Below are 103,114 nucleotides of genomic sequence, written 5' to 3' on the forward strand. Positions count from 1 at the left end.
CGCACGTACCTTCATGGTGCTATCCGAGGTGTACACAATACACATTGCCTGAAACTGAGGGCCAAGTTCCTCCGAGCAGTTGTCTTGTCTGAGACCTAGACAAATGGTCCAAGGAACTTGGCCTCCTTTTTATCATACACAGTCACACATCCATAGATGTTTAATAAAAGAATAGGGATTATTTTACATTTTTAAATCGATTTTAGACCACTTTTAAATACATGCCTAACATTTGCTACCTATTTACAATGGCATACTTTGCAACAACCCGACTTTTACTGGACAGGACTGGAAAAAAGCAGGACTGTCCACGAAAATGTTGGGAGTGTTGGCAGGTATGTGAATGGAAAAATGTTGGACAAGAACTAAAAAATAGCTTAGGGTTAATGTACGGCTATGTTTAAGATTATTAGGAGTGCACTGTTTTGGTTAAAGATGTATTATGTCTAAATAATAATTTAATTTTAATTGGTGTTAAAAAAAAAAAATAGGGGTTTATTTAATTTTTTTTTTTTTTTTTAGATCTTTCAATCTTAGATCATAAAAATAACATTACCAGTGTAACTATAGAACACTCATATAAAAGACGGTAAGTTAATATAAGTATAATTAAAAAAGTACTTAGAATAATTGTTAATAATTGCCAAGGTTGTATGAGGATTCTGTTATACTAAACCAGTTAAGGAGATCATCTTTTGCCATGGAGACCATATTGCATAATATTTTTTAATATTGTTATGAATTCGATAGAAATGCTTCTCCATATTATATTGGTGATTTATCTGGGAAAGAACCTGGGACCATAATGGAGGTTGTTCCATTTTCCAATTCCATGCAATACAGATTTTAATTGCGGCCAGAATATTAATGGCCTAATACCGTTTCGTTTTATTTTCCCAGGGTAAATCAATATGAAAAAGAAAAGTTTGTGGATACAGTATAAGATCAATCTCAAATAAGCTCTTAAATATATTAATAATTTCAGATCTCAAGGTAAGAAGTTTATCACAGTCCCACCAAATATTTGGTCTCTATATTGCTCTTTTTGTACATAGTTCTTGTTAAATTCTGTTGTAAAGAGATTTTTAATGTATAAATTGTTAAAACGAACTATTACGTCCCTTGGTGTATCCGACTTCAAGTCCTTTGGCTTAGGAATCCTATGGAAATTTTCAAACATAAGATGACTTGAACAATCTTGTTTGATAAAAGCTAACAGAAGGCTGTTTAGATATTCTCCCAAATTAATAATATCTTCGGGGATCCCTCTTATCCTTAAATTTTTACGCCTAGATCTGTCCTCCAGATATATAAGTTTCATTTCTATAGCTTGAAATCATCATTGCTCTCCTTTCTAGCAATTTCCAGTTCAAGCTGTAGTGCCTGAATTGAGTTTGATTGGGAAATAAGTTTATCTGAAAGGAGACAATATCTTGTTTCAGAGAAGCTGTATTAGATAAGTATAAATCACTTATATTATTAATTTTAATAGGATAATTTAGATCGGATTGTATAGGCTCAAGACAGGTGTCCAGAGAAGAGTCCACTGAAATATCCAGAGGATATTTAGCTGTAGATATAGTAGTGGTCGTTTTAGGGTGAAGTGTGAGTTATAGCGTTAATGCTAGTGAGTGTAGAAGTGAAGGCCAGCGCAAATAACAGAAGGAAAGGTCCTTCTGATTTGTGAATTGTACGTGTGTGTGTTATGTGTGTTATGTGTTATGTCACTGTGTTATGTGTGTTATGTTTGGTAAGTTGTGTATCAGACGGAAAAAAATGAAATGGAAATGGAAAAGGAAATGGCGAATGAGTGGGCAATTGACGACCCGCTCACCTGTTTCACCCCAGGGCAAAGCATCCAAACAACTGTCGGTCCTTGACGTTTGGCAGCGGACTTCCAGAGCTCAGACACTAGGCCCTAGCGTAAGCTGGCTACTCCAGCAGAGGTAGCAGGCGTTGCCACACCGCAAACAGAGGCAGCCAGGGGGGAGAAACTATCCTTACCATTAGGGACATTTGAGGCATGACTCTAGCCAGGAGGCGAACTGGCAGAGAAGAGATGCAGGCACCACCACCAACAGCAGCAGCATTGGGAAAGGAGAATGAGTGGGCAATTGACGACCCGCTCACCTGTGTCACCCGAGAGCAAAGCATCTAAAGACTGTCAGTCCTAGACGTTTGGGAGCGGACTTACAGAACTCAGACACAAGGCCCTAGCGTAAATTGGCTACACTGGCGAAGGTAGCAGGCGTTGCCACACCGCAAACAAGTGCAACCAGGGGGAGAAACTACCTTGAACATTTTGGACATTTGAGGCATGATTTCAGCCAGGAAACGAACTGGCAAAAGATGCTGGCACCACCACCAGCAGCAGCATTGGGAAAGGCGAATAAGTGGGCAATTGACGACCCGCTCACCTGTGTCACCCGAGAGCAAAGCATCTAAAGACTGTCAGTCCTAGACGTTTGGGAGCGGACTTACAGAACTCAGACACAAGGCCCTAGCGTAAATTAGCTACACCGGCGGAGGTAGCAGGCGTTGCCACACCGCAAACAAGTGCAACCAGGGGGAGAAACTACCTTGAACATTTTTGACATTTGAGGCATGATTTCAGCCAGGAAGCGAACTGGCAAAAGATGCTGGCACCACCACCACCACCACCAGCAGCAGCAGCATTGGGAAAGGCGAATGAGTGGGCAATTGGCAACCCACTCACCTGTTTCACCACAGGGCAAAGCATCCAAAGACTGTCAGTCCTAGACGTTTGGGAGCGGACTTACAGAACTCAGACACTAGGCCCTAGCATAAATTGGCTACACCGGCGGAGGTAGCAGACGTTGCCACACCGCAAACACGTGCAACCAGGGGGAGAAACTACCTTGAACATTATAGAAAGAAAATTAACTTTCCAAGCTAAGAGCTGGGTAACCCAACTTGGGCAGATTGAATTTAAGAAAGGCAATCTGCTCCATCAGATGAGGTGTCATGCGTGAGCGCTGTGGAGTCAGTATGTTTCCAGTCATAGAAAACACGCGCTCACTTTGAACAGTGGTTGGCGGACATGATAGTAGCTGCTGCGCAACCCATGAGAGTGCAGGCCACCCAGGCCACACATCCCAGTAGCTAAGAGGATCAACATTAGGCGCAGAAGACACTTCACAGAGGTAAAGTTTGACCATTTCAGCAGCACTACTCTCCTTTCTGCTGCTAGCTCTGTCAGATGGTCCAACTATACTCCCAAGTGCCTCTTCCCAAAACGCAGCTGCTCCACTCAGATGTGTTGTGCTGCTTGTGGCACTGCTGCTGATGCTGCTGCTAGGAGTAGCAGACAACATCATCTCTTCCTCCTCCAGCACCTCTCCCTCCTCGGACAGTATTCCCATTTTACGGTGCCAGTCACGCACCTTTTGAACCAATTGCTCCCGGTAGCTACTGAGAACATTACATTTCATTGCAAGCTTTCCCTTAATTCTTGGATCACAAAGGCACGCTAGGATCATTTCTGGACTTTCTTCCATACGTTTGCGAAGGTGTACTTTTAGCAGATCCTTCAGCTTCCTGACTATGGCTGCTACGTCAGGATGTAGAGTGCCACCTTGAACAGCCTCACGGTTTTCAAGGAACACATTCATCTTGCTGCCTAGATGGGACAACACTGGGATTACCTGGGCCAGACTGGCAGTGTTTGAGCTTAAATTTTCAGTGGCATCCCTGAATGGTTTAAGGACTGCCACTAGCTGGGCGATCACTGTCCAATCCTCCCTATTCAATGGAGATGTAATCCCAATATTATACTCTGAGGCAAGATTATGGATTGACCTCTGCTGCTCCAAAATCCTCTCCAGCATCTCTAAAGCGGAGTTCCACCGCGTACTGACATCCTGTCGTAGGCAGTGTACGGGAAGACCTGCCCTCTCTTGCTCTTCCCTCAAAAGTTGGCTAGCCTTAACACTATGGTGAAAGTGCCCAGCGATCTTTCTGCAGCGGGACAGAACTACTGCTGCTACATTAGTTCCTTCTGACATTGCTGCCTTCACTACAAGATGGATGATATGAGCTGCACAGTGCACACCAACAATATGACCATCTCGCAGCGCTTTCACCATATTGGCACCTCCGTCAGTTACCACAAAACCAACTTCAACATTGGTGCCCGCCTCTGCTCCCACCCAAAGGCTAAACATTTTCCTCATCGCATGCAGAATATTTTGGGAAGTGTGCTTTTCATCCATCACTTCTGCATGGAGAAGGAATGATCGGTAGCCTGCTGCAGCAGCTTCCTTAGACACACGGGGCTGCCACCAGTGTGCTGTCAAAGAAAGAAAGGCATGCTGCCCACTAGGTGCACTCCACAAATCTGTTGTGAAATGAACAGACTGACCAGCAGCCTTGGAAAGCTCCTCTTTCACTGCTGAAACACATGACCGATACAGTGAGGGAACATTGTTCCTACTGAAAGTGGAACGTGACGGAACGGTGTATTGTGGAGCCACAGCCGCCATCAATTGTTTGAAAGGCTCCCCTTCAATCATGGAGAAGGATGCCCCTACAACAGCAATGAACTGACCAATAAGTCGCGTTACTTTATTGGCCTGCTGTTTGGGCATTGTTCTCTTGGAGTGAAATGCCACAAGTTGTTCCAGGGTGGGCTGGACATGCAGTGCTCCAACCTGCCTTGGTCTCTGGCTGCCAGCACTAGCTGCTGCTGCTATTGGCTCAGAAGCAGCTGTTGGGGTTTTTCCACTCTCTCTGGAGATGGTACTAGTTGTTGTTGTAGTACCACGGCCACCAACTATGCTGCCTGCACTACGTTTTACTTCTGCATCTTTCCCCAATAACACAGCATTGTGTTGAGTGCTGAGGTGATGCTTCATGCTAGCACTGGTAAAATGGTCAGACACTTTCCCTCTGCTTATTAGCTTCCCACAATGTTTGCACTTTCCATAGCGCCCTTCTTCAACATTTTCAAAGTGCTCCCAAATTGGGGTGCACATAGCCTTGGGTGCTGCTTCTACTGCTCGGGGTGGATGAACAGCGGCAGAACTAGTGGTGGTTGCACTGGTGGTACTACCAGTACTAGCCATAGTGGGACTGCTAATTGCTTTAACTCTACCAGATTTGGTAGGTTTTGCTGCTGGTGGTGGTGATGATCGTAGCGGAGAAGGTGGAGGCTCAGGGGAAAATTGTGCACTAGTCATTTGTACACTGCTCCCTGAGGAATCTGATTCCTGACCACTCATCTCCTCTACTTCCTCTGGCCCATAGTCTAGTTCTTCATTAGCCAGATCAAATGGAATTCCTGCTAGGCTGGAGCTAAGACTGATATCGTGACTAGTAGTAGTGCGAGCAGGAAGAACAGACTCTGCACTTGGCCTCTCAGTCTCAGGCTCCTCTGGTACCTTGCTAGGTAGAGTTCCACTATGTGTAGCCCTCTCTCTAACTGTCTTTACAAAAATATTAAAAGTACTAGGAGGACATGGCGTGGCGGTACCGGTGGGAACAGTAGACGCAGCGCTAGTGGTGGTAGAGGTGGTGGTGGTGGTGGTTTTCCCTACGAAGGAATGAGATCGCTTTGATTTGGGAAAACCCCTCTGAGTCTTGCTGCTAATTTGGCTCTGCTTGGTACCTTGCATGCTGCTTGTGGATGGGGAAGATGCTGCTTGGGGCAAAAGGCACTTCTTTTTACTCACTGGCCTAGTAGAAGTACTAGTTGTGCTACTCTTTAACTTTGAACGTGCGTCTGGTGCTTTAGGCTTTCCGTAAAAAACATAGAGCTTGTGGGCCTAGCAGCACTACTACTGCCTGCTTTTGGTGCCTTTCCTTTACTTGATGATCCTTCAAGCAATGCTTCCCCACATGATAAGCGAGAGCTTGGCCTACTTGGCCGACTAGACTGACGCAAAGGCTACATCTTAGAACTGGCGGTGGTGCTGGTAAATGGAGCTTGTCCCTCTTTAGTCCCAAAAGGAGGATCCATTTCAAATTTTGTATTGTGTGTGTAGTGTAGTGTTTAAAACTATAAAAAAAAAAAAAATAAAATAAAAAAAAAAGGGAAAAAAAATTAAAGACAAAAAAATTAGAGGAAGTTCTCTTCAGTGCTATTGCTGAAAAAGTAAAACTATGCACAACTGCACTGTGCTGTTGTGTGCAATCTGCCAAAGTGCTCAAGTTATTTAAATTATTAACTCAAGATTAACTATTTATATTAACTAGCAGTATTTTATTTTTTAATTTGAATTTACACGGGCCTAAGAGCCTAGACTACTACTATGCTAAGACTAAAGCTATATTCCTTACTATTCTAAGTCTAACTCTAGGCAGACTCTCTGAAACCCACTTAGCTAAAGTGAGGTTAAATCAGATTCAGTATATGATTTATTAATTAATATTAAATTATATAATATTAATAGTTTAGAATTACTTATATTATGGATTATAGATAGAATATAGATTATGAATTAGAATTACTTATATATTATAGATTATGAATTAGAATGTATTATGTTATATAATATATATTAGAAGAATTACTTATATTATGGATTATAGATAGAAGAATATAGATTATGAATTATAATTTAGAATTACTTATAGATTATGAATTAGAATTTATATTATATTATGTTATATAATACATTATAGATTACGATTAAAGATTAGAATTATTTTACTACTACAGCTAGTACCTTGAAGCTTTGCTTAGTACAGTTGTTGTTGTCACACAGTCAATCTTTCTTGAAAAGAAATTAGAAAATAAAACGTCACAGCAAAACAGTTAGCTTCACTGCTTGCTGAACAAAAACATACAGCACTTATGCGGCCGCACTCACTAGCCCAACAAGTTCACTTCACTGATGGACTGAGGTGAGCAAAACAAATGAAATAAATTTAATATTATTAATTAAGAAAAATTGACTTGGTCTCTTGCTGTTGCTAAAACAAAGCACAAACTAAAGAGCTGCAGCACCAGTACTAATAAGATTAGCTGAACTATAAGGTAGTAGTAATTAATTTTATTCATCGCTAATTAATTATTAAGCTAGCTAAAATGAATAATATATTACTGATTTTAGATTAGACACTAGTAGATGTCTTGAATGTCTACAGTACACTCTACACTAGTATACCGTGTTTCCCCGAAAGTAAGACAGCGTCTTACTTTCTTTTTATCCCTAAAAGCCCCACTATGTCTTACTTTCGGGGTATGTCTTATATTGGGAAAAATTTTTCGAATTTAATGCTTTCCTACCTTTCCTTTCTTCTTTCAGCTTCTTTTCCTCCTCTTCGCCAGTTCTTGTCTCCTTCCGGGTCAGAGGGCACGGACAGCGGTGGGCGCGGCTTCAGTGTTGTGCGCCGGGATCTGACAAGAAACCCCGGCGCACAACAGCTGTTGCCGCGCAGATCACAAGGGAGCGGTATCGGAGGTCATTAACAGACCTCCGGCTCCCTTGAGTGATTTTAAGCCGGGTTGAACCCGGCTTAAAATCACTCAAGGGAGCCGGAGGTCTGTTAAAGACCTCCGATACCGCTCCCTTGCGAGCCTGCTCCTCCAGCGGCGGACATTACTGTCCGTCTCTGGAGGGGTGCCGGGTGCCGCAGGTTGGCACCCCCTGGAGTGTGGCGCCCTGTGCGGTCGCACACCCCAAAGGTCGGCCCTGCTCTAAGGGGCCGGCCTTAGGGGTCTGCGGCCGCACAGGGTTTAAATAAAAACATCGGGGTTTTTTTTCAACTTTATTTAACATCCTCCATGTTAAATAAAGTTAAAAAAACTTTATTTAACATCCTCCATGTTAAATAAAGTTTTTTTTAACTTTATTTAACATGGAGGATGTTAAATAAAGTTAAAAAAAAAACCCCGATGTTTTAATTTAAATCCTGTGCGGCCGCAGACACGTAAGGCCGGCCTTGGTGGGGACTTCCCGGCCCCTTAGAGTGGCGGACCCGGTCGCAGGTGCGGCGGGCCTAAGGGGCAGGCGCCCCTTATGCCCTGCGTTAATGCGGCCGTAGGCCGTAGGCAAATCCCCCGTGTTTCCCCGAAAGTAAGACATATGTCTTACTTTCGGGGTACGGCTTATATTAGCTGACCCCTCTGAAACTCCCGATACGTCTTACTATCGGGGGTGTCTTACTATCGGGGAAACACGGTAGTAACTAACTATAGCATATATATATGACTGATAAATATATATATAATTTTATAATGTATTAAATTATTATATATTCTATTAAATTGTTATTAATAAATTCTATTATTTAATTTATCTAAGTGAAGACAGGACAGGCAGTAGGCAGTGCCAGCCCAGGACAAGGGCACCCCAGTGCTAGTGAGGCACTGGGTGCACTGTCAACTCAACAGCACTACACAGTTGATGACAGACAGAAGCACTGAAAAAAATTAAATTAAAAAATGACTAAATTAATACAATTATTAATTCAGTAGAACTGAAGTGAGGAAGAGTACACTGTGAGAAATGGCAGGATCAGGCTTACCAGAACAGAACTATCTCTCTCTATAACGCTCGGATAGTGTTGCCAAAGCAGTCACAGCGAAAATGAATGGATCTCTCAGGCAAGCTCTGGTCTTATAAAGGCGGTTTCAGAATTCAAGAAACAGCAGCACAGGCATTGGACGAGACCCTTAACGTGACGTCACAAGAGCGAGCTGATTGGACAGACGAGGATCAGCTCACTCCTGTTTGAAATTTTGGCGGCTGCGCGGCGAAAACGAAGACGATTCTTCGTGGTTGTGAGTCTTCGTCTTCGCCTACGGTTTGCCGGCACTGTATTCTGTTCTACGTTCCTTCGGACTCTTCGTGCTCGTTTTCATGTTCGCCCGAAGACGAATGCACAAGTCTAATTTTTATCACTGTATGGGAAATTCCAAAGTTTAATCCATAGATTATATCCTACAACAGGTAGGGAAAAAATAAAATTTAAAAAATAAACTTAATTATAAAAAATAGAAATGTTAGAGAAGCATACATTATTCTAGTATCAAATGCAGATGCAATATTTAAATGTCAGGTATTAAGATATTATCTGTTATATCCTACACAAGGAGGCACTCTGAAGCTTTGTATCTGGTAGGGGGTTGTTGGGACATTGTGCTCCTTGAAATTTTCATATTTACAGAGACTTCTGACATCACAAGCAAAATTGATGCCAATGTGCCAATAGTTATGCTGCCCAACCCAGGCTCATGGAAAAGTGAGACCTGGCACCCCACTGACATGCATGGTATTTTAAAAAGTGGGCATTGTATCAACCCCATTTTCCTTGTATTATGATTTGGTTCAGATATGGGTATTTCTTCAATTTCATCAATTGTTCCCTAATGGTGACTTTTTTCTTCAAAAATGTTTAGCAATATTTATATCCCGGAACAGCATGTCTGTATTGATTAGTCACTTATATTTTTCAAAGGCAGAGTTCTGTTCAGACAATATACATATTAGCTTTTAAGGTATGGGGTAAAATTTTACAAAATGTGCGAAATCAGTATAGGCTGTCTTTTAGGATTTGTCAGGGAATAGACACCTAAATCTTTCTGACTGCCAAGACTCAGCACAAGTGGCAAAATAATATGGACCTCCTTGTCCCTTAAATAAAGGCCACCAATGGTAAGACAATTATCACACATGAGCAGAGCTAATTAGATGTTTTATATTTTTAGACACAGCAGCCTGTGGCACAAAATGAAAAAAAACAAGAGGTTCCCCCAGCAAACGGTGTACCCTAAACAAAAGTGCGACACAACAAGCGATTTACTTAATTATGACTGAGGTACTGCCTATGATTGCCCTCTGCTTGGAATAACACAAAGCACTTTATGTGTTCAAATAAATCCTCATCTTTATTAAACATCAGGTAAGAATGATGATGTCCATCCTTGGATGGACTAACCGGCTAATCTAACACTTCTATCAATGTCAGGCACCCGGTCTGAGGACTATATCCCGTCTGTGCCAAGTGCCCTGTCCAAGGGCTATATCCCATCTGCGCCAAGCGCCCTGTCTGAGGGCTTTATCCCGTCTGTGGCAAGCGCCCTGTCCGAGGGCTATCTCCGTCTGTGGCAAGCGCCGTGTCTGAGGGCTATATCCCGCCTGTGCCAAGCACCCATTCTGAAGGCTACATCCGGTCTGTGCCAAGCACCCTGTCTGAAAGCTACATCCAGTCTGTGCCAAGCACCCTGTCTGAAGGCAATATCCCACCTGTGGCAAGCACCCTGTCCAAGGGCTATTTTCAGCCTTGCCTGTACCTACCAGCCCTATTGCTACTCTCCAATCCTGCCTTTAATATCCAGACCCGTGTGTTTCATCTAGCCTGCCTGTACCTTCCTGTTATTTGTCATGCATCTTGGGGTACAGACAGAGTCCACTGTTTCCCTTGCAGCGAGGATCCTACCAGACCTTCTCACTCTCGTGCTAAAAAGGTCTTTAGAAATTTTGAGGATTTCACATAGTTCGTTAGTTACACTAATACATTCTCACTCACATCATCCAAACCTCGCTCTCTCAAACATCACTCCTATCACTCCCTTACCTCAACTGGTGCTCTTACCGCCTGGGCTCCTGCCAGGCTTAGGGCAGAGGGAAGTTGGAGGGGGCAAATGAGAACAGAGGGGAGCTGGAGTGGGCAAGTCAAAGCAGAGGTAGCAGGAAGGGGAGGGTCACTTGCATGCTTCACAGTGCTACCAAGAAAAGGTGAAACAACTTAATTAGCAATCTCCTTTTTCAGTAAATTAAAAATGATTAGTGGCTCATAGGAAGCAATTTGTTTTACTAAACATTAGAAAAGGTTGACCAGCAGGATAGTGATGGACAAGAGGCACCCCGCAAACAAGGAAAGGCTAGTTCAACTTCTAGATGTACCAAAGGAAGTCTGTTTAGGTAAATGTGACATCAAGTATTTATATCTGTGTTGCAAAGCGTCCCGGTATTTTTTTTCAAACGTTGGCAAAATCTTTCCGTCATATCCTGGTTCTTGGTATCAATCTCCAACACACAGTGCTACGGAGCACTGACACATAGGTCTGAAGGGACAGACCTCTTGCTCCCTGTGGTCGTCCTGCCCCCTGTGTGTATTGGGACATTGTTGAACCCGGCCAATTCAATTTACCCCATCAAATCATAAATTTTTTAAAGGTAGATACCCTATGGGCATTTAACATGCCAGTATTTTAACTCTTTCCATGCGAGAGTTGTTTGAAGATACACTCACTAACCACTTTAATAGTAGGTGTTCAATTGCTTGTTAACACAAATAGCTAATTAGCCAATCACATGGCAGTAACTCAATGCATTAAGGCATGTAGACGTAGTCAAGAAAACAAGCATCAGAACGGGAAGAAAGGGGATTTAAGTGACTTGGAATGTGGCATGGTTGTTGGTGCCAGATGGGCTGGTCTGAGTATTTCATCTACACACAACCATCTATAGGGTTTACAGAAAATGGACCAAAAAAGAGAAAATATCCAGTGAGCGGCAGTTGTGTGGACGAAATAGCCTTGTTGATGTCAGAGGAGAATGGGCAGATGGGCTACACCAGCAGAAGACCACAGATGGCAGGGTCAGATTTAAACAACATGAAAACATGGATCCATCCTGCCTTGTATCAACGGTTCAGGCTGGTGGTGTAATGGTATAGGGGGACATTTTCTTGGCACACTTTGGGCCCCTTAGTACCAATTGAGCATTGTTTAAATGCGACAGCCTACCTGAGTATTGTTGCTGACCATGTCCATCCCTTTATGACCACCGTGTACCCATCTTCCAGACATGTCTCCTGATGCCGATCTCGGTGTTGCTGAATGCCTCAAAATCAAGGCATTACAGCAACACCATTTGGGTGAAAAAAGTGACCGTAGATAGATTTCTACACCCGTTTAAAGTCATGACGGTCCTGGCACGTCAATTGTCATTAACTGACTGTTTTTGCGTGATGTGCCTGGACCGTCAATTGTCGTCTAGGGGTTAAGTTTGTGGGACAGCTAATAGGCTTCTTCGCACTGTTTCCAGTCTTATTGTATGGTAACACTAAGTCAAAATCTTTTTTATCTGATATGATGTTGGGTGGGTCTTTCTCATAATAAAACTATGCCCCATTATTAAAGTTCAAAGAATGGACAGTTCTTTACAATGACATTCACATGTTTAATAGTATGTAGTTAATAAATTATATAAACATATTATAGTATGCCTTACTCCTCACCGATATCTAATTTATCGAGATCTCATAAAGCCCCCTTACCTGGATTTCAAAGTGGGTGTTGCCTACCATCTTTGTGGTAACGCTTTATCGTATAGTGTTGTTTTATATAGCACCATCATATTCAGTAGCGCTGTACAATACAGAACATTATGTATATTGAATAAAATCCAGCTTCAGCGTTCCTTTTTTTACAAGCGTTTGTGTTATTTTCAGTGCTTTTGACCCATTGTGTTTTACAAGCGCATTTACACCTCCAAATATTTCAAGTGGCCCCCAAAAACGAATAGGGCTCTTCAGAGGCATTTTCTGCTGCCCCTCGCTGTGTAACAACGGCTTTTGGAAGAAGGGTGTGTTTTATTTAAGTATATTTTCTGGTTTTTGGTTTGTTGTTTTTAAACATTTATTGCGTAATCCTTGTGCTATAGAAATGACAATATTTTTTTAGGATTATTCCGCACACTAGCCCTACCGCCCTGTCCGCTTTCCCGCCATCATGCAGCCGTCGCCGTTTGAGTTACAAAACCCCTTTCTCCCCTCAAATGTGTTCTTCTCAACCGAACCTACCCCTGAAAATGACGTCTACGCGGCGACGGCGGGCGCACAGAAAATATGTAACGAATGTAAACAAAAGATGGCCGCCCCCACACCGAACGGAACGGAGGGTTGTACACAGCCAGCCATCTGTTTTTCGGCTGAAGACAACGATACGATGGACCTGTGCCCACGACCACCGTTGGCGGAGCTCCCCTTCGAGCTGCTGGAGCAGATCCTTTGTTCCGGGTGTCTTGATCACAGAGATATCGTCAATATCAGCTGTACGTGCCGGCGGCTGAGGGAAGTGTGTGCGGCCCGGGGTAAAGTGTGGCGGAGAAAGCTCACTGACAGGTGGGTGTCAGCGACAGGCCAACTTCAGGAGTAGCCTGAAGTGTATGGCTGTGGGCAGTTAGTGCCTCTGCACACTGGTGACCGTGTCTGCTGAATGCTGGGGATGTGTAGAGCGCGCCTGCGTTACTAGCTGTATTACCTCAGAATAAAAGCTGCGTCATTACACCGAGACGGTAATCAGACACAGCTTACCTAGTAGCAAAAGTAATGCATTTTATCTTTTCAACCAGCTGTCTCAAACCTGGAATGGTAGTCCTCGTTTTGTACTCCAGTTCAACTATAAGCTATTTTCTGTGTTTTAATAGCAGTAAAACCCTAAACACATAATAAACTAAGAAATATGAAGTGTAATTAGCACTCAATAGACTGCCTATGTATGATATAATGGTAGTACAGCTACTAGTGAAATGCCCCCATCAACATTTCATTGGTTGTTATGGTAACATGACTGATACACTGGAATGCATGTATAAGTACATGTAACATCTAATGAAGGGTGGTGGGGAGATGGTCCCTACATAGTATGGGGGTGGGGAGTAGTGCGAGGCTTACATACATGAGAAGATAGGGGTATTTGGGAAGGACAATTCAATGGAACTTGAGCTTTAATATGTCCAAAGGTCAGAAACTTGATCTGGGATTCAAAATGATAATGCTGACCTGCTTAAATCCTAAACAGCTAAAAGGGATGCATTTCTCTATACCAATAGCTCAGGTTGAGCAGTATATATTTTTTTCTTCCTATGTTATCATGTAGGTGGCCCTCGATGATGAAATATTTCCGTCATACAGATTCCTTGGACTGGCTGGAAGTGTATAAAAGTCGGCATAGCGCGGGTTTGGCTGTGCGCAGGATTGTGGCTTCCTTTACGAAGATGCTGATCATAGAGCGTGTAAGTCTGTTCGGAGGCGCTTCTCTATCCTCTGCATTACGTATAAACTCCGTGTTTCTCTGAAATTCCAGTTATCTTTAGAAATACGCTTTCCTGTAATGTACCCTACCAGAGAACATGGACTTTTTATAGGTTAACAGAGAATTGAGGATGTTCACACTGTTACAATCTTTATTTTATTGACTGTAAAGTAAAGCAATAACAAAACATTTAGACAATGTAACAAGCGTTGTTTTTTGTCACACTTAATCTGTTTTAGCGCATACCATGTGAAGGGTTTAACAACTTTGACTCTCTGGGCTACCCAGAACATTTCCTGGAGGACGAGCTCTTATCTATCCTGGATGATAAAAGCGGGTAAGGTAATGTCCATACAACCATGCTCTGTTGATGTTTTTTATTTTTGCACATGTTCTTCAATACATTCTTGTTGAAATATAGCTACAAACATTTAGAGATAACAAGTAGCAGGTGACTGATGTTGATCTATGCATTATTGCTGTTGGATATGGGAATACACCATGTTAGTGATGTTGTGATGCAATATCATTAACTATGTACAGACATTTTTTCTATTCATTGGGAATGTTTCTTGCTTCTTTTTTTACCACCCTCCTTCTCCCATTGTGCTTATAAACGGCAACTGCATCTTTATTCTAGAAAAATTCCCCTGTAGTATCCTCTACCATAGTTTTGATTTCCCCACATTGTATGAAAATACAATCCCCTCCCCACTCGTCGTACATAAGGGGCACTCAATAGTAACTCCCTCTGCTCACCTTATTACATATGAGCATTACTATTTCACATCTGAGGAAAAAATACATAAGCTTTAGGGACGTGAAATTATCTTCTAAAGGAAAACTCCCTTAGGGGTCCCAAAATCTTAACGTTGCACCTTATTTTGTGTTGGCTCAATGAAAGGCACCAAAGCTATATCTTTATTTTGAGGAAATCATAATCCTGGCATATAACAGCCTAGCCATGTTGAAGGTTATCGTGGTGTCTTATGAAGGTAGCAGACTGTATTGCTCAAAAGCATTATAATTTACATAGCTTTGATCACTGGCTCGGCTGCAATTGTATTTTAATTTAAGAGCAAGAAAATATCTGCTACAATGCAATTACTGTGGAAAATTGTTTAGGTACATAATGGGCAAAGATTCTAGAGAAAATGTCTTGGGTAGTTTCATTAAAAATGACCAAGGCTGTGCCTCTGAGCCCGGCTATGTTTTTCTACATGGTCTGTGAACTGGTTAGCTGTTGCACATGAGCCTTTTGGCAGTGCGATTTCTTAATTGATTTTACAGATATGACAGTTTCCTTTTAATTTTAGGAAGTGTTTAATGCTAAAGTATTGTGCAAAGAAAATCCTCTACTTCATGCGTCAGGAGACCACACTATGCAAGTTGAAAGCTTTTCTCCAACAACCAGCTGAGAAGCAGACAATGTTAGAAGGTGGGTGGTTTATCAATATTGTTCTGAGGTGGTGCTGTATTTTGCTGATTTGTTTTTAACCTTTAATGGGACTTTTAGACTTGTATAAAATATTGACCTGGGGTGCTTTATAACTGTAGAACACTTCAGCTGAAGAAATTCATTCTGCAATATGACTGCAAGATGATGACATGGTTGTCCTTGTGTGATGCAAAATTAACTCAGTGGGATGAACAGTTGCAACTTGACTGCAAATGTTTTAGTGTCCCAAATGAACATTTATTTGCTGGGAAGATATATTAAATTACATGTACTTGTTGAAGCTTATGGGAGCTCCGGCACCCGGTAGACTCTCCTGAGTTTATGTGCCGTAAAGATAAAAACATAGGCATTTCCAGTCATTTGTTGGACGTTTGATACCAATGATGGAGGACAAATAACCTCCTATTGGATTTTTTAATCAAAACAATGTAAAGTACAGGCTTTATTTATATGTATTGGGCACCTCATTGCTCATTGTTAATTCCCATAGTTTTATTGTGAGTAAATCCTGTAGAAATAAAATAATTATGACATTCAATACTGACATGCTGTGTATTACTGTGTCCTTTCTTGCAACGTAACACTTTAGAATGGATTAACTCCGTATCTGGCTTTTCCTGCTTCCTTTCTTTCATTTGTTTTTGCTTTATTTATACTGTTGCCTGCTTTTGGCAGGTGCTGTTCTGATTGATCAATATTGTAACCCTCTGGAAAATGTGTCTTTGGAAGTTATCCAAGAGCAGCTAGATGAGATTCTGGTGAAGGTAAAAGTTTGGCTGGGTGTGAGGAATAGCAGACACCCCAGCTTATTCCTGCAGGAAGGCAAGTATGGAATACCTTGGTCTTGTTATCCCAATAGTCTGACCACTTATCCTAAAAAACATGCGATTTCTCAAATAACGTGTTAAAGAAACATCTAATGCTAGGTATATGAGCCTTGTTATATTTGCTCTGACTAAATATTCAACATTAGTGAATTTGTTAATCTTGTTTCATAATCAATCTATGTGAAAATCCTGCCCAGAATCCTGTTGTGGCTACCCAGAGGTATATTATACCATCCAGGAAAATGGATCAAATTATACATAAAACTTTAATGTTTTGCCATGTGCTATTGCAATATGATGAAGTCTGATGTTTCGGTTATGTGCTAATTCGCGCCCTTCTGTTGTGGAATTTATCGCTTATAGGTACAGTTTCATATATTGAAGAGTTGGATCTTCAGGAACAAGCACTTGATGCCCTGAATCATGTCATCTTTATTGAGATGAACTTTAGGGGCAATGTGGCTGATTTTTATAACCCCCTCAATTCCTACATCCACCAGGTATGAAGTATAAAAATATTAAGGATAATTTTAACAAAGAATATTGTGGTTTGCAGACAGCTGGGTGGTCTTAATTTGTTATATATTATGATATCCTGTACCAGACGTCTGTATTGTCAAACACTCCTAGTTGCAAAGGATGCCCCACATTAATTTTGTCCATTTCTTCTTGTAGGTCCTTATTACTAAGACGGGCATCCCAATCAGCCTCTCTGTGCTGTATCTAACCCTGGCTGAACGATTGGGTGTCCCCCTGGAGCCCGTCAATTTTCCTCACCATTTCATGCTCAGATGGTGCCAAAGGTCCCATGGGTAAAATAAGTTTTAACTTAACGCCTATTTTATTAATGCTGCTAATGGATATTAAAACTTCAAATTTGTATATGAAAACGTAAAGCTTATTTTGTTTCATATAATTTCACTTTAACATGCTGTGTCCTGTTCTACCATTCCCACATGGTGTATCTACATTGTAAGCTCGTTTGAGCAGGGCCCTCCTCACCTGTTTTCTGTTAGTCAATTTGTTATATTACATGCTACTTGTTATGTCCTGCCTACCCATTGTACAGCGCTATGGAATTTGATGGTGCTATATAAAACAATAAATAATAATAATCTATTTGATAAGCGATGCAGCAATGTATTTTTGGGGCTTGAAATACTACCTATAAGTATTAAATTTAAGATGATTTTCATTCATAAATGATTATTTTACACTCAGTTCTGTCTATATCTTGCTGATGTAGTCTTGCTGTCCATGGGCTTGGAGCTACCTCCTGAAGTGTAACACATCTGTATGGCAATACTGTTTAGTAGTTTAGCTCCTAGCACTGAAGTAATAGGAGTGAGATGGTTTCTTCACTTCATAGGATCTTTACACCACTACTACGTGTAGTAAAAGTGTCACTGCTGCTTTGTTTGGGGTTTGTTGCTTTAATCCCATTTTTTTATCTGGTCAGCAGAAGTTCCCACCTTTCTGACTATCTATATGTGGACGCGTTTGGAGGGGGCAAGCGTCTGACAGCCAGGGAGTGCGAGTACATGATCGGACAACATGTAACAGAGGACTTCTACGCAGCCGTCAGCACCAAGGAAGTCCTGCAGCGCATGGTTGGAAACCTTCTCAACCTTGGGAAAAGGTAGGAACCAAGCCGTCATGAATTAATTGCTTAATAAATGTAGGGGAAAATTTATTTCCTTGTGTAAATTCCTAGAACCATGCTGTTACATCTTTTTATCCCATATGTGAAATGTTATGGGAAAAATAACTCAAATTATAGTAAAAGAAATTTATATCATCAAGTATTTTGCATATGTTCTAGCACCTTGAGTGTGATTATTACTTGACAGCAAGAATAAACTAGTGTGCATGAAATCATACACATTTTCATACCATAACACCTGAGTTACCGCTATATCTTTACTGTGTTTTTAGCCTAGCTGGATTGCAGGAATACAAAATAAAGTTAAAGCCAATAGAAACAGAGTTAAAGACTCAACCCTTAATTAGTCCTTAGATTTAGCATAGCTTTATGCATATGGCATGCATGTTTAAATTCCCTCCCTGTATTAGCCTCTACAACTTCTGCTGGAAGGCTGTTGCACTTATTTACCACCCTCTCAGTAAAGTAAAAGTTCCTTACATTACATCTAACCTTCTGACCCTCTAGTTTAAGATGATGACTTTTTGTTGTAACTTTTCCACTCCCTTGAAATAAACTTCCCTCCTGTACTTTGTTAAATCTATTCATGTATTTAAATGTTGCAATTACATCTCCCCTCTCTTCTTTCCTCCAAGCTATACATATTGAGATCCCTTAGCCTCTCTTAATAACTTTTATCCTACAAAACCATTCACAATTTTAGTAGCCCTTCTCTGAACTATCTAGAATGTCAATATCTTTCTGGAGATGGGGTCTCTGGAACTATACATAATACTCAAGGTGAGGTCTGACCAGAGATATTCTTTAATGTGTCGTTATGCATACCGTGGACCCGATAATAAAACCATTTTCTGTCCATGCAACAAATAATTATATTATTCTTCTGTATCATTGTTTTATGTCACTCTTTATTCACATAAAGGTTCATATAACGGATTTTCAAGCATTTTTCAATGTAATTTCATTACAGTGGGGTATGAAGCTAAACTGGTCGTGTTTGTGCCTTTTCATGGCTGTTAGGGAAAGCAAAGACCGGAGCTTCATGCTACTGAGAGTATCCTTGGACCTGTATCTCACCATGTATCCCGAAAGTGTGCAGCACCTTCTTCTCCAAGCCAGATTGTATTTCCACTTGGGGATCTGGCCTGAAAAGGTAACTAAGCCACAAAACTATCCAGAGAATTTCACTTTAATCTATATATTTGTTAGAAAAATTGCAATCAAACAAATAAATAAAAATTGACATTTCCATGAAGTCATAGACACTCTAAGGTATGTTTTCATCAATTTTTTTTTCTAAACCTTCTTCCAATCCTTTATTTTTTTAACCGTCACCTTTCCATGTGGCTATTATCTTGTTTTGTCATCTGTTTTAAAAGATCACGTTTCATTAGAGCTTTTTTGGAAAGCCTTACAGTATTTCTGTTTTAGGTCCTTGATATTCTACAGAACATCCAAGCTCTGGACCCTTCTCAGCACGGAGCGGTGGCCTATCTAGTTCAACATACGCTAGAGCACATCGAGAAACGCAGAGAGGATGGAGTGTCTGGCGTCAAACTGAGATCCAGCGAGCAGCAGGTCTGCTACTCTGTTGGACTTATTGTTCGACACAAGAGGTAAGAGGTGGTTCGGGATACTGTGATTATGAAACTTTACTCTTTACTGTCACCTTTTACTCTTCAAGACTACATACATGTACGGAATATCTTGAATGTACTGGAACTTAGTTTATACTTAAACATCATGGTGATAAAAGGGGAATATGACTCTGGGCATTGTGAGCACACAAAGAAAACAGAGAGAGTGAGAGGTTCATCCCTTTCTTGGATGAAATAACATCTTAGCTGGTGACCGAAAATAAGTGTAAATAACATTAAAATGTCCATATTGTTTGTAATGCTAATGTAATGATTAGGCATTTTTAATGTTTTGTTTGTATTTGGTGTAGTACAATACAAATGACTTGCTGATAAGGCAACCCAGTGTGCCTGTATATTTCTGACAGGCTCTCTGGGAGTTTCTACTGCATGGCGTCAGTCCTATTTGCCTTTGATTCCATACCATATAAGAAAAGGTTCCCTCTATTGAAAGCAGAGCTCCAGCCCAATGTTCTTATCAAGTGCATATTTGAGTCCATTATGCTTTTTACTGCATGCAAACTATGCTTGTATTCTTTAGTTAAAGCGCATTATGCTTCATGCATCTGCTCGTAGAATCTATACTAGTCGGTCAAAGCTGGATATGAATATGGAAGTAGCAGCATCCAATCACATTTGCTGTCTGAACGCTGATGTTTTGCTAGAGTACATCTGATTGGCTGCTGCTTCAGCTGGAGTTCTGTTTACTATTCTGTTTCCTGTTTACATAATAATGCTTCCTGTCTGCCAGAGGAAGTAGATTGTTAGAACACATCCTTCCTCTGTAAAATCTCTCTAAACAGGAGTAATGAACCTGCTCGCTCCGTCCATTATGCAGGAATAATCTAGCAATTTAGTAAATGTTTTAGGTTTTTTTTGGGGGGGGGGGGTCGTTGCACAGGTTTTTCCTCCTCATTGTTCAGATTCCTATGATGATTGCTGCTTCATTAAGCTAAAAAAGTCTCGTACTTTGAAACAGTTGATTGCCTGTAAGCTCTTTTTCTGATTATATACCGTATTTGCTCGATTATAAGACGAGGTTTTTTCAGAGCAAATGCTCTGAAAAATACCCCTCGTCTTCTAATCGGGGTCGTCTTCTAATCAGACCTCAAATAGAGGTCTGATTATGAGACTAAGATCCAGATCCCCCGCACCGCTGCAGGGGACCTGGATCCTCCTGTCTCCCCCCCCTACACACTTACCGCTGCTTCCTGCTGTATTGCCGGGGCAGCGGGTTGACGTCTACGCGATCCACGTAGACAACGTCCGCTGCAGCCGGAAGGAGGTGTGGCTAGCAGCGGGGGTTGTCTGCGTCCGTCGCGCATACCTTCCCCGACTGTCAGATTACAGAGTTCCCCGCACCGGTGCGGGGAACTCTGATCTCTGACAGCCGGGGAAGGTATGCGCGACGGACGCAGACAAACCCCCACTGCCAACTCCACCTCCTTCCGGTTGCAGCGGAAGGAGACGTCAACCCGCTGCCCCGGCAATACAGCAGGAAATTGGAAGCACCGGTAAGTGTGCGTGTGTGTGTGTTAAATGGGGGCATAGGGCATTTCTGGAATGCCTTATACCCCTATATGCCACTCTGGCACTTAGGGGGTTAAAAGGCATATTATGGGGCAGAGTGGCATATAGGGAGGTATAAGGCATTTCAGGAGGCAGAGCGGCGTTAAGGGGGCATTTAATAAAGCACTCTGCCTCCTGAAATGCCTTATACCTCCCTATATGCCACTCTGCCCCATAATATGCCTTTTAACCCCCTAAATGCCAGAGTGACATATACGGGTATAAGGCATTTCTGGAGGCAGAGTGCTCTATACAATGCCTTTTAACTCCCTTAATGCCACTCTGCCTCCTGGAATGCCTTATACCTCCCTATATGCCACTCTGCCCCATAATATGCATTTTAACCCCCTAAATGCCAGAATGGGATATAGGGGTATAAGGCATTTCTGGAGGCAGAGTGGCACATAAGGGGTCAAAAGGCATATCATGGGCCACAGTGCCATATTGGTGTGGCAAGCCTGGGGGCAGATGTGCGTAACTGGGGGACAGGTTGGAAAATACAAGGAAATAAAAACAAAAAAAATATTTTTCTCAATCATAGCTTTTATTAAAAAAAAATAGTTTACATGAATTAACATTTACTGGTAAAACTTTTTTCCTTTAGGGTCGTCTTATATTCAGGCTTTTTCTTTTTTTTTTTTCCTAAGTTAATATTCAGATTTTTGGGGGGTCGTCTTATAATCGAACAAATACGGTATTTTCTTTGCATTTATCACAATATGCCATTTCTTACTAAATGTAGCTTAACAATGTTAGCTGTGGCTTCTACATTTTTAGTACTGAACCTGATAGAAATATTTTGTGCTTCTTCATATTGCCCTTTTCGAATGCTCCCCATCGTGGGCTTGTAAATCTACATTTCACGCTCACTGCTTGATCTAGCCTTAGCTTTGATGCTTTCACTATGAATCTTCTGTTACATGTGCTTGCTGAAGTCTTTTAAGTACTACGGATTACTTTGTCACTTAACATGTAAATGCAAGTGTTTTGCTTTCCCCAGGGGTACTTCAAGGTTGCAGACAGTACAGATCCTTCAGATGCTTGTAGAATTCGTAACTTGTTTACACATTTAAACTCTAAATGGGATCACAGACCTTGTTTTAATATTTGTTTAGGCACACATAAATATATATTTTTTATATAAAATAAAACAACTTATTTTTTTAGTTATATTGATAAATCATCTACGTGCCTTTTCGTGGTGTGCGTCAGCATGCATTCTTGTCCCTGTGTTAATGCTGGATTTTTCCCACTACTTTTATTCTTTTATTCAGATTGAAAGCAGATTGCTCAGAATTGAATTACGCGACTGACAATTTGATATAAAACATGAAAAGGTTTTAAGTGATCTAAATAAACCCTTTTTTAAACTGTTTGTACAAAATATGAGTATTGTAAACCTTCAAGTGTTAAAACGGAAGCTTTAATGAACATTAATTTGCATCATATATGGTATTTGATGGAAAGTTAAAGGGACCCTCCAATGTCCCAGGCAGGATCCTCGAGAGAATGTATATTAACCTACTTTGTAAGTACATTAATTTGCATTAATTGAACCTCCAATCAAAATAAAACAATGTGGCAGGAAAGCGCTCCCTTATCACATGGCAAGAGGAATATTTGGCTGAAGACATCTCCTGCAAGGAAGGAATCCTGCAGAATCCCTCTGTGCATTTGCAAGGAGAGTGTCACAAAATACACTGCTCAAAATAATAAAGGGAACACTTAAACAACACAATGTAACTCGAAGTCAATCACACTTCTGTGAAACCACACTGTCCACTCAGGAAGCAACACTGATGGACAATCAATTTCGCTGTTGTACAAATGGAACAGACAACAGGTGGAAATTATAGGCAATTAGCAAGACACCCCCAATAAAGGGGTGGTTTTGCAGGTGGTGACCACAGAGCACTTCTCAGTTCCTATGCTTCCCGGCTGATGTTTTGGTCACTTTTGAATGCTGGCGGTGCTTTCACTCTAGTGGTAGCATGAGACGGAGTCTACAACCCACACAAGTGGCTCAGGTAGTGCAGCTCATCCAGGATTGCACATCAATGCGAGCTGTGGCAAGAAGGTTTACTGTGTCTGTCAGCGTAGTGTCCAGAGCATGGAGGCGCTACCAGGAGACAGGCCAGTACATCAGGAGACGTGGAGGAGGCTGTAGGAGGGCAACAACCCAGCAGCAGGACCACTACCTCCGCCTTTGTGCAAAGAGGAGCAGGAGGAGCGCTGCCAGAGCCCTGCAAAATGACCTCCATCAGGCCACAAATGTGCATGTGTCCACTCAAACGGTCAGAAACGGACTCCATGAGGGTTGTATGAGGGCCCGACGTCCACAAGTGGGGGTTGTGCTTACAGCCCAACACCGTGCAGGACGTTTGGCATTTGCCAGAGAACACCAGGATTGGCATATTCGCCACTGGCGCCCGGTGCTCTTCAGAGATGAAAGCAGGTTCACACTCGGCACATGTGACAGACGTGACAGAGTCCTGGAGACGCCGTGGACAACGTTCTGCTGCCTTCAACATCCTCCAGCATGACCGGTTTGGCGGTGGGTCAGTAATGGTGTGGGGTGGCATTTCTTTGGGGGGGCCGCACAGCCCTCCATGTGCTTGCCAGAGGTAGCCTGACTTCCATTAGGTACCGAGATGAGATCCTCAGACCCCTTGTGAGACCATATGCTGGTGCGGTTGGCCCTGGGTTCCTCCTAATGCAAGACAATGCTAGACCTCATGTGGCTGGAGTGTGTCAGCAGTTCCTGCAAGAGGAAGGCATTGATGCTATGGACTGGCCCGTCCGTTCCCCAGACCTGAATCCGATCATCTGGGACATCATGTCGCGCTCCATCCACCAACGCCACGTTGCACCACAGACTGTCCAGGAGTTGGCGGATGCTTTAGTCCAGGTCTGGGAGGACATCCCTCAGGAGACCATCCGCAACCTCATCAGGAGCATGCCCAGGCGTTGTAGGGAGGTCATACGGGCACGTGGGGCCCACACACACTACTGAGCCTCATTGTGACTTGTTTTAAGGACATTACATCAAAGTTGAATCAGCCTGTAGTGTTTTCCATTTTGATTTTGAGTGTGACTCCATATCCAGACCTCCATGGGTTGATAAATTTGATTTCCATTGAGAATTTTTGTGTGATTTTGTTGTCAGCACATTCAACTATGTAAAGACGGAAGTATGTCATACGATTAGTTCATTCATTCAGATCTAGGATGTGTAATCTTAGTGTTCCCTTTAATTTTTGGTGCAGTGTATAAAGGGGCCACTCATCTATCATATGCATTAAAGTGCAAACAATCTCTGGAGCGAAGTAGTATGTGGAAGGCTCACATGATCAAAAGTGCAGTACTGCAGATTATGAACATGTATATGTAAATAAGAATTTTCTGAACGCTTTAACAATCACATCAAATCATATTTAAAAACCTCATTCAACTGTTTTATTAGAGTACTTCAAAGTAAAGGTGAAAAAAAAAAAGCGAGAAACATTTGACCCAAATCATAATGTCACATCAGATTAATTTAGTTTTGTGCTGAGATAATCCATGTATTTTAATATTGAACCATTAAAACCATCCACCAATAAAAGAAAATGGTGTAGATTGTTTAAAATGATAACGTTTTTGTAATCAACTGCATTTTTTTTAATTTTTTTTTTTTTTTTTTTGCTTTGGTTAATTTTCTAACAGCAACCCTTGAACGTGTAAGCCTTATATGTTTTTTTAGGTTGTGCTCTTCCCTCTCTATATATATTTTGCTATTAAAGTATGCAGCTATTCAAGTTTGTGTAAATGTTGCAGCCATGTATGTGATACATGTCACAGAACATAATTTTTAATTTGCGATTCTTAGCTGTAACATTTTTATTGGGAGATGTTTGTGGGGGAAATTATGCATTTTGTTTCTAAAGGTGTTTTATATTCTTAATATAATTCTTTATTTCAAACATAAGTAGCTTCTCGTTGACTTGGTGGTTGTGTATTTAATTCATATGAAAGGTGATTAGGTTCTCCGTGAACAGTGTTGATCTGGCAATGTATGTAACAAGTTTGTTTTTTTGGGGGTTTTTTTTCCTCTCTCTCTCTATCCCTGGGCTAGGTATGGTTATAGTGGTGTGATCTTTGGCTGGGATCCTGTCTGCATGATGTCACCGGACTGGATTGAAAGCATGGACATAAACAACCTTTCTAATGGAGCTAGTCAGCCTTTCTACAGTATCTTGTTGGATGATGGATCCTGCAGCTACGTGGCACAAGGTGAGCACAGAAGAACAGAGCTGTGTGTGCTGAGCTAGTGTAATGTAATATGATGTAGGTTATTTGAGCTCTGCAACATCATGGATTAGGAATGAATATTTTATCATTTGATGCTTTGGGAAGAAGTGCCAAAGATTTATAAAGTTTGACTTTATGAAGTTTATGAAACTTGAAAATTAAACAGGACAGTTTCATAAGATCTCTCACCTTAGCAAATAGGCTCTTCACTCGTGTTCACATGGGGAGATCCTGTCAAGCCTACGTCAGGAATGAGCTGGTAGAATTGGTCTGAGTTTGCGGGCAATGCCTTCAGTTACTTTTTAGGATCTGTTTAATGCTTAAAGAAAAGGGTCAAATATAGTCTCTGACAAGAGGTTCAGTGGCTTATTGGGGAGCGCAGGTTAATACAGTGAGGAAATGTAAGCGTGCATAAGATCAAACTGTCCTGGATATAAGACCAAAGGAACGAATAAGTTTTAGGTCTTTACTACAGGAGAAAAGAGGCAAATCAATGGGCCAAATGTTTTTGTTTTTTTTTGTTTTGTTTTTTTGCCCACCAGATATGCCTTATACTCCTAGATATGCCACTGTGCCCCCTGATATACCTTACACCCTCCTATATGAAACTTCCCCGATATGCATTATACCCTCCTATATGCCACTCTGCCCCCTGTGCTCCAGATTCTCTGGTGTCTAGTGGCGGCAGCCGGAGAACGTCCCCTGCAGCGTCCCCTGATACTCCTCTTTGGCAGCCGGTGAACGTATGCGCAATGCTCGTAGACATCCTCCGTAGCTGTCGGCACTTCCGCTGGGGCTTCTATGGTGGAGCGCCGGTGTGACATGACCTTCCTGTGCTCCATCATAGAAACCCCAGTGGAAGTGCCAGCAGCTGCGGAGGATGTCTACGAGCATTGCGCAGACGTTCACCGGCTGCCAGAGAGGAGCATCCAGGTCCCCTGCAGCGATGCGGGGGATCTGGATCTTAGTGTTATAGTCCAACCTCTATTTGAGGTTGGATTATAAGACAAAGGGGTAAAACACTCATCTTATATTTGATAAAATCGATTCAACTAATCGATAATGAAAATCTTTGACAACTATTTTCATTATTGATTATTATCGATTAGTTGTTGCAGCCCTATATCTGATATCTCAATGATGACTGTTATGTCATTTGAAACAGCCTCTAACTGTTGCGGTTATGTGGGTTTTTTTTGCTCCCATAGAAAACATAGAACCACATCCAGATCCGAATGAAATCTTGCACCCTGACATTGATCTGTACTTCTCAGAGTTCTCAGGGACCTATTACATCGGAAATGATGAACTAAGGCATCAGTACCCAGAGGACACGGATTTCATGGTTTCCAGTAACAGCAGCGTTTAATAAAGTCAGTCCGATAGCCCCGAGCATGAGCTTGAAGATGTATATTTGGAGAGTGACGTTCTTATATATACACTTCCTTACTTAGATTTCCATTTGCTTCTATGGGAACCTGCAAAGTGTGGTGCTTACAGAGCTCCAAAGGTTGTAGCCTGCTTGTGCCAACAAATGTTGCCAAAACAGATCAGCGTTTTGTATTTATGGAACAATGCATGTCCCATTGTGTACTGTTTACCGAGGTACAGCGACTAGGGTCACCTTCTAAATATATTTGTCTTGTCCTTGAAATGTATGCAACTAAACACTCTAATGACATAGCATGAGATATAGTCCAAAGGGAAGCAATTATCTCTCACAAATATTAATATGGGTTAATCAGGAGGGACCCATTTATTAAATAGCAACCTTTATATATTAAGATTTGTTATTTTGGGTAAGCTTTTGCAAGTGGGATACTGATACAAACAGCTATCCTTATTTATATGGTAAACATTTATTTTCATTTCATCTAATGAAATGTTCAGGAAAATACACAGCAGAGCACTTTTTTAAGTACATTTTCTTCAGCATTGTTATGCATTTTAATTGATTTTTGACAGTTTATTTAAATCTATATTAATGTGTATTTCATATACGTTAATGTGTTTGTTTTGCGTCATGTTGTTGCTTCATCTTGATTGAGCCAGGATAGTTGCATGCATATGGCAGTTCGCAGAGGTACTTCGAATGCACCAGAAGGCACTTCGATACACATTTCTTTCTGAAAGTTAATGTGTTTTTGTTTTAATTTTTTTTTATCTTAACAAAGCTGTTTACAAAGCCAACATTTTATAGCAAGAGTTCTTGGTTATGACAATTGTTAACCTGAGATTGAAAGAAATGGATGAGAAATACTGGTTACTGTAGTATACTGTAGTTATATTACAATATATCTAATAATATATGCATATTTAACACGTACACCAATATATATATATATTATTTAACACTTATCAACTCTTTTGATAAATATTCATGCGTTTATTGCAGTGCAAAATGAAAAAAACGAAGGCATAGACTAATACACAGAATCCTATAATAAAAAAAAAAAGATACACTACTAAGACATGTGAGAAGACGAAAGCTGCTTTCCCTAGATGTGAAGATGTCTATGAAACAGTATGCAGTGCCCTTTAAGGTATACTTGTCCATTTCTCAAAACCTAAATTTGACAGTTTAGTATGTTTTAATAAACCTGTGTAATGATAATGTTGACACAGAACTTGAGTACTTTAGTGTTAGATGGAGAAGGAGTTATAAGGAAGTTATGTCTGGATAGGCTTGTTGGGTATTTTTATACACCACACAGATTTAAACAGGTTGTATGTACATTTTAACAATCCTAAAAGGTTGTGAGCAGTAAGTTTTAAAAGTGTCTTTACTCATCCACTTTTATATATCTAATTTTAGTTATTAGGATAACAACGGGAGGGCTAGATTTGAGGATAACTTTAATTGTAAAGGGGACGTCCAACCCATCACGTAATAAAAACATGTTGTTAGACGCCTTTAAAATTTCAGCCGTCATAGAATTGAAACCACCCTAATACTAGGTGAGGATCTAGGTGATTCTGAGGAAAGACCAGGAAAAATATATTGTAACGCACCTGACATGTTTGTGACGCTAAAGTATATCATCTTCCCATTTCCTCGAGAATCTTTGAAATGAGATACAGCAATTGTGTTATTCAGCCAAATTAGGCATAGGTGCTACTCTTGAATTGGTCTTGTATATTGATCTTCAATGTGTGCCTCAAGGACCAAATAAAAATAAACATTACAGCATCTCTGATCTTAGTATTGCTGTTGTTTTCGTGGTGTGCATGTAAATTCATTGTGCTTTGCTTGGAAAATGTCTTTGAAATGGAAAGATGTGTCGCTGTGAGATGAGAAGCTCTGGAAAGCTGCTGTTGCACATTATTCAGTTACTTTAATTGTGTGGATGGTTTCTAATGTTTTTGGAAAATCCAAGTAACTGCTAGTCTCATTCACAGGGGCGTAACTAGATGCCTCAGGGCCCGGGTGCGAGAATCTGTTAAGGGCCCCCCCACCCCCTCACCCCCCCCCCCAAAAAACATGATTTTTACCCAACAATTTTTTTTCAACTAATTCAACAAATTCAATTTACATATTGAATCATAATCAAAGAAAAAGGGGCGCATGTACAAAGGGCATAATTATTTAAAAAAAAAAAAAAACGTAAAAAAGATTTCGGGCGGCCCCTTGGCTTGAGCCCCCCTGCCGCCGGGGCCCGGTCGCAGTCGCGACCCCTGCGACCCCGGTAGATCCGCCACTGCTCATTCAGTTGCATAAACCTCAAGGTGACATAGAAGGCAAGACATGGCATTGCTAAGAACACCAGCAGAGGGCATCTGCAGCCCTTCCAAACTCTACAAGTAGGAAGAACTTTGAAAACACTGCCAGTAGAGGACATGTATGTTTCCCAAACACTAACAGTAAAAGAACTCTTCCAATCGCTGCCAGTTGGTCTCTGTGCAGTTCTAGCTCCTTGTTCTGTTTCATACATCCTTAAGGTTCATTCCCCATGTGCAGTATATGTCTCTCACTTCATCGTGCTTTCCAGATGAGAAGTTGCGTTTACGGAGCTGCATAATATCATGGCACTATGTAAATCAATATATTTGGGGGGGGGGCAAAACTTGAATGTTTAGAGATATGGGCATGTTCAATAATAATGTCTTTTATATAGAGTCTGGCAGACACAGGCCTGCCAGGTTATCATAGACAATCATTTATGGAAAGGGGGAACATGCATTTGTTTGGCCCAATGATGGCAAAGATTGCCCTGCTGGGTATCAATATTTATTCTATTTCCTGCTATTCTGAAATTGATTTTAAGTAATCCAGAGTGTTTTTTCTTGGCATAATTATAAATGGGACATTTAGATGATAGAGGAAGAAAACATTTTGCAACATGACTGCAAGTTATGTGTCAGGTAAGTGTTTTATTTTGGAAGGATGCATGAAATACTCTTTTGCATAAAGTACTTTCAAATGCATTCTTGTATAGTAGGGATATCAGAGACGTTAAATGGTCTCTTTAACAGCTATACTTACCATGTATAAGGATAATGAAAGGCCATTTGTTACTTATTCAGTGTGTAACAATTTTAGGACGTGCATAGAACACAAAAAACACTTGCTTACAATAGGCACAATTTTCTTACACTTCCGCCACCATGATGTGCTGTTTATATGGTCATGATGTAACATTATATCCGTTCTATGCTTCTTATAACTTTACCATTATTATGCCTTTGGCTGACAATGTCCTAACAATGACTGGATACACTTAAAGTGAACAAGGAATGCATCAGCTTGATACTTAAGAAGCTTTAGTAGTGATGCCAAACTAATATTTTTAAATAGTTATTTGACATAAACAGATCTCCCACTGGTATGTGATCAGTCTACAAACTATAGATCTGTTCATTGTATATAACTCTGACACGCCAGGGCTTTAAAGGTAAAGTTCACTGACCCTAACAGCCCTACTAAAGCAGAATGCATTTTAAAGTACTCTAAGATTATTTTAAAATGCATTCCTCAAAAAATGGAAAAAAGCACTTGTGTCAGGTAGGATTAAAAGACCTCAATATGTAGGACTTAGAATGAAGACAAGGGAGTAAAACAAAGTACATGAGTTAAGTATATATAAATCAAGGAGAAATGGCAGGACAGAACATAATTGTCTAAAATTAGAGGGTCGGAGGCTTGGATGTCATGTGAGAATCTAATTCTATACTGAGCAAAAGGCTGTGATGAATATGAGAGAATGTTAAGCACCATGTATGTTTTTTGAGGTAGTAAAACGGGCTAATAAGATCAAAATACATGTTTCTATAAAAATGTGTTTGTAGTTAGTTGAACATGGCAGGCAACATTTTCCTTTTAAACATTACTAGCAATGTTTCCAAGGATTTGTCCTTGGTCTGCTTTTTAACTTGTTTATCGGTGTTCTCAGAAGGCCATTTTTTGTTGTTGGTATTATGTAAAGCAATAAATACAACAGGGTGCTTCAGGGATGGCACAAGCTTTCAAGATAAAAAATGAAAGGTTATGCATTTTTTAATAATCATTTTGAATAAAAATCATATGATTTCAAGAAGGAAACTGCCAATGGAAATACAGTTGGAAGCATTTATAGATTGTATTAACATTTTTAATGTCTGCCAGCAACCAAATATCAATGTAAGTGGGATAAAAAAAGAAAAAAGAAAAGGTTAACATTAACTAACAATAGGATAGTGTCCCTTTTATATATTGCTACTCTACGTAGGGCATATTCTCACGTTAAGACTTTTTAATCGTGGTCACTTATTTGGCTGCCATGTACTAGAGGGGCTTTATTGACTAGTGCATCATTGTAAAGCAAATGGTAATCACTGTTGATAACATGCTATAGAACCTAGACCATGCTGTTTTTAGAAGTTGTTTTAAAGGGGGGCTCCAAGGAGTTTTCCATCAGGTTAATGGTACATACTTTATATATGCTACAGGTTGACAGCAATTGAAAGCCCCTTTGGGGAATTGAAAGTTCCTTTGGGGACATACTGGAATATACTGTATATTCCTAAAGTGGGTCACGCTAGGAAACTGACCAGTTTTAGCTAGTAATCATGACTTGACATATAATATATGCAAAATCATAAACTATTGATTAAGAAAAAATTAATGTTAGCTTTTCAATTTTTTCATTGTTAAAATAAAATGAAGCTCTAGAGAAATTCTTAGAACATTCTTAAAATGCTTTACAAAATGTGGCTAAAGATAGACTGGTGCCAGTCTCTCCAGCTGCTCCCCTACACAAGCACTCAAACCCTTATAGCCTTGTGTCACCTGGTACTTGATACTCTGAAGGTAGGGCCATCTTGGCTCCATAGTGTAAATAGACGTTTTGAGGAAATCACAGTAGCGGCATACAGGGGGGCGATAAGCTCCCAGTTTTGTCGCAGAGTCGCTCTAAGCCAGAATTTCCACTTAAGGACAATGGGTTGTCCTTAAACCAATTAAAGACAATGCATTTTGAGCCCGTACATGTACGGGCTTTGTCGCTCAGGGGATATGCCACTCTCTATAGAAAACACCAGATTTTCCATTAAAATCCAGGGTCATTGTTTTTCATGCAGACACATACCTTACTGGGATTCTGTTTCTTACTTTATAGTCTGATTTAGAGAAACCCCCTGATGACTTCCCATTCAAGGGGAGACTATTGGTTAATGTTTTCATTGTGTGACACGGCATCAGATAGGGCAGAAATGTTTCAATTTTACAGTAGCAGATTTTTCAGAAGCCAAAGCATTAGAGATATTTTCATACGTCTTACCCATATACAATATCCACAGTGCTGTATTCCATTGGCATATTCTCACATTAAGACAGAGGTCATCCTGACTTTTTAAGCTAAAACAACCTAGGGCAAGGTACAGTACAAGATGTTAGGAGAATCATCTGTCTCTAATGTAAGTTGAATTGCCATGGGCCATTCAGCATGTCATCACCATGTGATCTGTCTCATGAGTACCTTCTCCAGCCATCATCTCTGATTTGCAGGCTAGAACATTCTTCTTTAAATCAGACAAATTTAAATGTGCCTTGTCTAACATAAAAAATTGTAATTGTGCCATAGGAGTTTGTATATGAACTGGCATTAATTAAAGCCATGGGTGATCTGACAGGTGGGCAGGGACCAAATACCACATGCAATTTTCATAAACAGGCAATATTAATTTAAGGATGTGTCAGGGGTGGTTAGTTGGTTATTTCACCAACCCTTCCCATTATGCTGTAAAGAGAATGAAAATCTGGTGCAGAGATTAGGCAATGTTTGCCCAAATAGGTTTCATTGCACAAGCTCATTTGTAAGTTTATTACTACTAAATTGTCACACTACAGTTCCTTTCCAGGGATTTATTGTATTTATGAACTCATCTCACGCAGATGTGGTTAGCAGGTCAGAACCAGATGAATTATTGATTATCAAGTCCAGACAGCACGTGCGATGGTTTAGACTGTCTTCTTTGTACTGCGTTGGACTTCCTTCCAGTAAGAAGGGAATAAGTAAAGCAGCATGATGAATAGAAGAGGCACTGAGGGTGCACTATGACTCATAAAGCTCAATGGCAAATTCATGGAACTTTAAAGAAAAAAAAACACTTGCTGGCTGTCATATCTGCATTTGATTTAACACTTTTAGCAACAAAGGGCTTGGAGTAGCCAAGCTTGCCATAATCTTTTGGCACCAAAAGGCTTTTTAATTCCCGTTATCATATGGTTTATAATTTATGTGGCATTGACAATTCAATTAGCAACAGTCCTCAATAAAAGCCCTATCAAATACACTGCTATATTGAGTGAATATTTTATTTGTATTGGGGTTTTTTTTTTTTTAACCACGGTTATAATAATTTTATTTTTATGTTTCAAGTAATGACTGCGTGTGTGTATCCCATTTCATAAAGCCACGCTGATCCCATATAGTCTCACTCCACCTACTCCTGTCCCTTTTCATATTACCCCATTCCACCAACTCCTATCTTTTGTCATCTACCCCTTTTTAACCCAGCTCTGTCCTAGTAAAAAGTGACTCTGTATGTTAAAAAATGGTGTTGTGGTTCAATACATACCTATTATTATTTGTTTTATATAGCGCCATCAAATTTCGTAGCGCTGTACAACGGATAGACAGGACATAACAAACAGGTACGGAGGGCCCTGCTCAAACGAGTTTTCAATCTAGAGGGATTTAGGGTGAATTACACAATAGGTAAAAGGTAAAAGTGCCAGTGTAAGGGATGGAGCAGCCACACTAGTAAAAGTATTGCAGGAGAGGGACTAGGAAAGGTGAGCTAAATGAATATGGAGGGGCGTTAATGAGCTATGTTGTAAGCGTCCTTAAAGAAGTGGGTCTTGATGGATTTTTGAAGGAATAAAGGCACGGAGAAAGACGGGTAGGCCGGGGGAGAGCATTCCAGAGGATAGGGGCAGTCCTGTAGAAATCTTGTAAGCGTGCATGAGAGCTAGAAATCAGAGGAGAGGATAGAAGGAGATCATTGTAAGAGCGGAGAGACCGGTTAGGAGTGTATTTAGAGATGAGTGAGGAGATGTAGGGAGGGGAACCGCTGTGAAGGGCTTTGAAAGTAAGAGTGAGGATTTTGAAATGAATCCTGAAGCGCACAGGCAGCCAGTGAAGAGACTGACAGAGGGGAGAGACGGTTAAGAGGAGACCAGCTAAGACAGACTTACAGTAGCTAATCATAGTCCTGAAAAAAGTTTTAGCTTTTATAAAAATTTTACTTCCCTAATATCGTTTTCCTAACAAGTGTTAGGTTTCCAAATTACTTCTGATGGAAAAGAGTTAATGGACAAAGCCCTGAACATAAAGAGCTGAGTTTTGGACTAAAACAGATGTCTCTCTCCCACCTTCTGCTTTGGTTATTGCAAGAAAAAAAAAGAGTGGGGCGCAGACTGCAATATTTTATAGATCAAGATTCAGCCATAACTTCACAGATCCAAAGTGTCTCCCTGTAACTTATATAAGAGAATATATACATGTACATATGGGTGAGAGTTTAGCTTGAATTTGGGGCAGTGGTCAATGGGCCTGATATAGCTCCTCACACATCAGCACAGAAGGAGCTGTTGACATAGAGAATGCAATATGCCTGTGCTGGCAAGAGCCACAATCTGCTGATTCAGTCTTGTTGCAAATGTATTCAGTCACCATACACACAAGACTTTTCTCTCACATTCAGGATTTACTGCAGTTGCTGAACATATCATTTTCTCCTAGTGGGTGTGGAAAGATCATATAAACCTGTTTTACCAGAGGTTGTCAAACCTTTTCCTATTGCCAGATTACTGATGGCTACATTCCATTGAGAAGATTTATTTGGGCATAAACATCAAGAAATCTACAATGTTTTTCATTTCCCCCCCAAATGATGATGTTTGCTACATTTGAAAATACAGCTGTGAGACTGTCCAGCCACTTAAAGGCCCCTGCTCGACCTGGGCGTAGTCGGTCTAGGCTGGAATAGGTCACTGACCGACAGTAGCTGAAAAGGCATAATTTCAGATACACCTACACATCTAAAGACAAGTTCTGGGGTGCCAGATGGCCAGTCTGGGTCTGGCTGCAGCTATCTAATCTAGATTTAGCTCAATAAAAAGTACTTATTTCGAGTAGAGTAATATACTATGTACATTCTGTCTAAAAATATTTAGACTGTTCTACAGAAATGTAATGCATCACAAATAAAAACAAACAAAAACATCGACAACTTAACACTTTAAATGTAAATGGTGTTATATAATTATTTAAAAATGTATAATCAATAATAAGACTAGGACAAATCATCACACGTTAATGTTGTGTAATACTTGTAGAAATTATGGTAAGATTACTTTTATTCTTGTTTCTGGATTTCATGCCAGAAATGTAACAATTCCAAATTGGTTTTATTACAGACGTGTCTGACTGGGCATATCCAGTTGGCTGCCACACACTTGAAGACTGTTGGAAAGGCAGTATATGTAAGTAGGTACTACTTATGTAATTAGCCCTACTAGCTACTGACCCACTAGGCAGTGCCAGATGGTTGACCTGGGTCTGTATAGTTTTTACATAATTTACTACAGAATTATCTCAGATACAACTACTTTGAAACTGTTGTTTGATCCTAAGTGAAAAAGTAGTGCTCGGCTTTGATCTGTTAAGACAGGGAGTATTTTGGACAACTGGTGAACACACACTCACTGGCCACTTTATTAGGTAGACCTTGCTATTGCCGGGTTGGACCCCATTTTGCCTTCAGAATTGACCTTCACGCTTCATGACATACTTTATACAAGGTGCTGAAAACATTCCTCAGAGATTTTGGTCCATATGGATATAATGGCATCACCCTGTTGCTGTAGATTTGTCTGCTGCACATCAATTATGCAAATCTCCCGTTCCACCACATCCCAAAGGTGCTCTATTGGATTGAGATCTGGTGACTGTGGAGGTCATTGGAGTAGCGTGAACTCATTGTCATGTTCAAGATACTAGTTTGAGATGATGTGAGCTTTGTGACATGGTGAATTATCCTGCTGGAAGTAGCCATCAGAAGATGGGTACACTGTGGTCATAAAGGGATGGACATGATCAGCAACAATACTCAGGTAGGCTGTCGTGTTTAAACAATGCTCAATTGGTACTAAGGCACCCAAAGTGTGCCAAGAAAATGTCCCCCCACACCATTACACCGCCACCAGCCTGAACCGTTGATACCGGTGTGGACTTCTGCTGCTGTAACCCATCAGGTTCAACATATTGTGCGTTCAGAGATGGTATTCTGCATACCTTGGTTGTAACAAGTGGTTATTTGAGTTACTGTTGCCTTTATGTCTACTCAAACCAGTCTGCCCATTCTCCTCTGACCTCAACAAGGCATTTTAGTCCACACAACTGCTGCTCACTTGATATTTTCTCTTTTTCGGACCACTCTCCACACCCTAGAGATGGTTGCGCGTGAAAACCCAGTAGATCAGCAGTTTCTGAAATACTCAGACCCGTCTGGCACAACAACCATGCCACGTTAAAAGTCACTACAATCCCCTTTATTCCCCATTCTGATGCTCAGTTTGAACTTCAGCAAATTGTCTTCCCTACATCTACATGCCTATATGCATTGAGTTGCTGCCATGTGATTGGCTGACTAGCTATTTGTGTTAACAAGCAATTGAACGGGTGTACCTAATAAACCGGCCAGTGAGTGTACATTTAGCATTTGATCTGCTTTTCCATGAACAATCTCCAGACTAAGGAGGTTTTTCTTCACCTAAGGAGGGAGAAGTTTGGGATGAACCCTTTTTTCCCCAGTCTAAGGGTTCTACCCTCAATTGGGAGGACTAACCGGATGATGCTAAGGTTAACTACCTTTTTTTCTGGCTATGCTAAACCAAAATCTATTGTGCAAGGAGACTATAGTCTATGTATAATACAGGGGCAGCCAGTCTCTATCTGCAACTCATCAAGATTGGCTCTTCATAATGTTTAGCGAAGTCAAGGAGCTGAAAAAATACTCCTTTTTTTGAGAATAGACTCCAGTGTTTTTGCTGCGCTATTTTCATCATCATACTTTTTGCATAATTTGTAAAAATGATCTGCAAGACACATGATCTTTTAGTAAATTATTGTCTCCTTACTGATGTGCAATAATGTCACTGGATTGTCTGGTAATTGGTTTTCAAAATGATTAATGATTTAGCTAAATAGAAATACAGGGAAACTTGCAGCAAGTTACAATTTAATGGCACAAAGTGCAACATAATGCCTCTGGCCCACAAAAACTCAAATGTGTAATTTCAGATTAATAGCATCACCTACAAAAGAAAATGATCATTGCACTTCCTGGACATTTTATTTCCCTGTCTTTGGCAACTACATTTACTAGAGCAGGGGAGTGCAAGTTCATATTTCTTTATGAAGAAAGCATTTTTACAATCTTCTTGGACGTTCCATTAAGATCTCATCTCATACCTCGGCTGTAAACATGGCAGGTGTGAAACCGGTTATAAGAGCTCACTATAGATAAAGTATCCAAGTTAGAAAAGGACACGGTTCTTTATTGAATATAAAACATTTATTGTCAGGTACAATCTCTAAAAGGCCAGCTGTAAAAAAAAGAAGTTACAGACCTTAGAAAGAAAAAAAAACCCTGTGGATGCATTGTAAAGCATGCAAATAACCTAAATGTTTTATTTTTATTAAATCTCCCAGACTGTCCTTTTGAATAGCCATTCGCATTAAAAACGTGGAAACCCTGCAGCAACTGGATGCCTAGTGCCTTTTGGCCCAGTGGACAAGTAAAGTCCCAACCCAACTGTGTATAGCACAGACAGACTGTTACCAAGCTGGACCAACCCTGTGAGAAGAATTAGGACTGCCCCACTTATCAAACAAGAATGGGTCAAGTTATTTTTCAAGATGGTGCAATCATAACAGACTCAATCATTATAGATCAATTATTACAGACTCAAATTTACCATTTAAATACACCAATTTGTATACTTTTCAAGTACGCAAGGCTACTTCTTCTATCAGAGTCTGTAGTAGAATGAACATGACAACATCTTGAGGTTGAATAAGAGTTAAATTTACAGAAAGGGAATGCATAAAAACGCTAATGTGGGTGCACAAAGGACCCAGTCTAGGATACACATGGCATTATAAGTGTTTTGGAGGACCACTTTTCGACCTTCCATGGGGGAAACTTTCTCTGTCTGCTTGCTGTCTTAGACCCTGCTAGTCCTATTGAAGAGATTTTTGTATTTTAAAAGTTGCAAAACTCACAGCAACATTTGCAATATGCCTTTCAGCATTTAAATTGACTAATTTGATCAAGAGTAGCCTAAGAGATCAGTCTTTTCAGTATGCATTTAACGCTGTTGGTGACTTCTCTCCCACTGCTACGTCAGTTTGTGGCTAAATAAATTAGTGGACCAAACCCTATATTACCGTATTTGCTCGATTATAAGACGAGGTTTTTTTCAGAGCAAATGCTCTGAAAAATACCCCTCGTCTTCTAATCGGGGTCGTCTTCTAATCAGACCTCAAATAGAGTCTGATTAGGAGACTAAGATCCAGATCCCCCGCACCGCTGCAGGGGACCTGGATCCTCCTGTCTCACCCCCCCCCCCATCATACACACTTACCGGTGCTTCCTGCTGTATTGCCGGGGCAGCGGGTTGACGTCTACGCGATCCGCGTAGACAACGTCCGCTGCAGCCGGAAGGAGGTGTGGCTAGCAGCGGGGGTTGTCTGCGTCCGTCGCGTAGACCTTCCCCGACTGTCAGAGATCTCTGATCTCTGACAGCCGGGGAAAGTATACGCGACGGACGCATACAAACCCCCGCTGCCAACTCCACCTCCTTCCGGCTGCAGCAGAAGGCGACGTCAACCCGCTGCCCCGGCTGGAAGCACCGGTAAGAGAGGGCTGAGAGGGGAGAGAGGGGAGAGAGGAGAGAGGAGAGGGGAGGGGAGGGGGGGGAGAGAGTGTGTGTGTGTGTGTGTTAGTTAAATGGGGGCATTTCTGGAGTGGCGTTAAGGGGGCATTTAATAGAGCACTCTGCCTCCTGAAATGCCTTATACCTCCCTATATGCCACTCTGCCCCATAATATGCCTTTTAACCCCCTAAATGCCAGAGTGGCATATAGGGGTATAAGGCATTTCTGGAGGCAGAGTGCTCTATACAATGCCTTTTAACTCCCTTAATGCCACTCTGCCTCCTGAAATGCCTTATACCTCCCTATATGCCACTCTGCCCCATAATATGCATTTTAACCCCCTAAATGCCAGAATGGGATATAGGGGTATAAGGCATTTCTGGAGGCAGAGTGGCATATAGGGGGTCAAAAGGCATACCATGGGGCACAGTGGCATATAGAGGGTTAAAAGGCATATCATGGGCCACAGTGCCATATTGGTGTGGCAAGCCTGGGGGCAGATGTGCGTAACTGGGGGACAGGCTGGAAAATACAAGAAATAAAAACAAAAAAAATATTTTTCTCAATCATAGCTTTTATTAAAAAAAATAGTTTACATGAATTAACATTTACTGGTAAAACTTTTTTCCTTTAGGGTCGTCTTATATTCAGGCTTTTTCTTTTTTCCTAAGTTAATATTCAGATTTTGGGGGGTCGTCTTATAATCAGGGTCGTCTTATAATCGAGCAAATACGGTATTACTTGCAAATATATTCAGTGGTTTCACAATGCAGCCTCATAATAAGCGGTGTGAAATTGCCACGATGCAAATAAAATAATGCATATATATTTATTTTTAATGTTTTTTGTAGTAAATGGTTCAGTGTTTTTTTATAGTATTTATAGCTAAGTATTTAAGCCTATCTGCTGTTGAATTCATTCTACAGTGGGTATTTTTGGAACTCATTTATGGTAGCTTTGACGTTAATCAGGAAACCATATGGCAGTTTTAAGATATCTGTAATAAAGCCAACATGATTTGGGCCCTCCTCCTAGTTCTTGTTTATGCACCAGTTGTAAATCCTTCCAAAAGATCTACAAATGCTTTAAATAGACTCGTGCATTCAGATTTGTACATTTTGAAAAAAATTTACCAATTTCTTGCAATCATATGAATCTCCGAGAACAAGGAGGACTCCCAACGAAAGAAATGAAAACAAACGGCAAAATCGTACAAATATTGTTAAGATTTCTTCATTTGTTTACCATGTTTTGGTGCCATTATAACCTGATAGGACGAAGCAGCCAAACTAGGGAGTCTCTGGTAACTGGGGAAATGTGGCACTCTGTAATTGGGGGAAGAAATAATTCCAACGGACCCCTTTTACCCACCTCCCCAGAAACAACCCCTTCCAAGGTTAGGGCCCATAGTATGTAAGGAGGAGGCTGGCCCTCAGGCCTCTCCAGGAGCCCAGGGCCATTAAACAGCCATTATAGAAAAGAGTCAGGGTGTTTATGTATATAATATATATTTCTTGCCTTTTTGTAGATCAGGTACAATCTCAGTTTATCAGATGAAGAATGCAAGACCACTAACCTGGAAACTGTACATTGTAATCTGACCACAAGTCAAAACAGTTACATTTAATTGAACATTGCTATAGATATAATATGTAGATATATGATCTATAATTTGGAAATATTGCATCCAGCTGAGTAGAGGTATCTTATGCATTTACACTGGGTAAAGGAGATTGTTATTGATGTCGTTTTTAGGAATTGACATTGTTGGCCACAATCCCATAAATTTTTCTCATTCTTCCAATAATTAAGTTAAAAAGTAATGAGATGGCATTAGCTTAATTAATCAGTATGTACTCCTCAAAGCTGCCTTTATCTTATATTATTTGGCTTCAGACCAAAAGGTGACTAATGGCACTTAATGTCTTGTTCTAGAAGCACAGTCAAACTACCAATATTTTTTTTTCTTCTTATAAGTAGCAAACACTACACTACAGCATTGTCCTGAAGCCCATGGAGCAGCGTGGCTTGGTAGAGTGGGCCTTGACAGAGCTTGAACGTGTGCATGAAGGAGTAACTTAAATTAATTGGTGCAATGTTGTTATGGGTGTGGCTAACATTAAGGGTATATAAGTGGGAGCCATTTTGTAAGAGGCTCACTTAACAGTTTTTCCAAATCTGGGTTGTCCCACCCTCCTTTCCTTTAATAATGAGTTGTGGAGGTGTCTACCCCGTCATTTCACAGCGGCAGGGAATGGTTGGGGATAATTGTTTTGATACAGTGGGTTTTGGTTTGGTTTTACTAATTTGACTTGGTTCAAGTTAGTTTGTTAGGGTTCGAGCTGGCCTGTGGCCCAGAACCTGGGGTGGTGTAGGGGTGTCTCGGTATGCCCCTGCATTGGTTATTTGGTTAATTTGGGTGGTGTAGGGGTGTATCGGTATGCGCCTACATTGGTTATTATTCGGTTATTCGGTGTGGTGTAGTGTCTTGGTATGCCCCTACAGTGGTCAATGGGTTAATGTGGAGGCACCTGGTATGTGTTGGTGCCAATTTTCTTACGGTTAATATGTTTATAATTGGGGCGTCATTGTCATTGTTTATAAAGGAGAAATATGTTATCACTGTTTAATTGTGATGGTCTGTTTTGATAATGACTTTTAAATAAAAGATAAAGGTGTGCGTGTCTTCTTTGGGGAAAGTTTGGTTTGTGGGTAGGGTTATCCTGGGGCACATTCGACTATGCGCCTGTCATGTAAGAGGGGCATAAGCTTTACACTGCTTACTATCACTGAAATACTAGTATCAGTTTCTGTGTTTCTATTATAACATTTAGGGAATAAGGCCTATATTTTTGTATTTTAATATATATCTTCCACTGCATGTGCTTTCATACATATTGCATAGTAGAGTAGAGTAGAGAAGTGTCCCTTTTAATAACTACTAAAGGAGTTATAAAATATTGACACATATTTTATTCATTATATTTCACAATTAAAATATTTGTTGTTTTTCCTACCTAGCGTAATGTCTTGTGTCAAGATTTAGCCATATACCTTATATTTATCTGTCTGCAGTTTAAGGCCAGTTATTAGAATAATTAAAGGTCTGGCGTCTGCCAGAGTTTTAAAACAGCATCATTTCTTCTATGTAAACATGCACAAAGACAGGGATTTTGTAGGCATAGCGTTAGGTGTATGATTAAACAATTATGCCAAACAAGTGCGAATGATCATCAATTTAATATGTGGGCTAAAACACATTCATTAACTGAAACAGAAACAGCTGCATATGAGGAATAAAACTGGATGAGGAACAGCTAAATTCACTAACAAGGTGAGGTTGCTAACTACATAAAAATGTCAAAGACATTACACCATGGCAAGACTAAACAGAGCAACAAGACACACAATAGTTATACTGGATCAGCAATGTCTCTCCCAGGCAGAAATTTTAAGGCGGACAGGGTTTCAAGCTCTTTTGAAGACGCACAAAGAATAGGGCAAGGAAACATCATGATTACTTGCCTTCACAATCGAAAGATGTCCAGCAATGCCATAAGCTCAGCATAGGTAGAAAACAGTAGTACTTCATGGAAGATGTGCAGCCAAAAAGCCACACCTCTGATGTGGACACAAAGCCAAGTGTCTCAACTTTTCAAGAAAACAGAGGAACTGGGGCATGGGGTGCATTTATGCAAATTGAGTTGGGTATTTGGTCAGAATTTATGGTCTCCTCAATGCAAAGAGGTACAATCAGATACTTATCCATCTTGCAGAACCATCAGGGAGGCATCTGATTGGCCCTAGATTTTTTGTGCATCATCACAGCCAACCAAAACATACATCCATTAAGAACTATCTTCAGCATAAAGAAGAACAAGTCGTCCTGGAAGTTATTACCCACACAGATCCATGACCTCAACATCATCAAGTCTATCTGGGATTACATGAAGAGAGAGAAACAACTGAGGCTGGCTAAATCCATCGAAGATCTGTGGTTAGTTCTCCAAGATGTTTGGACAACCTGTCTTCTGAAAAAAAAACACTTTGTGCTAGAAGAATTGATGCGGATTTTAAGACAAAGGGTGGTCACACCATATATTGATATGATTTAGATTTTTATTCTGTTTCACTAACTTTGCATTTAGTTAAAAGATAAAAATAAACTAACATGTTTATTTATGAAAGATAATGGTAATGTACATTAAATGTCTACTTGTATATATCAGAATATATGCTTACTTTACAGCAATTTTTCACCCCTGAAAAACTGATATGGGGTGGATGGAGACAATTGGCCTGCTGCCCCTCCACCATAGCAGTCCATTCTTGGAGATTTTCCAGCCACATATATGTAGAATGTACAATGTTACACTGATAACACCGTCACATTACTTGTAAGCCCTCCATTTTCTAGTGAATGACTTTTAAGTCTGATAAAATGTCAAACCTGCAGGCATAAATCTACTCACCATGTGACATCTACTTCCATCAACACAGATCATAATACGATATTAGTATATAGTATGTACAAAAGAAGTGTGAGCAGGCTTGGTCTTCACAGGAATTTCATCAACCTTTTAGAACCTAGAAATTGCTTTTCCATAATTGCTACCATAATTGCATTATGGTATCTTTGTGAATAAAGTGAAATATGTGCATGACATGGATGTACGTATTAAACTAATCTCTTGAACAGCCCATCCATTCCTGCAACATGTTCCTCTCCATTTTCCTATCTACTGACACGGAGACAGATTTTGTGTGAACGGATAGTAATCGGAGAAACTGGGACACCAGACACAAAAGTGGATTGGTGATAAATTCCTAGTATGAGAAGTAATTTAAGAGACTCGAAATGAGAAAAGTGACACATTGACATCATGTCATTGTTTGATGGAATGCTATAAGAAAATACATGATATAAAAACAGTAAAATGTTTCCTGTCTGCCTCTGTCATTTCTGTACGCCCTCAACTACATGAGAAATGAAGGGATAGAAGGCATTTCAACATCCTGATGATTGAAGTGATGGCATGTGCTTAGCATAATATAATACAGAAAAGATCTAGAATTGTTTTGTACAAATCCAGGATTTATATGAATATGACTCGATTAAGAAGGATTCAAAGAGAAAAAGAGGGATGCTTTAACTGATGATATATACAAGTAGAAATGTGATGTTGTTGAGATTTTATTACCATTATCTTTAACAAGAATCCTCTAGGTCAGGGGTGTCCAAGTTTTTTCTGCAGTGGGCCACTTCATCAGAATTTTCACTGTGAGAAAATATGGCCTTTAATAAAATATGCAGATTAAAATAAAGTAAATGACACAAAACCTTTACTTTTCCTCTCACTGATTTCTGGGCCTAGAAAGTTTTGTGACTACAAATTCAGGATTCAGGATAATTAAAAATGAAATAGTTCTATTTATTCTAGGGATGCACCAAAATGAAAATTCTGGACCAAAACTGAAAATTCAGGGTTCACTGAAACCGAAAATGACCCCCCACCTTTAAAAATAATAAAAAAAACCCCACATTTTTCATAAAAGTAAGTAACACACCACAACTGGGGAAAAAAATTCAGCAATATGACTTGGCATGATAGGTGTGTGATTGCTAACAACAATCACACTCCTATCAAACCCAGGCAACCAGTAAAGGCTGAAACCTAGGCATGATGGGACTGTGATTGCTGTTACCAATCACACTCCTATCATGCCAAGTCAGCCAGTAGATGCTGATACAGGGTGGCTGTAAGTGATGTGCAGACCCCATACTGCTGGCAGCATCAATACACAAGGGGGGGCTAGCCATGTTTCAGCATGTATTGGCTGACTTGGCATGATAGGAGTGTGATTGCTAACAAAATCACAGTCCCATCGTGCCTAGGTTCCAGCACTTACACATCCATGCTATCACACACACACTCATTCATTCATATACTCATTCATTCACATATTCATTCCCTCAATCACGCATACTCATTCAAACACCCTCCCTACCCCATTACCTGCACTGCAGGTCTCTCGATGCCGCTCACAGACTTCAGCAGGGGCCGCGGCCTCCCTGGAGCAGAGTCATGTGATGTCATGTACATTCACGTGACTCTGCTGGGTTCCACTTCCTCTGTGCAGTACAAAAGACCCTATCACAGGTAAGTAACATAGTAACATAGTAACATAGTTCATAAGGTTGAAAAAAGACCAAAGTCCATCAAGTTCAACCTATATACATATTGTGTCTCTACTGTGTTGATCCAGAGGAAGGCAAAAAAACCCTTATGAAGCAGATGCCAATTGCCCCATACCAGGGGGAAAATTCCTTCCCGACTCCAAATATGGCAATCAGAATAAATCCCTGGATCAACGTTCTGTCCCTATTAATCTAATATCCATAACTTGTAATATTATTGCTTTCAAGAAACACGTCCAGGCTCCTTTTGAAATCTTTTATTGAGTTTGCCATAACCACTTCCTCTGGCAGAGAGTTCCATAATCTCACCGCTCTTACTGTAAAGAACCCCCGTCTGTGCTGGTGTAGAAACCTTCTTTCCTCCAACCGTAGAGGATGTCCCCTTGTTATAGATACAGTCCTGGGTATAAATAGGTCCTGGGAGTGATCTCTGTACTGTCCCCTTATATATTTATACATAGTTATTAAATCCCCTCTAAGCCGTCTTTTTTCCAAACTAAATAACCCTAATTCTGATAATCTTTCTGGGTACTGTAGTCCTCCCATTCCCCTTATTACTCTGGTTGCCCGTCTTTGAACCCTCTCCAGCTCCACTATATCTTTCTTGGACACTGGTGCCCAGTACTGTACACAGTATTCCATGTGTGGTCTGACTAGTGACTTGTACAGTGGTAGAATTATTTCCTTGTCGTGGGCATCTATGCCCCTTTTGATGCACCCCATGATTTTATTTGCCTTAGCAGCAGCTGCCTGACACTGGTCGCTACAGGTAAATTTACTGTTAACTAAAACTCCTAAGTCTTTTTCCATGTCAGTCGTCCCCAGTGTTTTCCCAATTAATACATATTCCCAGCCTGGATTTTTCTTCCCCATGTGCATAACCTTACATTTATCTGTGTTGAACCTCATCTGCCACATCCCAGCCCAAGCCTCCAACCTATGCAGATCCATTTGTAATCGTGCACTGTCCTCTATTGTGTTAACCACGTTACAGAGCTTAGTATCGTCTGCAAAGATTGATACTTTACTATACAATCCCTCTACAAGGTCATTAATAAATATATTAAAAAGAATAGGACCCAAAACTGACCCCTGTGGTACCCCACTAGCAACAGTAACCCACTCAGAGTATGTACCATTAATAACCACCCTCTGTTTCCTATCACTGAGCCAGTTACTTACCCACATACACACATTCTCCCCCAGCCCAAGCATTCTCATTTTATGTACCAGCCTTTTATGTGGCACCGTATCAAATGCTTTGGAAAAATCAAGATATACGACATCCAGCGATTCACCCCGATCCAGGGCTCTTGTGATCCCGGTTGCCCTGGCTGCCGATCTCACGTGGACCACACCTCAAGGTCTCGCGGGCCGCATGTTGGACGCCCCTGCTCTAGGTTGTAGTTTTGCAAGATGGACCTATTACCTTATGTACCATGAGGTCATCCATTCAGACTTGACAGAAGGAATTTATTTCCTAAAGCAGTGAAAAGGGTTATTTACAACAAAAAACAAGAAAATAATGGCCGTGTGATATTTTAGCAAATATATAAAAAAAAATATGGGCAAATAATAGGTTATTAGGACATGATTAGTTATTGTTCATTTTTCTAGTGAGAAATCAGCCATTTGAAGCCAGGAAGGATTTTTTCCACTATGTTTGAGGCACAATTGGAAATCATTCCAATATGGTTTTTTTTTTTACCTTCATCTGGATCAACAGTGCAGTTGAACTTGATGGAGTTGTATCTTTATTCAACAACTACTATTTTACAATGCTACTATGCTAAAATGTTTGCATCTGCAAGCTATAAAGCAATGTCTAAATTGTTGATGTTTACCTTGTAAGTGAAATGTGAAAAAGCCATTTGTGTGCCCCGTATAACTGGATGAATCCGGTAGTAATCCTGCCACTGAAAAACACTGAAATCCCACAATGCCATTTTACGTTTCTAGTGATTGACACAATGTGCCATTCACATGGATTATTGGCCATTATGTGTACCCAGCAACCCAGGTGAGCTGCACACAAGCACCGTTAATATAAGATTATGCTGAAATTGCACAATTTCAGTGTTATCTTGGTATGCTTTTTAACAGTTGTTGGGTCCTCAGGTTGCACAACTATTTGACAGATCTAGGGCAGAAGAAATAAGTATGGCTAAATTTAGTGCTAAAAGTTCTTTAGCAACACTTACTTCACCATTGTCTAGTAGAATAAAATTCAGTATTGATGGGAGGTTTCTTTCGATGGCTCTTTAGTGCTCATTCAGCTGTTCTTCCTCCTTGGTGTTTCCTCCAACCTTTTCCTTGTTTCTTGGCACACGGCCATAGTATTATGGACATTTAGAGATGTATGTGCTGCTGCCAACCTATCAAGTCAGTGCTGAAACTTCTGAATGTATATTTGTATCTCTTGATTGTGAGCATTGGCTGGTACAGACGGGCTTCCCCCACATTTTTAAACTAACCGAAACCTAAGTAATTTTCAATGAATATGTCAGTCGACCACAGGATGGGGGCAAATTGGGGGGGGGGGGGGAGTTAAAAAAAAACATTATTTAAGTTGTTTTAACCCCTTCAATCCCAGGTGTTTTTGGTACCTCAAAGCCCAGAGCAATTTTGCCATTTTTGGGGTATGTCGGTTTAGCGATGATTCTCTTTTTCGTGTGAATAGTGTACCCATATAAACTATATATTGTTTTTTCAAGGAGGGATAGAGCTTTCGTTTGATACCATAGTTGGATGATTAGCTGAAAATTTAGAATGAGAAATTTAGTAAAAACTAGTGAATTTTAGAAAATTAAACTAATTTTTTTTTACATTTTCCCTCTGAATCCTCACAAACTTAGGTAAAGTGATGGAAAATCCCCTCCAAGTTTATCAATTCAGGTGTCCTGATTTCAGAAATACCTAATTTATATAGATTTTCCAGACTTTCCCAGCAACAATTTTGTATATTTTTTATGCCTATGGCTTAAAGGGTTTGGGGGTTGTGAACGGGGGCAGAAGTGTTATACTGGCTAGATGTTATGCTAGGGAAATGGGAAGTAAGGTTTTTTAATAATTTTTTGATTATCTTTTTTTATTATTTTAATTTTAATTTTTTTACATTTTTTTTTATTTTTTAAATATTATTTTTACACAGAAATGGTTAGAGGTCCTCCTAGGGACCTCCTGAACATGCCAGTGATGTCACAATGACATCACAGCTCACATTATAATTTTTTTTTGTATTATATATATTATTATTTTAATGATTTATTTAATATTTTTTTTTAAATGAATTAACTTTTTTTTTTTTCTGCTTTTCTCTTTCAGGACGGGAGGGGGAGTGAGAGAGATTGCAGCGTCTCTGTGCCTCATCGGAGGACAGGATATCCCCGCAGAGGATATCCTGTCCTCCGATGACCTTCCGGGTTACGTCAGCAGTGACGTAACCCGGAAGGGAATGCCCGATCGCGCGTTTGCAACTGCGCGACCGCGCGATCGGGCACTTTCAACCGTAACAGCTTACCGGCTTTTATGCCGGAAGCTGTTACGGGAGATCAGGCAGCAGAAAGCCGGCGATGCCGGCTTCTGCTGCCAGGGGGGAGTCCAGGCTGTCAAACGATGTGTCCCTGACGCTGCACGAAGGGCTGGACGTACCGGGACGTCCATAGGGGTTTCTTTGTGGGCGTTTTTTGGACGTCCCGGTACGTCTATAGGGGATTGAAGGGGTTAACAGACAGCTTGTTTGATCTTATAGCTCACCAAAGCACTACATTTTTTTATGTATTCATACATAATATGGGGCTATACATCTGAAAATGGTATCAAACGAAAGCTCTATCTTTCCTTAAAAAACACATATACACTCACTGGCCACTTTATTAGGTACACCTTGCTAGTACCTGGTTGGACCCCCTTTGCCTTCAGAACTGCCTTCATTCTTCATAGCATACTTTCTACAAGTTGCTGGAAACATTCAGTTGGTACTAAGGGGCCCAAAGTGTGCCAAGAAAATGCCCCCCACACCATTACACCACCAACACAGGATGGATCCATGTTTAAATGTTGTTTACGGCAAAGTCTGACCCTGCCATCTGAATGTCGCAGCTGGAATCGGGACTCATCAGACCAGGCAACGTTCTTCCAGTCTTCCATTGTCCAATTTTGGTGAGCCTGTATAAATTGCAGCCTCAGTTTCCTGTTCTTAGCTGACAGGAGTGGCACCCGGTGTGGTCTTCTGCTGCTGTAGCCCATCTGCTTTAAGGTTCAACACGTTGTGCGTTTAGAGATGGTATTCTGCTTACCTTGGTTGTAATGAGTGGTTATTTGAGTTACTGTTGCCTTGCTGTCATCTCGAACTAGTCTGCCCATTCTCCTCTGACCTCTCACATCAACAAGGCATTTTCGTCCAAACAAACCGCCTCTCACTGGATATTTTCTCTTTTTTGGATCTTTCTCTGTAAACCCTAGAGATGGTTGTGCATGAAAATCCCAGTATATCAGCAGTTCCTGAAATACTTAGACCAGCCTGTCTGGCACCAACAACCATGCCACCATGCCACGTTCCAAGTCACTTAAATCCCCATTCTGATGCTCGGTTTGAACTTCAGCAAGTTGTATTGACCACGTCTACATGCCTAAATGCATTTAGTTGCCATGTGATTGACTGATTAGCTATTTGTGTTAACAAGCAATGAAACAGGTGTACCTAATAAAGTGGTCATTGAGTATATATATATATATATATAATTTGTGCGGGTACAAAAATTACAAAGAATAATCATGCTTAAATAAACAATGTTAAAATGCAAAAAAAAAAACTTATGGGTTTTTGGGTACACAATAAAAATGAAGGGTTTATATAGATGCATTTTGCATGATGATGCTGTGTAGTTTTACTTCCCTTCTGTGTGTATATTATTTTCTACTTGTGGCTTCCTCTTCCTTGCTGCCTGTCATGATTATATTATCATGCTTCAGTCACCAGCTCATCACAAGCCAACCCAACACAGGCTGATTTTCAGATCACTAAGACATCAACAAATTATTTAGAAAAAACAGACAAAATGCAGCTGTCAGCAACAAACTCATATAGACTTATAGATATGAATTTATGTCACAGTTACTATCCCTGTTGTTCTTTGAGCATTAAATACCCAGTACAGTAATGCCCCCCCTGAACCAATGAGGAAGGGGATATGACTGCTGTCCTATACAGGGATGCTTTGTGTACTTCACATTCATCTGTCATGTTTACTTTGTATCAAGCAGGTATATAAACAGAGAAGGCACCTTCTTACTTCCTTTTTAACCAGGATCAGGCACTGAAGAACTGGAACTTTCCCACCCTCCCACCTCCGGAATGGATTGCTAAGAAGACTAATATTGGTATTTCCACAATAGCGGAAAATGGGAAAGACCAAGCCAGTGGTGGCCAATACAACTGGTTTGAAGCTATTGGTGAATATGATGGGTGTACCTGCCTGACTTAGTTGTCAGCTAGACAACTATATGGTATCCACAACTGCAGAAATTGGGAGAGACCAAGCCAGGGTGGGCTGATGAGCAATACTGGTTTGAATCGCTTGAAGTATTTGTTGGGTGAAACTGCCTGGTGTGCTAAATTAGCCAAGAGCTGACCTTCCCTGCTTAGACACTACACTATGTAGATTCTTTATGGCAATGCTAATGAAGTTCAAGACTTTTATGATTAATACTTTTATGGTTAATACTGAGACATCCTGTTCTTAACCACAAGGCAGTATGAAAAGGAGCCAGGTTGTCTGTCAAAGGAGGAGACATGTTAGAGCAAGAGATAAAAATTGATTAAGATGTTATGTTTTACTTTACCGAGAGGGTGGTATATAAGTGGTACAGGTTAAATGAAACATGCATGGAATAGGCACAAAGTTATTCCGAGACCATGGCCTGATTAAGGTCATCAAAAAATGCAAGTAGATGTAGAGTAGATGAGCCGAATGGTTCTTAACTGCCGTCAAATTCTATGTTCATAGTTGGGCAAGGATAACTAAGCTAGGATATATGAAAAAAGCTAATTACAATATATTATGTAAAACAGAAAATACAATGTTTCTTAACCCCTTAAGGACCAGGCTGTGTTTTACCTATTGTACCATTGGGACCGAGGCTGTTTTAATACTTTTGCGGTGTTCGTGTTTAGATGTAATTTTCTCTTCACTCATTTAGTGAACCCACACAAATTATATGTTGTTTTTTTCAGGACAAGAAGGGCTTTCTTCAGATACCATTGTTTTAATCATATTATCTAATTTCCCATAAAAAAAATAATAAAATATGATGAAAAATGTAAAAAAAACCCACATTTTCTGACTTTTACCCCAAAAATCTTTTACTCATCCAAAAAAGCTAATGAAAAAACCTACTAAATATATTCTACTATTTGTCCTGAGTTTAGAAATACCCAATGTTTTTATGTTTTTTTGCTTTTTTCTGCACGTTATGGAGCATTAAGTACAGGTAGCGTTTTGCTATTTCAAAACCATTTTTTCCAAATCTGGTAATTCTTCCCCCCATGTGCCATTTCGGGTATCTTTGAAGCCGGCCAATGCAATTTACCCCATCAAATCATATATTTTTGAAAACTAGACACCCCAAGGTATTTCAAATGCTAGTATTTTAACCCTTTCCATGCATAAGATTCTACCACCAGCCTTTGCCACACTTTGTGTTAGTATTTTTTTGGTATTTTTTTTTACACAAATTGTACTTTGGGTATACATTTATAGCTCCAGGTATACGTCACTATCAAACAACACCCTAATATGTGTTCAATAACATCTCTCGAGTACAGTGATACCACCCATGCATGGGTTTGACTGCTGTTTGGGGTTAAAAGGCCACATTTGGGAAGTGCGCTTTTTTCCCCCTATTTTGGTCAGTCTGTGCCTATGCCCTATCTTTGAGCCTGGCCACTACAATTTACCTCATAAAACCATATATTTTTGAAAACTAGACACCCAAAGGTACTTAAAATGGTAGTATTTAACCCTTTCCATGCATCAGATTCTACCACCAGCCTTTGCCACACTTTGTGGTAGTATTTTTTTTTATTTTTTTTTTCACACAAATTGTACTTTGGGTATAAATTTATAGCTCCAGGTATACGTCACTATCAAACAACACCCTAATATGTGTTCAGGAACATCTCCCGAGTTCATTCATACCCCAAATGTATGGGTTTGTCTGGTGTTTGAGGTTAAAATGCCACATTTTGGAAGTGCGCTTTTTTTTTCCCCATTTCGGTCAGTCTGTGCCTATGCCCTATCTTTGAGCCCGGCCACTCCAATTTACCCCATCAAACCATTCATTTTTTTAAATTAGACACCCCTTGGGTATTTGAAATGCTTTTATTTAAAATTTTCCACGTCAGGATTTTTGGGAAGATACAGCGCTAATTTTAGCACTTGCTCATAATCATAAACTTTATTTTTTTATTTTATTTATTTTACTCTTTTTGGACTTTTTTTTTACATTTTGCTGGAACTGGATAGTTCCTCTAAAGCATAATAATTTTTAAATGTTACCATGTTTTTTTTAAGCTTTTTCTTTTTTATTTTTTTAATTTTTTTTCTTTTTTTTTTAAATATTTTACTAATCACATAGTGATTAGAAAGCTGGCCTCCATTGACTTGTATGGTTGAATGCAGTACCTGTATTCAACCAGCAAGTGGAGCCAGAGTTCTCTAGAAGGTCAGGAGACTGTCTAGCGAACTTTTTCAACTTTATTATTTTTTTCCCGGACCGCCGCCATCTTGCGGATGGTGAAGACTGCGTGCAGCTGCGGCTGTGACCGCTCTCCGGAGCGGTCACAGTCCATCAAGAGGTAAGTGTTTGGTGTCGCTGGATGCCTCCTGATCGAGGCATTCCAGCGACACCATTGAAGTTTAGGAGGTGATCGTTGATCGCCTCCTAAACGCTTTTAAAACGGGCGTCAATGTATACAATGTATGGCGGCTGTTGACGCCCCGGGGAGGGGCCAGACATGGCCCATCATGCCGATCTCGGTGTTGCTGAATGCCTCGACATCGAGGCATTACAGCAACACCGTTTAAGCTTAGAAAGTGATCATTGATCACTTTCTAAGCTTGTTTAAGTCTGATGACGTGTCAGGCACGTCATAGGTCGTTAAGTGACCGTTTTGCATGACGTGCCTGACCCGGCAATGGACGTTAAGGGGTTAATATTGGTGGAATGTGTTTAAAACAGGTGTGGCATAACTGGACCAAGAAGAGCTAATGTAGGAGTGGACAATGATTTAATTAAACCCCTTCCACGTCGTTGACAGCACCCCTAAAACAACTGTGCTTGGTTTGCCATATAGGAAACCCTGCTAATACTAGATGACTTCATAGGCTTTTTTACACTTTTGTACTCGATCAATCCTCAATGCTTTATCACCGGCTACATTGTGTTTGTGTTCTGTTTACAAAGTGGTTGAGAACAGGACATTATGATAATAAGGAACTTGAGCAATTCACAAAGAGAGATTATGAAAAGTTCATATATTGCTCATTTCTTTAGTTGCATTACATTTTGGAGTAAAATGTTCTGTCCTAATCAAGGAACAGGAAGTCATCTTAGAAAATTGAGCATTTGTGGCAGAATGAACAAAGGTTATATTTCCACCCATTGTCATACAGCACATGCATTGAACTCTGCTTCACCTACATTCTCATAGCAGTCTTATTTTGTACAGTTAATGCTAAATTATTGTACCTTGAGTTATAAAATAAAGTTAACCAAGTTACAGATTAACAAAATCAACAAAAAGCCTACATTATCAGGCTTTTACCTAATACCAGCAGCTCTCTTATAATTAGAAATCCCTTTGAAAACCATAGCAAATGTATTATCATAGTTATTTTCAAACCAAACATACTCTATTTCACCCTTTTTTCTCTCTCTCTCGCTCTCTCTTTTCATCTCTTCTTATCTTGTCTGTTTTGCCCGTTATCTACACACAAACCTTTTCAAATTGTTCCTCTGATGTTGATGTTCTCTTTGACTCAACACAAAATTCTGTCTTCAATTGTTCAACAAAAGGTCTCGCATTTAATGCACCTTAAAAGACTACATCCTGAATCCATTATTTATTTGGTCTCGTAATACAGCAGAGCTTGAAACAATGCAATTCATTTCGGGATACTAATTGCAATTCAGCTTATTGACTGCTAATCATTTAATGTAATTTTCTTATTAACGATGACTGTCTGTCTAACTATGTGCCAGCATATAAATTCTGTAATGGTCCCAGAGTATTTTTCTAGTGTGTTGTGTTTAGCTAATTGCATTAAGTTCCTTCCTTCTTTATTTACAAAAAGGTCAATCAAGGATATATATGGAGATGTAGCGTATGCATTACCCTCAGGGCCTACTGCCATGCATATGTTTTAAAAATAAAATTAAGAAATACACGGGAAAGGAATGAGGAGAAATTCCAGAAAGTGGGTGATAGATGCTCAAAATGACCACCACACAAGCAGAGGGTGGATAGGGGTACATTTAAGCTGAAGGGAGGGCTGGGATGGAGAGCAGGGGGTCTATTGCCCCTAGGATGCTTTCATACTAAAATTCTGGGCCACTGCCAGAGGCTTTTTGTTGTATTTACCTTATGGTTCCACATATAGCCACCAGGCTGTCTAGAGTAAGGGCTTTACACAGCATTTACACCTTGACTGTATTCATCTTGTGGTTTTTTTTATGAAGTCCAATTTGGTAGATATGGTCCATTTTGGCCCTTGAACTTTTGGTATTATTATTATTATTATTAATAGTGAGTTTATGAGGGACCCTTGTGATCTTACATTATAAAACAATTATATAGGTAATTGAAGCAAAAAGAGGTGTAAAGGAGAAATCAAAGAAGTTAAACAAGTTTGGCTGAGTGAAGCAGTGGTTAAGTAATAATCAGAGTGCATGTGAAAAGGAGTATTGAGCTGATGCTAACAGATCTATCTACCTATAACAGGAAGCTACCTGTAGCAATAATTATAATTATAAGCAAGTGGTTGCAGGAAAATGGAAACTCTGTAAATAAAATGAATAGAGAGCTGGGTTAGAGCTTCGATCAAAATGGTCAGTTTTCAGGGAGAACTTAATGAGAGAAATGAATTAGATGGCAAAAAGAGGGGGTCTGTAGGAAATGTGCATTTAAAAAAGGTAAACATTAAGTGAGAAAAGTCCCAAGAAATATATATTTGGTATGTACACTGGATTAGGGGTAGGCACCAACATTGCTCATGGTGGACATTCACTGGGGTGCGTGGTGGACAATTTAATGATGTTCTATGGACCTTCACAAACTTTGCTACAGACACTGGTGTCCTTGTACGGACACTTTACCTATCCCTGAATTGGATAATGATATGCATTATAAAACAGAACATGAATTAATAAACTTGCTTGTGGCTCTGATATAGCAAGCATTTCTAATGAGGTTGAATACCTTTCATGCAAGACGTCTGTGACAAGATGTTGAGTTGCAGGAAAGTCTAGGGTAAGTTACAAGGTGGCTGGAAGGCTTTCTGTTCTTGCAAGATGCTTGGGACTAGATGGTTTGGTAGGGGTACCTGAGATAAGTTATTGAATAAGGCTGGAAGGATGGGCAGAGCCCCCTTTGTCATTGTCATTCCTACAGAGCTAAACGTTTCATTGTCAGAAGTCGTAACTATGATAAATGTTTCATCTCTTCCAAATAATTGATGTATAAATCAATGGTTTTCATAGCAGGCAAGCTACCAAAATATTCCTGTAAACGTTAGAAGGTTAGTGCAAAACTGCTTAAGAGAAACCTGTATTTTAAGCATATTTCTTAAATATAGGCTTGCAATTTTGGAAATATCCCAAGCATGATACAGTGACTGATCCAAGCATAAAATATTTTTCTACTTCATGCTTTTCTTATATGACCGTTGACAAGGATAGACAGGGTTCAAGGCTACTTGTGTTCATGCTTCACAGCATGGTGTGCGCTGCCTTTTGCTGCTTTACCTGTGACTGTGGCTTTTTTGGGCTATAATGCTTTGCTCATACACTACAATAACATCCTGCAAAACCAACAGCATGATATATTGTTCAAACGGAACTATAAAAGAAAAAAAAAAAGTAAAAGCTTAACCGTAGCTTATACTTTTATAAATCACTGAAAAAAATACCTGAAATATATTAACACATAAAAGGTATAGTAAAAATATAGATTTATATATAGATTAAGCTGGAAGCAAATAATCAAAATGACCACAAAGGAAACCCAGCTGTAACCCATGCTGTAAGAAAAGACTCCAAAATGGACTCTGCCCATGTTAGTATTGGTTAGTATTGTTTTTGACATAATAAAGGGAGGCTGATACATTAAAAGCTCATCCTTAAACTGGAATGTTCAATAAAAAGGCTTACATTGCGGTACACACACGTATATATACAAACATATACATATTATTAACTGCAAAAGAGATTTTGTGGGCTGCTTATATAGGGACTTCTTCTAGATTTTGACAGAGGATAATAAAATATAACAGCTGTATAGGGACCATGTCTACCAGATTGATAGTTGCATTAGTAAATGGGCTTAATACATCACATCTAGAATTTCTGATTTCTGGCTGCTGAGCAGATTCAGACTCAATAAAGTAGGGATACATTTCACTGAATATTCCTGTTTTTATTGTCTAGGTTATCCTGTCTGTACACTGTTCCTTTATGGAAAAATTCAACATATGTATCATTTTGCCTGTACATTTTGTACATTTGGATGTTTAAATTCAGATGGTTGTGGGGTACGCTGTACTTACTATGTGACTACACTAATTGTACCTCCCTTTATTAAATACAACTTTCCCACTGACTCATTTTTCCAGTAAAATAATACTGTACTTAACAAAAAAAGATACTTTAAATGATGCATAATAATAAATAATTAATTTACACAAATAAACTATATTTCCATTAGAAATAATCAAGAATTTCCATATTTTGTTAGATGCGTGTAGTTGTGCACTCACATTGCACTCACGGGGTTAAAGGAACCTGCATTGGTTACATTTTTTCTGTATGCTTTTGCATGTCTGTGAGCACGGACGTCGCTGGAGTTCCATCATCAGACTGTGATAGGACTTTAGTCCTCCATACACAGAGGTGGCCCTCTCATTTAGCCGTACACATCCGGATTAGAGTACACCAGTTCGTACACTTCGTTATTATACAGATCACAGCTGTTTTAGGCCACACACGTTTTGTAAAGATTAAAGACGACTATGGATTCAGCCGATAATCTTAGAAGCTGAAAAAGAGGTCTGTTCCAATTTTGCGGAAGTTGACATCTGCCCCCCAAAAGTCTGCTCTTTGGCAAGAATACAGAAGTATTCTCTGACTCAACCTTCACTCACTGACCTACGCAGGTTATCGAGAGCTGCAAATGGAAAAACCCCAGAATAATGGGACAACAATAACACATTAACAGTATACTGGATTTTCTGCCTGTACTGATAAATATGATATCCTATAACTCAACGTTACAACTTGCAAAACCGTGCGGTAAAGTGATATTATATACACACCCTGGATTTTAAAACCATGAAATCGCTCTACACTTTGATAAAATTTTTGCTTGTAAAGCTCGCTTCAGAGCTTACTGCCCTCAACCTGACCTGCTGTTAATGATTTCCTGCATGCATGTAAATATTTTCCTTCACCAAAGTAATGAATTGTGTCTTGAATGTAAATATACTCATTTCATAGCCTGTCTACGAAGAAGAGTATAGAACACTATAAAGTGGCTATTATTATTTTTTTCTGTTATTATTCTTTTACACAGAGTCCATGTAGACATTGATGAGTATTTATGCTTACGAACATATTGGTGTCTTTGACATGGGGAAATTTTACCCTTTTTCCTAGACATAAAAACTTATTGGTGACATAATGTAATATACCAAACATGCAATTAATTTAGGAATTACTCTTAACATTTGAAATGATCAGTGTTTTAATGTAGTCTTGGTAGTGGACTGGCGCTAGGTTTGATCCAGAGTCTCCAAGTAAATTCCTGTTTCCCCAGTTCTCAGGGTCAGTTTCTTCTTTCTCCAGGCATTCGGCCACTGCCTGCCCAATCCTCACCTACTTAAAGGCTGTCTGGGGGCCAGACCTGCCACTGCAAGTGGCTAAACCAACACCTAAACAAAGCTACTCCCCAGATGCCAACCCTAGGAAGATCCCAGGTATGGTGGCTATGGGGCTGGGCTCTACCGAGAAGTTTTATGTGACCGAAAGACCGGGCGGCCTGGGGGAGACAGGGGTTAATTGCTTACCAGAGCAGTGCAAATAATTCAAAGTGGGTCCAAAATTGGGCCGGCCTGCTCTAAGTACCGTATTTGCTCGATTATAAGACGACCCTGATTATAAGACGACCCCCCAAAATCTGAATATTAACTTAGGAAAAAAAGAAAAAGCCTGAATATAAGACGACCCTAAAGGAAAAAAGTTTTACCAGTAAATGTTAATTCATGTAAACTATTTTTTTTAATAAAAGCTATGATTGAGAAAAATATTTTTTTTGTTTTTATTTCTTGTATTTTCCAACCTGTCCCCCAGTTACGCACATCTGCCCACAGGCTTGCCACTCCAATATGGCACTGTGGCCCATGATATGCCTTTTAACCCTCTATATGCCACTGTGCCCCATGGTATGCCTTTTGACCCCCTATGTGCCACTCTGCCTCCAGAAATGCCTTATACCCCTATATGCCACTCTGCCTCCAGAAATGCCTTATACCCCTATATCCCATTCTGGCATTTAGGGGGTTAAAATGCATATTATGGGGCAGAGTGGCATATAGGGAGGTATAAGGCATTTCAGGAGGCAGAGTGGCATTAAGGGAGTTAAAAGGCATTGTATAGAGCACTCTGCCTCCAGAAATGCCTTATACCCCTATATGCCACTCTGGCATTTAGGGGGTTAAAATGCATATTATGGGGCAGAGTGGCATATAGGTGTATAAGGCATTTCAGGAGGCAGAGTGCTCTATTAAATGCCCCCTTAACGCCACTCCAGAAATGCCCTATGCCCCCATTTAACACACACACACACACACACCCTATACCCCCATTTAACTAACACACACTCTCCCCTCCCCTCCCCTCTCAGCCCTCTCTTACCGGTGCTTCCAGCCGGGGCAGCGGGTTGACATCGCCTTCTGCTGCAGCCGGAAGGAGGTGGAGTTGGCAGCGGGGGTTTGTATCCGTCCGTCGCGTATACTTTCCCCGGCTGTCAGAGATCAGAGTTCCCCGCACCGGTGCGGGGAACTCTGATCTCTGACAGTCGGGGAAGGTTTGCGCGACGGACGCAGACAACCCCCGCTGCTAGCCACACCTCCTTCCGGCTGCAGCGGACGTTGTCTACGCGGATCGCGTAGACGTCAACCCGCTGCCCCGGCAATACAGCAGGAAGCACCGGTAAGTGTGTGTATGATGGGGGGGGGGGGGGTGAGACAGGAGGATCCAGGTCCCCTGCAGCGGTGCGGGGGATCTGGATCTTAGTCTCCTAATCAGACTCTATTTGAGGTCTGATTAGAAGACGACCCCGATTAGAAGACGAGGGGTATTTTTCAGAGCATTTGCTCTGAAAAAAACCTCGTCTTATAATCGAGCAAATACGGTATGTGATTGTTAGTGAAGGTGGAAGGTGGTTAGGCCACTTAACTTTACTTGACCCCTGGGCCCAAAGGTGCCAGACAGAGAGACTTGTGTAACTCTTTATGTGCTGTGACATGAATATCATATGCTGCAATGAAAGATACAAAGCAGAACACTGGATAGATTTCACTGGATAGATAAGGTCCACAATGCGCATGCATTAACATTATTAAAATATTGTTGGCACATTTCCCAGTGAAAACATTGTTACAGTGCATGCTGACAGGCTCCAAACCTGGGGCCAAACTTAAAATGAAAATCAATAAATGTGAACACGGGTCCAAAGTAAGACTGCATTCTCCTTATGGAACTTAAAGATGCCCATTGACATTTCTAGGGGAGTAGCAGGGAGCACCAGAGTTTGGCCTTATAGTAACCGCACTCGTTTTTGACTCTCCTTTTTTATCAACATCCTGCATTTTACTCTTGTGATCAATATACGTTGGGGTTCTGAAGGATAGCTGTAACTAAGTCAAATGACATTGCATTGGATGTTAAGGCTCTTATCTGACTGAGCTATTTCTCCATTTCCAGATTGTCAAATCATGTGGTTTGTAATGGTGACATCATATACTGTATAATATGACAAAGTTGTCTATCCTGTAGTTTCGTTTTAATATTCAAAACAGTCGGTTTAAATATACACTTTTGGATATTTCCCAGAGTGAATATCGTGACTTTAATAAAGGTTCTAGTTTTTCCACTACAAAAGAATTTTAAGGGTATTATTGAATGATTTATAGGTGCAAAACAGAAAAAAATAAAATCTCCCTAGGGCATAAAAGTACTAAGCCGTTGATGTGCATTTGTAATGGTGATGTACTTACACTTTAATAGTATGAATTTACTTACTAAAATAGAATCAGCAGATATACAACAGCTGCACATCGATACATATGCAATTTTCACCCAATGAAATATGGAACTGTCAACTTTGTACAGTAGGTCATGTCAAACTAAAAATGTAAGAGGTAGGACGAGTGAATGTTATTTCCTATGCAGAAGCTCCATCAGCAGGTTGGACTGATAGAAATGTAAAATACTCTTAAATTATTCCACCTGATGCTGTGTACACAACCTGCAGGTTTTAATTAATATGCTCCCTTGGAACAGGATAAGTCTAAACAGAGCCGGCCTTAGGCGTTGTGGCGCCCTGTGCGGACTACTCCTCTGGCGCCCCCCTCACTACCCGCCCTCTCTGCCCCTTCAAACTACCCACCCTCTCTGCCCCTTCAAACTACCCCCCCATGCCCCTTCAAACTACCGCCCCTCAAACTACCCCTTCAAACTACCCCTCCCCTCTGCCCCTTCAAACTACCCCTCCCCTCTGCCCCTTCAAACTACCCCCCCTGCCCATTCAAACTACACCCCCCCTGTCCCTTCAAACTACACCCCCCTCCCTCTGCCCCTTCAAACTACACCCCCCCCTCTCTGCCCCTTCAAACTGCACCCCCCCCTCTGCCCCTTCAAACTACACCGCCCCCCCACTTACCTTGTTGCCGGAGTCCTGCGGTGAGAGCGGGAGGCATCCGTCTTCTCGCTCTGCCGTGGTGCCGGCATTTCATGTTGAGAGCCGGAATAGTCCGGCGCTCAACATGAGATGCCGGCACAGCGATGGAGTCACGGAGAGTAAGGGGCGCCGAGCGGTTGCCGAGAACTTCACGAGCAACCGCTCGGCGCCTCTGACCGGGATTTAGATTTAAGCATCGTTTTTTTTTTTTAAACTTTATTTAACATGAATGATGTTAAATAAAGTTTTCAAAAAAAACACAAAAAAAAAAACCGATGCTTTAATCTAAGTCCCGGTCAGGCGCCCCTGCAACCATGGCGCCCTGTGCGGTCGCACAGGTCGCACACCCCTAAGGCCGGCCCTGAGTCTAAATATAAGCCATGGGTGCGCTAAGGAACATCATATGATTTCCATGAAGGTTTTACCCTAAGGAGGTACTCCCGTAATCCAGGTAGAAATTACCTTTTTATACAGAAAGTATTTTGTCTACATCTTGTGCTAGCCCCATCTCCAAAAGTGTAGATACAATTATTCTTTTTGCTGTTTCCTTCTAATGCTGGTGAGTGGGCTACACGTACATGATGGGCATCCACATCACCATCTTGCAATGAGTGGTACAGTTTGGTGCCATAGAAGCTCCCTGGCATAATGGGCTTGCCAAAGGAGGCTTTTAGGCCATTAAAATTGGGCATTTTGTCAAGGTGCAAGAACAATGAGGCATAATTCTGTTGATTTAATAAGTGCGTAGTGGATTTTGAATGTAGTTCACATGAATGCATCACCACACACTAGTTACAGAGTATATTTGTTATGATTCCTGCTGGATTTTTAGAATTTGATGAGCTGACTCAAACACTTCTCTTGCCTGGTTCAGTCTTGGTTCCTACAGTACATCCTTGGCTCGCGCACCTCTGCTGACTCATACTAAATGCCATTAAGTAATTTTTTATGTGTTTCCTGATTATGGCAGGGAACAATAATATACTACAGACACATAAAATTCACCATTCATGGTTGTTTGATAAACCTCTTCAATATTTAATTACAATATAACTTGAGAGATGCATATTAAGGATTTCTAGAACGTATATGTACATTATTTTTGTTACCGCCATGCTTACAATACATTATTAAACTAAATTAAATGTTTTTATTCATACTATGTATCAATGCAAGAGTAACTACATGGCGTGCATTTGCAGGATACATAAATACATGTTTACAATACAAATTTTTTTTAATATTCTAGGTTGAGCAAATATTCTGCTTAAAATACTTTTTTCATTTTCCATTTTTTAAAATGTATTTAGTAGTTTATTAAGTAGCTTTTCTTTTTCAACTATAATTTTGGTCCATGGTATAATGCTAAGGACTGAGGGGACAAGAGTATCTAGTGCAAAAGCGTGATTTAAAAATGAAATTATTTTATTATTAATATTATTAATAATGATTTATTACTATCTTATTCTAAAAGGATATCACTTTTCTAGTTTTATGCAGCAGACAAAAAAAACTTTTTGAGGCATTCATATGTATCACAGGCTCAGAAAACAATAGTGCTAGTGTTCTCCTTCTATGTCAAGAACATTTTATACAGAACCCCCTACATTTGCATCAGTGCAAGTTTGTATATCACACCCAGATCCACATACCCACTAATAGAGCCTGGCTTTGCAGGTATGTACATGCTCAGTAATTCCACCTTTTCTGCATGCCTGGAGGCAGACATTCTAACCATGTATTTCCCAAACAGACTGTACATTTAGCAGGTGTCTATAGAAGCAGACAAGGTATAACATGTCAGGCACAGGGACCCATGGGATCTCTTCTCTTGCTGTTATAATTAGTGCTGCAAGCTTCCTGGACACCAGAAAACCTATAGAGTAATTCAGAAGTGATCTGCTGTAGAGGACACAGCCGCTCAGCAAGGAACAGAACTCCACGTGACCCTGTGTCTGTTGCCCCCTCTCCCCTGTGGATCTGTGTGTTGGGGGTCCCCTCAGTGGGCACAGTGAAGGCTGATATGGGATTCTCCCAGTCTCGATCCCTGCACACCCAGGAGCTTGCAGACAAGACAGGCTGTAAGTAGCACTCCACTTCTGTCCTGGGATATAGGGGGATCGCGGATGATGGGGTGATCACCCCTTTAATATTATGTCGTAGTAATCTCCATTATTCTCATAATGATACCTTTCTTAACCCATGCTGTGCAGCACTGCCCACGATTGGCATTAGGCAGGGTTTAAATGTAGGCTATATTTTGATCATACAGTGCCCATTGTTTATTGAGGGTATATCTTCTGCTTTTTCATCTGAAACATTTATTTTATGCAAACTTCCTTAACTCATTCGTAGCTGCAGAGTAGGGGCGTGGGTTTGAAATAGGATTGGAATCTAAAGTGTTAATCATGATCGGCTAGATGTATCTGGTGAACAATGTTGTAAGCTAAGAGCATTGTGGTGCCTGATCCTGTACATGGGTCAACTGCAATCTGTAATGTATTTCAAACTTTGCTCATTTAGGAAAACCTGCAATACGATTTTTATAACGCCAATTTTGTAAATATATATATATATATATATATAAAACAAAAATACTTATTTAAAGTGGTTGGATAAACAGTTTTGCTATGCAATAGCAGTTAATGTGACTTATATCTTCTAGATTGTAAGCTGCTTTGAGCAGGGCCCTTCTCACCTGTAAGTCAAATTGTTATGCTATTTAGTACTTGTTATGTCCTCTACCCATTGTACAGCGCTATGGAATATGATTGCGCTATATAAAACAATAAATAATAATAATAGTACAATGAAGGGGAAATATAGAACCTGTATGTTCCAAAAAAAAAAAAAGATACCAAGTTAAACTATTTTAAGTTATCTTGCTCTCCGATGTCCTAGGGATGCTAATGCATACTGAGGAGCGCATGTAAATCTCTGGCAGTGTTTCATGGACAGACACTGGGATGTACTTCATATGATGTTCTTACAGACAAATGCAAAGTTAAACATATATAGACTAAAAAAAGTTGCATTTATATATGCCAGAAAAATGGTGTCTTAGAAGGGATATTACCACATTGTATAAATATGTGCAGGGACAATATGAAGAGTGACGTTCATTAACAGAAATGTACAAAGAACCAAAGTCATCTTCTGAGACTGGATGAGGGAAGATTTTGTAGACAACAAAGGAAGGGATTTTTTACAGTAAGGGCAACAAAGGTATGGAATTCACTGCGAAGAGAGGTGGTGCTATAAAAATGGCAAAATTCAAAAAACATCTTAATTGGGGTTCTTTTTTACCAGAAGCAAATACAAAATTGTCGAGGGGCACAACCTTTGGCCATGCCTCAGACACCTAGTATTTGCTCTGGGTATATAATTAAGGGTATTGACAGGGGCATAGTGTGAAAACTATTAGTAGTAGTTAAATTATAATGTCAAAATATGATCGGTTAAATGATAAAATGCTGAATAACCCTTTAAACTCCACAGATTGGCTTGTTTCCTAGTAGTCATACATAAATACATAATATGGAGAATTCCAGATGATTGATTAGTTACATTATATATTTAAAGTGTTGCAGATATCTGCATGAACACACAAGGCATATTCATCCTCTGATAAAACCATAGATTATTTTTACTATTGTAACTTTAATATCAAACATCATATCAAGCTTGAAAGGGTTAAGTAAGTTGGCAAATGAACTCTGTGTGAGTCTATACAGTAATGATACAAACCTTATCATATCGACACAAACAGTTATACTCTATCAGGGCAGCAAGGAACACAGATGGTTAGAAAGAAAGAAAGGTTTAAGGACAGTTCCCAATATCTGGTGGCCAAATATCCGTTTCATCCGTGAAAGGGCAGATTTCATACACATTAGGTTGAGCCTAGATTTAAAAGTAATCAAGGATGCTGTGTGAAAGAAGATAGCATTGGCTTGATGGTGGCCCATTCACTTCTCTGCGGCAGTCTGTATTGATACAGGGATCTCATTTGGAATGAAGTACTGCATGTTAGCGTGGGAAAGGAATGTAGATAAACTGGTTTGCTTCTAAAGACACTGTCATTAAACCAGTTCTCCACCCTACTAAAAAACTTATTATGTATTTTATATATATATATATATATATATATATATATATATATATATATATATAGTGCTATACAAACATTTTAGGTGAGTGTAAAGAATGCTATTAAAAATAGACATGTCAATATTGTATTTTTATCATTTAATAAAATGCAAAGTGAGTATACAGGAGAAAAACCTAAATCAAATGAAAATTCGGTGTGACCCCCCCCCCCCCAACGGTGCCTTCAAAACAGCATCAATTCTTTCATGTTGGAGGTATAGCATTTTCTTCTGACCTGCCCTGGACATCTTCCTATTGGGTAGGAAAGTAAGCATAGTGTGTCTTTCATCGGCTGCTGTAAGTTTCCTTGGCTGACCACTGCTTCAAAGGTCCTCAACTTTGCTCATTTATTTTTGCTTCTTCAAAAGAGCTTGGGCAGAACGTGTGAAAACCCATGTCTACCTTGCAATCTTCAGCAACCTTATCCTGTTATTGAGTTAGGATGTTCCTCACCCAGTTTTATTCCTCTTAGACAGCCTTTTCTGTTTCAGTAAATGCTTGTGTTTCAACCTGCATACTAAATTGGTGATCATTAGCACCTACATGGTACAATTTTTAGTCCATACACCCAACTATATCTATACAAAATCCTAGACTTTGTCCAGTGTGTAACTAGAAGAATTGATGCTGTTTTGAAGGCAAAGGGTGGTCACACCAAACATTGATTTGATTTAGATTTTTCGTCTGTTCACTTACTTTGCATTTTGTTAAAAATAAACTATTAACATGTCTATTTTTAAAAGGGTTTTTAAACACAACACAGTACTGTGTATTATATGTATGTATGTATGACATACTTAAAGTTAAACTTTACACAGAGGATGTGCCCTTGCAGCTCCAAATGTTCCTCCTCAGTATCTTGTGAATACTAAGTAAAATAGAATATAAATATTGTATGCATACCTGCAAACTGTCTAAATGAGTTTAACTTGAGACTTAACCCTTTAAAGCCCCTATCAAAGACTACAATATCTAGTGAATTGGAAATGGTGGTGATCAAATGTTTCTAAAACCAGACAAACATATTCTTAATTATATGTATTTAAGGATTTCAACAGAAATATACTAGCGAGTAAAAACACCAGCTGTGATGCTCAGAGATCATTAAATCAGAGTTGAGTATGAAATGTCTGTCTGGGAACAGTGAGAGGACGTTCCACTAGATTTTTCTCGTTACATTATTACCAATAATGTATCATTGATGTTTTTGAGAGAGTTTCTGAAAGGAGCCCAGAGTATTCTGTATTTAGAGTTGTTTCTTAATAAACGTCACATCTTGGTTTGTCATGATCAATACAGAAGCCTTGGTCGAGCTGTCTGCTTCCTAATTTTCTTTTTAGAACCTGAGAAAAGTAGTGCACTTTAGTAATAATGCACATGGAGTGCCTGGAACAGATTGTTACCTTGAATCAGTCCTTGACTGCGCTGTGGAATCACATTGTGCACTAAAGACTTATCAAACAGTGCTTTACACAGCATTTTGTTTCACTGTTTAAATATATTTCATCTACTCCTTGGTTTAACCCTGGGTCCCAAGGATTTTAGTTCAGACCCAATGTTAAAAATAAAGTTGAAAACACATTCATGAATTAAAAAAAATAGGTAACACGTGTAACGGTTGCCAGTTAGACACACGGGGGTGCTGGGAGTAAAAATGTAGCGACTTAATAGCCCTATGGAATTATGGAAACACTCTGCAAGGAACAGAATAAGTGTGTGGTGTCTAGGGCTTACTTTTGTAGACACACTTTACGAGAAAATTCTACAGGGCAGGGACCTCTCTTCGTAATGTACACTGATAATGTTTGTATGATAACTATACTATTTATATAACCGCACATATTATACCTCCCCTTTATTGTACTGTAAACTATAAATACAGCTGTTAGAGCTATATAAATAAAACTATATATATATATATATATATATATATATATATACAGTACTTACATACATACATATATACAGCACATACATACTCTTATGCATCTTTGATCATGAAAATTTGTGGGTGGTATAACATAGGGAAGCTAAACATAAAAATATGTGACTGTTCTTTTAAAAAATTTTTATTTTTGTGAAGTTTTACCATCATATTCAGAACCTTGCTTAGTCAGTAGTTTTTTTATGTTGTATACAGAACCATTTTATGATTCACTCAGATTTAGGAGATTAACATAGAGAAAGGTATGTGTAAACAGTTTTTACATATAATGTCAACACATTGTATTGTGTTGTACTGACAGAGGCACTTATACATTGAATCATTTGTAATAATGGATGTACGAGCCCCAAAATGTATAAACATTTCTCCAAGCTGTTCATCCAAGGTCTCTAATAGCATGCAAAGAAGCGCTTACTTGGGCAAACACAGATCCCTGTTCCCACCACACATCATGGTTTAGGCATGCAGGCTAAATGGATGCTTTGTGGCTTTTGCCAGGAACTGCCTGATCCTGGCTGACCAGGCCGACCCTCAGCTTGCTCAAAGACTACTTACTACCATTAACTGTCTTGAGGAGGAGGATTAATACCCAGTACTTACTCCCATGTACCACTCAGCCCTCGGATTTTTGTCATATCCCATTCCCATTTCCACCAGGCCACCCTCCATCCTCATATGCTATTCCGGCCACGATGCCACTAAATTTTGTACCCCTGGAGTCATCGTGTTTTGCATGCTTGACTGTTTCCAATCATACACAAGTTTTATCTCTGCTAATAATGTTTTATGTTCTGTGCTGCATTGCAGCATGCCTTCTTTTTAATGTAAGCCCTGTTCTTAAATCAAGTGAGGTTTTGGGAGGTTAACTTTTTTTCCTCAAAACTCTCCCGCTCCTTACAACCATAGCAATAACCTGTGTGATATGTTGACTACTTATTTCATGCACAAAAACGCCCCATTTATGGGAAAAAGTTTGTAATTGTTTACTTTCTTATTAAGACCATATAAGTCAGTTTCTTTGGCTCCTCAAGTATACTGATTTCATTAAGACATTAATAGCATTGAGACTTAGCTCTCACCATTCCATTTTGCCTCTTTGCAAGACCACCAGCTGCCTTAATGAGTGACCCTTATAGAAAGTATAAGGAGGTTTGTATTCAAATCTTTGATGTCCTTAAGGATGCATATGTTCAAAAGGAAATCTGGTTACCTTTATTCCCTCAGCATCCCTCTTCTCTGGCTGTGAACAATATCATCGCTGAGTCACCTGTGTAATTATGTGATTTCATTGTGGATGTGCAACTGGTTGTGTAAGCATACACAATTATTTTTCACGCACCAAAAACTGCATAACTAATTTTTTTACCTATCCTGAACTCTTTTCCCGAAGCCTTCTGAATATACCAGGATGTTATCAGCTACCACTTCAATGGGAGCAGTGGCATAATATGGAGGAATAGTCTTGTAAATCCTTTGTGAGGCAGGTACCAGACGTTGACTGTGGTTTACAGATTAGATGGATCCTGGAAACCTAATGATATGGTTTTATCAAGTAAGCTGAACTCTAAAATCCAAAATTAGCAACGTGACACGTCTTTCAAAACATCCAATAAAATGTCCATGTAGGATTGATTTAAAAACATATACGCCTTAAGATTAATCACAATATTTAATCATAGTAGGATCTCGGACAAGCCTCCAACACTGGCACTCACAAGCCCAGTCCTGTCTACTCCTCTTTCACCCCTGTTGTTAAAATGGGATGGAGGCTTGCTCACCTTCCTGCACAATCATTGACCTTGTTTAATCATGCTGTGTTCAGTAATTTGTTGTCATATTGCATGGTCAGCAATATCTGGTGGTTTGCAGGCCACAAAAAAAGGAATCACTAAAATGGAGGTCTTTGCCAGTGGCTGTACAAACCTGTATTGTGGCCATCAGACCTCCAAACACTGGCTATTGTTGATGGCCCAAACTGCAGTGGGTCTCTAAGGCAGGCCCGGACTGGGACAAAAAATAGGCCCAGGCATTTAAGACTGAGCAGCCCATTTTTATTTATTTATTGTTAAATCCCACCCTTCATGTACCATCTTCCCCTTTCCCCAAATCACTTAAACATTCATGATAGACACAAACACTTACTCACTCATTCACACAAATCATTAACACACATTCATTAATGCAGTCTCACAAATCATTCAAGAAATTCATCCACACATGAATTCATTCATTCTCATACGCATTCACACAATTCATCCACACATTTTTTCATTCATTCTTGTACGCATTCACACTACCCCCTCTCCCCTTCTTATCTGCCCCTTATCACTATGTACCCCCTTCCCCATTTCTCAATATGTACTCAATATCTATCCCCTCTACCCCTTTCTATCTAACCCTTACCCTACTTACCTTGTTGCCGGAGTAAGCAGCAACTGTGACCGGGTCCGCCACTCTAGGGGGCTGGGCAGCCCCCACCAGGGCCGGCCTTAGGGGTCTGTGGCCACACAGGGCTTAAATTAAAACATCGGGGGTTTTTTTGTAGTTTTTTTAAAACTTTATTTAACATCCTCCATGTTAAATAAAGTTAAACAAACCCCCCCCCCCGATGTTTTAATTTAAGCCCTGTGCGGCCGCGCACCCCTAAGGCCGGCCCTGGTGGGGGCTGCCCGGCCCCCTAGAGTGGCGGACCCGGTCGCAGTTGCTGCGGGCTTAAGGGGCAGGTACCCCTTATGCCCTGCGTTAATGCGGCCGCATAGGCCCAGTCAGTCCGGTCCTGACTGAGCCTATTTTAAGGTAGGGCCCTGGAGCTGCAGCTCCATCAGCCCCTACGTCAATCCGGCCCTGGGCCGCCCGGCCCACTGGGAAAATGCCCGGTGTGCCCGATGGCCAGTCCGGGCCTGCTCTAAGGTAAGCAATGTTTAATCTTCTATATCATGGAGATTTATGTAGCACTAGTGGTCTAAAAATGAAATAATGGCCTACCATCATTCCCCTGGAGCTTTCCCTTTCCTTCTCCTTTTATAGGAGGCAGCAAGCATGTGCCTAAAATAATGGGATGGATCTGAGGCCAAAATAGCCTTGAAGTGAGAATAGACAGTACTTGAGCAAGGAATGTCTAGAACCTAGGAGTGTAATGGTACATGGTCACTAAGATATTAAACACATTTATCCAGCTCTGATTTCCACTGGGTGAATTGTGGATATAACAAGGTGACAAATATATGCAGGTACAGATGCACAGGTTTCTTTTGGATATAGGTCCACAAATAATTTTCTGCATTAAAGCAAGGAGTTACTATGCTGGCGTCATACAAGACTCAGTAAGTCATATGGAGACAGCTATGTTGCATGCTCAGAAGTGTCACCAGCCTTGGGAGTTTTAACCAGCAATGCTGCCTCTGGTGGTTAGTATAAGAAACTATTATTCCACCAGGTGGCTGTGGGGTTGCTGGACTCTCTACCTCCCCATGGACATAAGATACCCATCTGCTTCTACATCACCTGTGGCTTGCTACGGCAACCAATAAATACTTGGGTATACTCCTAGCTCCTGACTCGAGCATTGCGGTCGTGGCCCTGTTTGTATATTAAGGATTGCTGTATTACTACTTGTTATTTGGGTTTTGAGCCTTGGCTTGAACTTCAGCATTGAACATGGTTTATACCTTTGTACTATGATTAACTTGGATAACCTGGACTTTGCGCTATTGGCATGGACTTTGACTACTCTTCTGTATTATCCCATGGCACTGTGCTACTGCCCCCCTGGTCAGGCTGCTCATCCTACAGACCCCCTGGCCAGTCTGCTCATCCTACAGACTCCCTGAACAGTCTGCTCATTCTACCAATCCCCTTGTTGTCTGTCTGCTCGTTGTGTTCTGCCTGTAGCTGCCTATTCTATAGACCCCGTAGCTGTGACCCTGTTCTTAGCATTTGTGGAAGTTAGGGGTCATGCTTTTAATTCTGGATCAGTGGCATGTCTATAAGGGTTATACGGGTATAGTCTTATTCTGGTGTCCTGTCAGATGACCTTAAAATAAACTGTCAGCACCATTGCAATGAATCCTGGTTCTTAAAGGTTTATATATAAGCTTGTAGAATACATAGTACTCTGATACAAAGATCATAAAAAAAACATATTTGATATAGGTCTTAGCATTACTTTCCTAACATGTTATAGACATTGACAATAACACAATAAGTATATTATTATATGAGGTCACACTGAATAATGAGTATTAAATAAGTATAAAATTTGTTTTTCAAATAATATATATTTTTATTTTTCAATAACCCCCCGACCCATTGTTTCAAGTTTATTGTGATATATTTTTTTATAATATACAGTAAGGTTAACTGTAATGCCAACTATGGAAGTGTTTTTTATAAGACTTTGATAACTGGCAGTAAAGAGGTCATGCTTTGAATTGATGGGGAAATAATTACTTATGCATGAGAAAGATATTGGATTGACAGAAGAACTTCCTTGTGGAAAATGTAGAAAGTAATAGAATACATGAAATTAGAATTGACTGGTAGAGAAAAATATATCCTATATTAAAAAGTGTAATTAGGCCAGAGGCAGCATCAGTGACATGACTGTCCCAGTTTGATCCTTTGTTGATCCTATTTGACAAATAATTTTCTAAATGTAGATCTTGGTATTTAAGTATTCATATGTTTACACAATGGTTTGGAAAAAGGTTAGATAACCGATCCCCATAGTCCCCATGGTTGGCTGCTAAAAATGTCCTGTCTTCCCAAGGGCATAACAGTCGAAGAGGCCCCCATTCGCCTTGTCCCATAAAGTAACATTTGTATTTTATAATTAATTTATATCACGAGCTGCCATACTTGTGTTTCCTGACATTTTTGCACAATGTACTTCTTTCTTTTTCTTTTAATGTTAATCTAAATGATTGGAATATATTTTCCTTTGTTTTTGTGAATACTCACTGAGTGCACAAATCACTGTTTTTGGTTCTTTATATTTAGTACAGTCTTTGCAGTTAAAATCTGCATTTTGTGTAGTACCTGCGCCAGCTGCTTTTCATTTAATGCTCTGTCTGTGCAAAATGTATTTATAGCAATTTCTGTAAACAAAATAAAACGTAATCACATTTTTGGTAAAAACGCTTTTTTTTTTTATAAAGTGACCCATCCTTTCACGATTGACTAATATAGAACGCGTATGTTCAACATTTTACGTTAATAATTTTCTTCTGTTTTGATAACTACTACATTGCATGCCCTCACCCATTACACGTTCTCTGCACTTGACACATTCAAAGAAATAATTAACCTTTTGTAAATGTTTAGTCTAAATCATTAGTTCCAGAATGTCAAACAATAAAAATTAGGCAGGTCTGTCATTTCTATTGTTTTGTGGATTGGTTTTGCTGTTATAAAAAAAAATAAAAAATCATATAATGGAGTTATTATATCATAGCAATACACGTGTATTAAAACACACCTTGGGCTGACTCAATTGCCAGAGACAGAGTTATCCCAAGTAAATAGCAATCCTCCAATAGACAACAGTAGGAAAATGTGGGATACAATGAGCCAGGTTCATTAATAGGAAATAAAATGTATCACTGTGTTTTAGGTCATATGGAAGAATATGTATTCAATTACCAGAGACATGTTTTATCTCATTATTGGATCTAATCACTTACCTGTATCACGGAAGTAACCATCTTACCTTACAACTCCAAATGGTTTGTTAAGTTGCTGATTGTTATTGATTGGTTTAGGTAGCCTTTTTGTTATGGGGGAAGGAGAAGGGAAGTAATTTAAGGAAATTGATCAGACATGTTAATTTTGCCACATATCTCAGCTTCCATAAGGCCATATACTCCCTTAACTTTAAACCAAATATCTCCAAAACAATTACAGTGATGGGGAAATATTAAAAGTGCAAGCTATAAGTAATCTTAATAAAATAATTTACTTATACACAAAGCTGTGAATATCACTATAAAATACCGAAAAACATTTGAGAATTGTATTGTGTTGCCTTGGCATTAAACTTTTTGGTCACATGGCTGTGGCAAATTTCCCATGTGACCCTCTTCACGAGGGACATCCCATCTTTAGGACTCAACATCTTCTATCTCTGTTCTCTTGATGGGTATGTGTATGACAGTCTTCTCCAGTCTTAAAAGTTATATTTATCAGTTTCAAGCATTTATTTTTGCGCTGCACACCGTACATAGTAGGACAGCAGTTTTCCTTTTTCTAGCATATATTTTCATATGCATGTAGTCATTGACTTGGTCCCTCGCTAAAGCCCCTGACTACAGTAAGTGAAATGCTGAAATTCACCGGACAGACGTGACAGGCGGACAGTACTACAGCACAGCTGCAAGTGTATTTGGTTGTCTCTTGTTTTATTGACTATTTTTGAATGTTGCTAAATAAAAAACATAAGGAATGAGAAGTTCAATAGGTGAGGGGCGGGTTTGGGAGGACATTGTGGGAAATCTCTATCCTCTGGAGAAAATCACGATAAAGATTAACAATGAATAACTTGAGCTAATCAGAGCTTTTAGTACTGATTTTTCTGTGGAAACAAATCAAGATAATTTTTAACCATTTACGCTATTTTCTGAATATGTGCAGTAAGAACTTCTTATGATGTGATCTGTTAAATAATTTCAAAGAGTGGGCATTTTTGTAAATATTATTTTTCTGCGCAATTAAAATGATTAGTTGATAAAACAACAGTGGCATATAGCTAAAATGTATGCACAACCAGCAATAAATACACTTTTATGTTACATTTTCTTAATATTTGCACTTTGGCCAGTCATTGTCATCTTGTTTTGCCATGCTGTCATGCTATTTGTGAAAATTATCATTTATCGATTTATATAGCACCATCATATTCCAATGCACTGTACAATGGGTAATGTCACATCCTGTTGTATTTTATGTTTTGTAACTTTTACGCTATTAATCGTGTATTTATATATAAGCACTACTTTAGTTTTGAACAATAGATATACACATACACATATATGCTATAAGTGTAGATGGTAGATCATTTCATGCATTTAGGTAGTTTTGAAACCAATTATTCAGCCTAAATCATCACTGATTGTGTCTTTGCTCAACTAGCTTTGCTCAAGCTGTAAAAGTATACAACAAGGAGCAGGCGCCTCTAGAATATACGACTACAAACCTTATCATGCACCCAGAGACCATGAGGTTGCAGTAAAGCCATGAGGGGGGGATCCAGAAGGATGCAATACATTGAAAACTTTAAACATTTTAGCAGATGACATAAATCAAAAGACAATGGATGTCACAACAGAGTAATACCTTGTATGTTGCCATGCTGTCTAAGACTGTATATTCATTTTTATTTTTACAGAAAAGACCCTTTCACTCCTCATGTGAAAGCAAATGACAATTTCGAGATAATTGTTTTTGATACAAACTTATACATGAAATCAATACATCAAAAAATATTTTTGTGACAACACTGTATGCTTTGCAAATCTGTATAAAGACAGTTCTTCATGCAGAGAACAGCAAAATAGACTGTGATAATTGAACTGTTAAAAATCCTCCCTTGGCTACTCATAAAAAGAAATGCTATTTTGTATTTTTTTTACATCAGCAGTGTTTCCAAAATGATCATGTTATTATCTTTAATAATCTAGTAACAATGAGCAGGGAAATAAATACAGAGGAAAAGCGACTGGTAGGACACCCAACACATTGTGTTCTTATCGATTCCGCAGTTAGAATAGAACATGTCTTCCCCTATATAATTTTGCCAAGATTCCTATTTGTACACAATGTATTAGCTCATGGATTCTTGCCTTGGAGACAGGAAAGTCTGCTCTGTGACAGACGTTGATATTATTAACCCATTTGATGTTTGATAACTTTTAAAAATAGTAGCATATGAGATGGGACAGTTTATTAGGAGGCCCCTGGGCCACATATTGCTCCCAAAATAATTATAGGTCACTCGTCACTCAAAACTTAAAAACATATCATCAACAAAGAGCTTTTATTGTTATACCGGTGTTATAAACCTGCCTTGTTAAACACTAGGAACCTGGGCAATTGGCAATTCCACAGCCTGACTAAGCCTCATGGACTAATTGTGAATTCTACAATTGTTGTTGTTATTGTTTACGAATGCAGTGCTTTTGATATCTGCAAAGATGTATTATACCCACTGTCAAATATCTCTAGTGTCTGTTTCTCTCTATATTCTTCTCCTTAGCCCTGTGTTTTAGCCCAACAAACGTATATATACACAGGCCATTGTCTAACATTTATTATATAGCCTATTTGGAAAGGTTGTTGCAAGTTTCCCATAGCATTTGTCTGTAATTGCCATTTGCAGTGTCAGCTGTGCACTCCAACATACTTTTGTATTTTTTGGTTTGATCTAAGTGGTGGTTAAGTGGTTTGGCCGTTCTCATAGCGCACGCTGTGGTGTGATTAGGTGATATAGTCGCTTACTGCTTATATGCATTTTGGATCAGTATGTTCATTCATTTTCTTTTTAGTGATGAACATTAATTTGCCAGGTTCATACTGTGTAGAGAACGACTGTATTTTCTGACTCCAACTACATTTAAAAAGGTCCATTGAATTACCCCCCTATATACGGTTAACCCTTTCTTTTTTCAGATACAGTAAGGGATAGATGAGTACGAAGTGAGTTTTCTTATGTTAAATGTGTGCCCACAAATCACCATCACTTTAATTTAACTCCTTCACGACAAAGCCCATACATGCACGGGCTCGCGATGAAATGCATTCATGCTTTTAAATACCTGCAATTGCCGCAATCTCAGCGGTGTCACTGTGATCAGCAGCTCTCCAGCATCCTCGGAAGCCTCACAAGTGAGGCTAGCTGTGGATATTGGGAGGAAAGCCCCCACCAAAAAAAATCGGGCTAAAACAGAGCTTAGAAAGCAATCCAGAATTGCTTCCTAAGCATAATCGGTGTTGCTGACATGCCTTGATATCGAGGCATTCAGCAACACAACCCCGTACCCCAATCACCTTTAAAGATGTCACAAAATAGGACATGGGCACAGACTGACCAGATGTCAAAATTCCAAAAAATGCACACCTCACAAAGCTGGCATTTTATCTCCCAAAAATCCCAACAAACCCATTGCATCACTGTACTCAGGAGATGTTGCTGAACACATATTGCAGACGAGTAAAAGATTTTCAAATAAAAGTGAGAAAAAGCCCTTTTTATGGTAAATTAGATGATATGATAAAAATAATGGTATCTAAAGAAACCCCTTTGTGTGGGTGCACTAAATGAGAAGGATGAAAATTACAGCTAAACAGCAACAGTGTAAAAATGTTACAACAGCCTTTGTCCCAAAGTATAGAAGTAAAAAACAGTCTTGTGACTCATTAAGGGGTTTATCATGCATTTTTTGCAGGGATTTCAAAAGGTCAGATTAAGAAGAAGTTATTTCTAAACAGCCCACTAGATTATTCTTTTGGGGGTATCATAAGAACATCATAGTCATGTAAATAATCTAAATAGGGAAATATAGCAAAAGAAGGTAATCTTGGTAATACCTGTGGTTACTTACACTATGAGGTTTAGTTAGCATACCAGATCCAAAAAATAAAAAACAGCGGCATAGAACATGTGTAGTTTTGCAGACAGATGGATAACAGCTTTAGAAGACCATACTCTGTTATTATATAACAATATACGGTATATTTATATATATATATATATATATATATATATATATATATATACTGTTTTTTTTTACATGGCATGGATTTCTGGTAAAGCCTATTCAAACTGCAATATGGACTGTGTTATTTATTTATTCACGTGCCATTATTTCAGTCTTACAATATGTGAGATGGAGTGCACATCCAATAAAATTCCCTCTGTATGTCAAGACTCAGCAATATGGCAGACCTGTGATTAATTTGCTGTTGTATGCTATTGATCATGTCTGTCTTCTCTGTGTTGAGGTGATAGATTCTGGATCCTTTTGTATTAAAAAATATCACATTTAAAAAAATGTGTCCTTATTGCACACATATTTAGCTAATTAAGAGAGCAAAGTTTTGCCCAGTTTAAAGGGCAGAATCAGTGTTGAAGAACACCTTTGACTTATGATTAGCAATGTGTATGTATTTATAAAATATTCTGTACTTTTGTACATCTGTTTAATTCTCCCCAATGCCTAAAAGCTGCCAGGCAGTGAATTAGACGGCCGCACACGATGATCCTTCCCTTTCTATCCAAAGACAGGGGAGGATGGTGACTGGTGCTAAACAAACAGCGAGACTAGGAATCAATTACACAGATGAAAAATAATTAACTACCGAACCACAGTTTTCGTCTACCACCCAGAGATATCAAACATAAATTTATTGCATCTCCCTTTTTGTAATGCAGAGGCTGCTCTGTGATGGAATATTAAAAAAAAAAAAAAAAAAAAAAAAAAAAAAAAAAGAGCATTGATGTTTTTGGAAAGAAGAATCTTTGACCATTATGTTAAATGACATCATATCCTGCTCACCTTTTAAGCAACATTTTAACAACAAATTATTAGTCCTGTGGCTCTTTATAATATCAAGCGGTATTTTTGAATGGCCAAAAAAATAGCAAGCAACAAAAATTGCCGGACCACGATGCAATACACACTGGACACATATGTTCAACACCCTCCTTAAAAGAGAAAGCCTTCCACAAGCATCATTAAGCACACAGGTTCAGCCAGGTCTCTAAGGCTACCTGCTAGACCTCTCCAGAGAAGAAGCTGTTTTATTACACACAACTAAGCTCTATGAAGCTCTCCCACGGAATTTTTAAAGTCTCCCATCACATTACTGTGATCATAGATATCTAACCAGAGAATGCATAAGGCAAGCCAAAACCCACCCACATAGTAACGTATGAATTTAAATTGGAAAAGGACACACCCTACTTTTGATCCAGAAGAAAAAAAGCTAATGAAGTGATTCCCAATTTTGCTTTAAATTAGAGAAATATACCTCTTGACTCCAAAATGGGAATATGATTTCTAAATGCATCAACAAGCAATTACTAATAATGTCCTTATAACCCTGTATATCCTTCTTTGTGAAAAAAATAAATAAAATCATCCAGTTTATATGTAAAGGCGTCAGTTAAATTTGAGCACAACCTTTACGGGTTACATATCATAGTTATTTAAGACCAACAATGGCTGAAAGGACACAGAGGAGGATAATATGAGGGAAATGTATGCCAGTTTATGGAATTATGTTATTATTTGTCATTGTTATGTATGATTTCCAGCAGTGAATGCGTGCATTCAAATTCCAGAAGTTTTCTTAGGAATATATAGTTGTGCTCGCCGTAAGAGGCCATACAATCTTACTCTAGGCTTGTCAAACACAGCAGCCTTATGCACACAGCTGTAACTTTTTTGCCTTTCATTGTTCTCTCAAAGTACATTATAGAGCAATCACTCTTCTATTGAGATATGACAAAAGATTAGATTGGAGGGAATCTCATTAGTTAATGACTTTTTTACAAGCAGAATACTGGTTCCTAGTTAGTGTTCTTCTTGCAGTATCACACACACCTTGGGCCCTTGTAATGATGCTATTTATAAAGTTTAACATTTTGTTGAAATGCTTAGTGCACAAAATGCCTAGAACTGCACATGAGCTAAATACAGTGCCTATAGAGATCTTTCTTCATCATTGGAGGGTTAAAAGACAAATTATGAAGGGGAAGATGAAAAACTAAACTTGCTAGAGTCATTTCTTTATTGGGATTAAAGTTTAATTAAATACATTTCAAAGGGATAGTTAGAATCTCATACAGCTTCACCAGCAAAGAATGGGTCCTTCATTGTAATGAAGTGGCCAAAAATCTTTCTTTTTTTCTCCTGTCTCCCTCTAATCCCTTTTGCCTCTTTCTTTTCGTTCTCCATCTTTTCTTTCTCTATTTCACTCTTTCTTCTCTATTTCCCTTCCTCACTCTTTTGCCCATTTTCACCCTTCCTTTACTCATTATTTTTATTCTCTCTTAACATTCTTTCTTTTTTCTCTTCCCTTCTTTCTCTCTCTCTCTCCATTCTCCATTTTTTCTCCATCTTTGTTTTATCTCTCCTCTCTGTATCCTTCTTTCTTCTCAGCACTGTGTCTTTTGCTTTTTTGTTTTACACTGTTTTCTATCAGTGAGCCCTGCACACTGTCTAGAGATCCCCGTAGGGGTCTTTTGTGACCCCAGGGATATTAACTGGCTCAAGAGAACCCCTGTGATGTCACTGATGACATCCAAGTAGGCTTCCCCTGTACAGTAATCAGGGTACTCCCTGTAGACTTCCCCTGTACAATAATCAAATGGTTCTCTTGTACAGCAATCAGCGTAATGCTGACTACACTGTCAGGGACTAGCTCCACACAGATGACCGTAATGACCCAGAGCGGCCAATCGATGGAATTCAGGAGTTAATGCACAGTAGCGGAGTTGGACAGGGCCTGGTACAGGGCAACCACACCTAGGGTTGTGCGGCCACATACCAGGGCCAGACATACCAGCGGATAGTTGACCAGAACAAAACTTGGTAATATCCTGCAGGCACCCTGGAGCAGGCATGAGACTTAGCTCTACAGAGACATGTGCAGGATGCTGCAGGCTGGGATAAGGGAAGCTAAACATAATAGTAGTAGCAGAAACATAAGCAAGCAAGGGGGACAGAGCAAGGAACAGGAAGACCGAGCAAGAAACATAGCCAGACAAGACATACATGGTACAGGACACAACAAAGGACAGGGAACAAGGCAAGGAACACCGGGGATGGAGTGAGGAGCTGGTACATAATACTGACACATATAAATACAGGACTAGCCTAGGACTATATGATAACAATTGGAGATTTAGTCACATATTATGGCCATAGTATGCTTAGCCCACCACTACACTAAAGTACTCCAATATTCGGTGGGTCCTAGCGCTAAAGCCTGCATACTGAATTACTTATAAGCTGAAACTAAATATTAAATCTAAACACAGAACAGAGATAAAACATACCTATAGACTGCAGACTGAGACAAACATAACAAACAGGTGGGCCACAACTTAGAAACGAAACAGAAGCTGAAGCTAAGAGCAGGACTGGAATCCAAGAATCAGAACTTACTGGCAGGCCTGAATGGGGCCTGACACACACTCAGCGATCCCACATTGTCAGAAAGGTATTATCGCAGTAAACACCCAATTGGAGTCTGCACAGAGCCAGGTAGTCCCTGCCTCCCATGTGGGGTCTGGGAAGAGGGGCTGGGGAAAGGCAAGAGAGGACAACAGAGGACACTTTTCTTGTGGGAATTGAAATGCTGAGCAGGATAAGGACCGCAGCTGGTTGGAGGTGAGTATACCACATGAATGCAATGACAGCAGGAGATGATTAAAAATATGCCTAACCATTTAGAACATAACAACACATGACAAGTTATTTAAGATTGAAGCATCTCAGTTTTTTGTAAGAAATGACCATTAATGTGGAAGCATACCAATGATATATAACCTGTCATAACCAATATAAACTTGATGGTGAATTTAAATGTTGGCATTGTCATATGTTTATAAAAGGCTTAGCAGTACTGAAAGACAAGTTCTTCTTCAATTTGAATCAATTTAAACTTTGTTTGGAACACTGCCTGGAAATTCTTCTGGCTGTAGGCAAATGGCCAGCACTGTATCATTGCTGATTTGCGTCCCAGTGATGCATATTCTGGCATTGGAAATGTTTAAAAAATGACATACTGATCCTTACATGCTAAGGAAACGTATGGCAGCATTTGATTAGACCATGAAAAGATATTTATTCTTTTTTTACATGCTCAATGGTGATTTCTAATGGGTTGTCTTCTTTTGTCTCTCCAGTCTCAGCAGAGCAGATTGAACATCTACACAGGCGTTTCAACTATCTAAGTGGAAATGAGCCAACCTTAAGGTATTTCTCCAGGGCTGCATATTTTTTTTTAGCTTGCTTTTCAATCTACATTATAACAAACAAAAAAACAATAGTTTTTTTTCAACCCCTGACAAACAACTAGTAGTACATTTTGTTTCATTATTCTACAACACATAATAGCAACCATAGGTGCCCAAATTGGCAAACATTTCCTATAAAATTAGTTTAGCTTCAAAGATTAAACAGATTCTAAAATAACTTGAGGTAAGGTCAAGGCGCACAGCCATATAGATGCTTGATTACTTTTATGGATATATATGGGCACTTTTCTTTCATCAGTGTACTACATATAGTTTATTTGCAATTGTGTTCAACAGTTCAACAGCTATTCTCTTTTTTTTAATTCCCACTTCCTTATGCAGATCTATTTTTCCTCACTGATCTCTCACCGTCCCTCTTTGATCATGTCACAATTGCCTTGCCTCTAACTGGATGTCTGCATGATTCCTCGGTATCCCTAAAATAGAACTTCTTCACCTCCTTTCTCCTAATGCCAACATTCCTTTGGCAATCTCCCTCAATGTCAATGATAAAACCATTATCCCAACCCAGCACGCTCACTACCTCAGTGCAACTATTGTTTCTGACCTCTCATTAACTCTCACATTCTGTCTTTTTCCAAAACGGCTAAAACAAAAACAAAAAAACAGGATATGACTCCATGCCAACAATAAATAAAACGCTGGGCAACTAGAAGTTTGTGCAAAAAAGTGCATTTATTTTCGCACTTACAGGTGCCCTTGTTCTGGTGGAAGGAAACAATGCCTTACATGTTTCACGTCCTCAGGCGCTTAACCATAGGCTGACACGGGTGATCACATAATGCCAAAGAATAAATAGACCTCCTAAAGTGACATGTGATTGCGATTAATTAAAGTGACCTATACCAGTGAACAATAATGTTTATAACTCACATGGAAACAAGCAATAGACCAAAGCGGTTACATATACCCCCAAGGGCAGAAAAATATATCAGAAATATGCATCACCATAATTGAATACATGATTAATATTCACATAAAATTCGCCCATTATCTTGGAACATGTATACTTCAAAGGTAGTACTTGGCTAATTCTGCAAAATACATAATATACTCATTAAATGTATCATATTTATACCTTAATATATTTATACCTTGTTATAAACTTAACATCTTCAAAGCATTGCCTGCTTTCACTCTTTACCTCTGATGCACAACATACAAGAATTCTCAGGGTCTACCCCTTTCCTTTGGAGTGTCCTACCTATGGGCATGCTACAGTGTGTGTATATATATATATATATATATATAACATGGCTGTGCCAATGAATTTACATGACTATCCTCAACAATAAAATAACTATATATATATATATATATATATATATAGTTATTTTATTGTTGAGGATAGTCATGTAAATTCATTGGCACAGCCATGTAAGGCCAGAAACTAGATTGCATATGAATTTAGGAATCCTGGCTACGACTTGATTTAAGATTTCCTACATTTATTAATAGCTAACTGCCATAACAGGGGGCATTTTATTCTGTCTTGGTGTCTAGTATTACACAGTTTCTTATTGAATGCTCTTCTCTTGATTAAGCTATTTTTTTGGCACTCTCATCCCTCCTTTACCTAACAGATTATTTTCATATGAATGTATCCCCACCTTAGATTACAGTGATCTGTACCTTATCAGTCTTTTTTCCCCAGGCGGAGACCTTTACTCTCGTAAAGTAGGGGCACTACACCACAGGCACCCCTATAATGAAGGTGCTCAGCTGTGTTATGTAACACAACACTATGTGACCCTGCATTAGTAACAAAGCAGCTTGTGAGTGAGTGTGTGGTGTTAAGAGTGTGTAGGGGTGAGTTAGCATATGTTATTAGAGTGAGTTTGTGTGTTATTGTATGGTGTTAGTGTGTGGGTGTTAGAGATAGTTTGCGTGTTAGTATGTGTTAGTCTGTGTGTAATTGTGTGTGCGCTACCTACTGGGGGATGGGAGGGCAACAAATAAATCCTGCACCCAGGCAACAGTAACCCTATGGTCAGCTGTGGCCCTACTCCAGCTTATCCTACTCTTCCCTTGTCTCCAGTCCTTCAAAAGATCGCTTAAAACGCTCTTCTTCAGGGGTGTCACTACCAGGTTAATTCCACACCTACCTATTTTCTTTCCTAGCCTCACTCTTGCTGTCAATCTGTACATATGCTAATTAAATGATTTATCAGACTTGTGTCTCACTCTCTCTCACGCACTCATTCAGTGTTTCCCTACCTTGTCCGTGTCTCTACAGTTTTGCTTCTTGTTCTTCACTTCTCTTCATTTGTTTTCTTCTTTCTGCTATTTCTGGTGATCCCATGACCCCGGTGTAGCTGGTCCAACTCAAACATTGGCACCTATTGTGTAGTATACCTCCTTCTAGAATGTAAGATCTTTGGAGTGGGCCCTCCTCACCTCTTGTACAGCACTCTGAATTACAATGATGTTTATATAAATCCATGAATAATAAACAATTTCCTTCCCAGAAACCAGTTTTATTTGAAGGCACCAAATTAAGCCCTTAGCACTATTGCTTGTCATACACTGATCATTTCTAATGTTACTCTTCATTTTCTCTTTCGCTCATTGTAATAGCAGTAAGGAATCTGCTGGCATGCTATAAAGAAATATAATGTAATTATCTTGTAGGGATGTGTACTAGAAGACTTCCAAGATCTTCAGATTCATAATCTGTGTGTAGTATTATAGTTAGTGTGTCGCTGTAGAGGTGCCATATTGAGTTGACAATGTCTATGGAGCAGTTAAAATGTTCTCAGTAGGCTCCTCCCTTACGAAAAAATTACTGCAGTTTTTCTGAAGTAATACTGCAGTTTTTTGGACATGAAAAAACTGCAATACTGCACTTTTACTGCAGTATCACTGCACATTTACTGAAGTTTTACTGCATTTGTACTTCACTGTACTGCAGTTCTTTTTGTACGGAAGTACAAATGCAATAAAGCTGCAGTACATTGAAGTACAACTGTAGGTTTGCAGTATAAAAAAAAGTGCACTAAATGTGCAGTAATACTGCAGTACAGTGAAGTACAAATGCAGTAAAACTGCAGTAATACTGCAGTAAAAGTGCAGTATTGCAGTTTTTTCATGTCCAAAAAACTGCAGTATTACTTCAGAAAAACTGCAGTAATTTTTTGTAAGGGCTAGACCAGAGTACATTGTAATTCAAATTTCCTTAATCCTAGTCGCTATTGTGTATCTAATCTACTAACAACAGATTCGATGGCATCGAAACGTGAGATGTAATAATTATAACCTCAACAGTGAGCATCTTCATGGAAACCTTAAACAAATGTGCGTCTCCATTTCAGAATTAATGAAGTGCAAATCGAGCCAGGGGTTGTGTGTAGATACCCGCACCTGTGGTTATTGGAGAATATTACACAATGTTTCCATGTGTCACGGGTTTGAATACAGGCAAGGAGAAATCTGTTCCATGACATTTTATACCACCGTTCTCATCTTTTGTCTCAGATCCCTCTTACATAAGCTCAGACAGCTGTTAGTTGTATATTTCTTCCAAAGGTACTTCACTAGCATCTTAGATTGCAAAGCATTCTTGACTATAATCCTCAAATGAATGTGTGTGTGGAGGGGGCACTATGACTACTATAAAACACTACTATAAGGAAACACTATGCAAAGGTAGGTAAGCAATGGGGAGATCTTGAATTAAAAATTGTTTCCAAAACATAAACAATGCTTTGGTCATTCCTTTAAGTCACAACTTATCTGCACATAAAGGTCCCTTTAGCATGCAACCTGTTCACAGCATAATGGGGCTGGTAATGTTGTCGCTTCCTGATATCAAAGGCTGCCAATTCCCTCCCACGCTTGTGATTGTTTTCATTCTAGGAATTCCCCAGGCTGTTATCAGCTGAATAACATAAGCTTAAATGGTATCCTGTGTTTCTACCTTCCATTGCATGGTACAGTTTTTATTCCATACCCTAGGTCAGGGGTGTCCAAGTTTTTTCTGCAGTGGGCCACTTCATCAGAATTGTATACGTGCGCGGGCCGCACTCATTTTTCACTGTGACAAAAAATATGGCCTTTAATAAAATATGCAGATTAAAATAAAGTAAAATGACACAAAACCTTTACTCTTCCTCTCACTGATTTCTGGGCCTTGAAAGTTTTGCGACTACAAATTCAGGATTCCCTAGATTTATTCTGGACCAAAACATTCAGGGTTCACTTAGCCAAAACCGAAAATGACCCCCACCTTTAAACATAATAATAAAAACTCACATGTTTAATAAAAGTAGGTAACACACAATTGGACAAAATTAGCAATATGACTTGGCATGCTAACAGCAATCACACTCCTATCATACCCAGGTAACCAGTAAATGCTGGTACCTAGGCATGATGGGACTGTGCTTGCTGTGCTTGCTGTTAGCAATCACACTCCTATCATGCCAAGTCAGCCAGTACATGCTGGTACAGGGTGGCTGTAAGTGATGTGCAGACCCCATACTGCTGGCAGCATCAATACACAAGGGGGGCAGCTAGCCAGGTTTCAGCATGTACTGGCTGACTTGGCATGATAGGAGTGTGATTGCTAACAGCAATCACAGTCCCATCATGCCTAGGTTCCAGCACTTACACATCCATCCAGTAAATGCTGGAACCTAGGCATTATGGGACTGTGATTGCTGTTAGCAATCACACTCCTATCATGCCAAGTCAGCCAGTACATGCTGGTACAGGGTGGCTGTAAGTGCAGACCCCATACTGCTGGCAGCATCACTACACAAGGGGGGCAGCTGGCCAGGTTTCAGCATGTACTGGCTGACTTGGCATGATAGGAGTGTGATTGCTAACAGAAATCACAGTCCCATCATGCCTAGGTTCCAGCACTTACACATCCATGCTATCACACACAAACACACACTCATTTATTCATATAATCATTCATTCACAGATTCATTCCCTCAATCACACACACTCATTCAAACACCCTCCCCACCCCCTTACCTGCACTGCAGCTCCTTGATGCCGCTCACAGACTTCAGCAGGGGGCGCGGCCTCCCTCTGCCTTCTCTGCTAAAGCACAGAGGAAGTAGGATGTCACGTGAACTCCGCTTCCTCTGTGCAGTCCAGAAGACCCTCCCACAAGTAAGTAGCAGGGCTTGAGGTGCGGCTCGCGTAAGATCAGTTGCCCTGGCTGCCGATCTTACGCGGGCCGCACCTCGAGGTCTCGCGGGCCGCATTTGGCCCGCGGGCCGCATGTTGGATGCCCCTGCCCTAGGTGGTCGCTAACAATATTGCAGAAAAAATATCATAAAGATTAACAAAGTGCTAATAAGTATAATTATTATGATACGATGTAACATGAGTCATAGGTATTAATAATTTGGGATTGATATTAAATTATTTCCATGGCACGTTGTGTGCACTCTTTTAGTGGTAGTATCTTTACCTGACGATCCCATTATGTTGCTTATATCCAGCACCAATTCTAAAAAGATTCTGGCACAATGATCCCATCCATTTGTAATTTAATAGGGCATTCTGCAATATGTTTTAAGGGTAATACTGTAAATTGTAAGGTATATACAGTACTGTGAAAATGTTTAGGCATGTGTGAAAACACATATAAAGTTAGAATGTTTTAAAAAATAGACATTTTAATAGTTTTTATCAGGGATTTTGTAGGCATATAGTTAGGTGTATGATGAAACTATTATACCAAACAGATGCTAATGATCATCAATGTAATATGTAGGTTGAAACAAACATTTATTCAAACATGAACAGTTGTGTAGAAGGAACAGAGGCGGACATGGGTTTCCAGATGTTCTGTCCAAGCTCTTCTGAAGAAGCACAAAGAAACACGCAGTGTTGAGTACCGTTGACGCAGTGGCCAGCCAAGGAAACGTAGCAGGTGAAAGACACATCATGCTTACCGCCATTCACAATAGAAAGTGCCATCAGCTCAGCATTGGCAGAAGACAGTGGGGCCACGTACACCCATCTACTCTCCCAAGGAGTCTGTTCAGAAGTTGTCATCATGGAAGACTTGTGGCGTGAAAACAAGGCCAAGCGATTAAACAATTCATGAAAACAGAGGAACTGGGGTTCAGAAAATAAGAAGCAGGTGGTCCGGACTGATGAGTTAAAAATTGAAATATTTGGCTGTAGCCGAAGGCAGTTTGTTCACCGAACGGAGAGTGGTACAAGAATTAATGTTTGCAGGCAACAGTGAAGCATGGAGCAGGTTCCTTGCATGTTTGGGGCTGCATTTCTGCAAACAGAGTTGGGGATTTGGTCAGAATTAATGATCTCCTCGAAGCAGATACTTATCCATCATGCGATACCATTAGGGAGGCATCTGATTGGCCCCCACAGAGCCCTGACCTCAACATCATTGAGTCTGTCTGGGATTACATGGAGAGATGAACTGATGCTGTTTTGAAGGCAAAGGGTGGCCACATTAAATATTGATTTGATTTAGATGTTTTTCCTCTTTTCACTCACTTTGTATTTTGTTAAATTATACAAATACCTGCTAACATGTCCATTTTGAATGCATTTTTACTTTAACACCATTTTTATGCCTGCCTAACACTTTAGCACAGTACTATATAACTAAGTCTAATCAAGCAATGGGCAAGTCAATATTTTACAACATGCTTTTAGAACATTATTTTTGGAACTGACGGATTGACGTTGATCGTTCCTCTATGGTGCCGGTAGGTCCTCCTTCATATTTTTGGGCCACCACACAACCCCTATCAAGTATGCCAATTTAAGTTTCGACTTGAATAAAAATACTTTGGCTTGCATTGTTGCTTACAGTTAGCAGCACTTTCCAATGAAAGTAGTTTGCCAAAAAGGATGACCTCTTGTGCTACACTGTTTTAAAATGAAAGCCAATACAGGCAAGCTTATTTTTTGTGCACAATTGTGTCAATTTAGCGTGCTTGTCATAACTGTTTCTGACCATATTTTTGTATATTCTCCAAAGTAGGATGGATAACGAATCATCCTTCATTAAGTCTAAATTGCACAGATCTTAGCTAAGCTGTTAATTATTTCATCCATGTCCTCTATTCCCCAGCTGCTCTGATTAGCAGAATGTTCCGAGATCCAGCTAATGCGTTCATGCAGCAGTGGGATATCATTCAGCAGACAGCAGGCGCTCTAAGTAACCTGTTTATTGCTGGGTATAGGTGTAAAACAACAACTGTCCTGTTGAATAGACCAATGTTTGCTAACCCCCAGGCAAGCACCTATGTTGATGATGCCAATACCAGTCTTATTTATGTGTGATACGGCTCAGAGCTCACGGTGATATGGCTCAGAGCTCACAAAACAAATATCAACATCTATGACAGGATGACCAGATGGCGCCTTTAATTTTGTATAAAAAAATCGATCCCTGCAGTGTACATTCTACATAGACGTCCCCAATCTTTAATCAAGTCTGCCTGTGCTGTATTCCGAATTCAAAGGACTTCAGAAATTCAGTGTAATGTAATACTTTTGGGATGCCACAAGGAAAGGTCACTAATTAAAATGCTAAAAAAAAGAAAGTACAAATGTTGAAGATGTTTCAGATCTAATGAAGTCATAACTTTTTTATTAGGACAACAGTGTATCTGCTATGTAAATATTGCAGGAAATGACAATGCAATCCCTCTTACCTTCTATAGAAGCTCAAAATGTTTAATAGGCATTTCATTTTACTTCTAGAGCACCACCAGGTTCCGTAGTGCTAATACAATAGGAAGGGTGAAAATTAACAACATTAAACTGAGAATACACAATGACAATAACATAAACACACATTAAGACATACTGATACATAAGGAGAGGATTCTGCAAACTAACAATCTATTAGGAGGTTGGGGAGGAATGAGACAGAAGGCGAGGGACTGCATGATATTAGAATTTTTGGTATTAGGAGGATATATTCTATGCTTTGAACAGGTATGTTGGGGTGTTCTTTATTAAGTACAGCCACTTTTATTATCTAAAGTATGGTTTAATCTATGTAAACAATGACATTTCAATGTCATATGGGAAATTATCCCACAATTATTGTGTGATCTTGGAAATGACGTAGATTAGTGGACATTCTTTAGAAGAATGGAAATTTTTTTTAAGATCAATGAAACTGTTGCCTTTATTGTATAATTATTTATCTTTCTCTGTTTCTTGATAGGAAACACAACTTGGAGAATATTTCAGATCTGGAAACCAATCCTATTAAGTCGAAGATAATTCGTGCCTTTTTTGACAAACGGTAACATGTCTATTTTGCATGTATTCATCATGTAACACAAATTCTTATAATCTATATGATTTACCGTGTATGTTATTAGTACTCGCTTGGAGTGCAGTATAAATAAAAATACTATTTTTAATAGTTTCATGGTGTAAGTCACAGACAATCATTGTCAATGTTACTTGAGGCCTTAGTACAAAAAGCTTTTAGTTCATCAGACATCTGATCAGCAGTGGCGTCTCCAGCTTTCATATTTAGGGGGGGCACATGGGGGGCCAGGGACCAAAGTAGGGGGGCAAATAAAAAAACGGTACATATACACTGTATGTATATATATATATATATATATATATATATATATATATATATATATATATATATATATACACACACGTTAGACGTGCATTTTTAACTACATAATATGCACTTATCTCTTTGAAGTAAAGACCGTGATTGAAATATGATTTCAAAATAACAGCTAAACTGGCAGTTATTTCTCATTCTTTAATATTAGCCCCTGCTGACAATATATATAAATATTACACCCTGCTGCCGATATATAGAAATATTACACCCTGCTTTTGATATATATTAATATTTACCCCTGCTGTGGATATATATTGATATTAGCCCCTGCTGCGGATATATACCTATATTATACCCTGCTGCCCATATACATAAAAATTATACCCTGCTGCCGATATATATTAATATTTGACCCTGCTACCAGTATATATTAATATTAGCCCCTACTGACAATATATATTAATATTAGCCCCTGCTGCCGATTATATATATATATATATATAAATACTAGACCCTGCTGCCAATATGAATATAAATACTAGACCCTGCTGCCAATAAATATTAATATTAGCCCCTGCTGCCAATATATGTTAATATTAGCTCCTGCTGCCAATATATATTAGCCCCTGCTGTCGATATATATTAATATTAGCCCCTGCTGCTGATATATATTAATATTGGACCCTGCTGCCGATATATATAGTATTAGTCCCTGCTTCCTATATATTTTAATATTAGCCCCTGCAGCCAATATATATTAATATTAGACCCTGTTGCCAGTATATAAATAAATATTAGCCCCTGCTGCCAAAACATATATAAATATTTGCCCCTGCTGCAAATATATATATAAATATTAGACCCTGCTGCCAATATATTTTATAGTGAAAAAATTGGACCCTACCCAAGCATTTCCTTGGGCCCCGCTCAACGCTTCCTTGCATGCAATCACTCCTTCTGCTACCGTACTAAAAAAAAAAAAATTTCCCACACTGACTGCAGATCAGGGGAAGACCGCGAGAGTCAGTCCTGCAACGTGACATTGAGAGGTCCTCTCCCCTGTAATCATACCCAGAGTCCCTTTGTCCCCTCATTCACTAAACCATAGCGCTCTTTTACTTACACCCTGTAGTTCAGGTATAGATCAAACAACACATGGAAACAGCACATGCAACTGAATGAGATTAAAAAAAACCTTGTATTTGCAGGTATACATAAATAATGTATGGAAACATAGCATTGCAGGTATAAACCAACAGAACACACAAACCCAGCATTGCAGGTATATATCAACTGGAAATCACATGTACACTCAGCACTGAAGGTTTAGATCAAATAATCAACACATGGAAACAGCACTCCGGGTATTGATCAACTGAATAAGACATACAAATCCTATATTTGCATTTAAACATTAATAATGTATGGAAATATAGCCGATACAGATGAACAGAATGACACAAAACCCAGCTTTGCAGATATAAATCAATTGGAAATTACATATAAACTCTGCATTAAAGGTATAGATAAAACCCCCTAAATTACAGGCATAGATCACTGGTCACACACCCCAAAGCCAGCCCTGGTGTCCACACTGCCCACATAGAACCTGACCAGCACCTAAGTTACACATTATGTCAACTTTGTCCCCAAACAGCTGAACGTACGCCATTTTTGTCCCATAAAGACCTCTCCCTCCCAATCTATCCTATGTACCCCCCTCTCCCTCCCAATCTATCCTATGTACCCCCCTCTCCCTCCCAATCTATCCTATGTACCCCCCTCTCCCTCCCAATCAATCCTAACTATCCCCTCTCCCTCCCAATGTATCCCATCTACCCCCATCTCCCTTCCAATCTACCCCATCTACCCCCCTCTCCCTCCCAATCTATCCTATCTACCCCCTCTCCCTCCCTCCCAATCTATCCCTTCTCACTTCCTATCTACCTCTTCTGACTCTCTAACCCCCCGCTTTGAAGTTCACTTACCTTGGGCTTGTCCAGCGGTGAGATCGCGAGGTCTCTGTATCCCTGGTTCTGCCGGCTTCACTGCTGGGCGCCGGATATGACGACATATACCGGCGCTCGGCTTGAAATGCCGGCACTGCAAACAAGGCAGAGGCCTCGCGGTCGCGGAGAAGAGTGAGAGGCGCCGAACGGTTGCTGAGAACTTATTCCTCAGCAACCGCTCGGCGCCTCTCACTCTCTCCTCCGGGTCTATTAAAAAAAAAAACAAAAAAAAACGGCGTTTCAATTGGGGGGGCACACCGGGGGGCACAGCATGATGTAGGGGGGGCCATGGCCCCCTCTGGCCCCCCCCTGCCGACGCCACTGCTGATCAGCAAGCACCCCAGTAATCGTGATCCATAGAGGATAAAAAAACAAAATAAAAAACAAACTAACTTGTCTCACTGATTTCAGCTTCAGTTATGTTCCAAGAATGGCGCATGTATTACACAACCTCTTCTCCATTTCAGGAATCTACAAATGGGATCTGGTGGGTTTGTAGATGAGATAAACTTTGAAGAGTTTCTGACCATCATGTCCCATTTCCGGCCAATGGGTGAGAAGGTTGATGAAGAAAGCATTAACTTGTGCCGGCAACATAAGCTACGATGTGAGTGTGTCTACTCTCAGCATTTGTTGTTGTGGGATTACAGTCTTACAAACATATCTGTCAGTAAGGTTGCACGTAATTTTGATAGATATTGTAGCTTAAAAGCAGAACATTTTGTCCCATGACCCATATATATATATATTAGGGTGACCACATCAGCCATGTTTTCCAGGACACGTATACATTTCTCATATTGACTAGTGCTGTCCTGCAGTATGTGGGATGTCACCCTAATTATAATTCTAAATACATAGACATTAATATGTACTTGGCCTCCTCCTTTGCAGCTATAACAGCTTCCACTTTTCTGGGAAGGCTTTCCATAAGATTTTGGAGAGTTTCTGTAGGAATTTTTGCCCATTCATCTAGTAGAAGATTTGTGAGGTCAGGAGAGAAGGCTTGGCTCGCAATCTCTGTTCTTATTCATCCCAATGGTGTTCGATGGGGTTGAGGTCAGGGCTCTGTGTGATCCTGTCAAGTTCTTCCACACCAAGACATTTTGGACAATGCTATGGTTCCAACATTGTGGAAACCGTTTGGGGAAGGCCCTTTTCTATTCCAGCATGACTGTGCCCCAGTGCACAAAGCAAGGTCCATAAAGACAAAGTTCTTAGTCAAAGCTGATGCCTTTGATTGAGCCAATGTTCAAAAATAACTTTCTGTGGAGGCTGAGCCGCAAATTTGCTGGTAGAGACAAATGTTATATTACAGCATAACATTGTTTTGTTATTGGCATAAATTCTTATGGAAATCAACACCAACTTGTAACTTGTTTTTTCTTCCATTTAGTTCTTTTCAATATGTATGATTCTGATAATGACAGTAAGATTACCCTGGACGAATACAGAGGGGTATGTATGAGGTCTGTTTGTACATGATACATTTGTCTCAACATGCTATAGAGGGGACCTGGCACCATCACAGAATAACTCATCAAATTCTTTTATTAAAACTAACCATGGCTTGTGATTTTTGTTTGACGATCGTTATGGTTTTGGAGATACTTAGTTTATTGGAGCTTGAGGTCTGTGTCTTGGTGTGGTAAGGCCAGCATTGTCTAATCAGTTTTCCTGTCCCAAGGTGTTTGCTCTTCTCCTTGCCCAACAACAACAATTGCCTTAATTAATCAACAATCAACAGCCTCACAGCAGAGATAATCATGCTGATCTTCTGAATAGTAAGGTTAAAATAGCTGCTCCTATAGTAGTGCATATAAAGGGACCTTCCAATACATACATGTATATAATCCAAGGTTGTTATTTTATGATTTTATATAGTATTTAGTGAACTATATAATGTAGGTTTTGGTTTTAAACCAGGCCAACCTGTGACAGCATTTTTGTTATCTTGTAGGTGGTGGAAGACCTGTTAATTGGAAATGTACCGGAAGAACTAAGGGATAATCTCGGCAATAAAAAGGAGTTAGCAAAATCTATTGCAGATGGCGCAATGCTAGAAGCTGCTAACCTTTGTGTGGGGCAAATGGTAATTATTATGATCATGAATATGGTGTTGCAAGTTATTTACCGTATAAGACGACCCCCAACTTTTCCAGTTAAAATATAGAGTTTGGGCTATACTCGCCGTATAAGACTACCCCTCTACCCAGTATACAACAACCAGCCAGTCACGGCAAGCGATGTACCTTACTGGCGATTGGCTGGTTGTTGTATATGAAGCCTGCTTGGATTGGGAGTGTCAGCTCTCCCTAACATATGCCTGTCCTCACACACATGTATAGACATACACTGTCCTCACACACCCCCTCCTTTACACACATATACACGTACACACCAGCTTACAAACACACATATACACATACACTGCCCATACACAGACATACATACATACACTGCCCTTACACACACACATATATATATATATATATATATCTACACATACTAACATACACCTGTCCATACATACACATTTATACACTGCCCTCACCACACACCCCTGCCTTTACACACATATATATATACATACATATATGTATATATAAATATATGTACACATATATATATATATACCGTATTGGCTTGAGTATAGGCCGCACCTTATCTATTACCCTAAAGTGTAATAGATATGCTGCCACTCTTCCCCCCTGAGACATGCTGCAACTCTGTTTGTCCCAACGAGACATCCTGCCACTCTGTGTGTGTCCCCCCGAGATATGCTGCCACTCTGCCCCCCCCCCCGAGATACGCTGCCACTCTGTGTCCCCCTCGAGATGTGCCCCCCTCCCCTAGACTTACCAGTGCAGACTGCCGGAGTCCCGGGTGTCTTGCGTGGCCGGCAGGGGACATCTATTCTATGCAGAACGGTATACAACTTCCGGCACCGGAAGTTGTATACTGTTCTGCACTGGTAAGGAGGATTGTTATAGCTTACCGCGCAGACGTTCACCGGCGAGCGTAAACAACCTCCGTTGCCAGCATGTCTGCACGATGTGCTTTAAAAATCTCCCCCCATGGGAATTCCCGGCAAGGGAGATTGTTAAAGCACACCGAGCAGACGTGCCGGCAGCGGGGGTTTACGCGAATCGCCGCTGCCGGTGAACGTCTGCGCGATGCGCTTAGACAGTCTCCCGTGCCGGCACTCCCTCCGTGGAAAGTGCCGGCAGGGGAGGCTGTCTGAGCGTATCGGAGAGTAGGATGCAGGTCCCCTGCTTCGCTGCGGGGGATCTGTATCCTAACCCTGCCAGACCTCGAGCTCCCTAATGTTGGGCTAGTTAGAGGGAGGTCGTGATCTCCCCAACCAGCCCTGCTCATCGGGCACCCGCTGATCAGGGCTAGTTGGGGAGATCACGATCTTGCACCTATCTCGGCGCGGCCCTGAAGACCAGCCCAGGGGAGGCAGCTTCTCTGCTCGCCCCTCCCCTAGAGATTCGTGATTCTCCAGTCCAGCTCGGTAAGTTTCAGTACCCGGCGTATAAGACGACCCCCGACTTTTGATTAGATTTTCACGGGTTAAAAAGTCGTCTTATACGCTGGAAAATACGGTAATAGAAAGGCAAACTCACAGAGCTATTTCTCCTCCCAGTCTTACCACGAACTACAGATCCCTCGATCCTAGAATAACGCAGACTTAGTAGGCATTGTTCAACATCAGCTGGAAAGCAGCATATAACCTTTCCGTGACAAAAAGGATAATATATACGTGGTTGGCATGGTTTTTAAAACAAATATATTAGCATAAAGTATTGAGATAAAGTATTGGCTAATTAATATAATCTGTAAAGACACAATTTCCCATGTATTTATGGTGGACCTGTCTTTAAATAGTCTACAATGCAGGATATTATATCGGTTCGCAGTGCTAGCAAAACCACATGAGACCAATTGCAAGCAAAGTTAATGGAATACTTTAAGTGAGTTGGTAAATACTCTCTTATCTAGTAAAAGGATTGTTGATTAAATAGGAAGGTCCACGGTGAAAAAATAGTTTTTTGTCATGTAATACTGGGGTTGGTTTAATCTGGCGATTAGATAGAAAATCATCTAACCTTTAGATTACTAGCACAGTGTATGGCTGAAATGTTACGCTCTATTAAGTGACAATTTGTAATCTGTAGGATGACAGGTGTACTTTAAGTTAGTCATTATTAGCTAATGCCATGCAGTTGTTTCTTTTTCTACAACATCATATCAGACACATTCATTTATTCATTTAACGTTAACTAAACTGTACAATGCTTCACAGGAATCAATAACATTTTAACCGAAAATTAAAAAATACGTTGGTTCTACTATTCTTTTTATTATCTGTTATTCTTTTATTTTTATTGGCTTTTTGATTAGTATTATTATTATTATTGAGCGCAGACAAATTACGGAGGGTGTTGAGAACCATGCCTGTGAGCTTGCCATCTAGCCTTATGGTACTTTTCCACAAAGTTCCTGGCTTTGAGGGCCCTGCTTGTGAGGGTACATTTTAAAAGAGTAGTAGGGGTAATTGAAACATTGTAATTGTTGCAGCCCTAACATACAATATACACTGGTCAGCCATAACATTATGACCACTGACAGGTGAAGGGAATAACACTGATAATCTTGTTATCATGGCACCTGTCAGTGGGTGGGATATATTAGGCAGCAAGTGAACATTTTGTCCTCATAGCTTATGTGTTAGAAGCAGGAAAATGGGCAAGCATATGGATCTGAGTGCCTTTGACAAGGGCCAAATTGTGATGGCTAGAAGACTGGGTCAGAGCATCTCCAAAACTCTTGTGCGGTGTTTCCGGTCTGCGGTGGTCAGTACCTATCAAAAGTGGTCCAAGCAAGGAAAAGTGTTAAACTGGTGGCAGGGTCATGGGCTGCAAAGGCTCATTGATGCACGTGGGGGTGAAGGCTGGCCTGTGTGGCCAAATCCAACAGATAAGCTACTGTAGCTCAAATTGCGGAAAAAGTTAGGTGCCAGAACACGTAGTGCATCGCAGTTTGTTGCGTATGGGGCTGGGTAGCCACAGACCAGTCAGGGTGCCCATGCCAACCCCTGCTGAAAGCACCTACAATGGGCACGAGTGCATAAGAACTGGACCACGGACCAATGGAAGAAGGTGGCCTGGTCTGATGCATCACATTTTCTTTTACATCACGTGCAAGGAAATCTCACACCTTAGGCAATGAAAGGGTTCTGTGCAAAGCATGCTAACTCCCTATATAGAACATTATAAAAAGCAAACATTTCCATAACTAAGTTGAAAGATTGCCAGGACTGTCAAGTATATCACAATAATGAGGCAGTAATCATTGCTCATTATGCTCTGGTCTCTTCAAGATTCCAGCACACTTAAGGGAAAAAAAAAACCCACAAGTCATTGCATAACTATAAGCATAAATTCATCCCCATCTCATCTGCCTTATGTCCTTCAATGAACCAAAAAACATTGACATACACACTACCATTCAAATGTTTAGGGTCATAATTATATATTTTTGAAAAATGAATACATTTATGGAATATTATACGACAACATTTGTAAATTGCATACATAACAGTACAATACTGGTAGGTTATTTTCTGCAGATGTGCCATTTTGCTAATGACGCTATCAAGGAACATCACCCAACAAGCTCTGACGTGTGTTGTGTGTACAGTCTAGATGCAAGAGAGCAGTCAGCACTGTCATCTAGAGCAAACAGTGGGTGGAACCTATCATATAGATCCTAAAATACTATGGGGTTTATTCACTAAAAGGAGAGTTGGTAGGAGAGTTGTGTTTTCACTTTACTATTCATTATGAAGGGTCAACACTATTCTCTATTGTGAAGGCCTGGGCTGGTCCTGAAAACGCATACATCTCTGGGCAAGGAGACTTTGATGAAATCTCTCTGATTTAACTATACGTCATACAGGGCCAGTCAAGCTCTTTGTGCAGCAGAAGGTCGCTGGGGTTGGACCTTTGCATTGTAAAATGAAGTCAAGGAGCTGAAACATGACTCTCCCTTTAGTGAATAAACTTCACTGGTGAGCTCCTGTTCAGTACAGTAAATAAATCTTGGAGCTATCAAAAGTCATTTTGTGAAAACATCACAATGTCTTATACTCAGGGAAAACAAAAAAGAACAGTCAAATGATATACCTAAGGCGCGTGCAACTTACAGGAACCAATAACCAAATTTCCATGATTATTACTAATCTCAATGCCCAAAGAAAACCTTTTCTTTCCCGTGACACATATTTTTTATTTTGTTTCCACCGTAATTTAAGCATTCGAATTCTGACACTTGATGGTACCAATTGCTTTTTCACCGTTCCTCTGTGACGGAAGCCTCCATCACTGGAGCCACTGGAGAAGCCTGACTGCCAGCCTCCTCCCTATTGACTATGGGCCCTGGGTTTGTAAAGACTTCTGTGGCTACCCCCAGCAGTATGATCTCATCACTGGCTGAGGGGATTATCTCCGGCAGACAGCCAGGATCTGCCACCAGGGAGTGACCACCATTCTTTGATGTTTAATGTTGTATAAATCAGTCTCCCCCTATTGTATTGTTAATCCCGTTACTGCCCCTGTTGTCTCTGAGAGGCAGATTAAGGGGGCGGTTTGTGTCCCAATGTCTTGTTTTATGTTAATGTGTGTTTTGCTGGATATATCCAGCTCTGTGTGTCTAAAATAAATCAGTCTTCGTTTGGTTTTACCCTACACTGAGTCTCGGCTAGTGACTGGGGAACCGGGGAAAGTGTGTTGTCCCAGGCTAAGGGAGCACAAGACAGCGGAGGTAGTCGGTCGGACTAGCCAGCTCCGTGACACTCTTAAACAGCTTTTTAAAGTTTTAAGCCCAGACTGAAGTCCCAGTAAAATCTTCTACCTGGATTCCACATAAACATGACTAATGTGTGTGTATACGACATAAAAACTATTTAAAACCTGGAATTTATGCATTCTCCCGTACGCTGGAAAATATTACACTTTAATAATCATTTACAGCTTATAGGCATGTTTGTTAAAAATACACCCGACAAATAAAAATTATACTTTTGGGATTTTCTCAGAAATATATGCCTTTCCAGCTATTTAAACATTTTTTTTCTTTTTTAATAGGAGCCTGATCAAATATACGAGGGGATCACTTTTGAAGACTTCCTTAAGGTAACCTAAAGTCTGCAATGCTGGGGCATTTTTGTTTTCGTTCGTGTATTTTTTCAGGTATAGTGTTACTGAGCAGTAGCATTGTAGTTGGCTTATATATGTATCCAGTAGCCAGCCACGTGTGTTACATTTATTGCCCTCTGGCCTTTAAGTATCAGGGCTGATTGTAACACACAATCAGCCCTGATACTTAAAGGCCAGAGGGCAATAAATGTCACACACGTGGCTGGCTACTGGATACATATATAAGCCAACTACACCCAGAGTTGGTCATGCACCAAAGGACAAAATCCGCTGCAGGAGCGGCAGTAACGGTACAGAAGAGGTGCCCAGTGTGCTGATTGACCAGTCCGGGCCTGCTTTCCTGAGTTATACAGATAGATGTCACAGCGATCACTTTAAACGCGCGAATGTATAAAATCCAAACATCCGAGCCAAAACCATAACTGATTTGCCGACAAACAACAAGTTCCTCTACCTACTTTAGACCTTATTGGATCCTTGTTTTGTAACCACAGAAAGCCATATTCATAAGTTTTATTAATACTAATATAATTACCTATTATTAGTAATATTAGTACTATTATGATTACTAATACAAGTAATAATACGTCTGAATCCATTTAAGGTATAGGCAGGGCATTTCATGAAAATCATGCTTATGACCTATTGGTTTGCAAACATTAAATATTTAGTTTGATAATTTACAGGAATATTTGCTTTCCGGTACATACCACAACCTTATAAATTGAACCGTGTCAGTGTTACAGCCATTTTTCAATTGAGCGCATAAACTTCAGGGCTGGAGTGCTCACTGAGGCAGTGATGGAGCTGACCGACAGCTGGGCAAACACTGGGGGTGTTGGGTACATAAAAAATGTCTAATTTTGCATTTAGAACAATACAATAGAATTATATGGCAGGAGTTATTGGAAACTATGTAGGTAACCCTAATCCAAAATGAAAAAACTTCTCATCTTTCATTACAGATTTGGGAGCGAATCGATATTGAAACCAAAATGCACGTCAGGTTTTTGAACATGGACACGATCCCATCCTGCCGTTAATTACAGCCGTTGAGACTGTTTAACCACGCAATCAGGATAAATGAGTTATCTTGAGACTTCGAGGCCGACTTCTGATTAATCTGGTGGTAATGGGACAAAATCGTAATCCACGGCTTTGAAACTGCAAATTGGTTCTTGGTGGAAGAGTGTCGGAAATTGTCTATACGGAGAGTTTTTTGTTTTGTTATTATTAGAGAGGACTGTGCGGTGGTTCCAAGCAGAAGAGACAACACACTATGCAAATATATTTATATTCTCATTCTATGGAATACTGCATATTTTATTTTTTGAAAGCTATATTAGCTCTAATCAAATTACATGGTGTTACTTTAATAAAAAAAGGGATTGTCCGGGGCAATGTGTTTGGTGTATAATTTGAATATGTTTTATAGTGGGCAAAAGGTATAAATCAAATGTTCACATGTGTATACAGGGAAAAGAAAAAATGTCGGTGCGCTAAGCTAGTCTCAGGCTCAAATAATACAAATGTATAATACGAGGCCTACCAAACAGTGTGATCATGCTGCAAATACAGTGTGTTGGCTGTACAATGTATACAAAAAAAAACAAAAACTGTCTGCGCTTCTTACTTTATTAGAAGCGTAGAGTTTTTGTTTTTTTCTCACATGTATGTCTGTTGCAAAATTCTGATCGTTTAGAGTGAAAATGCAAATATATATATACATGTTTATATATATATATATATATATATGTACATACACATATAAGTACAGACCTGTATTCTACATACCCAACACTATCTGTTTTCTACAGCCAATTGGTCACAACAGCCTTACAGATGGTACTTGGAGGAGAGTTTCTTGCCATAAACAATAAGGGGAGCTTAGTTCCAGTGTAAATAGTGAGAGCTATACGAAGTTTTCTTTCTGCATACTAACATCTAAAAAATATTTTAGCAGATGAATTCAGCAGCGGGAGACACTGTTCACAACATTATATGGTCAAACAACCACTTCCTGAAGCTGTATTCTTATGATATGTAAGTGGTTGCACATCTGTTCAGCTTAAAGGTAACAATAGGCTATTGGAATTATATATTATGTGTTATATACTGATGATAAAGGCCACACACAAGTACAACCTATGGTATGAAAAACATCTGGTTTGGAGGCATAGGTATTAGAACTGGGATTGCTGGTTTTTTTTTTCCACCTCTTCTGTTTTATTTAAGTTCTCCCTGGCTGGTTCCACCAGGAAAGCCTGGGTAAATACAGTACACTGAAGGCACAGAAACAGCAGCCAGTCTTATGTATGCAAGAAAAATATCCGTGTTCAGATAACGTGCATGTGATGTCCTGCGGCATCCGTTGGCTTGAATGGGAGGTCTGCAGAGCAAACTCTAGAAGTATGCTGAACAATAATCTCTAACTTCAGTTACTACAGAATGCCTGCACCATGTGCATGGACTCCAATATGCATTTAACACGAACACAGGACTGGGGTGCTCCTTTAACCATTTAGCCAGTTCAGAAAGGTCTTCTTATATCAACTATGTTCTTTACGTGTCTTTTGCAGACTTGACTTTGTTGGAAAGTGGCCCAGGAACTAACATTACTTGGGACAGAGACAACTGTCCAAGTAACTTAAAGCAAATTGCATGTAGTATGGAAACTCACAAAGAATGAGTATAACAGAAGATAAATAAAATCGATATGTCAGTATTACAGAAATAGACCAGTACCCCGTTTAGTTCAAGCTTTTGAAGCCACTGTTACATAGGTGATATCTGTCAAAATCGGCTTTACTAAGGGCAGCGTATCTCGGCACAGCAGATCCTATCGAGCAGCCAGTCGAACAACCTGTATAAATGATTATTGGCAAGAATTATGTGAGCGAGTATGTTTGATTGCAGTTATGTTTCGCAAAAAACAGTGTTCCCTTCAATATTCATTTTTAAAGTACATTTCTACTGCTAGCTGTATCCTGTACAAGTCAGTAAGTAGTTTTGTGCATAGAAAGCAGGGCTTCGTCCTCTTTCATGAGAGCAATCCCATCAATAAACTTTTTGCTATATGACTGGGCACTATTTATAAAGTGCTGCTTAGACTACAATCTTATTGCAGGCCAGGCAGCTAGTGCATACATTCCATCTTTCCTGTTTTCTGAGGGACTGTCCCACTGTCCTGCTTTTGCAAGCACTGGGGGATCATGGGTCAGTTTGGGGGGATCCTTTTCACCTTGATCGGCTCAAGAGCAATAAAATTGAAAATCATTTTTTTTGTGCTGTGCATATTTGCAGGTTGTGACCAAACCTTAGGGTTGAGCAGCCCCTCCTGCCGCACGTAAGAGTCTCCTCGTGGAGTGCAGTCCCACTGATTCAGCTCCTTGATAAGCAACAAAGCCATGTAAAATTAGATAGGACTCGCCAAACTTGGGGTACTTTGGCATAGTGGCGGGCTGAGCAATATATAGTGTGACAGAATCCCCAATATTTATGCCTTAGATAGGTCTTTTTTTTGAATGGTATATACCAGGTATGGACTGAATTATTGCTTTGTTTTGATTATAATGGAGAACTGTACTATTGCAGCTCCCACATGGCCACCTGATGAAACTCAGCAGGGCAAGGTGGCTCTTTGGGTAAGGTAGGTGGGCAGGTGTGCCCCTAGACCTTCCTCTCCTGCCTGCAATACCACCCCTCGCCACACTGCCCAAGTTGGCCCAGCATACATATCCTTTTATGCAAGCATTGTATGAGGCTGTGTGCTTTATTTGCATTCATACATAGCTATTTATAGAATTTTTCAAAGCATGGTTAATACAGATACTGTGTGTCCACAAGGAGGGCAGTGCTGTGATTTATTACCCACTGCACATTACAACACTCCTCTCCTTTC

At 39.9% G+C, this 103,114-nt stretch overlaps 2 protein-coding genes across 2 annotated transcripts; both read left to right on the forward strand.

Moving 5' to 3' along the window:
• The first annotated feature begins 12,919 nt into the window (after window positions 1-12,919).
• LOC149289051 (F-box only protein 21-like) lies at window positions 12,920-26,822 on the forward strand. Its single transcript, XM_089490989.1, has 12 exons — window positions 12,920-13,095; window positions 13,853-13,988; window positions 14,248-14,345; window positions 15,325-15,446; window positions 16,143-16,289; window positions 16,658-16,794; window positions 16,970-17,106; window positions 17,754-17,933; window positions 18,978-19,110; window positions 19,389-19,573; window positions 25,278-25,435; window positions 26,662-26,822. The coding sequence occupies exons 1-12, from the start codon at window positions 12,920-12,922 to the stop codon at window positions 26,820-26,822; spliced, it is 1,770 nt and encodes a 589-aa protein (XP_089347115.1).
• A 2,971-nt stretch (window positions 26,823-29,793) lies between these two features.
• Window positions 29,794-100,256, forward strand: LOC149289052 (calcineurin B homologous protein 3-like). Its single transcript, XM_089490990.1, has 8 exons — window positions 29,794-29,815; window positions 81,308-81,377; window positions 89,613-89,693; window positions 92,458-92,597; window positions 93,387-93,448; window positions 93,951-94,082; window positions 99,142-99,189; window positions 100,179-100,256. Exons 1-8 carry the CDS (start codon window positions 29,794-29,796, stop codon window positions 100,254-100,256), a joined length of 633 nt encoding a protein of 210 aa, XP_089347116.1.
• Window positions 100,257-103,114: the final 2,858 nt, after the last annotated feature.

This window comes from Sceloporus occidentalis, unplaced genomic scaffold (assembly GCF_023333645.1).
Source record: "Sceloporus occidentalis isolate IW3139 unplaced genomic scaffold, rSceOcc1.0.p SCAF_48, whole genome shotgun sequence".
Taxonomy (NCBI): domain Eukaryota; kingdom Metazoa; phylum Chordata; class Lepidosauria; order Squamata; family Phrynosomatidae; genus Sceloporus; species Sceloporus occidentalis.

Excerpts from the sequence above, each read along its gene's own strand:
- LOC149289051 (XM_089490989.1), top strand. The coding sequence starts at position 12,920 with ATGGACCTGTGCCCACGACCACCGTTGGCGGAGCTCCCCTTCGAGCTG. Across the intron at positions 19,111-19,388 it reads TGGGGATCTGGCCTGAAAAG|GTCCTTGATATTCTACAGAA; the intron begins GTAACTAAGCCA and ends TTTCTGTTTTAG. Across the intron at positions 25,436-26,661 it reads CTGCAGCTACGTGGCACAAG|AAAACATAGAACCACATCCA; the intron begins GTGAGCACAGAA and ends TTGCTCCCATAG.
- LOC149289052 (XM_089490990.1), top strand. The coding sequence starts at position 29,794 with ATGACTGCAAGTTATGTGTCAG. Across the intron at positions 29,816-81,307 it reads GACTGCAAGTTATGTGTCAG|TCTCAGCAGAGCAGATTGAA; the intron begins GTAAGTGTTTTA and ends TTGTCTCTCCAG. Across the intron at positions 99,190-100,178 it reads CTTTTGAAGACTTCCTTAAG|ATTTGGGAGCGAATCGATAT; the intron begins GTAACCTAAAGT and ends CTTTCATTACAG.